The 144,179-nt window shown below is 43.7% G+C and overlaps 1 protein-coding gene across 2 annotated transcripts; it reads left to right on the top strand.

Moving 5' to 3' along the window:
* Positions 1–27,155: 27,155 nt before the first annotated feature.
* LOC132394657 (butyrophilin subfamily 1 member A1-like) lies at positions 27,156–108,873 on the top strand. 2 transcript variants are annotated; one of them, XM_059971020.1, is made up of 9 exons: positions 27,156–27,283; positions 28,270–28,410; positions 35,815–35,884; positions 41,118–41,465; positions 63,303–63,581; positions 81,555–81,671; positions 85,014–85,046; positions 96,553–96,579; positions 108,266–108,873. In XM_059971020.1, the coding sequence occupies exons 3-9, from the start codon at positions 35,827–35,829 to the stop codon at positions 108,796–108,798; spliced, it is 1,395 nt and encodes a 464-aa protein (XP_059827003.1). In that variant the 5' UTR covers positions 27,156–27,283; positions 28,270–28,410; positions 35,815–35,826; the 3' UTR covers positions 108,799–108,873. The 2 variants fall into 2 exon arrangements, with proteins under 2 accessions (XP_059827003.1, XP_059827002.1); XM_059971019.1 differs by having other exon boundaries at positions 35,806–35,884.
* The last annotated feature ends 35,306 nt before the right edge of the window (positions 108,874–144,179 follow it).

Genomic DNA, 144,179 nt, shown 5'->3' with positions numbered 1-144,179 from the left:
TTTGTACAGGTGTCACCTGCCCTAAAAGAGGTCCCAGTGATCCAGAAATCTGAATCCCTGCCCCCTGCTCCAATCCCTCAGCTACGCATTTATCCTCCACCTCACTCTATTCCTATACTCACTGTCGTGTGGCACAGGCAGTAATCCCGAGATTACTACCTTTGTGGTCCTGCTTCTCAACTTCCTTCCTAACTCCCTGTAGTCTGTTTTCAGGACCTCTTCCCTTTTCATACCCATGTCATTGGTACCAATATGTACTGTTACGTACTCGTGACACATGACAGTGGTGCCCTTGTCACGTGACTGGGGTTGAAGCTATACTGGACTTGAGGTGATGGTCTTGTGATGGTGGAGTGACGTCATTTTCCCACCAGTAGAGATCATGTGACAGGTTTTTTTTACAGGTTATAAAAGGTAGACCCCACCCTGTGAGGAGGGGCAGTTTGTGGCTGGATTTGCCAGGTTGACTTCATGCCACTGCGTGTTTTAAGTGATGAGGCAGTTTAGTTGAAGGATGAAGATTTATCTAATGCCTAAAGTTTAAGAGGTCATTGCCAGCAGGTTCTTTACGATTCTGCTAGTTCGAGAAATTAGTGGAGAGTGAAGATCAAAGTTCGGAAGTTAAAGATCGAGGAGAATTGCTTTCTACGGTGAAACGGGTTCGACCTTTTTGTTTGATCCTTATACGGAAGGATTTCGTTGACTATCTTCATGTTAATCCCTGGGTAACCAGAAAGGATTGAAGGTAGTGGAGAAGGAAAGGTCAGTGCCTTTAAGCCGTTCTGTTTCGTGAATTCTTCGTGGGAAGTTTGATGTCGGGGATCGAAGCCAAGTGACGTGAAAGAGAATTTAAATTGTCTTATAAAGTCTCTCCTTTTAAATGGACTGTGAGCATATCGAACTTTTGGCAATACCACTTTAAAGAACTGTTTTTGCAATATCGCTTTAAGAACTGTTTGGGCTGCCACACCGCAGCTGTTTCCGGTTGCGTTAGCGTTTGTTTACTTTTGGGGGGTTTGTTTTCTGTGTTTAATAAACGTGTTGTTTGCCGAACTCATATATTTATTGTTGCCTGAATACGTAACAGTACCGTGACCTCTGGCTGTTCTCTCTCCCACTGAAGGATATCTTGGCCGAAATCTGAAACATCCCGGACCCTGGCATCTGAGAGGCAAACTACTACCAGAGTTTCCTTCCTGCCTGAGGCACGGATACTGTTGCTTTCCCCAGGTAGGCTGTCCCTCCCAACAGTACTCAAACAGGAGTACTTATTGTCAAGAGGTACAGCCACAGGGGTACTCTCTAGTACCTGACTCTTCCCCTTCCCCCTCCTGACTATGACCCACTTGTCTGTCTCCCGTGGCCCCGGTGTGACCACCTGCCTATAACTCATTTCTATCAGCTCCTCGTTCTCCTTGACCAGGCGAAGGTCATTGAGCTGCATCTCCAGTTCCCTAACTCGGTCCATCAGGAGCTGCAGCTCGACACACCTGGTGCAGATATGGCCGTCTGGGAGGTTGGGAGACTCCAGGTTCTTCCACATCTGACACCAAGCACAGAAAACTAGCCTCACACACATACATCCTCCATTCTGCAAATAAGACATTTAAACCTAGCTTGCCTCGTACCGCCTAAGCCCAATCACTCTGCTGCCTCTCACTCCACTGTCCAGAGGATAAGATGGTCTTCTTTTTAAACCTTTCATGCTCCGAATCAAAAACCGTTGAAAATTCCTTGCTTTTTTAAACCTTTCACGCTCTACTGGCTGATGTCATATGCCTGCGCAGTCTTGCGTCTCTGTTGCCCCAATTAGTAAAAAACTCCCTTCACTCTGAAAATCAGCCAGACACTCACAGCCTTCTTGCTCTGAATACACTTAGTATTGTCAGATATACAACACAATAATGACTGTTCTGGGTGTTAACTCTACAAAGCTCTGGTGAGACCACACTTGGAGTATTCTGTTCAGTTCTGGTCACCTAATCATAGGAAGGATGGGGAAGCTATGGAGAGGGTGCAGAGGAGATTTACCAGGATGTTGCCTGGATTGAAAAACAAGTCTTATGAGCAGAGCTGGGACTTTTCTCTTTGGAGCATAGAAGGAGGAGAGGGGACTTGACAAAGGTCTACAAGATTATGAGAGGCATAAATAGGATGGCTGGCCAGTACCCGTTTCCCAGAGCATGAATAGCAAACACCAGAGGGCATATGTACAAAATTAAAGAAGGGAAGTTTAGGGGAGACATCAGGGATAAGTTTTTTCACAGAGGGTTGCAAGTGCCTGGAATGACTTGCCAGGGATGGTGGTGGAGGCTAAAACATTAAGGGTATTTAAGAGCCTCTTGGACAGGCATATGGATGAAAGAAATATAGAGGGTTACGGGGTAGTGTGGGTTCAGTACTATTTTTAAGGAATATATGGGTTGGCACAACTTTGAGGGCTGAAGGGCCGGTACCATGCTATAGTATTCTATTCTAGTGTCTAGTGTCTAGGGGACCCAGTAGACGCACTAGCCAAATGAGGAGAGGTGAACATCCCACTGCTTATGCACCCTGTTTATGGACTGTGTTCCAAGGGGTTTATTTGGCAGCATTACAGTGGGACCATTTAGGACCAGAGGCCTCAAATAGATGGTTGAGGACACTGGAGTCTCATTGTACCGATGACTCTAAAAAGGCTCTGGAAATGTTTGATTCTTCTGAACCCACACATACGCAGGCATGGGTACTGAGGAAAACGTGTAGAGTGTGGGAAAAGGAGATACAAAGATCAACTAAACTCCCTAATGGGAGGTGACACCTATTAAAAGTCAGACACCTGCCTGGAGAAAAGAGGGTAGGGGACCCACCCTGAGGAACTCCCTGCCACACTATCAAGGGGCAGCTAAGGGCAGACGAAATGGAACAGGGCCAGGAACAGGGAGATCTGGAGGTGGAGTAATTAAACACTTTTACTGTGTTCAAGAGGGGCACATTAAGAGAGGATGTTCAAACCCGAGACGAGAAAGAGCAGAGCAGTGCCATTTCCCCTTAGAGGGTCCAGAAAGACGGAGCCCACAATAACATGATGGAGACACCACCATCCAGGGAATTGTACCCTGAGCTTCAGTGATGGTGTCAGGCCTCACCAACACGGCTGTGTGACGCAAGCTGGGATGAAGCTGGAAGACTGCTGGTGAGTGATTCGGAGCAAGAGGGCTGTGAGTGAACGGCTGTTTTCCGGAGTGAAGGCAGTTTTTTTAACTACTTGGGGTAAAAGAGAGGCAAGACCGTGAAGGCGTGTGACATCATCCAGTAAAGCGCGAAAGGTTTAAAAAGAAGACCACCATATCCAGCGGGCAGCTGAGTGATTGGGCTTTGGCTCAACAGGCTTAGGCGGTAATGGGACGAGGTGAGGTAGGCTTAACTGTGTTGTTTGCAGAAAGGAGGAAGTATGTTTGTGAGGCCAGTTTTCTGTGCTCTGTGTCAGATGTGGGAGGATCCTGGAGTCTCCTAACCTCCCAGACGGCCACATTGGCACCAGGTGTATCAAGCTGCAGCTCGTAAGGGACCGAGTTAGGGAACTGGAGATGCAGCTCGATGACCTTCGCCTGGTCAGGGAGAACGAGGAGGTGATAGAGAGGAGTTACAGGCAGGCCACAGGAGACAGACAAGTGGGTCACAGCCAGGAGAGGGAAGGGGAAAAGTCAGGTACCAGAGAGTACCCCTCTGGGCTGAACCCCTTGACAATGTCCTGTTGCGGGGGACAGCTGACCTAGGAGAAGCAACAGTGCCCATGCCTTTAGCACAGAGTCTGGCCCTGTGGCTCAGAAGGGTAGGGAAAGGAAGAGGAAGGCAGTAGTGATAGGGGACTCTATAGTTAGGGGGTCAGACAGGCGATTCTGTGGATGCAGGAAAGAAACTTGGATGGTAGTTTGCATCCCAGGTGCCGGGGTCTGGGATGATTCAGATCGCATCCAAGGTATCCTGCAGTGGGAGAGAGAACAGCCAGAGGTCATGTACATCTTCGTACCAATGACATAGGTATGAAAAGGGAAGAGCTCCTGAAAAAAGAGTTTAGAGAATTAGGAAGAAAGTTCAAAAGCAGGACTGCAAAGGTAGTAATCTCAGGATTACTGCCTGTGCCACGCGACAGTGAGAATAGGAATAGAATAAGGTGGAGAGTAAATGCATGGCTGAGGGATTGGAGCAGGGGGAAGGAATTCAGATTTATGGATCATTGGGACCTCTTTTGGGGCAGGTGTGACCTGCACAAAAAGGACGGGTTGCACTTGAATCCCAGGGGACCAATATCCTGGCGGGGATGTTTGCTAAGGCTACTGGGGAGAGTTTAAATGAGAATTGTTGGGGGGTTGAGAACTGAACTGAAGAGATGGGGGAAGAGGAGGTTGGCTCACAAATTGAGAAAGCTTGGAGACAGTGTGACGGGGAGGACAGGCAGGTGATAAAGAAGGAACACGCTCAGACCGAAGGTTTGAGTTGTGTCAATTTTAACGCAAGGAGTGTTGTGAACAAAGCGGATGAGCCTAGAGCGCAGATCAGTACTTGGAGCTGTGATGTGGTGGCCATTACAGAGACTTGGATGGCTCAGGGACAGGAATGGTTACTTCAAGTGCCGGGTTTTAGATGTTTCAGAAAGGACAGGGAGGAAGGCAAAAGAGGTGGGGGCATGGCATGTTGATCAGAGAAAGTGTCACAGCTACAGAAAAGGTGGACATCATGGAAAGATTGTCTACGGAGTATCTGTAGGAGGAGAATAGGAACAGAAAGAATGTGATGAGGATGGAGGGTGGGAGATGGACTTTCCTCAGCCTTTGCAAAAATTAGAGATGCTGCTGGGTTTTCTTTGCTATGGAGCTGGTGTTGAGGGACCAGGTGAGATTCTCCATCAGGTGAACACCAAGAAATTTGGTACTCTTTACGATCTCTACTGAGGAGCCGTTGATGTTCAGCAGGGAGTGGTTGATCCGTGCCCTCCTGAAGTCAACAACCATCTCATTTGTCTTGTTCACATTAAGAGACAGGTTGTTGGCTCTGCACCAGTCTGTTAGCCACTGCACCTCCTCTCTGTAAGCTGACTCGTCGTTCTTGCTGATGAGATCCACCACGGTTGTGTCATTGGCGAACTTGATGATATGGTTCGAGCTGTGTGTTGCAGTACAGTCGTGGGTCAGCAGAGTGAACAGCAGTGGACTGAGCACACAGCCCTGGGGAGCCCCCGTGCTCAGTGTGATGGTGTTGGAGATGCTGCTCCCGATCCAGACTGACTGACGTCTCCCAGTCAGGAAGTCTAGGATCCAGTTGCAGAGGGAGGTGTTCAGGCCCAGTAGGCTCAGCTTTCCAATCGGTTTCTGAGGGATGATTGTGTTGAATGCTGGACTGAAGTCTATGAACAGCATCTGAACATATGTGTCATACGACAGGGAGGGAGGCAAAAGAGGTGAGGGCGTGGCACTGTTGATCAGAGATAGTGTCACAGCAGCCAAAAAAGTGGATGCCATGGAGGGATTGTATATGGAGTCTGTGTGGCTGAATGTTAGGAACAGGAGGGGGTCAATAGGCCGCCCAAAAGTAGCAGGCATATCGAGGAGCAGATAGGGAAACAGATCCTGGAAAGGTGTAATAATAACCATGAGTTGCCATGATGGGAGATTTTAATTTCCAAAATATCGATTGGCATCTCCATAGAGCAAGCGGTTTAGGTGGGGTGGAGTTTGTTAGGTATGCTCAGGAATGTTTCTTGACCCAATATGTTGATAAGCCTACAAAAGGAGAGACTGTACTTGATTTGGTATTGGAAATGAACCTGGTCAGCTCTCAGATGTCTCCGTGGGAGAGCATTTTGGAGATAATGATTATCATTCTATTTCCTTCAAAATAGCATTGGAGAGAGATAGGAACAGACAGGTTAGAAAAGCATTTAATTGGAGTATGGGGAATTATGCATATGGATTTCTGCAAGGCATTTGATAAAGTACCCCATGCAAGGCTTATTGAGAAAGTAAGGAGGCATGGGATCCAAGGATACATTACTTTGTGGATCCAGAACTGGCTTGACCACAGAAGGCAAAGAGCAGTTGTAGATGGCTCATGTTCTGCATGGAGGTCAGTCACCAGTGGAGTGCCTCAGGGTTCTGTTCTGGGACCCTTACTCTTCGTGATTTTTATAAATAACCTGGATGAGGAAGTGGAGCTATGGGTTAGTAAGTTTGCTGATGACACAAAGGTTGAGGGTGTTGTGGATAGTGTGGAGAGCTGTCAGAGGTTACAGCGGGACATTGATAGTATGCAAAACTGGGCTGGGAAGTGGCAGATAGAGTTCATCCCAGGTAAGTATGAAGAAGCTCATTTTACTAGATCAAATATGATGGCAGAATATGTTATTAATGGTAAGATTCTTGGCAGTGTGGAGGATCAGAGGGATCTTGAGGTCCTCGTCCATAGGACGCTCAAAGCAGCTGAGCAGGTTGACTCTGTGGTTAAGAAGGCATACGGTGTATTGGCTTTCATCAATCGTGGAATTGAATTTAGGAGGCAAGAGGTAATGACGCAGCTATATAGGACCCTGGTCAGACCCCACTTGGATACTGTGCTTATTTCTGGTCACCTCACTACAGGAAGGATATGGAAGCCACTTAGTATAATCCAGAGAAGTGGATTCTGGAATATCCTGTGGGATCACTTAGTGTTTAACCATTACCTGGGTATGTTATGTGGTTACCACTCGAAGGTGATATTCCTGTGACAGATCACTTGGTGATAATTCGTATGTGGATTTGGAAGGATTCGATGGACAAGTTCGGCAATTATTTTCGTGGAACCTGTGGAATACTTTGTAATTACCCTCTCTGTCTGCATGATCTCTGCATCATAATGTGGATTACAAATATCTCTCCCTGGATTGCTGAACTTTATTAATTTGTCATCTGAAAACTTTAAGAAGTATTCCTAAACGTGATAGTTATATACACATAACACTGTTAACTTTTGTTTATCTTGTTATTTTGCTATATTCTGAGTAGATACTAATAAAACTAGTGGTTTTAACATTAAAACCTGACTCTGTGTGAAATCTCTTGCTGCTGGTTTGTTTCTAAACCATTACAGTACATTACAAATTGGGGGCTCATCCTGGAAAGAACAAATTTGGGAATTTATTGATTGATTAATTATTAATTTGACTGGGTAAATGGAAATACCCAATCCCTTTCGATTTGCTTATGTGTGGAAATCAGCAGCAATGGATGTTAGGGGATTTTTGCATTGCCAACTCCAAAGGCATTACAGAAAGCCAAAAAGGATGATGTGCTAAAAATTTCTAAAGAGCTGAAGCTTACTGAGGTAAAGCAGGTTATGAAAAAGCCAGTGATTCAGGGGGAAATAGCTGAGTACTGTATACCTAAGAAGAAATTTGATGAAGAGGATTTAAAGAGGTTTCCTGTAAGTACAGAGGAGATCCAGTTCCGATTCGAACTAATTAAGTTTGATAGACTTAAATTAGAAGCAGAGGAAAAAGAAAGACAGAGGCAGATTGATGCTAGAGCAGCAGACAAACAGAGGGAAGAAGCCGAAAAACAGAGGGAGATCAAGCTAGAGAAAACAGAGAGATTGCAGCAAAGGGGTCTAGTGATAATCTGGTGATAAGTTTGTGGCCAGTCAGCAAGTCAAATTGGTCCCTTCATTTAATGAGGCTCCAGTTGATAAATACTTCCAACATTTTTGAGAAAGTTGTTCAGAATTTACACTGGCCAAAAAGAAGTTGGTCTCTTCTCTTACAAAGTGTAATTAAAGGTAAAGCACAACAAGCTTGTATTGTGTTATCCGTTGAACAGGCAGCTGATTATGACATTGTGAATCAGGCTGTGCTGAAAGCCTATGAATTGGTTCCAGAAGCTTATAGACAAAGATTTAGGAATTTGAAGAAATCTGTGAACCAGACTTATGTGGAATTTGCTAATGAAAAATCTGTGTTTTGAAAGATGGTGCACATCTAAAAATGTGGATGATGATTTTGACAATTTGAAAGAGTTGGTTCTAACTGAGGAATTTAAAGGGTGCGTCCCTAATGAGATAAAGGCATATTTAGATGAGAAGGTCACTGAAACATTGAAAGAATCTGCTAGATTAGCAGATGAAACATAGAAAACCTACAGCACAATACAGGCCCTTTGGTCCACAAAGTTGTGCCGAACATATCCCTACCTTAGAAATTACTAGTCTTACCCACAGCCCTCTATCTTACTAAGCTCCATGTACCTATCTAAAAGTCTCTTAAAAGACCCTATCGTATCCGGCTCCACCACCATTGCTGGCAGCCCATTCCATGGACTCACCACTCTCGAGTAAAAACTTACCCCTGACATCTCCTCTGTACCTACTCCCCAGCACCTTAAACCTGTGTCTTCCTGTGGCAACCATTTCAGCCCTGGGAAAAAGCCTCTGACTATCTACACGATCAATGCCTCTCATCATCTTATACACCTCTATCAGGTCACCTCTCATCCTCCATCACTCCAAGGAGAAAAGGCTGAGTTCACTCAACCTGCTTTCATAAGGTATGCTCCCCAATCCAGGCAACATGCTTATAAATCCCTTCTGCACCCTTTCTATGGCTTCCACATACTTCCTGTAGTGAGGCGACCAGAACTGAGCACAGTATCCAAGTGGGGTCTGACCAGGGTCCTATATAGCTGCAACATTACCTCTCGGCTCCTAAATTCAATTCTACGATTGATGAAGGCCAATGCACCGTACGCATTCTTAACCACAGAGTCAACCTGTGCAGCTGCTTTGAGTGCTTTGCATCTGTCTTCACTGTGGAAGAGACTAGCAGTGTGCCAGAGGTCCATGAGTGTCAGGGAACAGGAGTGAGTGCCATTGCTGTTACAAAGGAATAAGTGCAAGACAACCTCAAAGGTATTTTGTGGATAGTTCATCCCGACCAGGTGCACTACATCCCAGAGTCCTGAGAAAGGTTGCTTAAGAGATAATGGATGCATTGGTCATGAACTTTCAAGAATCACTTGATTCTGGCCTGGTTGCAGACTGGGAAATTGCAAATATCACTCCACTCTTTAAGGAGGCAAAAGAAAGGAAATTATAGTCCAGTTAGTCTAACCTCAGTTGTTGGGAAAGTGTTGGAGTCTATTATTAAGGTTGAGGTTTCGGGGTACTTGGAGACGAATGATAAAATAAGTCAAAGCCAACATGGTTTCTGTAAAGGGAAATTGTTCCTGACAGATCTTTGAGGAAGTAACAAGTAGGCTGGACAAAAAAGAGGCAGTGGATATAATTTACTTGGATTTTCAGAAGGTGTTTGATAAGGTGCCACACATGAGGCTGATTAACAAGATAAGATTCTCTGGCATTGCAGGAAAGATATTGGCATGGATAGTGGAATGACTGACAGGCAGGAGCAGTGAATAGGATTAAAGGGGGCCTTTTCTGGTTTGCTGCCAGTGACTAGTGGTGTTCCTCAGGGGTCAGTATTGGGACTGCTGCTTTTCACATTGTTTGTCAATGATTTAGAATGGAATTGATGGCCTTGTGACAAAGTCTGTAGATGATAGGAAGATAGGTGAAGGGGTAGGTAGTACTGCAGAAGCAATGTGATTCCAGTAGGACTTAGACAAATTGGAAGAATGGGTAAAAAGATGGCAGATGAAATGTATTGTTGGGATGTACGAGAATGCAGTTTTGACAATAACACAGACTGTTATCTCAATGGAGAGAAGGTTCAAACATCAGAGGTGCAGAGGGACTTGGGAGTCCTCATGCAAGAATCCCAGAAGGTTAATTTACAGATTGAGTCTGTGGTAAAGAAGGCAAATGTAACTTTGACATTTCTTTCAAAGGGAATACAATATAAAAGCAGGGCGATCATGCTGAGCCTTTATAAGACACGAGCCAGGCCACATTTAGAGTACTGTCAACAGTTTTGGGCTCGATATCTCAGAAAGGATGTGTTGTCATTGGAGAGAGATTAGAGGAGGTTCAGGAGGATGATTCTGAGTATGAAGGGGTTAACATGAGTGTTTGGCAGGTTGGGCCTGTACTAACTGGAATTTAGAAGTATGCGGGGGGATCTCATTGAAACCTACCGAATGTTGAAAGGACCAGATAGGGTGGATGTGGAGAGGATGTTTCCAATTCAGGGGGGATCCACAACGTGAGGGCACATTCTCACAATTGTTTGAACCAGAACCATAAATCTGTGGAATACTCTGCCATGGACTGTGTTGGAGGCCAAGTTTGCGTGTATATTTAAGGTGGAAGTTGATCATTTCCTCATCAGTCAGGGCATTGAATAGAATATAGCAAGAAGGCTGGTTTGTGGGGTTGAGTGGGATTCGGGATCAGCCGTGATGAAATGGTGGAACAGACTCAATGGGCTGAATGGCCTAATTCTGCTCCAATGTCTTGTGGTCTTATTGGCAAAAGGCAGAGAAACACCAGTGTTACATTCCTGGTGGCTGATACGAATGAGGAGTATCTGTATGATAATGATGAGGGCTGTGCCTAGATTCACAGAGCAGCATCATTGAGGTAATCTGGGAGCTTGAAAATACAGAAGCCAGTGGGTCAGGGTATTATATTGACAGGAGACTGAAACTCCAGGTTTACACTCGCAGGATAAATGGAGGCTTATTGCAATCCTGCAGAGGATGATACAGATTTTAGTTTTCCCAGAGTAGAGAGCACCACACCGTCAGCACTGAACATAACAGATCTACTCCAGTGACCAGAGCTTAGCACAAATAGCTGAAGCTTGTCACAAGAGGATTTGACTTTTAAATCAACTTTGAAATTTGCCTGCAAGGGTACCAAGGAGCTGGTACCAAGGGATGTGCTGTTCAAAAAGTCCACACAGCACCATGATACAACATGTGATAAACATTGAAACTGACCTCCTGCACTTTACCAGCAACTCCGGGTTCTCAGAAACATGAAATGCAAATGAAGGCCATGTGACACAAGCATATTCATGCTGTGCTGCAAATGTTCTGTGGGTTTCATCAGTAAAGGCGATGGGGTTTGGACAAATGTTCACTCAAAGTGTGCAAAAGTGCACAAGGCTGTGCTTCTGCAAACTATGTGATTGACATCAAACCCAACAATGAAATGTTGACAATTAACTGTCTACACAACAGTGACGGAACTTACTTCTACATTGACCTGGCATGAAAGTCACTACGATGCTGAACATTGGGCGTCTGTGTCACTCAGGCCAGAGCACATTTACAAGGAGAGACTGACCACCTGTCTCTTGCAGACAATATGCATTCACTATTTGTCACTTATGGATCCAGGTATCCTGTTGTGGAGGAGTTTCATTTCCAGTGAAATGAAGAGCAGAGGCAGCAAATGGATGCTGAGCCTGGTGGGAATTAAGGGGCAGAATTGTATCACGTGGCAAACAACACACCCAAAATGCTGGTGGACGAAGGGACGAAGTCCTGATGAATGGTCTTGGCCCGAAACATCGACAGTGCTTCTCCTTATAGATGCTGCCTGGCCTTTGTGTGTGTTGCTTGAATTTTCAGCATCTGCAGATTTCCTCGTGTTTGCTTTTTAAAATCACATGGCAAAACTGGGTTAAAAAGTTCACTTTAAACTCAGAAAAGATATTCAGCTTAGAAAGGTGTTTGACCCACCCCATACACACAACCAAATTTAAAGGATTTCAATTTGAAGATCCATGTGGAAGTACAAGCCTCTCACACCTTCCACAAGACCCAAACTCTTCTCCAGATCTCAAAAGAAGCAGTTGTGCATGAACCGGGCTGTCTGAAGAGACATGGTATTCTGTCCCATTTGAGCTGTGATTGGCTGCTCCTATTTCCAGTCATTCCAAAGCAGGGTGAAACAGTGATGCTGTGCGACTAAATTGCTACATGGAATTTGTCCTCTATCTAAATAATTTCTGCTTTGGATCCTCCCACTTCCTTCAAACAAAAGGGGTTGCCATGGGCACTCCCATGGGTCCCAGCCATGCCTGCCCGTTTGTCGGCTGTGGAAGAGTCTATGTTGCAGTCCGTGTAGGACTGGTGTAGGACATGGTGACCGTCCCGCACTTTCCTACGCTTCATCAACAACTGTATTGGTGCTGCTTCCTGTACCCGTGCTGAACTCGTCGATTTCATCCACTTTGCCTCCAACTTCCAGCCGGCCCTCAAATTCACCTGGTCCATTTCTGACACTTCACTTCTTTTTCTCAATCTCACTGTCTCTATCTCCGGAGACAGCTCATCCACCAATGTCTATTATAAACCAAAGGACTCTCACAGCTACCTGGACTATACCGCCTCTCAGCATGCTACTTGTAAAAATGCCATTCCCTTCTCTGAACCCTTCCATCTCCACCGCATCTGCTCTCAGGATGAGGCTTTTCATTCTAGAACGAAGGAGATGTCCTACTTTTTCAATGAAATGGGATTCCCTTCATCAGCCATCAATTCTGCCCTCAACCACATCGCTTCCATTTTATGCATGTCTGCTCTTACTCAATCCTCTCACCACACTACCAGGGATAGGGTTCCTCTTGTCCTCACCTACCACCCCACCAGCTTCCACATCCAGTACATAATTCTATGAAACTTCCACCATTTCCAATTGGATTCCACTACCAAACACATCTTTCCCTCCTCCCAACTTTCTGCTTTCCACAGGGATCACTCTCTACGTGACTCCCTTGTCCATTTGTCCCTCCCCACTGAGCTCCCTCTTGTCTCTTTTCCTTTCAAGTTGAACAAGTGCTTCACCCAACCTACACCTCCTCCCTCACTACCATTCAGGGCCCCAAACAGTCCTTCAAGGTGAGGTGACACTTCACCTGTGAGTTTGTTGGGGACATATACTGTATTGGGTGCTCCAAGAGTGACCTCTTGTACATCGGTGAGATCCGACGTAGACTGCGAGTCTCTTCGCTGAGCAGCTATGCTGCATTTGGCAGAACAAGCAGGACCTCCCAGTGGCCACTGAGTTTAATTCCACCTCCCATTCCCATTGCATTATGTCCATCCATGGCCTCCTCCACTGTCGTGATGAGGCCGCACTTAGGTTGGAGGAGCAACACTTTGGGTAGCCTCCAACCTGATGGCATGAACATCGATCTCCCCAATTTCCAGTAATGCCTCCACTACCCCTCCTTCACCATTTCCCATCCCCTTGTTGCTCTCTCATGTTATCTCCTTGCCCGCCTCCCTCTGGTGTTCTTCCCCCCTCCCTTCTTCTTTCACCCATGGCCTTCCGTCTCTTTCACCAATCAACTTCCCAGCTTTTGCATCATCCCTCCCTCTCCAAGTTCACCGATCACCTGACACTTCTCTCTCCCCCTCCCCGCTCCCCCCACCTTTCAAATCTACTCCTCAGCTTTTTTCTCCAGTTCTGTCGAAGGGTTTTGGCCCAAAATGTCAACTCTACTTTTTCCCATAGATGCTGCCTGGCCTGCTGAGATCCTCCTGCATTTCCTGTGTGTGGCTCGGATTTCCATCTGCAGATTTTCTTTTGTTTGTGCTATTATCAAAGTACCACCTTGAGCTGACTCAGCCAAACTCTGGTCATTCTGGAGTTTTTTTTGAATTGTTAGATATTTCCTCATCAACGTGTCAGCCTTCATGTAACCATTTCAGGAGGCAACATGGCCAGAGGCCAGATAGAATTGGTCTCCTGCATTGTTGAAAAGCATTCGCTTTTACAGGTGACTGGTACACTACAGTTCAGAGATGTGTTGCTGAGACGTTTTTATATCTGAAAGGATATAAAAAACAACAAACGGGAATTCTCTCTCAGGCTGGGCCATGACCCTCGTTAGGACTTGGGGATGGAGACGACAGGGATAGAGAGAAAGTAAGAGAGGCAGAGATTGAGAGAAAGCTGTCGAGTATCTTTGGTTCCCTCTGACAGTGTGTTGTGTAGCAAGGTTTAGTGATTGGTTGATAAATATTACTTTATCACTTGTACTGCTTTATTAACCATTATTTCTTTCTGTATTTTATTCTTTATATAACTCAAAGTGATTTTCTCTCACTTTTAACATGTGTACAGTACCTCCTCTGTTTGCGGATTCCTCTTGCTGCTGATTCAGAAAAGAGCAACAAACAAATATTAAAATATATTCATTGCACAATTGACATTGTCAGCAGGAGTCAGCAAAATGGGGGCTATGTTTCACAAACCACAGGTGGGTTGCAGTCTGGGGTACCAGGTATATGGACAACACCCATGGTTTCGGAGCAGTGGCAACATATTGTCCTCCAGAGAAGCAAGAGGGAGAGCAGGAGTAGTTACGTCTAGGCTATGGAGCCACTCTGATAAATAACTTAGAGCTCCCCGATCCGGGGGAGTGTAAGGGTACGACCTGAATTCAATTGAATTGACTTTATTCCTTGCATCCTTCACATACGTGAGGAGTAAAAATCTTTACATTATGTCTCCATCTAAATGTGCAATTATAGTAATTTATAGTAATCAGTAGTAAATTGAACAGTCAGTACACTCAAATCAGTGTGAGTTCATCAGTCTGATGGCCTGGTGGAAGAAGCTGTCCTGTTGGTCCTGGCTTTTATGCTTGGTACCATTTCCCAAATGGTAGCAGCTGGAATAGATTGTGGGTGGGATAACATGGGTTATTTACAGGTCTTCTTTGCACACCTATCCTTGTAAATGTCCTGAATCACTCTCTGCAGAATCCTGCAATTAAGGGAGGTACAGTTCCCATACCAGTCAGGATGCTCTCAATTGTGTCCCTGTAGAAAGTTCTTAGGATTTGGGGGCCCATACCAAACTTCCTCAACCGTCTGAGGTGAAAGAGATGCTGTTGTGCCTTTTTCACCACACAGCTGGTGTGTACAGACCAAGTGAGGTCCTCAGTGATGTGGATGCCAAGGAACTAGAAGCTGTTTAGCCTCTCAGCCCCAGATCCATTGATTTCAATAGGGGTTAGCCCATCTCTATTCCTCCTGTAATCCACAACCAGCTCCTTTGTTCTTCTTGAAAGGTCATGCTATGGAAAAAGACATATGACCTATTGGGCAGCAGATCAAGATCAGGCAGCATGTCTGAACAATTAGCACCCTGGTACACTCACCGCAATTATAAGCAAATGCTTTGAGAAGCTGGTTAAAGACTACATCTGCAGCTTGCTACCACTCACACTGGGCCCCTCTACAATTCGCCGACCAACCGAACCTGTCTCCTGATAATGGCACAGCCACAGCACTATGCAACATCTTCACTCACCTGGGGAAGAGGGGTGCATACGTTAGAATGCAGTTCCTGGACTACAGTTCAGCATTCAACTCCATAATTCCCTCCAGAGTTGACAGGAAGCTCAGAGACCTTGGCCTGCACCCCACCTTGTGCAGCTGGATCCTGGACTTCCTATCGAATTGCTGACAGTTGGTAAGGATTGGTTCCCTCACCTCTGCCCCTTTGACCCTCTACACAGGTGCCCCCAGGATTGTGTCCTGATCCCCTCCTCTACTCCCTTTACACCCACGACTGTACTGCCACACACAGCTCCAATCTGCTGATCAAATTCCCAGATGACACAGGTTCAATCGGCCTTATTTCTGGTGGTGATGAGACAGCCTACAGAGGAGAGGTTGACACCCTGACACAGTGGTGCCAGGATAACAACCTCTCCCTCAATGTCCAAAAAACAAAAGAGCTGATTGTGGATTACAGGAGGAACGGAGACAGGCTCGGCCTGATCAACATCAATGGGTCTGCAGATGCAAAAAATTATTTACTCTGCAAACTATGCAATGGCTTTTCATTCTGTGGAGAGTTGCACAGAGAGCATCAGGTCCCCTATCCCAGTCGCTCCCTCTCCTCGCACATAGAACAGCAGACAAACACCACGCCTGGTTTGCAGGCAGCTTCAGTCACTGGAAAGCCAGCGTACAGGGGTGGAAACCCTCTGCATTAAGTTCAGTCACAAATAAATTTACAGCAACGGGTCAAGAGAAGAGCTTCCTGGAGAAAGCAGCTGCCTATTGTAAATCGGGTCTCGCCCAGATCTGGAAATATGACAGGTCGACTCCTGCCACAATAGCAACGATTGAACTATAGTTGGACATAATTCAGGTCCTTCACTGGCAATTCTTTGCACGAGTGCAGATCAAGTCCATACCCTGAAGGGATTGCAGAAATAACTAGTTGTTGAGGGAACGCGCAAGTAACACAACTGGATAATGGGTCTCATTTCTCAGTCCATGCCACAAACAACTGGTTGCAAAGGCAATTTATTGTCAAAGTAAATTTTATTATTAAAATACGTATCAGGGAGAGCCCTGTTGGCAGTTGATGGAGTAACATCGTTTTAGATTGCTCCTACCCTATTTACTTCATTGGCTGCTACCAGTTTCTTTTTGAAACCTTATTATAATTCTTTAATACTGCTCTACTGTGGCTGGGAAAAATAAACAAAAGCTTCTGCAAAGAAAGGGAAACAGAAAATAAATCCCCAGTCACTTTCGATTCAATCAGTGACTTCCTTAAACGGCAAAAATTGGAATTTTCTGAGGAGTTTCAATGACTTAATGGCAAATTGGATACAATCCAATAAACTTTGAAAGAGCATGAGAATCGAATTCTGGAAAATACTGCAAAGCTGTTGCCACTTGAAGAGGATGTTGAAGATAGAATTAAACTCTGCAAAGTGTTATCTTTATCCAATGAAAAATTAATGGAAAGGATTATCAATCTAGAAAATAGAAAAAGGAGAAATAACTTGCGAATTCTGTGTCTTGAAGAATCAATTAAATGTGTTGACCCTAAGAAGTTCTTTGCAAACTTTCTGAAGCAGCTATTCCCTGTTTTATTCACTTCTGAGCCAAAGCTTGATCGAGCATATCACTTGCCGATTTCAAAGCCACTTGTCGGCAGCAAGATCTAGGTCGGTCATTCTAAGTTTTCGTGAATTTCGTATTAAGGACCTTTTAATTCGCCATACTCGTCGATAAGTATTGATCAATTTTCATGGTTACAAGATCAGATTTGTGGAGGACCATTCACCTGAAGTTATGATTGATTGTACGAAACATAAAGAAGTAATGTCAGAAAGTTACAACAGAGGATTTAAACCATCTCTTCGTTTTCCCGCCCCTCTGCGTATTGTTTTAAAGGACGGATTGCAAAATTGAATAAAGTCGGTTGAAAATGCTAAAGAATCTCTGAAGGCTGAGGTCTAACACTGTTATATTTCTCATTTGATCAATTTTTTCTTCTGTTAATATGAATTTGAAATAAGGTTTCAATAAGCTTACATTTTGGCTGTTCATATATTGTTTTTGTTATATTTTTTGATACTTTTTATTATATCCATTTTTGAGGCTTTATTTTAATATATCTTTCTTTGAATTTGTTTAAATTGGTCCTTTTATATTTTTGAATACCGAGTTCTTTTTCTTTTAATGTTGTGCCTTGGTAGGGACATAATTGACCTTGAAGAACCGGAATTTCTGTCAACAGGATTTTTTGAGGAGGGAACTTTTTAGTTGTTAGCTCGCTGACTTCTGGCTTCTGGCTTTGGGTGGGGAAGGGGATAGGGCCTATTTCCCTCGGGGAGTTGTGTTGAGCTGATTATATGTTTGCTATTTCTGACCACTTTCCTGTACTTTTATCTTTAAATCTTCCTGGTCCTATCCCTATGAGTAGATTTTGGCAATTTAATTTAACTCTGTTATCTGATGAAGACTTTTTAAAATTCATGGAGAATCAAATTACTCTTTTGTTTTGAAGAAAATACATTGGAAGAGATGTCTAGTCTTATTATTTGGGATACGTTTAAAGCATATATCTGGGGTCAAATTATTTCTTAACCTGCAAACATTATTTAAAAAGATAACAAAGAAAGAAATGAACTAACTAATCAGTTAAACCAACTGGACCATAAATATGCTTCGGTACCCAATCCTGAAACATATAAGAGACGTATTGAAACCAAAACTAAATATGATTTTCTTTTAATGTATCCAATTGAAAGACAGCTTTTAAAAGATAGAAGTCAATTTTATATTCACGGAGATAGAACTGGTAAGCTACGGGCTAATCAATTGAAGCCATTTATAGCCAAGTGGCAAATTAAAGAAATATGTAAAATTAATGGGGACTTGACAACTGACCACTTTGAAATTAATGACACTTTTAGGGAATTTTATTCCAAATTGTATAGTTCTGACTCTGTTAATGATAATATTGCAATGAATATTTTTTAGAACAATTAAATATTCCTAATCTTTCAGTAGATGACCAGAGGCAATTGGATCAACTTATTTCTCAGGAGGAAATTGCTCAGGCTATTCGAGAATTGCATTCTGGGAAATCCCCAGGACCTGATAAGAGTTTGGAAAGTTTTATAAGGCTTTTTCTTCCTTGCTTATACCACATTTATGTTCTTCCCTTACAGATTCCTTTAAGGTAAGAAGGTTACCACAGTCTTTTAACGAAGCTTCCATTTTGCTTATTCTTAAAAAAAATAAGAATCCTACTGCATGTTCTTCGTATAGATCTATCTCTTTACTCAATTTTGACACTAAAATTTTATCTAAAGTTTTGGCTCACAGACTTGAAAATATTATATCTTCTATAGTTTCAGATGATCAGACAGGAATTATTAAAAATCAATATTCCCATGTTATTATACGGTGTTTGTTAAATATTATGCATTCTCCATCTAAGGAAATATCGGAATGTGTGATATCTTTGGATACGGAGAAGGCCTTTGACAGAGTTCAATGGAATTATCTTTTTACATCCTTAGAAAAATTTGAATTTGGACCTAATTTTATTCATTGGATTAAATTACTTTATTTATTTCCCTCCACTTGGGTTCTTACCAATCTTCAGAATTCTAAACCCTTTAAATTCCAACATGGGACTAGACAAGGTTGTCCTTGTAGCCCTCTGCTTTTTGAATTGGTATTAGAACCCTTAGCAATTGCTTTTCGAGTATCTAAAGAGATTACTGGTATGTTAAGGAGAAGTACTATTCGTAATGTGTTGCTTTATGCTGATGACTTTTTGCTTCTTATATCTAATGTTACAACCTCTTTACCATTTGTGTTCCATTTACTGACTAATTTTAGTCAGTTCTCAGGATATAAATTAAATTTACGTAAGAGTGAACTGTTTCCCTTAAACAATTTAATACCAACTGACATTAACCTTCCTTTTAAAATTTGAAGAAAACAATCTACATATTTAGGAGTAACATTACTAAGAATTATAAAGGTTTATTTAAGGAAATTTTTTTTAACTTTAATGAATTATGATAAAAATACACTTTCTAATTGGTTGCCTCTCTCTTTATCACTGATTGGCCAAATTAATTCTATTAAAGTGAATATCCTACCTAAATTTATATACCTTTTTCAAGCTGTGCCTGTTTTTATTTCTAAATCTTTTTTGACTCTGGATCCAATTCTTTCTTCCTATATATGGAAAAATAAAAAACCTTGAATAAATAAAACTCACCTTCAAAAAACCAAACAGAATGGAGGCTTTGCCTTACCCTACTTTAGGTTATATTACTGGGCAGTTAATATATGAAATATTACCTTCTGGATCTATTACATTAACCATGAGAATTGTCCGATATGGGTCTCTTTGAAAGTCAACACTGTTATGAAATTTTCCATTATTTCTTTACATGGATCCTCACTTCCTTTATCTTTAAAGGAAGTAACTGACAATGTGGTGGTCAAACATACTTTGAGGATTTGGTTACAGTTTAGAAAACATTTTGGTTTATTGAGATTGTCCCTCTTGAGTCCCATATTTTCTAATTGTTTGTTTAAACTATCTACAATTGATTTATCTTTTAAAGAATGGGATAGATTGGGTATTAAATGATTTCAGGATTTGTTTGATGGAGGGAATTGGTATTCTTTTGTGCAACTTTCAATGAAATTTAACCTTTCCAATACCCACTTTTTCCATTACATACAGATTAGAGATTTTTTAAGATTTCAATTACCTACAATTTCCTACAAGTCCAGATGAGAATATAATAGATACAATTATTAATCTGAAACCCTTTGACAACAGCTCAATATCCTACATTTACAGTCTGCTGTTGGGACTGAAAAAGGCTTCTTTAGATAAAATTAAATGAGACTGGGAAAAGGATTTACAGATTTTCATATCTGAAGAGAGCTGGAAGATTATTTTAAAATTGATTAATTCTTCATCATTATGTGCTCGTCATTCTTTAGTACAATTCAAAGTGGTACATAGAGTTCATAAGTCTAAAGAGAAGCTCTCTCGTTTCTACACAGATATTTCACCTTACTGTGATAGATGCACTAATGGAGTGGCCACACTAATTCATATGTTTTGGACACGTCCAAGCCTTGAAAACTTTTGGAAAGATGTATTTCAAACCTTTTGTGTACTTTTCAATGTTAGTTTTAAGTCTAAACCCTTGACTGCTGTGTTTGGTATTGTTGAGGATAGTGCTACAATACTGAAGCCAGATAATTTGCAGGTATTGACCATTATGTCTCTTATGGCCAGGAGGGCGATCTTGCTCAAGCGGAAGGGGGCCGCCCCGCCCACTAATGGTCAATGACTATCTGATCTTATGTTATGCCTGGATCGAGAGAAGATTCATTGTTCTATTTCTGATTCTAAACATGATTTTCTAAAGTTATGGGGACCCTTGAGTTATTTCCATAATCTTTGAACTGTTATTAAAGTATGGATCTGAGCCATTATTATTATTTTGATATTACATGGTAAGGATTTTTTCCTTCTCTTTCTTTTAACTAACCAGCTCATTTTGGTAGTGGGGTAGACTTTTTTTAATAAAATAAAATTATTTTATTTTATTTCATTTCATAATTCATTTTTTTCACCTGATTGATTTGGAATATGGGCTACTGTGATCATATTACTGTCATCTAAATGTAATGAAATTCATATTACTTACTTGTATCCTTATGAATTTTGTATTTGTATTCAGCAATTTATATATTAATAAAAATATTGAAAGAGGAAAATACATCTATGTCATCATATACTGTACAATAGATGACCTCAACAGACACACCAGTGGAGTATTGCCTCACCTGGAAGGACTGTTTGGGGCCCTGAGTGGTAGTGAGGGAGGAGTGTAGGGGCAGGTGCAGCACTTGTTCTGCATGCAAGGATAAGCACCTGGAGAGAGGTCAGTGAAGAGGGACAAATGGACAAGGGAGGTGCATGGGGTGCAATCCCTGCGGAAAGCAGACAGTGGGGGGGGGGGAGGAAAAGATGAGCACGGCGGTGGGATCCCACTGGAGATGCCAGAAGTTTCAGAGAATGATGTGTTCGACACAGACACTGATGGGGTGGTAGGTGAGGTCAAAGGAACCCCACCCCTGGTGGGATGGTGTTTGCAAATATCTGTAGGGTCTTTATTAGACTGATGGAGTGAGAGGTTGTTGCATTGCTGAATTCTTCTCACTGCAATCTGAAGAATGTAATTTCCCTTTCAGCAATGTAATTTTAGATCAACAATGATCTACAGATCTCACAATCTTGCAGACTTAGCTCTCAAGCAAGCAGGAACGTCACCTTTACAGTAAGTGGATGAAGGTTCTCACTATGGTGAGCAAATGTGCAGTTGCTGAAGAACAACATTGAGGACTCGTGGCAAGATCGCTGTAAAGAAGGACAACCAGGGACTCTTGTATTCTATGTTTGAACGAGACATAACTTACTAACAGGGTGCCAGGTACAGTGATCAGACCTAAAGGCTGCTTGATTCACAGGATGGACTGAACTGCTGATTCAGGAAAGGCAAAAGGTGGAGGTGTGTGTTTCATGACAAACACTTGGTTGTGCTCCACTTGGCGGTTTTATGACCTTGAACACCTAACAATAAAATGCCAATTGTTCCATTTGCCTAGAGAATTCTCATCTATAATCCTAACTGCAGGTCACATACCACCAGTGGCTGAATATAATCAATTGCTTAAGATACTGTATGATGCCATCTCCAAACAAGAAACAGTCCGTCCTGGTGAATTTCAAATCATTGTCGAGTACTTCACCCAGGCTTGCTTGATGAAAACCCTGCCCGCTTATCAGCAGCATATAACCTGTAGCACCAGAGGCCACAACAGACTAGACCACAGGAGTGCCTACCACTCCATGCCCAGACTGTATTTTGGTAACTCTGGTCACTTGGCTACATACCGACATACAGGGAGAGGTTAAAGAGCAGAACTCCAGAGATTAGGATAACAAAGAGGTGGTCATTGGAGGCAGAGGAGCGGCTATGCGATTGTTTTGAATTGTTGGACTGGGCCATGCTCAGGACACATCTGTGGATTTGAATTAAATACACCATGGCTGTAATTGACAGTTGTAGATGAGCGTGTCCCCACAAAATTATTCAAGTCTTCCCCAACCAGAAGGCCTGGATGAACCACGAGATCCACAATCTGTTGAGAGCCAGATCAGAGACATTCAGATCTGGTGACCAAGAAAGCTTATCACGAGCCTGTGGTCTTGTTTCTGTTTCTGTTACTTTAAGAGCGCCTGAGTGAGGCGGGACTATGACATCAGTCACAGGCTGTCGCAGTCTGTGGAGGGAGGGAGGGAGAGAGAGAGAGAGGGAGAGAAAGAAGCTAGTGGCATTTCTGCTTGTCACTGTCTGGAACTCTCCTGTGCCCAAACGGTTGGGTTGATCATCGAATGCAGTGCACAACGGATATGGGACTCTCACTTCGTAAAATCCATATGTGTGGATGTTGTGGAGTTTCTCGAGTGGTATCACTTTTGTTAACCCTTACCTGGAATCGGGGTGGTATGTGGTAACCACTGTGAAGATGATATTCCTATGTGACTGTCACCTGCTGTTATTCCTGAATGGATTTGGAACAACTCAACAGACAAGATCTTCGACGATTACTTTTTTGTTTTACCAGCGTAGAACCTGTGGAATTCGACGTAATCACCCTCTCTGTCCGTTCTACCCTGGATGACAAATCTCTCTCCTATCATTTATTCTGTGGATTACTGAACCTTACTAAGTTCTATTCCTAAGCTTGATAGTCAATCACACACAATAACACTGTTAACTTTTGTTTATCTTGTTCAGTTACTATATTATGAGTAGATACTAATAAAGAAAGTTTTTTAAACATTAAAACCTGACTCCGTGTGAAATCTCTTGCTGCCGGTTCATTTCTAAATTTACAAATACGTAACAAGCTACAAGAGGTCCAAGTACAGTACGATGTCTGGAAAACCATCTCACCAACCAAGTTGCAATTCCTGACCAAGTGAAGGTTGCTCGACAGTGTGTCAGGGCTTGAATACTGTCACCTCTTATAAAATTAAATCAGGTGACATAGGTGGCAACAGAGATTCGCTTCCAAATGAGCTCAAAGCCTTCTATACTCACTTTGATGATCAACACATGGAGAAAACATCACAAATTCTCACAGCCCCTGATGATCCTGTGATTCCAGTCTCTGTGGCCGACGTGCAAGCGATGTTCAGGAGGGTGAACCCATGTAAAGCATTTAGCCCAGATCGTTACCTGGCCAATTATTAAAGACCTGGGTTGATGAACTGGCTGGAGTAGTCACTGAGATCTTTACCCTCTCATTCTGGCAGTCTGCTTCAAGCAGGCGTCAATTATACCAGTGTCTAAGAAGAACGTGGTAACTTGCCTCAGTGACCCAGACCAGATGAATGGCACCCTAGGGTTCTGAAAAAGCTAGCGTTAGAGACTGCGGAGGCATTAGCAATGATCGTTCAAAAATCATTGGACCCTGGCTTGGTGCCAGAGGACTGTAAAATTGCAAATGTCACTCCACTCTTTAAGAAAGGAGGGAGGCAGCAGAGAGGAAATTACAGACTCAGAATCAGATTTATTATCACCGGCACGTTTTGTGAAATTTGTTAATTTAGCGGCAGCAGTTCGATGCAATATATAATATAGAAGAAAAAGAACAATAATAAAGAAATAAATTTACAGTATTCTTGTTGAATAGCTTAAAATCATGCAAAAACAGAAATAATGTATATTAAAAATGAGGTAGTGTTCATGGGTTCAATGACCATTTAGGAAACAGATAGCAGAGGGGAAGAAGCTGTTCCTGAATCACTGAGTGTGTGCCTTCAGGCTTCTGGACCTCCTACTTGATGGAAAACGTGAGAAAAGGACCTCAGTGGTCGGTAAGATGTTGGAATCAATTGTTAAGGATGAGGTTATGGAGTACTTGGTGACACAGGACCAGATAGGACAAAGTCCGCCTGGTTTCGTTAAGGTAAAATCTTCCCTGGTGAACCTGTTGGAATTCTTTGAGGAGATTACAAGTATTTTAGATAAAAGGGATGTTGTACATTTGGACTTTCAGAAGGCCTTTGACAAGGTGCCACACGTGAGGCTGCTGACCAAGTTAGGAGCTCATGGTATTACTGAAAAGTTACTAACATAGTCAGAGCATTGGCTGATTGCTAAGAAGCAGTGAATGGGAATAAAAAGATCCTTTTCTGGTTGGCTGTTAGTGACTAGTAGTGTTCTGCATGGGTCAGTGTGGGGACCGCTTCTTTTATGCTGTATATCAATGCTTTAGATGTTGGAATAGATGGCTCTGCTGCCATGTCTGCAGATGTTAGGATGCTTGGTAGAGGGGTGCTGAGGAAACAGGTAGGCTGCAGAAGGACATACAGATTAGGAGTATGGCCAAGAAAGGGGCAAATGAAATACAATGTTGGAATATGCTTGGTCATGCACTTCGGTAGTAGAAATAAATGTGTGGTCTATTTTCTAAACAGGGAGAAATTCCAAAAATCTGAAATGCAAAGGGATTTTGGAGTCCTTGTACCGAACACCCTAAAGGTTAGCTTGCAGGTAGAGTTGGTGGTGAGGAAGGCAAATGCAATGTTAACATTCAAGAAGCCCAGAATACAAGGGCAAGGATGTGATGCTGAGGCACTGGTGAGACCTCAGCTCGAGTATTGTGAACAGTTTTGGGATCCTCATCCACAAGCGATAGTGCTTGCATTGGAGTGGATCCAGAGGAGATACACAAGAGTTATCGTATGAGGAATGTGTGATGGTCCTGGGTCTGTATTCACTGGAATTTAGAAGGTTGAAGGGGGATCTCATCGGAGCCTTTCAAAGATTTGAAGGCTGAGAGAGTAGATGTGGAAAGGATATTTCCCCAGGTGTGGGAGTCTAGGACAAGAGGGCACAGACTCAGGAGAGAGGGGAGTCTATTTAAAATGGAGATGTGAAGAAATTTCTTTTACCAGAGGGTGGTGAACTCGTGGAATTTGTTGCCACATGCAGCTGTGGAGGCCGGGTTGTTGGGTGTATTTAAGGCAGAGATTGATAGGTTCTTCATTGGACATGCAATCAAAGGCTATGGGGAGAAGGCTGGGAATGGGGTTGAGGAGGGGAAAAAAGTTTGCCTACTGGAGCCAAAGGAAATTTCATCTCATTAACCCTGGAACATCTGGACAGCAAAAATGAGATCCCCCTTCATCCTTCTAAAGATGCATACATCAAGATTCTCTTTATTGACTGCAGCTCAGCATTTAAAACCAATTTCCCCTCAGTGAGCTTCAGACTGTGCTCTCACCTCCTCCTTCTGCAGCTGGAGACCCAACTTCCTCAATTACAGACCAGTCAGTCCGGATTGGGAACAACATCTCCTTCGGGAGTTCCATCAACACAGTTGCACCACAATACTGTGTGCTTAACCCTTTAGTCTACTCGCTTTTCAATGTGCGGCTAAGCACAGCTCCAATGCCACATTCAAGTTTGCTGATGACATCACTGTCATACGTCGAATCAGATAATGAATCAGCATATAAGAGGGAGACTGACAATCTGGCTGAGTGGCACCAGAACAACAACCTCTCACACAATGTCAGCAAGACCAAAGAGCTGATTCCTGACTTTAGGAGTAAACCAGAGGTCCATGATCCAGTCCTCATCAGAGGATCAGAGGTGGAAAGGGTCAGCAAATTCCTCGGTATTAATATTTTTGAGGATCTGTCCTTGGCCCACTTTGCAAGTTCAATTATGAAGAAAGCACAGCAGCACCTCTAATTCCAAAGGAGTTTATGAAGATTTCTATGACATCTACAACCTTGACAAATTTCTATTGTGTCAGAGGAGAGTATATTGACTCTGGCTGCATCAGAGCCTAGTATGGAAACACCAATACCCTTAAACAGAAAATCCTACAAGACGCACTGGATACAGTCCAGTCCATCACAGGTAAGTCCTCCCCACCAGTGAGCATATCTACATGAACCACTGTCACAGGAAAGCTGCATCCATCGTCAGGGACCCCTCCACCCAGGTCCTGCTCTCTTCTTGCTGCTTCCATCAGGGATAAGAGACAGGAAGGAGCCTCAGGACTCACACCATCAGGCTGAGGATCAATTATTACCTCTCAACCATCAGGCTCTTGAACCAAAGTGGATAACGTCATTTGCCCCATCTTTGAAATGTTCCCCACAATTAATGGATCACCTTCAAGGACTCCTCATCTCATGTTCTCACTATTTGTCACTTATTTATTATTATTTGCACAGTTTGCACACTGGTTGAATGCCAAAGTTGGTGCAGTCTCTCATTGATTCTCTATGGATATTTATTTATTTAAATATTTATTGAGATACAGTGCAGAATAGACCCTTCTGGCCCTTCGAGCCTCATTGCCCAGCAGCACACTGCCCAATGTAATCCTAGCCAAATCATGGTACAGTTCACAATGTCCAATTAACCTCCCAACTGGTCTGTCGTTGGTCTGTGGGTGGAAACCAGAGCACCCAGAGGAAACCCACTCGGTCATGGGGAGAACACACAAACTCCTTGTATCTGGGTCGCCTGTACTGTAAAGCATCGTGCTAACCACTGTGCTAATGGGCCAATGATGGATTTATTGAGTGTGTCTGCAGGAAAATGGAACTCAGGTGTGCATATGGTGACATATATTGACTTTGTTTCAGCATCATTCAGCCAGGTACCGTGTCACTCCTGTAAACTGACTCATCGCCAGCTGGGATTCACCGTGATATAATTGGCAAACTTGTTTAAACGTGTGAGGAGCCATTTCAAAGAAACTTTTGTTTTCTGGCCTCGCTGACAAGCTCTGTGACACAGACTCCGCCTCTGAACTTGAGTTTTATCGGACTTTGACTTTCAACAGTAAAACAGGCGAGTCCTCACAGGCAATAAACACACACAAAATCCTGGAGCAACAGCAGGCCAGACAGCATCTACGGAAAGCGTACAGTCGACATTCTGGACCTAAACCCTTCGGTAGGACTGGGGAAAAACCCGAGGAGTAGCTTTATGTGGTGGGGGGGGGGGGAGAGAAATATTCAAGGTGAGAGGTGAAACCTGAATCGGGTGGGATGAAGTAAAGAGCTGGGAAGTTGATTGGTGAAGGAGACAGAGGGCCATGGAAGAAATAAAAGGCGGGAGGGGGAGAGGAGCACCAGAGGGAGGCAATGGGTGGGTAAAGAGAAAAGGTGAGAGAGGGAAAAGGGGATGGGAAATGGTGAAGGGGAGGGAGTTATTATCAGAAGTTTGAGAAATGATGTTCATGCCATCAGGTTGGAGGCTACCCAAACAGAATATAAAGTGTTGTTCCTCCAGCAAAGTGTGGCCTCATCACAATAGTGGGGGAGCTCACGGATAGACATATCAGAATGGGAATGGGAAGTGGAATTAAAATGGGTGGCCACTGGGAGATCCTGATTTACTGGAGGCCACAGTTGGAGCACCAGACACAGGATATAACCCCAACAGACTCACAGGTGAAGTGTCACCTCACCTAGAAGGACTGTTTGGGGCCCTGAATAGTAGTGAGGGAGGAGTTGTGGGGCAGGTATAGCACTTGTTCCGTTTGCAGGGGTAACTGCCTAATGCGAGGGAGATCAGTGGGGAGGGGCAATTGCACAAGGAAGTTGCACAGGGAGCGATCCCGACAGAAAATGGAAAGTGGGTTAAAAAGGTGGGGGGAGGGGAAAGACAACACACGGTGATAGATGAAACTGGGAGGGGGAGCGATGAAGGAACTGGGAAATTGATCTGTGAAAGAAATACAGGTCTAGAGAAAGGGGAATCCAATGGAGAGAGGGCAGAAGGTCACACAGAAAGAAAAGGGGGAGGAACACCAGAGGGAGTGTCGGGCTGGTGTTGTCCTCTCCAATCCCCTACACAGTTTCACTCTTTCCCTCCCGCCTATTTAACTGCATCCATTTTGCGGAAAAGTACAATAGTTTTAATTTTTCCTCTGGCAGCCGCCGTGACGCCGACTTTGTGGTGCTCCTCACCGAGAAAGTTCTGCTCTGAGGTCGCTTACTCCACGTTACTGCTGAGCGCTCGTCACAAGTTTCCCCGCCAGGAGTGGGGAGGGGGATCCGCCTGAGGAAGCTAATCCGGTGAGTGGGGCTCAGGATCAGGGGTCACCGCACGGGAGCCACCTGGACAAAGTGGGTCACTTTCCTCTTTCCGAGCGCAGTCGGTGAGAGGGAGACCCGCCGCTACCGGCCGGCCCACGGCCCCGAGATCGGCTCCGCCTCGTTACCGGAGCCGGAGCGGCGAACCTGTCTGCTCCGGAGAATGGCGAGAGCGAGAGCTCGGCCGCTCAGGGAGGCGGAAGCCCTGAAGACCCTGAGACAAAGGAGCAGAATCCATCATGGGTGACCCTGATCCCACTGAACCCCACACTCTGCCGTCTCGCCGCACCCTCTGATACCCTGACCAATCAGGAAACTATCAACTTCCGCCTTTAATATACCCACGGACTGGGCGTCCACGGCAGTTTGTGTCAGAGATTCGCGACTTATGGCTACAAAAAAAATCCACCATGTCTCCGTTCTGAAAAGTCGCCCCTCAGTTTTGAGGCTTGCCCTCTCGTTCTGGACACGCCCATCACAGTGAACATCCTCTCCACATCCACCTGATCTGGTCATTTCCACATTCGGTAGTTTTCAATGAGATTCCCTCTCCTCTCCCGCATTCTTCTAAATTCCAGTGAGTCCAGGCTCAAAGCTGCCAAACGCTCCTTGTATGTTAACCCCTTCATTCCCGGAATCATCCTCGTGAACCTCCTCTGGACTCTCTCCAATGACAACCCATTCTTGCTGAGATATGGGGCCCAAAACTGTTGGCAATACTGTCAGTGCAGCCTGACTAGTGTCGTATTATCTCAGCATTATCTCCTTGTTTTGTATTGTATTCCCCTTGAAATAAAAAACAGCATTGTTTTCAGGGAATTTTGCATGAGGACTCCTAAGGCCCTTTGCCCCTCTGATGTTTGAATTTTCTCCCCATTCTGCACCTTTGTTCCTTTTACCAAAATGCATTATCATACATTTCCCAACACTATTCCATCTGCCACTTTTTTGCCCATTCTTCCAATTTGTCAAGACTTTCTGCAATCGCATTGCTTCCTCAGCACTACCTACCCCTTCACCTATTTTTGTATCATCTGTGAACTTTGCCACAAAGCCATCAATTCAATTATCTAAATCATTGATAAACAATGTGAAAAGCAGCAGTCCCAATACTGATCCCTGAGGAACACCACTAGTCACTGGCAGCCAACCAGAAAAGGTCCCCTTTATTCCCATTCTCTGCCTCCTGACTGTCAATCATTCCTCTATCTATGTCAGTATCTTTCCTGCAATGTCATGGGATTTTATCTTGTTAAGCAGCCTCATATGTGGCACCTTATCAAATGTTTTCTGAAAATTCCTGTAAATGACATCCACTGCCTTTCATTTGTCCACCCTGCTTGTTACTTCCTCAAAGAACTCCAACAGATTGTCCGCAAAGATTTCCCTTTACAGAAACCATGCTGACTTTGACTTATTTTATCATTAGTCTCCAGGTACCTGGAACTTCATTCTTAATAATAAACTCCAACCCTTTCCCAACCACTGAGGTCAGGCTAACTGGCCTATTATTTCCTTGCTTTTGCCTTCCTCCCTTCTGAAAGAGTGTTGACAGTTGCAATTCTCCAGTCCTCTGCAACCAGGCCAGAATCAAGTGATTCTTGAAAGATCATGTCTGCTGTCTCTGCAGCAACCTCTCTCAGGATTCTGGGATATTGTCCATCTGGGCCAGGTGGCTTATCCGCATTAAAATCTTTGAGTTTGCCAGCACTTTTTCCTTTCTAATATTAATGACACTCACTGTTGCTCCCTGACACTCGTGGACCTCTGGCACACTGCTAGTGTCTGGCACAGTGAAGATTGATGCAAAGAACTCATTAAGTTCAGCTGCCATTTCTTTGTCCCTCATTACTACCTCACCAGCATCATTTTCCAGTGGTCTAGTATCAACTCTCACCTTCCTTTTACTCCCTATATAACTGAAGAAATATTTTTAGTATCCTGCTTTATGTCATTGGTTAGTTGGCCCTCGTGTTTCATCTTTTCCCTTCTTATCACTTTTTTAATTGCCTTTTGTTAGATTTTGAAAACTTCCCAGTCATACAATTTCCCACTCACTTTTGCCCTTTCCTTGGCTTTTATGCCATCCTTAACTTCCCTTATCAGCCATGGTTGACTACACCTGCCATTTCAGAACTACTTCTTCTGTGAGACATATCTATCCTTTGCCTTCTGAACTATTCCCAGAAACTTCAACAATCTCTGCTGTCATCCCCGCCAGTATCCTCCTCCAATCCACCTGGGCAAGCTCCTCTCTCATGCCTCTGTAATTCCCTTTATTCCATTGTGATGCTGATACATCTGACATGCTTCTCCCTCTCAGACTACAGTATGAATTCAATCATATTATGATCACTGCCTCCAAAGTATTCCTCCATAATAAAATCTGGATTATTAAATAATACCCAATCAAAGATAGCCTTTCCCGTTGTAGGTTTAAGCACAAGCTACTCTAAAAAGTTGTCTTGTAGGCATTCAACAAATTCCCTTTCTTGCGAGCCCACACCAACCTGATTTTTCCAATCCCCTGGCATATTGAAGTCCCCCATTACAATTGTGACCTTACTCTTATTAGATTCCCTGTCCAGCTCCCTTTGCAATCTCCCATTGAAAACTGGATGGATCCTGGGGTTTGTTTATTTACAGCAGTGACTTTCAAAGTTCAAAGTAAATTTATTATTGAAGTACATATTTCACCATATACAACACTGATTCATTTTCGAGTGTCCATGTTCAACAAAACCATAGAATAATAACTATAACTGGTTGAACACACCGACTGGGCATTGAACCAGTGAGTGAAATACAACGATCTCTGTAAATACAAAAAGAAAGAAATATCATAAGAGGAACGTTTGATGTCTCTTGGTCTGAACTTGCTGGAATTAAGAAGGATGGAGGGTGGGGAATCTCATTGAAACCTTTCGAATGTTGAAAGACCAAGACAGAATGGATGTGGAAAGGATGTTTCCCATGGTGGGGGAGTCCAGGACAAGCGGGGACAGCCTCAGGATAGAGGAGTGCCGATGTAAAACAGAGACGTGGAGAATTTTCTTCAGCCAGAGGGTGATGCATCTGTGGAATTTGTTACCACATATCGTCATGGAGGCCAGGTCGTGGGCTGTATTTAAGCCAGAGATTGATAGGTTGTTGATTGGCCACGGGATCAAAGGTTACGGGGAGAAGGTCGTGGAATGCGTTTGAGGAAGGAAAAAAGAGGATCAGCCGTGATTGAATAGTGGAGCAGACTTGACGGACAAATGGCCTAATTCTGCTCCTATATCTTATGGTCTTATAATAAATGAGCAATAAATATCAAGAACATGAGTTATTATGAGCAATTTTGTGGGGACATAGCTGCTTTTTACAAACTCCATGACAACCATGGTGTATTCATTCATATCCACAAATGAGTCATTGAACAAAGCCCAGTCTGCTGACTCGAAGCAATCCTGTAGCCGTTCCTCTGTCTCCAGGGACCACCTCTTTGTGGTCCTAATTTCTGAAGCCTTACTCTTCAGCCTCTTCTGTGACAGCTGTCAGACTGTGACGGGCACTAACTGGCTGGAAGGAGGAAGGAGGGAAACTTTCTGTTCCCTGTGCTGAAACTCATTGGCAGGGCTGTGGGGGCTTCCCGGGTCTGGGTGTCGGGGCAAACTGCACAGTTCATTGGAGAGCTCCCACTCCTCCCTCCGCTTTCACTCTTGTTATTTGTGTGTTTCCGGGCTGTCTTGTTGCACATTTCATATTTCCATCACTTATTGATTCAGTCGGAGGTTGGGACAGGGGTCTTGTTGGAAGTCTTTAGAATCTCATACAGGAGATTGATGGTCAGAGATGAACTGGATATTGTGTGCTGAGAAGAGGAGGACAGCATGAAGCATATACACTGAGAGACTGTTTGAGATGTTTTTCTTAATGTCCTGTCTTTTGGACTAAAATGTGATTTCAATTTTCGGAACCTCATATTTTATTTGTTACGAGGGGAGGCCATTTTGGTCAGGGAGTCTGTGTGGAATCCAACAGCAGTGACTTTTGTTCAATTTCCCTGTTATTTCCCCAGAAACTTATTACTGTTGGGTGCCAAATGAAGTAGGGGAATTTACAGCAGCCAATTAACCAATCAACCAACCAAACTCTGGGATGTGGGAGGACACTGGAGTTCCCAGGGGAGACCCATCAGTCTCAGACTGTGCAACTCCCAACAGACAGTCCCAGACAGGTCAGGATGGAGCCAGTGTCATTGATTGAAGTGAAGAAGCAGCACCATTGCTCTTTATAATCTAAAAGTTGCAAGCAATTGTCTCCCAGGACTCTCAGTCCTGTTTGTCACAGTCAGTCTGTGAGAAGCTGTTCCAGACATTCTGAGTGAACACAAATTGTGCCCGGCAGACGTTGTTTGTCCGCAGGCAGTTCCACATGTGGGGGGGCTTGGAGAGGTGGATTTCCAGCAGCTTGACGAAACACTGACTCTCAAATTCTCCATCTTGATCTAGTCATGGCCAAGAGTTGGTCTGAAACATGAGGGTGATTCTTAGTAACTGTTTCCTCAACCTCAGAGAGTCCAAATGGAGAACCCCACTGGATACAGTCCTGATCTGTAAATTGCTGATCCTTCTTATCAAAAGGGCACAGCTCAAGATATTGCTCTTCCCTATTGAGTTTAATCTAAGCTTTTTGAAAGGACATGATTCCATATTGTTACTTTGGAAAATTTGTTTGCTGATGGCCTTAACAACATGTCTCTGAACTGTAGTGTGCCAGTCACCTGTAAAAGTTAGTGCTTTTCTGCAATGCAGGGGACTCATTCTATCTGGCCTCTGGTCACGTTGACTCCTGAAATGGTTGCATGAAGGTTGACATCTAATAATTCAACAAACTCAAGACTGACCTGAGTTCGGCTGCATCAGCTGAAGGTGGGGCTTTGATAATTGCATCAGCTTTGCTCTGAGGCCTTGAACTTGAGCATCTGTTTGACAGACCATGTAATGCTTTAATATTTGTGGAAATTGGCATTTTGCATGCTGACACTGATTCCATTAAGACTACAGTCTGACCGTCACTACTCCTGGTAGCTCCATACTGAAACCAGGATTTCACAGATGAAGCAAAGAACGTAATCAGCTGATCCAAAATCTCATCTGTGGTACAGTGCATAAACTCTGGTGCTTTTTAACCTCCACACGCCCTTTGTGTGTGTTAATTGTGGGACACGCCAGTTACTGGATTCAGGCCCATCTGCTGTTCAGTGATGGATGAATTCATCATACTTAATTCAATCGCCTGTCAAGGTTGCATTAAAATCGAGTTATGTGTGTGAACATTCATGTCGCAATTTCATCCCACAGCATCACTGTTTCACCCTGCATTGGAATGACTGGAAATCGGAGCGGCCCAATCACAGCTCAAATGGGACAGAATACCATGTCTCCTCAGACAGCCCAGTTCATACACAACTGCTTCTTTTGAGATCTGGAGAAGAGTTTGGGTCTTGTGGAAGGTGTGAGAGGCTTGTACTTCCACATGGATCTTCACATTGAAATCCTTTAAATTTGTGTGTGTGTGTGTGGGGGGGGGCTACTCCATTTGGTGGGGGTCAAACACCTTCCTCCCTTTTTAAGCTGAATATCCTTTCTGAGTTTAATGTGAATCCAGTTTAATACCATGCCCCACTGGTGTCTGTGTTTTCAAACTGCTGGATTACCACAGTGAAGCTGCTCTGTGAATCTAGGCACAGCCCCTTATCATTATCATACAGATACTCCTCGTTCATATCAGCCATCAGGAATTTAATGCTGGTGTTTCTCTCCCTTTTGACAGTATTAACTGTTTTTTCAGTAATAGTTCTGATAACAACCCTGGTCTGCACACAATCACAGTCATTATACATTCTCTCCATTGTACAGGACTTTTCAACTTAAAGCAAACTTGTTGTCTTATTTTTCCCATTTTGATGAAAGGTCCTTGGACCAAAACATTGACTCTTTTTCCTTGCAAATGTTGCCTGGCCTGCTGAATTCTTCAGAAATTTGGTATACACCGCAATACATTTACTTGTATATAATATTCCACTTCTGAATAACAGCAAGTTGTTGAAATGAACAATTTTGTCAACATTCTCTTTTCTTTCCACAATTTTACCCTTTATTCTCCGCCATGTATTAAAAGCCTAGAGTGCACTTAACTCTTCTGGAATTAATCAATACTTGTCCATTTGTTTAAACTGTGGGGGAATTTCTCCTTGTCTATACAAAGCAAGAAATAACACAAAATACATTAAGTGCAATTTTTGACAGTGGAAGTCTTGATTGTACTCTGCCACTGTTTGCAGCCTGGTTTTTCAGTTGCTCCATCACTTGCTGGCCCTTTGTGAGAAATGTTGCTGCATATGTTGTTCATGACAAACTTTGTGGCTCATATTGTATTATTGGTTCAGAGATTAAATGACCAGGTTGTAATCCTGACCTCAGGTCTTGTTTGTGGAGTTTACACATTTTCTCTGTGACTGTGCAGGATTGCCCTGCATGCTTAGCTTCCTCATGCGTCCCATAAACTCTCAGATTGGAAGGCTAATTGGTTGCTGTAAATACTGTAATGACCAGAGGAACATTTGGGGAGTTGATGTGAATGTGGGGAGAATAAAATGAATGAGGGAAGGATTAATGTCAGTGGGTGTTTGGTGTTAACACAGACTTTGAGGACCAGCTGGCATGTTCCCATCCTGTTCCGTTTTCTAAATCTATCAAAGTCAATAAAATATGCTATTTAAAAGGATCTAGTGCTTTTGTGGCACATATGATGAATAAACTCTTCACAAATGAGGGAACAGGAATCCCATGCTTCCTGACCACTCCTCAGCAACATTTCCCCGTTACAATTCCCATTGACTTGCCCAGCGCTGGTCAGAGTGTTGTTGAATCTTCACGAACAACTGGTTTAAACATCTACAGGAACAATATTTTTACTAATATGATACTGTGATGATTGTACCTTTGTATTATTGAACATTATACTGTTCTGAATTATGTAAATACATTTTACAAATATAATTATTGAAACCTTGACAATAATTTGACTATTTTAAATCAAGTTTGTTGGTTAGAAATGTTTTCTACATTTCTAAGGTGAAGTGGGGTGTTCCGTGCTGAACCTGGTGCCCCTTTGCCCAGTAACTTGTTCCCACCTTGTGTGGAGAGGTCAAGGGCATTTTTCACAGGTTATTGGGAGTGGGGTTGGTGAACGTTGGTGCTGAGGACAGTGGGGGAGGGAATGCTCACAGCTTCCCCCAAATGACAGGACTAACATCTCTCTCTCTCTCTCTCTCCCCCTCTCCCCCTCACTTACTCCATAACCCACAACCCCTCCCCCTCTCCCCAGCCTCTCGACTCTTCTGCTGAGATGAGAGTGATTCTCTGCACTCTGCTGTTACTGAACGGGATTCTCATCTCACTCCAGGGTAATTATCACAAAATCTTGTTTGATTATGCTTCTTTATCACAGAGTAGACACTCGGAATGAGAAGATGAAGCTTTGTATATTTATTACCTTATGAAATTGTCCACACTACTTAATTGCAATAAATGAATGTCCCATTCCTCTCCTTGAAAGTGAGATTATTGATGTCTGTAATTACAAAAAGGTTTTCAAGTGCCTCTTATTTGGTTACAAAATATAAATTGCTAATATTCATATGAATTAATTTGTGAGATAGATGGAATGTATGAGCATTGAGTTTAGTTTTTGGTGTGTATCTAATCATTTCTGTTACAACTCCCAATAAACTTCTAGACACACACATGCGCCGACAAACGCGCACACACAACACAGACACGCAGACACACAATTCTGCAGGTGCTGGAAATCCAGAGTAACTCAGTAAATGTTGGAGGAATTCTGACAGGTCAGGCAGCATCTGTGGAGGAGAATTAGAAGTCACTGTTTCGGGCTGAAATCCTTCATCCGGACTCCAGTGGTCCTGGATTCCTACGATTCCTTGCTGGGCCTTTCCTTTTTCACCAGCATTGCGTTTGGTGGATCAGACACACCCTGTATAGGAATCCCTTCCCCAGCAGTGTCTGAATGGTGGAACACCCTCCCCAGAAACACTGGGAGGCATTCACCTGAAGCAACGGGGCAGTTCAAAGAAGGAAAACATCACCACATCCTCAAGAATAATTGATGTACCAATCTTGTAAATTGAGGAAGCAAAGTTTGGTTTGCATCCAGCAATATCTGTGAGACCGGGTCATCATTAGGCTCTGTGCCAAGGTCATGGCGTATAAATGATCTGATATCTGTAAAGGAATGTTAAACAGGCCGTGAGTAACAAGCCAGGAATTAAGTCAGACCAGCCTTTCAAAGTGAAGATCCAACTCAATGTTGGTAGTTGTTAATTATGTATATTTCCACTAATTACATTACCCTACAACACCCCCCTCCCCATAGTTCACTAAAACCGGCATTGTGAACCTGTCCGGAGTTTGGACGAGCCTCCCAGCTCAGGTTCTGTGTTCCATGGGAGGAGGAACAGCAGGTGCCTCGGCTCCTCCAGAGGAGTGTTGACACACTCATGGTCATGTTGTGACACCAGGTGCATGGTAGCGGAATCCTCCAAATCCTGGTGGGTCGGTTTAAGGCGATCTACGAAAATATGTTCAGATTTACCCCTCTTATCTGTGATAACGGTCTTTTCTCCCCATTCCAAAATATGAAACATGCCATCGTTAGGGGGCCTAAGGGGATGTTAATGTGCATCATGGCAGACAAACACAAATGAGGCAGAATGTAGGTCAACAGGAATCCAAGATTATACCATGACGGGAGGTAGGAATAGGTGGAAAGGATTTGAATTTACTGAGGAGGGTGGAACGCTTTGAATGGTCGACAGGGCAGTCGTGGTGCCAGGAATGAATTCACCTGGCACTCGGAATGGCTGCCCTTATACCAACAGCCATGGATGACTGCAGGTCCTCTTGGAGCTGTTCTGAGCCCCAGGAGGACCCACGGGAGATGATCATGCCAACACACATAGATCAGGGAACCCTCAGAGCAGCCTTTCAGGAGCGGTGAAACCACTCACATAGGCCATTGGACTGTGGGGATACGCTGTGGTGTGAGGAACCATCTCTGCTAAATTCCAGAGTGTGTTGGTAACTTGTCGTCAGGAACTTGCATCTGCCTAATTCTGGTTTATATCTCCAAGCAATCGGACACAGAGGGAAATTGTCATGTAGATATTTAGAGCAGCCTTTCTCAAACTTTTTCCCTGGAGGAACTGTGAAATATTTTTTAAGTCTCCAGGAACCCCTGCATAAAAATTATATCTACAGCTCATGGTACCTTAGTGTGATCAGTAGGTTGTAGATAAAATAATTCAAAAATATTTGTCAATGCTCTTTTGAATAGAGAATGTATTTTTAACTGACCTTCCTTGAAAAGAAAACAGACAGTTAAGCTTAGTTTACCTTTCTTGGAATTAATCTTTCTTTCCCTTCCATAACTTTTAAAAACTCATAAGGCAAACAGATTTTTTTTCAACTCTGGGTCAAAGCTAAGATAGCACACATGGATTTCACCTTCAACTGAAATGAGACGATTTTTATCCTTGCTCTTGTTGCTTGTTCAGCAAGGAAAAGCTTGCTCACATGTGTAAGAGGTTGAAAACTGCAGCAAAATGTTCATTGCTTTCCGATGAATGGCAGGATACTCTTCAAATCTAATCTTGAGTGCATGATCAGAGTGCAGCTCACAAAGTTCATCCTCTTCTCTCAAAATCAGGTTTTCAGGCTGAGCAGAAGATTCAGAGAAAGGTTCCCTCACCCAGTCATACTCTTGTGTTGAAATGGAGAGAAATGACTGTTAATTTTGTTCTGCAGTTTTTCCAGGTGCTTTTCAATAAGAGTCAAGACTTTCTGATATCCTTCCTCACTCTCAAGCCCAAACAGCAAGAAACATATCAAGATTTTTTTTTCTGCAATGTGATTTTTCAAAGGATTCAGTTTCCTTTTAACTCCAAGAAACTTGTCATGAAGTCAAAACATTTTCTCCAGGACATTGCAGAGCCTTGTTCAACTGGTTCATATGATGACAAAATGTGTGTTAAGTAGGCTAGTTTCTGAAGCCATTCTTCATCTTCAAAGCACTCAGCAAAATCTGGCCTACTATTTTCTAGAAAGTACACCTGCAATTCACCGTTCACTCAAACACCCTGTTGAAAACTCTTCCTCTGCTCGGCCACCAGATTTCTGTATGTAGCAGGAGATTGGTGTGCTCTTTGTCCAGGGTTTCACACAGTTCATTAAACATTCTCCAGTGATCTGGTCTTAAAATTACTTAATAACATGCTTCCTGAATGCTTTAAATGACAGTGACTTTATTTTCAAAGCTTTAATCCTTTTTTAGAGATTTCAATAGCTGTTTAAAATAATCAGCACAATTATGTGTCAAATGGCTGTGATCTGTAGATAAGTGTCTTTTTAATGTTTCTGGAGCCATTGCTGCATTTGTAAGTTGTTTGTTACAGACTAGGCTCAATGGAATCGGACAACGTGGATCACCAGTCCATGTAAAAACCATTGATGAGCAGCTCTCATTGTATAAATGGACTACTGTCTGTCCACTGTTGCACTACCGCAGTGAAATGACTCTGAAGATTGTAATTCTGCTTCATTAACCTTATCAGAAATGACCATAGGCCTAGGCCAAGCATCCTCTTCCATCTCACACATCCTCTTCAGAGATTGCCACACTGGGCTGACTTCAGAGTGAAAATTTCCCTCCAAATTTTTTACTTCGCCTGTAGTTTGTTCACTCCCAAAAGTCAGTTGATGGTGTGTAAGGGGAAGTCGGGTGAGGTCACGCCTACCGTCCACTTCTCCGTGCTCTCACCAATTACCAACGGCCTCCAGATCTCACGTCAAAAATTGAGAATGGACTCAACCAAATAAACACTGTCCTACTGTGCACTGCCATACTGGGCTGAGGTTGCCAATGGGGCTGCTCGGTCACTGCCCACCAATCTGAGCGCTAGCATCATGTATTGCGCGAAGTTCAAAAAACAATTTTTTTTTAACATCATGATCATGATCTCTCGCAGAACCCTGGCTGAAAAACCTGCAAATGATTGATGAAGGTCAATACACTGTATGCCTGCTTAACACGGAGACAACCTGCGCAGCTGTTTTGAGAGTTCAATGGATTCGGACCCCGATCTCTCTGATCCTCCAAACTGCCGAGAGTCTTTCCATTAATACTATATTCTGCTATCATGTTTGACCTACCAAAATGAACCACCTCAAACGTATCGGGCTTGAATCCCATCTGCCACTTCTCAGACCAGTTTTGCATCCTATGGATGTCCCGCTGTAACCTCTGACAGCCCTCCACACTATCCACAGCACCTCCAACCTCTGTGTCATCATGTTCAATTGAGAGTGGTGATGGAGCCTCAAGATCCCAGGAGTGATGTTTGATTGGGAGTAGTGATGGAGCCTCAAGATCCCAGGAGTGATGTTTGATTGGGAGTAGTGATGGAGCCTCAAGATCCCAGGAGTGATGTTTGATTGGGAGTAGTGATGGGGCCTCAAGATCCCAGGAGTGATGTTTGATTGGGAGTAGTGATGGGGCCTCAAGATCCCAGGAGTGATGTTTGATTGGGAGTAGTGATGGAGCCTCAAGATCACAGGAATGATGTTTGATTGGGAGTAGTGATGGAGCCTCAAGATCCCAGGAGTGATGTTTGATTGAGAGTAGTGATGGAGCCTGCAGATCCCAGGAGTGATGTTTGATTGGGAGTAGTGATGGAGCCTCAAGATCCCAGGAGTGATGTTTGATTGGGAGTAGTGATGGAGCCTCAAGATCCCAGGAGTGATGTTCGATTGAGAGTAGTGATGGAGCCTGCAGATCCCAGGAGTGATGTTTGATTGGGAGTAGTGATGGAGCCTCAAGATCCCAGGAGTGATGTTTGATTGAGAGTAGTGATGGAGCCTCAAGATCCCAGGAGTGATGTTCGATTGGGAGTAGTGATGGGGCCTCAAGATCCCAGGATTGATGTTTAATTGAGAGTAGTGATGGAGCCTCAAGTTTTTGGAATTTTTATTAAAAAAATGACGATTGGACAATGTCAATATAAAGTTGGTACCTCAACCCTCAAAAGTTGGACCTTGAGCACTTGGAATGCAATAAACTTTTCTCATCAATTTTTTTACTTGTAATTTGGGCTTTTCTGTCCAGCTGCCACCTGGCTGGATTTCACATAGAGATTTCCGTGCTGAGTTCCACCCACACCATTACCCACCCTCAGACCCAAACCACTCCTTTCTACATGCCTGTTGGGTGGGTTGCGGTGGAGTAGCTGTGGGATGTTAATTTCCACCCCGGTGCTCTGTGGGATGCCAAAACTATTTTGATGGTTCGAGGGGATGGGGTAGAAGCAGGGGCAGAACTAATATTTTTTTTAATATTGTTATTATAATCTGTAGTAAATTTATATACAAACTTCTGTTAAAACCAGCTACCAACTTACCCATTTCTATTTCACGGTATGTAATCAAAATCGTAATACTTGCTGAGATTTTTTTTCATTTCAGTTCACTGTCCTGGTTGTGTTGAAGTTGAACTGTATATTGGGTAACGAGTTCCTCATCAATGTTCAATATGGTTTCCTTGTCTTACCAATTATTTCTCTCCAGGTGATTTTATCCTATTTGTACCCGATGAGCCTTTTGTAGCCATTGCAGGTGAAGATGTTGTACTGGAATGTGAGCTGATCCCACCAACCTCTGCCAGCAACATGTCAGTGCAGTGGCTGAAATCCAGTCTCAGCTCACCCATCCACGTGTACAGACATGGACAAGATGACCCCCTCGCTCAGCACCAGGATTTCAGAGGAAGGACAGAACTGTTTAAAGATGAAATCCCCGAAGGAATCGTTTCCCTCAGAATAAAGAACGTAAGGCGAGATGATGAAGGGCAATATATATGTTCAGTTGAAGACAGAACTGACTTCAAACAATCGGCAGTTGAACTGCGTGTTCTCGGTGAGTATTATTGCCATTTGTACCAAGGTATAGTGGGAAGCTTTTGTTTTGCATGCCATCCTGATAGATTACTGTGTACACAAGTATATTGAGGTAGTAAAAAGAAAACAATGTGTGATATGGTGCTGTTGTTGCAGAGAAATTACAGTGCAAGTAATTACACAATTACACAATAAGGTGTGAGGGGTACATTGAGTTAGACTGGGGGTACAACCGATCACATGTTAGTGTGTGAGAGATCTATTCAGGAGTTTGATAACCGTGGCATAGAAACTGCCCTCGAGTCTGGTGGTTGGTGATCTAGGGTTTTTGTATCTTCTGCTCAATGGGAGAGGGTAAAGGAGAGAATGACCAGGGTGCGTCGGGTCTGTGAGTATATCGGCTGCTTTTCCAACCCAGTGGGAATTGTAGACAGAATCAGTGGAAGAGATTCTGGTTTGCATGAAGGACCCGGCTTTGTTCACAACTCTTCAGTTTCTTCTCAAACCTTAGTCACAGAGTCATAGAAAAGTCTAACACAGAAACAGGCCCTTTGGCCCATGTAGTCCATGGTGGATCATTTAAATTGCCTACCCCCATTGACTTGGACTGGGACCAGGGCCCTCCACACCCCTGCCAACCATGTACAGTCCCTAACCAAACTTCTCTTAAGCACTGAAATTGACCTTGTATGCTCTGCTTGTGTTGGCAGCTTGTTCCACACTCTCACGAACCTCTGAGTGAAGAAGTTTCCCCTCATGAGCCCATTAAACTTTTCACCTTTCATGAGTTGATTGTAGTCCCACCCCACCTCAATGGAAAAAGACTGCTTGCATTTATCCTATCTATACCCCTCATAATATTGTATACCTCTGTCAAATCTTCCTTCTATCTTTTATGTTCCAAGGAATAAAGTGCTAACCAATTCAATCTTTCCTTGTAACTTAGATCATCCAGACCCGGCAACATTCTTGTAAATTTTCTTTGTATTCTTTCAAATTTATTTACATCTTTCCTGTAGGTGGTGTCCAAAACTGTACACGATACTCCAAATTATACAACTTCAACATAGCAGCCAGATCCTGTAGTCAAAACTTTGATTTATGAAACACAATGTGCCAAAAATTTTCTTAGTGAACCTATCAACCCATGACACCGCTTTCAACAAATTCTGGACCTATATTCCCAGATTCCATTGTTCTACCGCAATCTTCAGTGTCCTATCACTCACTGTGTATGACCTATCCTGGTTGATACTATGAAGAACAATACTTTGCATTTGCCTGTATTAAATACCAGTTGTCATATTTCATTTCATTTCATTTTTCAGCTGGTCCAGATCCTGCTACAAGCCATGATAGATTTCCTCATTGTCCACTACACCCCCAATTTTGGTGTCATCTGTAAATTTGCTGATCCAGTTTACCACATTATCATCTAGTTCATTGAGAGAGATGACAAACAACACCGTACCCAGCACCGATCCCTCTGGCACTCCACTAGGCACAGGTCTCCAGTCAAAGAGGCAACACTCTACTACCAAGCTCTGGCTTCCCCTACAGAGCCTATGTCTAATCCAATTTACTACCTCATCTTGAATGCTGAGTGACTGAACTGTCTTGATCAACCTCCCATGTAGGACCTTGTCAAACTCCTTACTAAAGTCAATGTAGACAACATCCACTACAACTCCAATTTAAACAATTCTGCGCCCCTCCTCCCCTGTTCACCACACCCCTCCCCCCACCACCATGTGAAGCACGAGCAAACCTTCCTGTGAGGATGGTAGACCTCCTCCATCTCCAGTACAGTCCATCTCTTTTGTGCAGGTCCCACCTTCCCTAGAAGAGAGTCTAATGATCCAGATATCTTGTGCCCTCCCTCCTGCACCAACTCTTTAGCCATGAGTTAAAGGGTGTAATCTTCATATTTTTGTTCTCAATAGTGTATGGCATGCATAGCAATCCTGCAGTCAGAACCCAGGAAGTCCTGCCCTTTAACTTGGCGCCTGAACTTAACTTCCTGAACTCACTTTGCAGAACAGCATCACTTTTCCTGCCTATGTCATTGGTACCTACATAGACCACAACCTCTGGCTGTTGACCATCCCACTTTGGAAAGCTGAGGACGCAGTCCAAGATGTCCCAGAGCTGGTACCCGGGACACAACGTACCATCCAGGAATCTTGTTTTCATCCACAGAACCTCTTTTCCGTTCTCCTCAGTAAAGTATCCCCTATCATCACGTTGCCTCTTCTACTGCCCCCTCCCCCCACCTTCTCTTCTGCTAGGTCATCACTTGGCACAGTAACCAAAGTACCCGTTGTTGTGGTGGATGGCCATAGGGGTACTTTTTAAAAAAAAAATTCAATCTGTTTTATAGGCTTTAAACAAAAAAAGGATACAAATCAGAGGAGAAGTTATAAGAAACACATAATGCAAAAAGTGTACAAACAACAAATACTATCAAAGTCACAGAAACCAGAACTCCTCCTGACAGATCATAGGAAAAAAAAGATTAGAAATTTTTGATACACTAACCTAACCTAAAACAAAGAAAAAAGAGACTGGGCAGTCCATTTGAGGATAAAATTAATAAAGGAGAAAGAAAACATACTTCTAGTCAGTTCTGAACCTTTATGGATGACAAGGGACAAAAATGAAACAAACAAAAAACAAAAATAAAAGTTTACCTAAAAAAATAAAAAAGAGAGAGGAAAAAATTTAAATCAAATGAAAATATTGAATAAAAGGTCACCAGACTTGTTCAAAATTAAAAGATGTGTCAAACGTCCAGCTTCTAATTTTCTCCAAACTTAAGCAGGACATAATGGAGGAGAGTCAATAAAAAACAGTCGGTGGATTAGAATCTTTCCAGTATAACAAGATAGCTCTCCTAGTCAGTAAGGTTGAAAGGGCTGTCACATGTTGAGAGGAAATGGGAACACTTCCTGTTTCCTTTGGAATAATCCCAAAAATTGCTGTAAGTGAGTTAGGTTGTAAGTCCACACCTATAACTTTTGATAACGTTCTAAAAACATCCCTCCAAAAATTGTTTAACTTTGCACAGGACCAAAACATATGAGTTAGAGTAGCCACCTCAGCGTTGCATCTGTCACAGGTGGGGCTTATGTTAGAAATATATACACTAGTTTATCTTTGGACATATGCACCCTGTGTACTATCCTAAACTGAATTAGGGAGTGATGTGCGCAAATAGATGAATTATTAACTAGTTAATAAATTTTACTCCATTGATCATCTGAAAGTGAGTGCTGAAGTTCCATTTCCCAAGCACATTTAACCTTATCATTAGGCATCGTACGAGCATTCATTAATGGTTTATATATAATGGCTGTCAATCGTTTTTGAAGTAGTTTGAGCTGAAAAATAGCATGTATCATACTTCAAAAAGCTGGTGGAACACAGCAGGCCAGACAGCATCTATAAGGATCCCCTATAAGGATCTATAAGGATGCTCCCTGGCCTGCTGTGTTCCACCAGCATTTTGTGTGTGTTGTTTGAACTTCCAGCATCTGTAGATTTCCTCATGTATCATTTTGGTAATTGAACAAATGGATAATTCGGTAGAAAATCAGATTAAAAATTCCTAACTTGCAATTATCTAAAAAAAATGTGCACTAGATACAGTATATCATATTTATCCACTAACTGTGAAAAAGACAAACAATCCTCTGAAAACTATCTAAAAAAGTTTTTATTCCCTTGGTTTTCCAAATTAAAAAGACCTTATCCAGAGTTGATGGTTTAAAGAAAAAATTAAAATGGATATTACACAAGAGTACAAAGTTATTTAATTCAAAAGACCTACGAAACTGAAACCAAATTTTTAAAGTATGTTTAACAATTGGACCAAGACCTTGTCTACCTATCCTGGAGAACGAAAAAGGAAGAGGAGCTCCCAGTAAAGAAGCTAAAGGAAACCCCCTTACTGAATTGTCCTGCAAATGTAACCATGAAGGGCAGTCCTGGTTATCTATACCGTGAATCCAGAAGATGATATAACGAATATTAATTGCCCAATAATAAAATCTAAAGTTTGGTAGCACCAGTCCTCCATCTTTTTTGATTTTTGCAATAAAGATTTATTCACTCTGGAGCTTTTATTATTCCAAATGAATGACAGGATCATGGAATCTATTCTATCAGAAAACATTTTCGGAACAAAAGATGGAACCACTTGAAATCTATATAAAAATTTCGGTAAAATAACAATTTTTATAGCATTTATTCGACCAATTAATGACATCGACATAGACGACCATTTAGAGAGTATTTGTTATGTATATTCAATTAGAGGAGAAAAATTATACTTATATAGGTCTTTAAAATTTTTATTAATTTTAATACCAAGTTAAGTAAAATAGACTTTAGCAATATTAAAAAGTACTTGATCATAATAATCAGAGTAATTATTAATAGGAAATAATTCACTTTTATATAAGACCATAAGATATAGGAGCAGAGAAAATACTAAATTCAGTGAATATAGATAACATAAAGGAAATAGATTTCCTAGCGTCTGAAATTTAAACTAATAAATCATCCACATATAATGAAACCTTATGTAGTTTATCCCCTCTCTTAATACCCTGCACAGAATTAGAATCCCTAAGATTAATAGCAAGTGGTTCGAAAACCAAATTAAATAATAAAGGACTGAGAGGACAACCCTGACAGGTTCCTCTATATAATCTAAAGTAAGGAGACTTTTAATTATTAGTTATAACTGCAGCCACTGGGGCTTGATAAATCAGTTTGATCCAGGAAGTAAATCCCACACCAAAATTAAACCTCTTCAAAACCTGAGACAGATAAGGCCACTTCACCCCGTCAAAAGCTTTCTCTGCATCCAGAGACACAATACATTCAGATTCTTTAACTGAGGGGGAATAAATGATATTTAACAGTCTTCAAATATTAAAATATGAGTACCTATTTTTAATAAATCCAGTTTGGTCATTTGAGATAGCAGTAGGCATAAAATTCTCAAGTCTATTGGCTAAAATCTTAGAGAGGATTTTAAAATCTACATTCAGTGACGAGATAGGTCTATAGGATGCACATTCCAATAAATCTTTTCCTTTTTAGGAATCAATGAAATTAATGCCTCACTAAAAAGTTTTTGGAAGATTCCTAGAGGATATAGAATCAGTAAAAGTTTGACAAAGGTGTGGTATAAGCATTTCATTGAAAGTCTTATAAAATTCCATTGTATACCCATCTGGTCTTGGAGCTTTCCCTAATTGCAAAGAAGATATAGCTTTAACTATTTCCTCCTGTTTAATAGGTGCATCTAATGTATTAATACCTCGAGTTGAAATTTTATGTACATTTAATTTTTGCAAAAATCTATTCATAATAAAAGTACTATCAGAGAATTCAGATTTATAAAGATTGGAGTAAAAATCCATAAATGTCTTATTAATTTCATAAGGATCTAATGTTTCAGTTCTGTCTGGTCTGCGTATTTTCAAAATCTGTCTTCTACCCATGGCCGCTTTTAACTGACCAGCCAAAAGTTTACCTGACTTCTCTCCATGTATATGAAATAAACTTTTAATTTTAAAAATTTGCTGTTCAATATTGAAGGTCAGAAGCAAATCATATTGTATTTGAAGTTCAACCCTTTCCTTATATGGATCTTCAGTCGGTTTTACTGAATACGTTTTGTCTATCTCTCTAATTTTATTAGTAAGCACTGACAGTTCCCCTTTAGTTTTCTTTCTAAAAGCTGCTGAATATGAAATTATCTGTCCCCTAAGGAAAGATTTCATCGTATCCCATACAACCAAGTTTGACATTCCTTCAGACGTATTAAATTCAAAAAATATGGAAATTTGCTCCTTAATAAAACTAACAAAGGCTGGGTCCTGTAGCAATATGGGGTTCAATCTCCACTGTGACATTTTCAAAAAACTATCAGAGAGCTTCAGGGTTAATTTCAGAGGCGCGTGATCTGACGACGCAATGACGTCATACACACACTCAACAACAGAGTGCAGCAAACGTGTATCTAAAAAAAAGTAATACATTCTAGAATATTTATGATGAACGTGAAAAAAATGAAAAATCTTTTTCATTAGGGTGTTTATATCTCCAGATATCTACCAGGCCATATTCTAGTAGAAAAAAATTAATATAAGCCGCCGCTTTATTGGGAAGCGACGGATTGGTTGATGGCCTGTTGATCCCCGGATTCAGACAGCAATTAAGGTCACTGCTCAGAATCAGATTATATTCATTCAGATTCGGTAGCTCAGAGAAAAGCTTCTTAAAAAATTCAGAACTGTCTAAATTAGGTGCGTATACACACACCAAAGCTACCCTTTGATCACATAATAAACAGGTGACAATTAAATATCTTCCAATCGAATCAGTAATAGTACTAAAATGTACAAAAGGGATTTTAGAGTTAACAAAAATAGATACCCCTCTAACTTTACTAGTCAACCAAGAATGTTATAAAGGGCCTTTCTAAAATAAAAAAAATAGTCATCATCTTGTCTCCATATATGATTTTCTTGCGCAAAAATACTATCTGCATTAAGTGTTTTTAATTTCTTAAAAATCTTTTTACGCTTAATAGGATGATCTACACCATTCAGATTCCGAGAGATTATATTAATTTTATTAACATCCATGTTTAAGATTTAATTTGATATTTTATAAAGAAAACTAATGCACAGGCACACATTTAACCAAAAGGAACAGCTATGACTAGCAGGAGTGAGATGTTTGAGAGAAAATATCCATCAAAAAAACTGCCCAATCGAGAAAGGAAACCTATTCTAATAGCACACCCCCCACCTGCAAAGCCCAAAAAACAGCTACTAATAAGCTGATCGCACGCTAACTAGTAACCCTTGATCCTATCCTCCATTTTGCAGCTACGCATATTAAAATTGAAATATCCCCCCACAATTTAGCCATAATAAAAAAGACAAACAAATTTCAAATATTGCAATGTTATGTCTAACAATAATAAAAACGTAACTGGTGACGGCCATCTTAAATTCATCTAAAGTATATTAATCACGTACTCAGAGAAAAGTGAATCCAAGCAAATAAAATTAAAACTAAAGTTCTTTCTTTCAAAAGAACTTACAAGTCATACAGAAAATTAGATGAATATATATATATATATATCAAACCTAAAACTATATTAATATTGAGACAAACAAAAGAATAGAAAAAATAATTCAAGCCAGGTCCTATACAGACCTCTATAATATAATACTGTAAAAGTCCCCTACAAAGCAATTATGAATATATACTAATTATTAACAAATAAAGAGAAAAATTAAATCAGCCAAGTCCCATATGGACTTTCAAAAAGTGTAGAATAGACTTTGCTCAGAGCATCTCTAAACATCTCACACATCAGAGTTACCTATTCAGGTTACATTCGGCTTAGCTTGGAGATTTTTAATATACTGCCAGCCCTCATCAGGGGAGTAGATCCTCTGTGGCTGAGAATCAGCAGGAATGATTATCAGCCACGCTGGGTACCGAAGGGATGGATGGAGATTTTTCTTATACATTTCACTCATGACTTCTCAGTATTTCCTTCTTTCGGCAAAAATCTCAGGGGGAAAATCTTCAACTATACGGATCATTCGGGAGGCAGAGGCAGAGATAGATAGGAGTTATCAGGAGGTAGTCACACCAAAGAACCAAGATTTAGGCAGATGGGTGACGGTCCAGAGAGGCAGGGGGAGCAGGCAGAGAGAGCAGAGCACCCCTGCGGCCATTCCCATTAACAATAAGTATACCGTACTGGATACTGTTGATGGGGATGACCTACCAGGAATGAGTTGTAGTGGTCCTGCCTCTGGCACAGAGGTTGAACCCTCAACTAGAAAGGGGAGGAGGGAAGAGAAGAGAGCGATAGTTTTAGGGGATTCTATAGTCAGGTAGGCAGATAGGAGATTTTGTGGGGCAGATTGGGAGTCTCGGATGGTATGTTGCCTCCCTGGTGCCAGGGTCCGGGACATCTCAGATCGGGTGCAGGCTATTCTTGAGAACAAGGGCATGAACCCAGATGTAGTGGTCCATGTAGGGACCAATGATGTAGGTAAGGTGAGTGAGGGGGTCCTGCTTAGAGAGTTCAGGGAGTTAGGAGTGAAGCTGAAAGGCAGGACCTCCAGGGTGACAATCTCGGTATTGCTACCTGTGCCACGTGCGAGTGAGGCGAAGAATAGAATGATTATGCACATTAATACGAGGCTGAGAGCATGGTGCAGGAAGGAAGGGTTCAGGTTTTTGGATAATTGGTCTTTATTCCAGGGACATTTGGATCTGTTTCGAAGGGACAGTCTACATCTGAACCGGAGGGGTACTAACATTCTTGCAGGAGTGTTTGCCAGTGCTGCTCGGGGGGGTGGGGTTTAAACTAGATATGCAGGGGGCAAGGATCCAGATCCAGAGGGTTGGTCAGAAGGAGCATGGGGTTAAATGTGTAGAAGGTTTGGGTGATCTTGAGAAGGTCATCAAAATTCAAGGTGCAATTAGCCAGATGGAAGATCAAGGAGCTTGAAGTTCAAGGTACAATAGATAGTGTTTTAAGCAAAGAGAGGAGGAATGGGCTAAGAATTCTATACTTGAATGCGCGTAGTGTCAGAAATAAGACAGATGAGCTTGAAGCTCAGATGAAAATGGGGAACTACGATATTGTTGGGATAACGGAGACATGGCTGCAAGGGGATCAGGCCTGGGAATTGAGTGTACCAGGGTATACGTGCTATCGTAGAGACAGAAATATGGGAAGAGGAGGTGGGGTGGCCCTGTTGGTGAGGAATGAGATTCAGTCCTTAGCAAGAGGTGACTTGGGAACAGGGGAAGTAGAGTCTGTGTGGATTGAGCTGAGGAACAGTAAGGGTAAAAAGACCCTAATGGGTGTTGTGTACAGGCCCCCAAACAGTAGCGTGGATATTGGGTACAAGTTGATTAGGGAGTTAACATTGGCATGTGCTAAAGGTAATGCAGTAGTTATGGGGGATTTCAACATGCAGGCACACACAGCCAGCAGCCAGCTCGCGGCTTTCGATCTTCCATCTCTCACGACGCACCAGGCGGCAGAACCAACTTCGAGTCCGCCCGCCTTCAGAGCCACGAAATTCCAGCACCCTGAAGGCGCGCTAGTCTTCTAGGCCACGTCCTTGGCATATCGCTCTCTTCTCCTCGTAGCTCATACCTTCTAATCCAGGCAGCATCCTGGTACCCCTCTTCCACATCCTCTCCAAAGACACCGCATCCTTCCTGTAATGGGGCAGGCAAAATAGCACTTCAAATTCCAAGTACTGCTGAGACAAAGTTTTACAGACTATCACCAGCACCTCCTCCTCCTCCTCGTCCGCCTCCATCCTCATCCTTCTCCTCCTCCGTCCTCCTCCTCCTTCATCCTCCTCGTCGTCCTCCTCCTCCTTTTAATGGCAGTTGGCAGTCCAACTTAAAGGTGCATTCCCACCACCAACTGGACTGGAGTGTGTTGTAGAGAGTTGGGAAATAAATCCCCTACTATTTGTTTATCAAATGAAAACTAAATTACCCCAAAGAGCCCTATTGTTTGTAAATAATAAAAGACAATATTGTGAATTAAATTCAATTCAATTGCATTTCTTAGTAAAGTTTAGAAAACTGAAAAATGTCAAAAACCAAAGCTAGTCATGCAGCCTGCATTTGCTTTCTTTCAATCTTCACATTGTAAAAGAATATGTTCTACTCTTGCATAGTGATAAAGCCTACACATCCCAGAGTGATGTTTTCCAACAAGATACAAGGAAGAATTAAGCACAGTATGCCCAATTCTAAGTCAAGTCAATATAATTCCTTCCCTTCTTGTTTTACCCCCTTCTCCCATCAATCCAACAGTTTGGTGTATTCTGTAATGAAAACTTATGCCCATTATCCCATGTCTTGCCATAATCCTCTATTCGTAACCCCACCAACCCCTGAGATTCTGATTTGTTCAGTGGAAGGTCTGTATCCACAGATGAACTTTTCACAGCTTTTTTGGCCAATCAATCAACCTGCTCATTCCCCTCAACATCTCTATGTGCAGGGACCCATAAGCAGAAGACATGTAGACCAATGCTTTGAATATGAAATAAAGTTTGAAGAGCTTCCAGCGGTAAATCTGACCTACTGCTGGAATGAGCTGTTTTAAGAAAAAGAATCTGAGCAAATTATAACTTTACAAGGACAAATTTCCTCCACCCACTCTTAGCCACACAGCCAGAATCAAGTACAGATCTCATTAAGTTTAATAGAGCTGTATCATGACTTCCTGACTCCTGTACTGTATGCCCCTAGTGATGAAGGCAGGCATTTCATACACACCTTTTTTTGCCACACAATCTATTAGCATTGCCAACATCAGGAAGATTGGACTTGGACCCAAAATTCCTCTGTACATCAATGCCAATAACTGTATCCTTTCCACTTGCACTTGACCTTCCGAAGTGCTACACCTCACTTGTTCAGATGAAACTCTATTTGCCATTTGTCCGCTCAGATCTCCAAATGATCTGTGTCCTACTCTATCCTTTGACAACTTACTTCACTACCCACAATTTAATTCAACCAATATTTGCATTGTCTGCAAAGTTGCCAACTCACCTGTCTACAACTTTGTCTCAGTCATTTATATGTTGTATATATACCGTGTGTAGAATTCCCCATGGATCCTGTGCAGCTCAGAATGTTCCAAGGTTTATTTACTATCAAAGTTCACACTCTGAAATTCTTCTTCTCCGATTAGCCATGAAGCCACGAAAGAAAAGAAAGGTGACATGATCTTCAAACCCCAAATCCCCCCTCCCACACAAAAGAAGCAAATAGGAACAGAATAAGCACATTAACCTCCAAATCCCTCCTCCCACACAATAAAGAACAAAATGGGAACAGGCACTTCAACCCCAAAATCCCCCTCCCTGCAAAAAACATGAGCAAGATCAGGCAAAAAACACAGAATATTAAAAAGCTATAGGAATGAAAAAAGAATTCTAGTCCAAGTCCACATCCAAAACACAGAAAACTTGGGTAACACTCTCCAGGCAAAGCAGCAGGCCTTTCCCTCTCTGGCAGTGAGCGATTAAAAGACAGGCAGCCGTTGTTCACCCTCCACTTTCACCTCAATCTTAATCATCGGGATCAACCCACCATGAGAGGCCATTCAGTTTACTAACTAAAGCCCATGTAGTCAACATCCACTGCTCCCGTTATAAATCACCACCTCCTGAAAAACCTCAATGAAGTTTGCAAGACATGCTCTGCTCCACACAAAGCCATCCAGATGCGAGCAAATCCAGTCCCAGAAAATACTCTCCAATCACTTCTCCATCACTGGTGTAAAATCCATCGGCTATCATGAATTCGTTCTTTTTTCTAGTGCTCTTAATGTTTATTAAAGCAAATGCAGCAATATACGGCAAACATCCAGGCAAGCAAGAGGAGATCAAACCTTTTCTGGTCAAACCTCCCAGACTGTTTGCTCCCTTACCTGCAATTTAGAATGATGTAGAATGTGACCATAATCTGACTTTAGACCAAAAAACCCCATCCAGTGATTACTTCTCACGTCCTGAATGTGTCAATTCAGTGCTGAGCTATAGCTCTGCATGTGGCAGATGCTCAAATAGTCTTATTAAAGACGTGAAGGCATGTGCAGTCCATTGCAACTTATGAGATACTCCTCCCACCCAGATTTTACACAGAGATGCACACGATTCCAGCAAAGTTTAAATTTACAATAATTTACCTCTCTCTGAACTACCTCTTTAGATAGAAACTCCAGCATCACTAATATAACTGATAGTAGCCTTTTAAAAAATATTTATTTATTAATTAAATTTTTAGAAAATTACAAAGAATAAATGTAATGATAAAATAGTAAGATAGAGAAAAATAATATTAACCCTCCCCCCTTAACCCTTGTCTAAAGAAACAAAAAAAAGAAAGAAAGAAGAGAAAGATTGCCTGGATATCAGAGGATCCCCAGATGCTCCATGGAGTTCAAAATAATTTTAATATTTATTTTTACTTTCCCCAATTACTTGATAATTTTATCTTCAAAGGACCTATGTATTTAATCCTATCTTTTGTAGGTATGGGAGCCAAATTTTCAAAAATATATCATATTCATTTCTTAGATTGTATGTAATTTTTTCAAGTGGAAGACAACTATATATTTTATTATTCCAACGATCCATAGTTAAATATAAATCAGATTTCCAAGTAACTGCGATAACTTTTTTGGCTACTACCAATACAATTTTTATAAAGTTTTTCTGATACTTATTCAATTTAAGTTTCGACATTATCCCTTCAATGTCTCCTAATAAAAATAATATTCGGCTATGTGCGAGTTGTACTCCAGTAATTTGTTCCAATAAACGTCTTAGATTTATCCAAAATGATTGAATTTTAAAACAAGACCAAGTAGAATGTAAAAAAAGTACCGATTTCTTGATCACATCGAAAACATTGGTCAGACATATTTGAACTTAATCTATTTATTTTCTGTGGTGTTACATATAATTGATGTAAAACATTATATTGTACTAATCTAAGTCGATCATTTATTGTATTTATCATACTATCAGAACATAATCTTGACCAGCTTTTTCCATCAATTTTAATATTCAAATCAGATTCCCATTTTTGTCTTGATTTATGAATTCCTGATTTATTGTCTGTTTTTGAATCAAATTGTACATACAAGATGTAATTTTTTTAATTTTTCCTTTTTGAATTAATATTTCTATTTCACTAGGTTTTGGCATCAACATTGTTTGACCCAGCTTTTCTCGTACATAAGCCTTTAATTGAAAATAACAGAAAAGAGTGTTGTTTGATATTTTATATTTATTTTTTAATTGATCAAACGACATCAATATACCTCCTTCAAAACAATCACCTATATATTTAATCCCCTTTTGGAACTAATTATGTAAAAGTTTATTATCCATTGTAAAAGGAATAAGCCTATTTTGAATTAAAGTCCTTTTTGCTAATAAAGATTTCTTTATCTCATCGTCCATATTTACCTTATTCCATAAATCAATCAAATGTCTTAATATAGGAGATTCTTTTTTTTCCAGTATCTATTTGAATTTCCATTTATATATAAAATCTTCTGGTATATTTTCTCCTATCTTATCTAATTTTATTCTAATCCATGCCAGTTTTTCTTCATCAAAAAAGACGCAATAAATCTAAGTTGAATTGCTTTATAATAATTCTTAAAGTTTGGAAGTTGTAAACCTACTAAATCAAATTTACATGTCAATTTTTCCAATGATATTTTTGACATCTTTCCTTTCCAAAGAAATTTCCTTACATATTTATTCAGTTCTTGAAAAAACTTTTGAGGTAATTGTATGGGTAAAGTTTGGAATAAATATTGCAATCTAGGAAATATATTCATTTTTACAGCATTAACTCTACCTGTTAATGTTATTGCTAACATCATCCATTTATCAAGATCCTCTTTTACTTTTTTTAATAATGGCAAATAATTTTGTTTATATAAATTTTTTACATCATTATCAACTCTAATACCTATTTATAATACTCCATTTATTGGCCATATAAATTGAGTTACTAATCGACATTGATTATAATTTCCTTTGGTAAGGGGTAAAATTTCACTTTTATCCCAATTTACTTTATACCCTGATACTTTCCCATATTCTTCCAATCTAAAAGATAATCTTTGCAAAGATTGCAATGGGTTTGTTAAATAAATCAAAACATCATCAGCAAATAAATTAATCTTATATTCTTCTTGATTAACTCTAAAGCCCCTGATGTCTGAATCTGTTCTAATTAATTCAGCTAATGTTTCTATTACCAATACAAATAGAGCAGGTGATAATGGGCAGCCTTGTCTAGTTGACCTCGTTAAGCAAAATGGTGTTGAAATCCGACCATTTGTAACTACTTTAGATTGAGGATTAGTATTTAAGGTTTTAATCCGTTGCATGAAAGATTTTCCTAACTCATATTTTTCCAATACCTTAAATAAAAGATCCCATTCCAATCTATCAAATGCTTTTTCTGCATCCAAAGCAACTGCCACACTCATTTCCTCTCTTTTTTGTGCCAAATGAATTATACTAAGTAACCGGGTTATATTATCCATTGATTATTTTTAATAAAACCTGTTTGATCCATATGTGTTAATTTTGGTAAATATTTAGATATTCTATTAGATACAATTTTTGCTATTATTTTATAATCTGTATTCAACAAAGAAATAGGCCTAGATGAGGTTGGTTTTAAAGGATCTCTATCTTTTTTTGGCAATACAGTTATGATCGCTGTTAAAAAAGATTGTGGGAGTTTATGCATTCTTTCCACTTGATATATTAATTCCATAAAAGGAGGAATTAATAAATCTTTAAATTTTTTATAAAATTCAGGAGGAAAACCATCTTCTCCTGGGGATTTATTACTCTGAAGTGATCCTGAAGCTTCTTCAACCTCTTTTAATGTAAAGGGCATATCTAATCCTTTCTGTTCTTCCAAATTTAATTTTGGAAGGGTTATTTGTGATAAAAATTTATCTATCTCAGCAATCTTATTTTGTGATTCTGATTGATATAGTTCAGTATAAAATTTTTTTAAAGTTTCATTAATTTCTAAAGGTTTATAAGTAACCTTATTTACACTTGTTCTAATTGGATTTATTGTTTTAGAAGCCTGTTCTGTTTTCAACTGCCAAGCAAGAATCTTATGTGATCTTTCACCTAATTCATAATATTTCTGTTTAGTTCTCATAATTGCTTTTTCTGTACGATATGTCTGGAGTGTATTATATTGTAATTTTTTATTAACAAGTTGTCTTCGTTTTTCTTCTGTCATATATCTTTGAGATTCTTTTTCTAACTTTATGATATCTTTTTCCAATTGGTCTATTTTTGCCATGTATTCCTTCTTAATTTTAGATGTATAACTTATAATCTGACCTCTTAAATATGTTTTCATCACATCCCATAATACAATTTTATCCTCAACTGAATGTAAATTTCTATCAATAAAAAATTGAATCTGTTTTTTCATAAAATCACAAAAATCTTGACGTTTTAATAAAATTGAATTAAATCATCTACAGATCGATTCCTCCTTATCCATCATTACCATTGTCATTATCAAGGGGGAATGATCTGACAGTATTCTTGCTTTATATTCCACACTTTTCACTCTATCCTGAATATTTTTTGATAATTAAAAAATCAATCCTTGAGTAAGATTTATGTCTATTTGAATAAAATGAATAGTCTCTTTCTCTTGGATTAATTTTTCTCCATATATCAATCAGGTTTAAATCTTTCATTAATGATAAAGTTAGTTTTATTACTTTTGATTTTGTAGCAGCTTTAGTTGACCTATCCAAAACTTGATCTAAACAAAAATTAAAGTTTCCACCTATTAATATTTTATCATGTGCATCAGCCAAGTTCAAAAAAACTTCTTGTATGAATTTTGCGTCAATTTCATTTGGTGCATAAATGTTCATAAGAGTCCATAATTCTGAAAAAAATTGACAATGTATAATCACATATCTCCCCACAGAATCAATTACTACATTTTGTATTTTAATTGGTAAAGTTTTATTAACCAAAATTGCAACTCCTCTCGATTTTGAATTAAATGAAGCTGCAATGACATTTCCAACCCAATCTCTCTTTAATTTCTTATGTTCTGTTTCTGTTAAATGTGTTTCTTGTAAAAAAAAGCTATATCTCCTTTCATTTTCTTTATATATGTTAAAACTCTTTTTCTTTTCACAGGTCCATTAAGTCCATTAACATTAAATCTTAAAAATTTAAGTAAATTAATCATTCATAATACCTTGGGAACTCTTTAAAATTCTCCATGTTACTATGAGTCTCTTTTCTTTTTCAATCTTTTTATTAAATTTCTTATATAAAAAAGTAACATAATATTATATTAAATAGGTTATAAATACACTAGATTTGAGGTTAAATTAGTAATAAGATAACAATATCTTATTAAAATATCAGCAAAAAAATCGTACAATAATCAATCAAACTTATATTGATTATACATGAAAAAAATAAGAATAATCATCAAAAGAAAAAAATATATAAAAATGCAAGAAAAATAGTATATTAAAAAAAATATACCTAAACTAACATGGGCAATAATAATAGTTTATATGTATATGATAGTGTCAAAAACTCCGGAACTCCATACCTGAACAAGAATAAAAAGAGAAAAGGTCTGGAAGAGGCCAAATTAATTCATATGAACGTCGAATGAACGGTCCCCAAGTTTCTTCAAATTTAATTGATGAATCAAAAATAGTACTTCTAATTTTTTCTAAGCTCAGACAAGAGATAGTTTGAGAGAACCACTGAAACGTGGTAGGAGGGTTTACTTCTTTCAATTTTGTAATATAGACCTTCTGGCCATTAATGTTGCAAAGGCGATCATTCGTCTAATTGAAGGGGAAAGTCGACTACCATCCTCATTTGGTATACCAAAGATTGCAGTGATAAAATGAGGTTGTAAATCAATATTCCAAATTGAGGAAATGGTAGCAAATATGTCCTAACAATAGTTATATAAGGTGGGACATGACCAAAACATATGGGTCAATGAGGCCACATCTGAATGACATCTGTCACATTGAGGGTTAATATGAGAATAAAATCGAGCAAGCTTATCTTTAGACATATGAGCTCTATTTACGACCTTAAATTGTATTAAAGCATGTTTAGCACATATAGAAGAAGAATTAACCATTTGTAGAATTTTTTCCCATTTTTCTGTTGATATATTATATTGAAGTTCTTTTTCCCACTCTTGTTTAATTCTACCTGATACTTCTGGTTGTATCTTCATAATCATATTATAAATAAGAGCCACTAATCCCTTCTGACAAGGATTCAAGGTAAAAATCATATCTGAAAAATCTATCAAAGTTGAATTGGGAAAGGATGGTAGAATTTTATATAAAAAATTTCTAATTTGTAAATATCTAAAAAAATTAGATTTAGGTAACTTAAATTTGTTGGAAAGTTGGTCAAAAGACATCAAACTACCTTCAGAAAAAAGATCACGAAAACATATTATACCTTTCCTTTTCCATATGCTAAAAGCTTGATCTGTTAAAGAAGGTTTAAAAAAGAAGTTAAGTAAGATAGGGCTATCAAGAACAAAGTTTTTCAGAGTAAAAAACGTAGGAAATTGAAACCAAAGTTACTATGAGTCTCTCCCCAACCATCCAAGCAAAAAAGAAGAACAATAGAAGAAAGGTAACTAATATATAAGAAAAAAAACAAAATACCCCCCCCCCACTAATATTGTGAATAAAAAGAATACAACATTACCCCCCCCCCTATTTTACGGATCATGGCAATCGCCATGATTGGACACGTGAAACTCGCAGCCATCGATCAGGAGCTCCTCCAGCTCCCCCGCAAAAAAAAAAGAAAATATATTAGTGAAGAAAAAAAAAGAAAATAATTAGTCTCTACTCCCAGTTAATACTCCTCAACTTTTTTTTTCCTTATAAATGTCCGTCAAGTCCAACCTTATTTCAGTCTTCATCATTAGTCCACTTCATTGCTATAATTCTTTACTCCTCCTCGTGGATATCAGGTAGTTCTTGTACAAACTTCTCCGCTTTCCGGTAGTCAACGAAAAATCATCTTTCTTCGTTATCCAGGAAAATTATCAATTTTGCTGGGTAGCTCAATAAAAATTTATAGCCCTTTTCCCATAAAGATATTTTCACTGGATTAAATTCCTTCCGCCTCTTCAGAAGATCATAACTTATGTCTGGATAAAAAAAAAACTCTTTTCCCTTCTAACATCAATGGCCCATTTATCTTTTTAGCACCTTGAGTAGCTGCCTTCAAGATCATTTCTTTATCTTGGTAGCTTAAGCATTTTATCAAAATTGATCTTGGATTTTGATCTTGTTGAGGTCTTGGTCTTAAAGCTCTGTGTGCTCTTTCAATTTCAATTACTTGGCTTCTTTCTTTCATTTCCAAAATTTTCGGAATCCATTCTTGGAAGAATTTTATTGGATTTTCTCGCTCTGTACCTTCCATAAGACCAACTATTTTAATATTATTTCGTCTACTAGAGTTTTCAAGCACATCTATTTTTTCCAACATCTGTTTTCTTTCTATTGTCCAGGCAAGATTATTGTCTTCTATCTTATCTATTCTTTCAGTGTTTTCTTCCATTTTTCTTCCATCTCTTTAACTTTATTATTCATCTTCTTTTGTTTTTCCACCACATTATCGAGTGTAATCTGCATCCTTCTTATATCTGTTCTTATAGCATTTAATTCATTCATCATATATATCAGGGTATCTCTTATGTCTCCTTTAATCTCCTCCTTCTTTTCCTCTTCTTCTTCATCTGTGTTTCCCAAAGAATCTGATTCCACTTCTGATTCACTTCCAATTTCACTTCCAGCCGTAGTTGGGATTTGTAATTTTGTTAATATCTGTTCATGCATACTTGTTACTTCGCGCATGCGTAGTTCTTGCTGCTTCTTCTTAGAGACCGCCGACATTGCCGCAACTTCCTGTCCCGCATCATCAGAAGTGCCATGTACTTCACCGGGAGGAGATCCAACTTGAGTACGAGGCTTCGCCGAGATGGTTAGGCCTTTTTCCCCGCTGATTTACACAGTCTTCGAAGTAGTAGCTTTCTTCTGTTTCGGTTTAGGAGCCATATCTAAAAATAATCCTGAGTTGCTTATAAATAGTTTCTAGTAGGTATTTGTTAACTCTTCTTCATTTAAACCCTATTTCATTACTTTTTACGAGGGAGCTGGATTCCCAACGTCTAGAGCCTACGTCATCACGTGACGCCCCCCATGGATTCGTTCTTGAACTATGGAACAACATTCACTATCTCCAATTCTCCAGCATTCCACCATTACCCTCTGTCTTCCGTGGGCAAGACAGAGGAAGGAGTTTTGTCAAAATGCCAGAAATCCCAGAAATTTCCTCTCTTGCCTCTCTCATTTACTGGTGGTGATGAATCAGCATATGGAGGAAAATTGAAAGTTAGGCTGAGTGGTGTCATAGCAACAACCTCTCACTCAATGTCAGCAAGACCAAGGAACTGGCTTCAGAAGAGGGAAATCAGAGGTCCATGAGCCAGTCCTCATTGGTGGTGGATCAGAGGTGAGAGGGTTAGCAACTTTAAATTCCGGGTTGTTAGTATTCCAGAGAACCTGTCCTGGACCCAGCAAGCAAAGTTATTTGTGAAGAAAGCACGGCAGTGCCTTTACTTCCTTAGGAGTGTGCAGAGATTCAGCATGACATCAGAATCAGGTTTATTATCACCAGCATGTGATATGAAATTTGTTAACTTAGCAGCAGCAGTTCAATGCAATACATAACCTAGCAGAGAGAGAGAAAAAAATAAATAAAATAAAACACAATAATAAATAAACAAGTAAATCAATTACATATGTTGATAGAATACATCGAAAATTTTGACAAAAATTTATAGTTGTGTGGCAGGAAATGTATTGACCGGCAGCAACATGGCCTGATGTGGGAACACCAATACCTTTGAACAGAAAATCTTGCAAAAGGTAGTGGATTTGGCACAGTGTATCATGGGTAAAGCCCTCCTAACCATTGAGCGCATCTACATGAAACACCTTCATGTAAAAGCAGCATCCATCATCAGAGATCCTCATCGCCCAGGCCACGCTCTTTTCTCACTGCTGCCATCAGGTAGAAGGTACAAGAGCCTCAGGACTCACACTACCGGGTTCAAGAAGTTACCAGCCCTCACCCATCAGACTCTTGAACAAAAGGGGATAACTACACTCACTTGCCCATCCAGTGAAATGTTCCCACAACCAATGATATTTCCTTGGATTGTTTTTGTTATTTCATATTATTTATTGCTACTTATATAATTTTGCTTTTGTACAGTTTGTTGTCTTCTGCGCTCCACTGGATCTTTCATTGATCCGGTTACAGTTACAGTTCTGTAGGTTTGCTGAGTATGTCCAAAGGAAAATGAATCTCAGGGCCTATATACGTACTCTGATAATAACATTTACTTTGTATAGATCAGAAACAGAATCAGGTTTATTATTATCGGCATGTGTTGTGAAATTTGTTAACTTAGCAGCAGCAGTTCAATGCAATACATAATATAGAAGAAGAGAAAAAAGAATCAATCAATTAAAATATACCGTATGTATATTGAATAGATGAAAATCATCAAAAAACAGAAATAATACATATTCAAAAAGTGAGCTGGTGTTCATGGGTTCAATGTATATTTAGGAATCGAATGGCAGAGGGGAAGAATCTGTTCCTGAATCGCTGAGTGTGTGTCTTCAGGCTTCTGTACCTCATATCTGATGGTAACAGTGAGAAAAGGATGTGCTCTGGGTGCTGGAGGTCCTTTACAATGGATGCTGTCTTTCTGAGACACCGCTCCTTGAAGATGTCCTTCCTGGGTACTTTGTAGACTCGTACCCAAGATGGAGCCAACTAAATTTAAACCCTCTGCAGTTTCTTTCGATCCTGTCAGTAACCCCCCATACCAGACAGTGATGCAGCCTGTCAGAATGCTCTCCATGGTACATCTACAGAAGTTTTTGAGTGTTTTTGTTGACATAGCAAATCTCTTCAAACTCCTAATGACGTATAGTCGCTGTCTTGCCTTCTCTTTAACTGTATTGATATGTTGAGACAAGGTTAGATCCTTAGATATCTTGACACTCAGGAACTTGAAACTGCTCACTCTCACCACTTCTGATCCCTCTATGAGGATTGGTATGTGTTCCTTCATCTTACCCTTCCTGAAGTCCACAATCAGCTCTTTTGTCTTACTGACGTTGAGTGCCAGGTTGTTGCTGCAACACCACTCCACTAGTTGGCATATCTCACTCCTGTACGCTCTCATCTCCAACTGAGATTCTACGAACAATGGTTGTATCATCAGCAAATTTTTAGATGGTATTTGAGCTGTGCCTAGCCACACAGTCAGGAGTATAGAGAGAGCAGAGCAGTGGGCTAAGCACACACCCCTGATTTACACCAGTGGTGATCGTCAGCGAGAATGAGATATTATCACTAATCCACACAGATTGTAGTCTTCCAGTTAGGAAGTTGAGGATCCAGTTGAAGGGGGAGGTACAGGTGCCCAGGTTCTGTAACTTCTCCGTCAGGATTGTGGGAATGAGGGTGTTGAATACTGAGCTATTATCGATAAACAGTATCCTGACATAGGTTTTTGTACTGTCCAGGTGATCTAAGGCCGTGTGAAGAGCCATTGAGATTGCATCTGACGTTGACCTATTGTGGCGATAGATCCCACAGGCCCTGGGGATTTATCCACTTTATTTCTCTTTGAAAGACTCAAAACCACCTTCTACTTTATTTCAAAATGTCCTGGTACAGTAGGATTTCACAGAGTGATTTCACTATCTTTCATAATCTAATCCTCAGCGAACAACTTTTGTTACCCTTTTGCTTTTAATGTATGTAAAAAATGCCTTGGTATTTTCTTTAATCATAATTGCCAATGGCATTTCATGTCTACTTTTTACCCTCCTTATTCCTTGCTTGTGTTCTTTCTGGCTTTCTTTATATTCCTGAAACATCCTGTCTTAATTCAACTTCCAAATATTTAACGTGTTTCATCAAGCAGCATCTGTGGAGAGAAAAACAGTTAATGTCTCAAGTTGATGAACCGGGAAAGATTAGAAATCAATAAACGTGATTGCAAGCAGCTTTAATACTTATGCGTTATGAATTCATGTTGAATTTTTCCTAATGACTATTATTTCTCCATCTGTCATTAACTACAGGTTCAGGAAGTAAACCTTGGATTCAGATGACGGGATACCATGGAGTGGGAGTCCAGCTTGTGTGTAAATCCAGTGGATGGTATCCTGAGCCAGAGATCCAGTGGATCGGTGGGGATGGAAATGCATTAACAGAGGCTCAGACAAAGTACCACAGAGACTCGGGTCTTGTAAATGTTGAGAGCAGTGTTGGAGTAACGAGGCAATCATCGGGCAAACTGAAGTGCATTATCAGGAGCGAAGTTTTGAAAATAGAACATACGGCAATTATTACAATATCAGGTTTGTAAATTATGATGTTTGATCATTGAAGAAGAAAGATGATCTAATTTCTACTGAAAACCTAACTACCAAAGAATAGTTTGTCTCCATAATGTCTTTGCCAAAATCTTATACCTGTTGAAGACTGTCACTTGTATTTAAACTTAAGTCTACTGTTAGTGACAATTTTGCTGTTTGTGCATCTTTTAAATCTAGCACACCATTAAAGGCCAATTGAATCCACAACTTGTCCATTTAGGTTGGACTTCAACACAGATATTTTCAATCCTTTGATACTCAGGTGAATCATAAATTCCATCTGAGTGGATACAACTTGGAACTTTTCCAAAAACATTAACATTACAAAACATTTCCCGAAGTATTAACATCTGTTGCATTGACCTACCCTTGAACTATTGACATTGCTATGCCCAAGATGAAAGTTCTGTTGATGTTGCAGCTATGGTCCGATTTAAAGAAAATCTATAAAAATAATCATCCAGATTACTACTGAAAACTTGTATAATTTGGTCCAAGCTAATACGATCAGAGTGGAATTCCTGGCTAAATGATCAGTGTGGGAAAACCCCTCATAATTTTGTATACCTCTGTGAAATCTCCCCTCAGTCGTCTACATTCCAGTAAATAAAGCTCAAAGCAATTCAATCTCGTCCCATAACACAGGGGCTCAGGTTTCGGTAAATTCCTTGTAAATTTTCTCTGCACTCTTTCAATCTGATTTACATCTTTCTGGTAGGCAGGTGATCAAAACCGGACACAATACTTCAACTTAGGCTGCACAAACATCTTAGTCAATTTGTACCTAACATTCCACTCTTGTACTAAATACATTGATGTGTGAAGGCCAATATGCCAAAAAGTTTTCTTTATGACTCTTATCTTTTCAAAAAAAAAATTTCTTTATTTGAAACACCACTTTCAAAGAATTTTGGACTATATTCCCAGATCCCTCTGTTCTACCACACTCCTCAGTTCCCTACCACTCACCGTGTAAGACCAACCCTGGTTGGTTCTACTGAAGTGCAACACCTCACACTTGTCTGTATTAAACTGCATCTGCCATTTTTCATCCCATTTTTCCAGGTCTTCCAGATCTGCTGTAAGCCCTGATCATCTTCATCCCTGTTCAGTAACCCCCAATCCTGATGCCATCCCTAAATTTGATGATGTAGTTTACCACATTATCATCCAGTTTGTTGATATGGATGACAAACAACAATGTACCCAGCACCGATCCCTGCGGCAGACCACTAGTAACAGGCCCCTAGTCAGAGGGGCAGCCATCTACAATGGTCTCTGGCTTCAAACGAGAAATCAAAGTCTCTTGCAATCTTGAAAGTCAATTGACTGAACCTTCTTCACCAAACTACAATGCACTGCCTTCTCAAAGGCCTTGTATACAATATCCACTGCCTTGCCTTCATCAACTTTCTTTGTAACTTCCTCAAAATCTCTGTAAGATAGGTTAGACAAATTTATCACACGCAAAGCTGTATTAGCTATCCTGATCAGTCACTGTCTATTCAAATACTTTTATATCTGGTCCCTTAGAACTCTTCCCAAAAACTTTCCAGTACTGACCTCAGGCTCATATGCGGATAATTTCCTGGCTTATTCATAAACAGCAGAACAACATTAGCTATCCTCCAATCCTCTGGCACCTCACCTGTGGCTAAGGATGTTTAAAATATCACTGCTGGGGTCCCTGTAATTTCTGCATTAGCCTCCCACAGGGTCTGAGAGAATATCTTGTCAGATCCTGTGATTTATCCTCCCTAATTTGCCTCAAGACAGCAAACACCTCCTCTTCTGTAATCTTTATCAGGTCCATTAACTCACTACTGCACAGCCTCACATCAATAGATCCTCTCTCTCTCTCTCTCTCTCTTTCTCTCTCTCTCTCGAGTAAATACCAATGCAAAAATCCACTTAAGATCTCCTAAATGTCTGTCAACTCCATGCATGGATACCACTCTGTTCTTCCACATGTCTTCTTTCAGCCCTCCTGATTTTCTTCTTGCATTCCTTTCACTCCTCGAGTACCTCATTTGTTCCTGCCTGCCTATACCTGTTATGTACCTCCTTTTTCTTCATTAGGACCACAATATCTCTTAAAAATAATGCTCCCTAAACCTATTATCCCTGCCACTTATTCTGACAGGAACAGACAATCTCTGTGCTCTCAAAGCTTCCCTTTTGAAAGCCTCTCACTTAACAAGTGAACCATCGCAAGAAACACTCTTGTCACTATCTACACTTGCCAGATCGCACACTCTCTCTTTTGGATTTCCACGTAGTGAGTAAGGAAACTTTCTTGAGCACATTTGACAAACTTTTTCCCATCCAGCTGTTTTACAGTATGGGAGTCCCAGTCAATATGTGGAAAGTTAAAGTTACCAACTATCACAGAAGCAAGTCCTTTGGCCCATCTACTGCATGCTAAAAATACTTAAATTGTCTGCTCCCATCAACCTGCACTGGGACAGTAACCCTACCGTCCATGTACCTATCCAAACTTTTCTTAAACATTGAAATTGTGATCCCATGCACCACTTGTTTTGGCAGCTCATTCCAAAATCTCATGACCCTCTGAATGAAGAAGTTTCCCCTCATGTTCTGCTTAACCTTCTCACCTTTCACCCTGAACCCATGACATTTGGTTATAGTCCCACCCAACCTCGAGAAAAAGCCCACCTGCATTTACTTTGTCTATAGCCTCATAATTTTGTACACCTCTGTCAAATCTCATCTCAATTTTCTACGTTCTGAAGTATGCAGTCCCCACCTATTCCATCTTTCCTTGTAATTCAAGTCCTCCAGATTCTTGTGAATTTTCTCTGTACTCATTCAACCATGTTTACATCTTTCCTGCAAGTAGGGGTCCAAAGTTGCACACAATATTCCAAATTAAGCCTCACCAACACCTTAAACATCTTCAATGTAACATCTCATCTCTTGTACTCAATACATTGATTCATGAAGGCCAATGTTGCAGAAGCTTTCTTTATGGCTCTATCTACCTGTGACACAACTTTCAACAAATTTTGTACCTGTATTCCCAGATCCTTTTGTTCTATCACAATCCTCAGTGCCCTTCCATTCACCATGTAAGACCTACCCCGGTTGTTCTTACTGAAGCGCCAAATGTACTTCTCTGCAATAAATTCCCTCTGCCATTTTTCAGCTGATTTCCCCAGATGATCAAATCCCCCTGCAAGTCATGATAAGTCTTCCTCACAGTCCACTACACTCCCAATCAGGGTGTTATCCGCAAATTTGCTGATCCAATTAATCACATTATCATCTAGATCATTGATATACTGTAGATTGCAAACAGCAAAGGACCCAGCACTGAACCAGTGGCACACCACTAGTCACAGGCCTCCAGTCAGAGAGACAACACTCTACTACCACTCTCTGGCTTCTCCCATAAAGCCAATGTCTAATCCAATTTACTACCTCATCCTGAATGCAGAGCGACTGAACCTTCCTGACCAGCCTCCCATGTGGGCCCTTGTCAAATACCTTACTAAAGTATGTCATCAATTTTTCTTGAACAACTCAATAAGATTGGTTAGACATGCCTGACCACGCATGAAGCCATTCTATCCTTCATCGGTCTATCTCTATCCAAATACAGAGTCTATAAAAAGTATTCCCCCCCCCCCCACCGAAGTTTTCATGTTTTATTGTTTTATGACATTGAATCTCAGTGGATTTAATTTGGCTTTTTTGACACTGATCAACAACAAAGACTCTTTCATGTAAAGTGAAGACAAATTTCTACAAATTGGTCTAAATTTATTTCAACGAATACAAAACAACTGATTGCACAATTACTCTCCCCCTTCAAAACTCCTCAAGCTCTGTCAGAATGCATGCTGATTATGACTGAACAGCCATTTTCAAATCCAGCCCCAAATTCTCAATTACGGTCTGGACTCTGACTTGGCCACTTGAGGACATTAACGTTGTTTGTTTTTAAGCTATTCCAGAGTAGCTTTGACTTTATGCTTGGGGTCATTGTCTTGGTGGAAAACAAATCTCCCAAGTCACAGTTCTCTTGCAGACTGCAGCAGATTCTCTTCCAGGATTTCCTTGTATTTTTCTGAATTCATTTTACCCTCAACCTTCACAAGCCTTCCTGTGCCCACTGCAATGAAGCATCCCCACAGCGTGATGCAGCCACCACCATGCCTCACGGTCGGGATGGTGTGTTTAGTCTGATGGCCAAAAAGCTCAATTTTGGTTTCATCAGACCATAGAACTTTCTTCCAGCTGATTTCAGGTCCCTCATATGCCTTCCGGCAAACTCTAGACGAGATTTCATGTGAGTTTTTTTCAACAGTGGCTTTCAATTTGCCACTCTCCCCTAAAGCTACGACTGGTGAGGCACCCAGGCAACAGTTGTTGTATGCACAGTCTGTCCCATCTCAGCCACTGAAGCTTGTAACTCCTCCAGAGTTGGCATAGGTGTCTTGCTGGCTTCCTTCACGTGTCCTCTACTTGCACGGTCATTGAGGTTTTGAACTGAATTGAATTTAATTGACTTTATTACTTGCATCCTTCATATACATGAGGACTAAAAATCTTTACGTTACTTCTCCGACTGAATGAGCAATGTGCAATTTACAGCAATTTTTAATAAATAGTATATACAACAGGACAGTCAATATAACATAGAAATACAATTGTATCAGCATGAACTAATCCGTCTGATAGTCAGGTGGGAGAGGCTGTCCTGGGGACTGTTGGTCCTGGTTTTTATGCTGCGGTACTGTTTCCTGGATGGTAGCAGCTGGAACAGCTTGTGGTTGGGGTGATTCAGGTCCCCAAAGGTCCTTCAGACTCTTTTTACACATCTGTCTTTGTAAATATCCTGAATAGTGGAAAGTTCACATCTACAGATGTGCTGGGCTGTCCGCACCACTCTCTGTAGAGTCCTGTGATTGAGGGAAGTACAGTTCCCATACCAGGCAGTGATGCAGCCAGTCAGGATGTTCTCAATTGTGCCCCTGTAGAAAGTTCTTAGGATTTGGGGGCCCATTCCAAACTTCAACTGTCTGAGGTAAAAAATCTGCTGTTGTGCTTTCATCACCACACAGCCGGAATGTACAGACCACGTGAGATCCTCGGAGATGTGTATGCGGAGGAACTTAAAGTTGTTTGCCCCCTCAATCCCAGATCCATTGATGTCAATAGGAGCTAGCCTGGTTCCAATCCTCCTGCAGACCAAAACCAGCTCCTTTGTTTTTGCAACATTGAGGACGGCTGATTTACAGCTGTGCCATATTCTTTCCATTTCATGATTATTGACTTAACTGGACTCCAAGGGTTATTAAGTGACTTGGAAATTTTCTTGTATCCATCTCCTGACTTGAGCTTTTCAATAACCTTTTAGCAGAGTTGCTTGGAGTGTTCTTTTATCTTCATGTTGTAGTTTTTACCAGGATACTGACACCAGCAGCTGGTCCCGGATGCAGGTGTATTTTTACCACAGTCCATCGAAACACCTCGACTGCACACAGGTCACCAAAAACAGATTTCTGTAAACTAATTACAGTCGGCCCTCCTTATCCGTGAATTCCGCATCCGCGAATTCAACCAACTGCGAATCGAGAAAACCCGGAAGTGCTCTTCCAGCACTTGTTGTTCAATGATGTACAAACTTTTTTTCTTGTCATTATTCCCTAAACAATGCAGTATAACAACTATTTTACATAACATTTACATTGTATTGTGTATTATAAGTAATCTAGAGATTATTTAAAATATACGGGAGGATGTATTAGGAATTTATCCACCCTGATTAGCGTCAGGGTAGCAAACACCTCCTCCTCTGTAATCTGCACATGGTCCATGAAGTTGATGCTGCTGTGCCTCACTTCTAAAGACTCTGCATTCCCCTCCTGAGTAAATACAGATGCAAAGAATTAATTTAAATTTCCCCCATGTGTTTTGTTTCCACAATATAGACAATAGGTGCAGGAGTAGGCCATTCAGCCCTTCTAGCCAGCACTGCCATTCACTGTGATCATGGCTGATCATACACAATCACTACCCCGTTCCTGCCCTCTCCCCATACCCCTTGACCCCGCTATCAATAAGAGCTCTATCTAACTCTCTCTGGAATGCATCCAGGGACTTGGCCTCCACTGCCTGCTGGGGCAGAGCATTCCACATATCCACCACTCTCTGGGTGAAAAAGTTTTTCCGCATCTCAATTCTAAATGGCCTACCCCTTATTCTTAAACTGTGGCCTCCAGTTCTGGACTCACCCATTAGCGGGAACATGCTTCCTGCCTCCAGCATGTCCAATACCTTAATAATCTTATATATCTCAATCAGATCCCCTCTCATCCTTCTAAATTCCAGCGTATACAAGCCCAGTCGCTCCGATCTTTCAACATATGACAGTCCCGCCATTCCGGGAGTTAACCTTGTTAACCTACGCTGCACTCCCTCAATAGCAAGAATGTCCTTCCGCAAATTTGGAGACCAAAACTGCACACAATACTCCAGGTGGGGTCTCACCAGGGCCCTGTACAGCTGCAGATGGACCTATACTCAATTCCTCTTGTTATAAAGGCCAGCATGCCATTAGCTTTCTTCACTGCCTGCTGTACCTGCTTTCATTGACTGATGTACAAGAACACCTAGATCTCGTTGTGCTTCCCCCTTTCCTAACTTGACTCCATTTAGATAGTAATCTGCCTTCCTGTTCTTGCCACCAAAGTGGATAACCTCACATTTATCCACATTAAACTGCATCTGCCATACATTTGCCCACTCACCCAACCTGTCCAAGTCACCCTGCGTTCTCATAACATCTTCCTGACATTTCACACTGCCACCCAGCTTTGTGTCATCAGCAAATATGCTAATGTTACTTTTAATCCCTTCATCTAAATCATTAATGTATATTGTAAACAGCTGCGGTCCCAGCACCGAACCTTGCAGTACCCCACTGGTCACTGAGTGCCATTCCGAAAGGGACCCGTTAATCGCTACTCTTTGTTTCCTGTCAGCCAGCCAATTTTCAATCCATGTCAGTACTCTGCCCCCAATACCGTATGTCCTAATTTTGCCCACTAATCTCCTATTTGGGACTTTATCAAAAGCTTTCTGGAAGTCCAGGTACACTACATCCACTGGCTCTCCCTTGTCCATTTTCATAGCTACATCCTCAAAAAAACTCCAGAAGATTAGTCAAGCATGATTTTCCCTTCATAAATCCATGCTGACTCGGACTGATCCTTCTACTGCTATCCAAATGTGTTGTAATTTCCTCTTTTATAATTGACTCCAGCATCTTTCCCACTACTGACATCAGGCTAACCGGTCTATAATTCCCTGTTTTCTCTCTCCCTCCTTTCTTGAAAAGTGAGACAACATTAGCTACCCTCCAATCAGCAGGAACTGTTCCTGAATCTATAGAACATTGGGAAATGATTACCAATGCATCCACCATTTCTAGAGCCACCTCTTTAAGTACCCTGGAATGCAGACCATCAGGTCCCGGGGACATCAGCCTTCAGACACAACAGTCTATCCAACACCGTGTCTTGCCTAATATAAATTTCCTTCAGTTTATCCATTACCCTAGTTTCTTTGGTCTCTATTACATCTGGGAGATTGTTTGTGTCTTCCCTAGTAAAGACATCTCCAAAGTACTTGTTCAACTCGTCTGCCATTTCCTTGCTCCCCATAATAAATTCACCCGTTTCTGTCTTCACTGGTCCAATTTTGGTCTTAACTATTTTTTTGCTATTCACATACCTAAAGAAGCTTTTACTATCCTCCTTTATATTCTTGGTTAGTTTACCTTCGTACCTCATTTTTCCTTGGCATATTGCCTTTGTTGTTACCTTCTGTTGCTCTTTAAAAGCTCCCAGTCCTCCGGCTTCCCGCTCATCTTTGCTATGTTATACTTCTTCTCTTTTATTTTTATACTGCCCTTTACTTCCCTCGTCAGCCATGGCCGCTCTTTACTCCCCTTAGGATCTTTCTTCCTCTTTGGAATGAACCGATCCTGCACCTGCTGCATTATTCCCAGAAATACCTGCCATTGTTGTTCCACTGTCTTCCCTGCTAGGGTATTGTTCCATTGAACTTTGGCCAGCTCCTCCCTCATAGCTCCATAGTTCCCTTTGTTCAACTGTAATACTGACACATCCGATTTTCCCTTCTCCTTCTCAAATTGTAGGTTAAAACATATCATATTATGGTCACTACCTCCTAATGGTTCCTTTACCTCGAGGTCCCTGATCAAATCCAGTTCATTGCACAACACTAAATCTAGAATTGCCTTCTCCCTGGTAGGCTCCAGTACAAGCTGTTCTAAGAATCCATCTCGGAGGCACTCCACAAACTCCCTTTCTTGGGGTCCAGTACCATTCTGATTCTCCCAGTCTACCTGCATGTTGAAATCCCCCATGACAACTGTATCATTACTTTTGCGACATGCCAATTTTAACTCTTCATTCAACTTACACCCGACATCCAGGCTGCTGTTTGGAGGCCAGTAGGTAACTCCCATTAGCGTCTTTCTCCCCTTAGAATTTCTCAGTTCTATCCATACTGACTCTACATCCCCAGGTTCTATGTCCCCCCTCACAAGGGACTGAATATCATTCCTCACCAACAGAGCCACCCAACCCCCTCTGCCAGTCAGTCTGTCCTTTCGATAAGATGTATATCCTTGAATATTCATTTCCCAGGCCCTGTCCGCTTGAAGCCATGTCTCAGTTATTTCCACAACATTGTACTTGCCAATTTCCAGCTGACCCTCAAGCTCATCTACTTTATTCCTTATACTTCGTGCATTCATATATAATACTTTTAATTTGTTACTCCCCCCTCCTTTCATATCAATTCCTATTTCACTTGGCCATACTGTATGATCTCTTCTTGAGCTTTCTACTCCATTGATTCTGTTGTCCTTTTAAACTTTTCTTATTTTCACTTTCCCTTTAACTCCATCCTTATATTTCCTGTTCATCCCCTCCCCCCCACTACTTAGTTTAAACACATCCATGTTGCAGTGGCAAACCTGTCTGCCAGAATGCTGGTCCTCCACCTATTAAGGTGCAACCAGTCCCTTTTGTACAATTCATCCCTACCCCAAAACAGATCCCAGTGGTCCAAGAATGTAAATCCTTGCTTCCTGCACTAGTTCCTCAGCCATACATTCTGATCCATTATCTCCCTGTTCCTGCCCTCTCCAGCACGAGGAACTGGAAGCAAACCAGAGATAACCATCCTGGAAGTCCTGCTTTTCTGCCTTCTTCCGAGTTCTCTGAAGTCCCGCTGCAGAATGTCCTTCCTCTTCTTCCCGATGTCATTTGTGCTGACATGCACTACCACCTCCGGATGTTCACCTTCACCCTTGAGGATTCCCTGCAATCGGTCCGTGATGTCCTGGATCCTAGCACCAGGGAGGGACCATACCATCCGTAAATCTCGCCTGTTGCCTCAGAAACCTCTTTCCGTACCTCTCACTGCTACCACGGCTGTTCCTGATGTCTGACTCCTCGGCTCTGCTTCTGCACCAATTTTCGGCTCGCAGACCTGTCCACCTCTCAGACTGGCAGTATCTTCTGTTCTGACAGCTTCCAAAAGGGTGAATCTGTTTACGAGATGTACATCCCCTGGGGTCTCCTGTACTTTAAGCATCCTTTCCTTCCTCATCGTCACCCCCTTTCTCTCTTCCAGTATCCTCGGTGTAACAACCTCACTGTAGGTCCTGTCCAGAAAACTCGTTTTTGCGGATGAAGCTGAGATCATCCAGTTCTTTCTTCAGTGCTGCAACATGCTCCTTCAGAAGCTGAATCTGGACACACTTTCCACAGCTGTAGCAGCCAGGGGCACCATCAGTGTCCCTGACCTCCCACATCATGCACGTAGCACACTGAATCAGCTTAGCGGTCATTTCTTCACCCTCTCCAATTGTGCCTGACTTACGGTAGTCTCCTCCCTCAGCCTCCTCGCCGAAGATTCTCGAGCCAAAGACTAGGACTTCTCACACCAGGCACTTCCCTCAACCAGGCCACTTTTGGACAGTTGGATTACCTAACATTCTGGATTACCAGAATGTTACATTTGACAACACACTTGGATTACCTAACATTCTGATCTTCCAGAGGACCAATTTTGTGCCAAGCAGTCGTTTTACACAACGTATCTGTAGAAACCTCCTTCACGTTGTCTACTCGAGCAACTTCATGCTTTCCTTTAGCCTTCCTGATTTATTTTGTAAGTGTTTTCTTGCATTTTGTCCTTCATAAGTACCTCATATGTTTTTTCCTTCCTATACCTGCTATGCAGCTCCTTTTCTCTCTTAACCAGGGCCTCAATATCTCTTGAAAACTGAGGCTCCATACACCTGTTACCTTTACCTTTTATTACTCTCAAAATTTGGTTTTGAAAGTCTCCACTTTCAAAGTACACCTTTGCCAGAAAACAGCCTGTCCCAATCCACACTTGCCAGATCATTTCTGATGACATGAAATTGGCTTTTCTCCAATTTAGTATCTCAACCCTTGGAACGGATCTATATTTTTACATATTCACTTTGAAACTAATGACACAGTGGTCACTGGATGTAAACTGCTCTCCTACACAAGCTTCTATCACCTGCTCTGTCTCATTCCCTAATAGCAGATCCAGTATCACACACTCTCTCATTGGGACTCCAACATACTGATGAAGGAAACTTTTCTGAACAAATTTGACAAACCCTATCCCACCTAGCCCTGTGAGAGTATGGGATCCCAGTCAATATGTTGAAAGTTCAAATCACCAAATACTACTACCGTGTGTTTCTTGCAGCAGTCTGCAATCTCTTTACAAATTTGTTGCTTTAAATCCCTCGGCTTGTTGTGTGGTCTGTCATCCACCTTTCCTACAATACAGTGCTCAGCCTATTAGTGCTATTTCATGAGAATTAACAAGAAGTAAGTTTGCAGATGACATGAAAATAACACTGGACAGCAAATTGTTATGAAAGTGTTGCTTCATCAGATATTTGATTGTGTATGATAGACCACATAATGCTGAACACAAATATAATTTCAGCCTTGCATCAGACAGGAATTTGGAGAATCAGGAAATTAACTTTTATTGACAATAATGACGGTGCTGACTCTTAGCAAAAGTTCAACTATGCTAATTTTTTTTGTTGATAACTTTCATTTATATTCAGTGTCTGAAGCTTCTCACTTAAGTGTCTAAGAATTATCACTAGCATTGACAGAATCCAGTTGCCCTGATACTCTTTCTCCATGACCGCAATATCCTGGTGAAACCTTTCACCATACTCATCACTGACAGCACCAAGATTTACAGGGAGGCATTCTAAATGGGAATCAGAAAACGAATCTTTAGTGACATGTTGCTCTTCATGGTTTTGTATGCTTGACTCATGTTGTCAACGAGCTGCATGTCGTTTGGTGCTCTGTAGTTGCCAGAAAATGTTTAACAACATCCTTGGATGCCTACCATGTGACTTTCTCCAGTCCCACTAAAAATTCTTCAAATTGCCTGACATTGATGACCTGTTTTATTTGTGGACCATCAAAAATGCCTTCATTAATCTTGGCATCAGTTATTCTGATGATTTATGAATTGAAATAACAAATACAGATGATTTTAAGAAAATGTACATGATAGGGAAATTTCATGGTGGATTTCATGATCAGCAACTCAAAATCCGTAAGATACACCCAAAAATATTCAGGAAGCAAAATCTTTGTTGTCCAGCTGTAATTGGGGTATGGTGGACAGAGAAAAAGTTTATCGAAAATTACTGAAGGATATGTATCTGCTGAATAAGTGGGCTGATGTACATCAGAATGAACTTAATTCTGATAAGTGCTAGCTATTGTCAGATCAAGGGCGGTGGTACACAGTGAACAACAGGGCGCAGTGGAATGTTGGGGGATAGATGGACCTTGGAGTCCAAGTACATGGTTCCCAGAAAGTGGAGTCACAGCTACACGGGTTGATAAAGGGAGCTTTTAGCACACTGGCCTGTTCTGTTTTAGTCACCCTGCTACTGGAAAGAGTTCAGAAATATTTACAAGGATCTTGCTGGGACGAGAGGGACTGAGTAATGGGGAGAGGTTGCACAGTCTCGGACTTTATTCCTTGGAGCATATGAGACTGAGAACTGATCTTATGAGCCCCTTCCATTGGTTGGGGTCAAACATGGATATTGCATCTGAGCTGTTTACATATCATATAAACTGGTACACTAGTCAGGGCAAGTCAAGACAAGTCAAGTCACTTTTTATTGTCATTTCGACCATAACTGCTGGTACAGTACACAGTAAAAACGAGACAATGTTTTTCAGGACCATGGTGCTACATGAAACAATACAAAAACTACACTAAACTACATAAACCAACAGAGAAACTACACTAGACTACAGACATAACCAGGACTGCATAAAGTGCACAGAACAGTGCAGGCATTACAATAAATAAAAAACAAGACAATAGGCACAGCAGAGGGCAGTAGGTTGGTAGTCCGATGGCTTGGGGGAAAATCTGTTACATAAATAAACAGCCGAATGGCGGAGTCCGGGATTCCGTCTGTTTCTGTACTCCCGCTGAGTATTTCGTTGCCACAGATGTAGTCCAATTTAATGTCTATTGGAGAGCAGAATGGACGGGAGAGCCGGCCGGCGAGGGCCTGCTTTTTTCCTGGTATGGATCCCTGCCCACTCGCCTTGTTTCCGCTTCCTCGCACACCGCTTATGAAGGTCCCACCTTCGGCTACTTGCATCAGGCGACTCCAAGGACTGCAGGCCCGATTCCCTCAGCAAACAGACATTGGAGAGCAGAATGGACAGGAGAGCCAGCTGGCTGGGGCTTACTTTTCCCCTGGCACGGACTCCTGCCCGTTCGCCTTGGTTCCGCTTCCTCGCAAACCGCTTACAACGTCCCCAACTCCGGCCATATCTCTCCCTCTCTCCAAACAGCCGACTTATCAAAAGGAACAGCAGAAACCAATACAGTTTGGCATCAGTGGTGTTGTAGGACTCCAACTCCGGGTCTTTCCTCAGGGTTTACTCCCAAAGCCATCCCCATGACTGGGAACAGTCACAAGACAGCAGAGGATTGAGGTTAGGATTTTCCGTCTGCTAGATGATCTGCTAACCACAGCTGACGAGCCCCATCTGTTCAGAGTGACTTGTCTTCAGATGCCAGTACCTGCTTCTGGCCCTTCTCCTGTCAGTAGAAACGGTCCCACCATGCTTAGTAGCTGAGCCACACTGGAAGGGCAGGAGGTGGACTTGATTGTCAGGGGCTATTTGAGATGCACTCCATTGGGAATATTAAGTAGGTTGTGGGAGCTTATCTCCACCAACTGCCCTGGTTATAACACCAGGAACCAGTGATCTTGTAGAGATGTGTAAAATCATGATGAACATAGAGAGGATGAATTCACAGTCTTTTCCCCCGGGTTAGAGAAACCATTAGACCATAAGATATCGGAGCAGAATTAGGCCATTTGGCCCAATGAGTCTGCTTCACCATTTTATCATGGCTGATCCAATTTCCCTCTCAGTCCCAATCTTCTGCCTTCTCCCCGTGCCCTGACCAATCAACAATCCATCAACTTCTGCTTTAAATATACATAAAGACTTGCCCTCCACAACTGCCTGTGGCAAAGAATTCCACAGATTCACCACTCACTAGCAAAGGAAATTCCTCCTCATCACTGTTCTAAAAGGATGCCTCTCTATTCTGAGGCTGTGTCCTCTGGTCTTACACTCTCCCACCATAGGAAGCATCCTCTCCATATCCACTCTATCAAACCTTTCACCATTCAATTGGTTTCATTGAGGTCACCCCTCATTCTTCTGAATACCAGTGAATACAGGCACTGAACCGTCAAACACTACTCCAACAATACTCCAAATGAGGCCTGACCACTGCTTTATAAAGTCTAAACATTATATCCTTGCTTTTATATTCTTGTCCTTTTGAAGTAAGTGCATTGCATTTGCCTTCCTCACCACAGACTCAACCTTCAATTTAAACTTCCAGGAATCCTGCACAAGGACTCGCTGGTCCCATTGTGCCTCAGTGTTGATTTTGTGTTTTCTCTCCATTTAGAAAATAGTCAACCCTTTCATTTCTTCTACCAAAATGAATGACCATACACTACCCGGCAATGTACTCCATCTGCCATTTCTTTGCCCATTCTTCTAACCTTTCAGTCGTACTGTAGCCTCTCTACTTCCTCAAAACTACCCGCCCCTCCACCTATCTTCATATCATCTGCAAACTTTGCAACAGAGCCATCAACTCCATCATCAAAATCATTGACATATAACGTACAGAGAATCAATCCCAACACAGACCTCTGTGGAACACCACCAGTCACCAGCAGATCACCAGAAAAGCCCCCCTTTATTCCCACTCTTTGCCTCCTGCCAATCAGCCACTCCCTTATCCATATTAGAATCTTTCCTGGGCTCGTAGCTTGTTAAGCAGCCTCATGTGTGGCACCTTGTCAAAGGCCTTCTGAAAATCCAAGGACACAACACCAACCGATTCTCCTTTGTCTTTACAGCTTGTTGTTTATTCAAAGAATTCCAACAGATTCCTCAGGAAAGATTTTCCCTTGAGAAAACCATGCTGATTACAGCCTATTATATTATTTGCCTCAAAGTACCCTGAGACCTCATCCTTAAAAATCAACCAACATCTTCCCAACCACTGCAGTCAGACTAACTGGCCTGTAGTTTCCTTTCTTCTGCCTCCCTCCCTTCTTAAGGGTGGAGTAACATTTGCAATTTTCTAGTCTTTTGTATCCATTGTAGAATCTGGTGATTCTTGAAATATCATTATTAATGCCTCCATGATCTCTTCAGCCACCTCTTTCAGATCTCCAGGGTGTACACTATCTGGTTCAGTGACTTATCTGCCTTCAGTCTTTTCAGCTTCCCATGAACTTTCCCTCCTGTTATGGTAACTTCACCAACATCATGACCCCTGACACTTGGAACTTCCACCATACTGCTACTGTCTTCCACAGTGAAGACGGATGCAAAATACTTCTTCAGTTCCTCCGCCGTTCTGTTGTCCCCCATTACTATCTCTCTGGCATCATTTTTGAGTAGTCCGATATCCATTCTTACCTCTCTTTTACACTTTATGTATCTGAAGAAACTTTTGATATCCACTTTAATATTATTGGCTCTCTTGCTTTTGTATTCCATCTTTCCCTTAGTGACCTTTTTAGTTGCCTTCTGTTGGTTTTTAAAAGCTTTTCAATACTTTAATTTCCCACTAACTTTTGCTCTATTATATGCTCTCTTTGGCTTTGACTTATCATGCTAGCCACGATTGTGTCATCGTTCCTTTAGAAAACCTCTTCCTCTTTGGGATGTATATATCCCGTGCTTCTGAATTGCTTCCGGAAATTCCAGGCTTTGCCGACTGTTGTCATCCCTGCCAGTGTTCTTTTCCAATCAATTCTGGCCAACTCCTCTTTCATTCCCCTGTAATTCCCTTTACTCCACTGAAATACAGATACATCTGACTTGAGTTTTTCCTTCTCAAATTTCAGTGATCACCCCCAAGGGTTCTTTTACATTAAGCTCTCTAATCAATTCTGGTTCATTGCACAACACCCAATCTGAAATATCTGATTCTCTTTTGAGCTCAACAAGCTGTTCTGAACAGCTACGTAGTAGGCATTCTAGAAATTCCCCCTGCAGGAATCCCGCACCAGCCTGATTTTCTCAATCTACCTGCATACTGAAGTCCCCCATGACTATTGTAATATTGCCCTTGTGGTATGCATTTTCTTTCTTCCATAGTAATTTGTAGGCCATATCCTTACTATTGTCTGGGGGTCTGTATACAACTCCTCTCAGGGTCTTTTTACCCTTGCAGTTCCTTAGCTCTGTCCACAATGATTCAACAGCTTCCAACCCTACTTCACCTCTGTCGAATGATGATATCAGTTTCTACCAACAGAGCAATGCTGCTTTCCTGCCTGTCCTTTCAATACAAAGTGTATCCTCAGACATTATGATCCCAGCTATAATCTTTCAGCCATGATTCAGTGATGGCTCCAACATCCTACCTGACAATCTGTAACTGTGCTGCAAGTTCATCTACCTTATTCCGTATACTATGTCAGTCCTGTGTTCACCCTTGTTGATTTTGTCCACCTTTTACATTACAACTCATCCTGTTGACTGCAATTTTGTCCTGTCAGCAGCCTCTCCTCATTGCACATTGCCTCTGTTCGTAAACCAGCTACCTGACCTTCAGCACTATTATTCACCTTTCCTATGACACTTCTTGCATTGACATATTTGTGGCTCAAACACAGGTCACACCATGCTCAACCTTTGGATTCCTAACTTTGTCCGAGGTCTTTCCAGCATTTGCCTCCACAAACTCTCCACTATCTTCTGCTGTAGAGGCATAGTTTTAAGGTGGGGGGGGGAATTTAGCAGTAACATGAGCAGCAACCTTTTTTCCACTGAAGTTGCTATGTGGAATAAGCTGCCAGGGGAGCTGGTTGAGACAAGTACAATAATAACAATTGTAACAATACTCAGCATTCTGGCTGGTCGTATCAAGATCTGCTCTGGCAATCTGAATGCCCGGGAATGTAAGAAGCTGCAGAGAGAAGTGGACTCAGCCCAATACATCAGGGGCAAATCCCTCCCCACCATTGGTAGTATCTACAGGAGGTGCTGCCTCTAGAAGGCAATTCCATTATTAAAGAGTTTCACCATTCAGCCATGACATCTCCTTGCAGTGACCATTAGGCAGAAGCTACAGAAGCCTGAAGTCCCCACACAACCAGGTTCAGGAATAGAAACTGTTCAGTTCATGAACTAACTCACAAAACTCTAATCACTACCTCAGTACAACACTGTGACAACCTTGATCACTTTGCACTACAACAGACTTTGTTTATTTTTTCATTCTGATTGTGTTATTTCCTGTAAAAATTATGTATAATTTATGTTTTCATTGTGAGTGCTACCTCTGTGACTATATAGCCTGTGATGTTGCTGCGTGTGTGTGTTTTTTGAGCTGGTGCTTACATGGACTTGTGCATGGAACATTAAAACTTTGAATGGACAATCTGTCGGGCACATGGACAAGGAAGGTTTAGAAGGATCTGGGCTAAACCCTGGCAAAAGGGACTAGTTTGGATGGGGCATGTTGTTCATCATGGACCAGTTGGGCTGATGGACCTGTTTCTGGGCTGTATATCTCTGCAATTAGACATCAGTGAGAGTGATGAAGTCTCAGAGCCTCCATTATAACAGTCCATTGCAGCCATTTCTGGTTCTTCCAGTAAACACCTATTGACTTGACAGGAGGAGGCTGCTCGGGCAGTTGTGGACTTTCCACCTCATGGAGTACGAAGAAGGTTCACCAGATTGATTCCTGGGATGGCAGGACTTTCATATGAAGAAAGACTGGATCGACTAGGCTTATACTCACTGGAATTTAGAAGATTGAGGGGGAATCTTATTGAAACGTATACAATTCTAAAGGGATTGGACAGGCTAGATGCAGGATGATTGTTTCCGATAATGGGGAAGTCCAGAACGAGTGGTCACAGTTTAAGGATAAAGGGGAAGCCTTTTAGGACCAAGATGAGGAAAAACTTCTTCACACAGAGAGTGGTGAATCTGTGAAATTGTCTGCCACAGGAAACAGTTGAGTCCGGTTCATTGGCTATATTTAAGAGGAAGTTAGATATGGCCCTTGTGGCTAAAGGGATCAGGGGTATGGAGAGAAAGCAGGTACAGGGTTCTGAGTTGGATGATCAGCCATGATCATACTGAATGGCGGTGCAGGCTCGAAGGGCCGAAAGGCCTACTCCTGCACCTATTTTCTATGTTTCTATGTTTACCGAACTAATCCCGCTGGGGTGCATTGCAGATTTTTTCATTGTCTGATTCACTGATCTTTATTCTACAGACGATCTCTTCCCTGCTGTTGTTCAATGGGCCCTGCTACTGGTCACCATTTGTGTTCTAATTGCTGCTAACTCCACTGTGATTTATTGGAATGTGAAACAAAACAGACGCATAAAAGGTACGTTTCTGCAATATTGTGAGCTACTGGCCTGGAAATCCACTGGAACATCTCCCAGTTTCCCTCTGAAATTTCGATGAAAAGCCAGAGCATTTTCTGGAGAAATCATGTGAAATCCACATTTCCCAGCAGGGTCTGACATTCCAGCAGTGAATGTTGTCTCTGGAAAGAATACTTGTAGCCATAGAGATGGGAAGTAAGGAAGGAAACTGCCCGATGTTGCATCTCCTGTGTCGGCATGGTGACGTGCCCGGAGGATCAACTGGTCACTGATTCACCTGCTTCCGGTAACTTGGTTCCCAATGTTTAGGCTCCTCTGCAGTGGTGAGACTGGACGCAGTTTATACGATAACTTTGTTTAATAGCTCAAACCAAATTTTAAAATATGCATTTTCTTCACGTATCCGAACCCTGTGAGCTCCCCACTCACTTTGCCCTACAATGGTCTAAAGAGGCTGATCAGGGGCTGAAGGACAGAGCTTCATCTTTTAAGCAGTGAAGCACAAAAAGTGCTGGTGGAACTCAGCATCTGTGGAAAGAAATAAACAGTCAACGTCTCAGACCAAGACCCTTGATTGGAAAGGAAGGGTGAAGAAGCCAGCGAGAACATGGGTGGAGGGGATGGAGTACAATCCAGAGGCTGGTAGGTGAAGGCAGCTGAAGGAAAAGAGTGGTGGATGAGGAAGAGAATTGAATTGTGAAGATGGGGGATGATAGATTTGAAAAGTAAAGTTTTGAAGCAGAAGGAATCTTTATTGGAGAGGAGAATGGATCAGGGGAGAGAGAGAAGGAGAAGGGACCTGATAGGCAGTGGAGCAGAAGTGGTAGGAGGGAAGTCAGAATGGGGAATGGAAAAAGAGAAGAGGGAAAGCATCAGAGGGAGGTGATAGGCATGTTCGGAGAGAAGCACTGTAAGGATACCATATAGCCCTCATTGCTGAGGAAAAGCACCGTTCAATACAGGTTGGCAATTCCATTGTATCCTGGATAATGGACTACCTGACTGGCAGACCACAGTTTGTGTGGCTTCACAGCTGTGTGTCAGACATGGCTAGAAGCAGCACTGGGGCCCCACAGGCAATGGTATTGGCTCCCGTGCTGTTTACCCTGTATACCCCAGGCTTTAGATACAACACAGTCATTTCATCTGTAGAAAATTATCTGACAACTTAGCAGTAGTGTATAAAGAGAGGCTGGGAGGATGAATACAGGGCCTTGGTGGAGGATGTTTGTCATGGGTCCGGAGGACTGGAATTTGCAAATATCACTCCACTCTTTAAGAAGGGAGGAAGGCAAAAGAAAGGAAGTTATAGGCTAGTTAGCCTAATCTCACTGGTTGCTAAACTGTTGGAGTCTATTTTTAAGGATGAGGTTGTGGGGTACTTGGAGACTAATGATAAAATAAGTCAAAGTCAGCATGGTTTCTGTAACGGGAAATCTTGCCTGACCAATCTGTTGGAGTTCCTCGAGGAAGTACCAAGTAGTGTGGACAAAGGAGAGACAGTGGATGTGATTTACTTGGATTTTCAGAAGGCATTTGATAAGGTGCCAGACATGAGGCTGCTTAGCAAATAAAATCCTGTGGAGAGGAACTGGTGGAAGGCAGGAGGCAGTGAGTGGGAATAAAAGGGGCCTTTTCTGGTTGGCTACCAGTGACTAGTGGTATTCCTCGGGTCGGTTTTCTGTGGTGGAGATATCCAGAACTAGAGGGCACAACCTCAAAATTGAGGGGCGACCTTTTAGAACAGAGGTAAGGAGAAATTATTTTTAGCCAGAGAGCAGTGAATCTGTGGAATGCTCAGCCACAGACTGTGGTGGAGGCCAAGTCAGTGAGTTTATTTCGGGCAGAAGTTTCTTGATCGGTCAGGGCATCAAAGGATATGGGGAGTGTCAGGTGCATGGGGTTGGGTGGGATCAGAGATCAGCAGTCCTGGATAGTGGAGCAGACTCAATGGGCTGAATGGCCTAACCTGCTCATCTGCCTTCAGGTCTTGGAATTTATCAAATGCTGCAAGCTGAATCACCTTCAGCTCAACATCAGGAAGGCAAAGGAGATGGTGATGGACTTTAGGAAGACTGATCCTGCACTGCTCCCTGTTACTATTGATGGTGAGGATGTGGATGTGGTGAGGACCAACAAGTACCTGGGGGTACACCTGGATGACAGCCTTGAATGGAGCACCAACACTGAAGCTGTGTACAAGGAGGATCAGAGTTTCCTCTACTTTCTGAGGAGACTGAGGTCCTTTGGAGTCTGCAGGCCTCTCTTTCTCATGTTCTACCAGTCTGTTGTCACCGATACAGTCTTCAATGCGGTGGTGTGCTGGGGCAATGGCATCAACACTGGAGATGCCAACAGGCTCAATAAACCGATTAGACAGGCTGGCTCTGTAAAAGGAGTCAAACTGTACACACTGGAGGCTGTTGTAGAACAAAGGACCCGACGGAAAATATGGGCAATGTTTCTCACCCTCTGCATGTCACCTAGACTGAACAGAGGATCATTTTTAGTAATAAACTAAGACAACTGCGCTTGTCTAAAAATCACTAGATGAAGTCATTCTTACCCTCAGCGATTAGGCTCAATAATGAGTCAATCTCTAGAGGGGAAGTGATGACCCCTCCTGTTAGACTGTTTGAAGTTACATTTTTTATTCTAATATCTGTAACTTCATTTGGCATCAATAAAGTATCTATCTATCTAGAAGGGGTCAGAGGGGAGTCAGAATGGGGAATAGAAAAATAGTGGAGGGAGGGCATCAGAGGGAGGTGATAGGCAGGTTAGGAGAAGAGAGGGGTTAAGGAGGGGGTCAGAATGGGAAATGGAAAAAGGGAGAAGTTGGGTGGGGGGAGAAATTGATATTCATGCCATCAGGTTGGAAACTAATATCAGGTGTTGCTTCTCCAACACAAGAGTGGCCTCATTGTGCCAGGAGAGGAGGCTCAATATGTCGGAATGGGAATGGGGATCGGCATTAAAATGGTTGGTCACTGGGAAATCCTGCCTGATGCAGGTGGAGTGATGGTGCCAACAAGACAGTCCCCCAACCTACATCGGGTCTCACGAATGCAGAAGAGGTCACACTGTGAGCACCATATACAGCGGGTAGCTCACAGCATTTCAAATTCAACACTGAGTGTAACCACTTCAAACCATGATCACTGTGTTCATGTTTTCCTACAGCAACTGTTGGGAATGGTCTTTGTGTTGTCATTTATCGTCTCCACAGCTGCCTGACCCCCTGAGTGTTCCCCATTCTTTCAGATCTCCAGCATCTGAAGCAAGATCATTGTCCTGAAAATTTGTTGTTGTTCTAATATACCACTGGTCTGTCTTTTCAGAGCTGGAACTTCAGAAATCCATCGTAGAATCTGGTAAGAGTTCAATATTGAAATATTCAGAAACTACAAGAAATAGCCGTTTTATTTAATAAAAACATTTTCTTCTGTGAGGATGAATTATTTAAGTCTTTCATGACATTGCTCTGTTTAGAGATTTGTATATTAAGAATAATAAACTAATTCCCTGTATTTTACAACCAAGGCTCCTTAAAATAATCTTGATCAAATACAAGAGACTTCAGATTTGGAGTGAACAGTCTTCTCTGGGAACAGTGGGTTAAACATAATCTATCGGTGGGAGTGATGGTTAGTGAGCAAAGGTCTTTCATATTTGGCGTAAAGCTGCATTAAGACTGGATGTTTTCAGTTTAAAGCCTTCATAAAGACTGATGCAGGATTTTGACCAAAATTGTCAAAATTTCACTTCACCACCAGCCCGCACCCCACCCCAGAGGTGCTGCTCACTGATTTCCTCCACCCATTGTTTGTTGTGTGAACTAATCCTTGTCATGTGAATGAAATGCTCTGGGTGGAATTTTCCAAGCCCTTGTGCTTTGGGTGCTTCACACCAACCTCGAGAACATGCTGGCAAATTCCCAGAACTGGGTTTGTATTTCTGCACCGAAGATCAATCACCACTCTGACACAGGCTGGAATATTACAGGGTCAGAAGTTGCTGATCCCAGCCCACACTCACCCTGTGTCTGCACCCGTGTTCTGCAGTCCGACAGTCCTGAAGGTCCGAATAATACCTCTCACACCCTCACCTCCCACACACACCCTCACCTCCCCTACTCCACTCAACTCCCCCTCCCCCTCACCTCCTGCACTCTTCCCTCACCTCCCACACTCCGACTCACCTCCCCAACTCCACCCTCACTTCCCCCACTCCCCCTCTCCTCCCACACTCTCCTTCACCTCCCACACCCCCCCTCACATCCCACACACCTCTCACCTCCCCCACTTCCCCCTCATCAAATCATCATAGGTTTGCTAAGGCTACTGGGGAGACTTTAAACTAGAATGGTTGGGGGTGGGAATCAATTTGAAGAGACCAGGGGAGAGGAGGTTAGTTCACAAATAGAGAAAGCTAGTAGACAGTGTGTGAGGGGGGATAGGCAGGTGATAGAGAAGGGGAGTGCTCAGACCAAAGATGTAGGGGAGAAGGAAGAAAGAGATTATAAAGTTGATCACATCGTTAGGGATGAACAGAGAGGAAGAGGTGGAGAGTTTCTTAAATGCATTTATTTTAATGCTAGGAGCATTGTAAGAAAGGTAGATGAGCTTAGAGCATGGATTGATACCTGGAAATATGATGTTGTAGCTATTAGTGAAACATGGTTGCAGGAGGGGTGTGATTGGCAACTAAATATTCCTGGATTTCGTTGCTTCAGGTGTGATAGAATCGGAGGGACAAGAGGGGGAGGTGTTGCATTGCTTGTCTGAGAAAATATTACAACGGTGCTCTGACAGGATAGATTAGAGGGCTTGTCTAGGGAGACTATTTGGGTGGAATTGAGGAATGGGAAAGGTGTAATAACACTTACAGGGGTGTATTATAGATGGGGAGCGAGAATTGGAGGAGCAAATTTGTAAGGAGGTAGCAGATATTTGCAGTAAGCACAAGGTTGTGATTGTGGGAGATTTTAATTTTCCACACATAGACTGGGAAGCCCAATCTGTAAAAGGGATGGATGGTTTGGAGTTTGTAAAATGTCTGCAGGATAGTTTTTTGCAGCAATACATAGAGGTACCGACTAGAGAAAGGGCAGTGTTGGATCTCCTGTTAGGGAATGAGATAGGTCAGGTGACGGAGGTATGTGTTGGGGAGCACTTCAGGTCCAGTGATCACAATACCATTAGTTTCAATATAATTATGGAGAAGGATAGGACTGGACCCGGGGTTGAGATTTTTGATTGGAGAAAGGCTAACTTTGAGGAGATGCAAAAGGACTTACAGACAGACAGACAGACATACTTTATTGACCCCGAGGGAAATTGGGTTTCGTTACAGCCGCACCACCAAGAATAGTGAGGAAGTATTGCAATATAAAACCATAAATAATTGGGACAATTTGTTTTATGGGAAGGATGTAATGGAGAAATGGAGATCATTTAAAGGTGAAATTTTGAGGGTACAGAATCTTTATGTTCCTGTTAGGTTGAAAGGAAAGGTTAAAAGTTTGAGAGCTCCATGGTAGCAGAGGCTCTGACAGAAATATTTCAAATGTCATTAGAAACGGGGCTGGCGCTGGAGGATTGGCGTTTTGCTCATGCGGTTCCATTGTTTAAAAAGGGTTCCAAGAGTAAAACTAGCAATTATAGGCCTGTCAGTTTGACGTCAGTGGTGGGTAAATTAATGGAAAGTATTCTTAGAGATGGTATATTTAATTATCTGGATAGACAGGGTCTGATTAGGAACAGTCAGCATGGATTTGTGCGTGGAAGGTCATGTTTGACAAATCATTGAATTTTTTGAAGAGGTTACGAGGAAAGTTGACGAGGGTAAAGCAGTGGATGTTGTCTATATGGACTTCAGTAAGGCCTTTGACAAGGTTCCGGACGTAAGGTTAGTTAGGAAGGTTCAGTCATTAGATATTAATATTGAAGTAGTAAAATGGATTCAACAGTGGCTGGATGGGAGATGCCAGAGAGTAGTGGTGGATAACTGTTTGTCAGGTTGGAGGCCGGTGACTAGTGGTGTGCCTCAGGGACCTGTACTGGGTCCAATGTTGTTTGTCATATACTTTAATGATCTGGATGATGGGGTGGTAAATTGGATTAGTAAGTATGCAGATGATACTAAGGTAGGTGCGTTGTGGATAATGAAATAGGTTTTCAAAGCTTGCAGAGAGATTTAGGCCAGTAAGAAGAATGGGCTGAATGATGGCAGATGGAGTTTAATGCTGATAAGAGTGAGGTGCTAAATTTTGGTAGGAATAATCCAAATAGGACATACATGGTAAATGGTAGGGCATTGAAGAATGCAGTCGAACAGAGTGATCTAGGAATAATGATGCATAGTTCCCTGAAGGTGGAATCTCATGTGGATAGGGTGGTGAAGAAAGCTTTTGGTATCCTGGCCTTTATAAATCAGAGCATTGAGTATACGAGTTGGGATGTAATGTTAAAATTGTACAAGGCATTGGTAAGGCCAGATTTGGAGTATTGTGTACAGTTCTGGTCACAAAATTATATGAAAGATAATTTAGAGAGAACAAAATAGAGAGAGTACAGAGAAGATTTACTAGAATGTTACCTGGGTTTCAGCACCTAAGTTACAGGGAAAGGTTGAACAAGTTAGGTCTTTATTCTTTGGAGCATAGAATGTTGAGGGGGGACTTGATAGAGGTATTTAAAATTATGAGGGGGGTAGATAGAGTTGATGTGGATAGGCTTTTTCCATTGAGAGTAGGGGAGATTCAAACAAGAAGGCATGATTTGAGAGTTAGGGGGCAAAAGTTTAAGGGTAACACGAGGGGGTATTTCTTTACTCAGAGTGGTAGCCTTGTGGAATGAGCTTCCAGTAGAAGTGGTAGAGGCAGGTTCGGTATTGTCATTTAAAGTAAAATTGGATAGGTATATGGACAGGAAAGGAATGGAGGGTTATGTGCTGAGTGTGGACCAGTGGGACTAGGTGAGTGTAAGCGTTGGCACGGACTAGAATGGCTGAGATGGCCTGTTTCCGTGCTGTAATTGGTATATCTCACTGCTCTCCCCTCATCTCTCCACTCACCCCTCACCTCCCCCACTCCCCCTCACATCCCTCACTCCCCCTCACATCCCCACTCTCTCCTCACCTCACACACATTCCCCTCAACTATGCCACACCCCCTGACCGCCTCACCTCCCCACTGCACCTCACTTCCCATGCTCCCACACCTCCCACACTCCCTCACTTCCCCCACTCCCCATCCCACACTCCACCCTCACGTCCGCAACTCCCCCTCACCTCCGCCTCCCCTCACATCCCGCACTCCTACCTCAACTCAGCCACTCCCCGCTCACCTCCCACACTCCCCTTTCCTTCCACACTCCCCCTCAACTCCCCCACTACCCCCTCACATCCCCCACTCCCCCTCACATCCCACACTTCCTCCTCACCTCCCCCACTCACCCTTCATCCCTTACTCTCCACTTCACCTCCAACACTCCCCCCACACCTCCCATATTCCCCCCTCACCTTGCATACTCCGCTATCACACCCCACACTCCCACTCACGGCCAACACCCACCCCCACACCCCACACTCCCACTCACCGCCAACACCCACCCCTCACCCCCACACTCCCCTTAACCTCACCTGCTTATCCTCACCTCCCACATTCCCCCCTCAACTCCCACATTTCCCCCTCACCTCCACACACCCCCTCACCTCCCACAACCCTACCTCACTTCCCACACTCCTCCCTTACCTCCCACACTCCTCCCTCACCTCCACACACTTCCTCAAATCCCCCACTCCCCCTTACCTCGACACTCCACCCCTCAACTCCCATACTCCCCCCTCACTTAGCACACTCCCCTCTCACATCCTTCACTCCTCCCTCACTCCTCCCTCATGTCCGGCACTCCGACCTCACCTCCTACACTCCCCCACCCCAACTCACCCCTCAACCCCCACACTCCCCCTCACCTACACTGCTCCCATTCACCTCTGACACTTCCCCGCACCTCCCACACTCCCCCTCACATCCCGCACTCCCCTTCACCTCCCACACTCACCCTCAACTGCCACACTCACCCCTCACCTCCCTCATTCCCCCAAACCTCCCCTCTCCCCCTCCCCTCCCACAATTCCTGCTCACCCCTCACCTCTGCAACTCACCCCCCAACCCCCACTCTCCCCCTCACCTCCCCGCTCCACCTCACCTCCAAAGCTTCCATTCACTGCCCACACTCCCCCCTCATGTCCCACACTCACCCTGCACCTGCACACACCCACTCAACTCCCCCCTCCCCCCTCATCTTGACACTCCCCCACTCCCCCTCACCTCCCATGCTCCCCCTTCACCTCCCCTACTCCACCCTCATCTCCCCCACTCGACCCTCACTTACCCCTCTCCCCCTCTACTACCACACTCCCTTCCACACCTCCCCTACCCCCTCACATCCCACACTCCCCCTCAACCTCGCACCCCTCCCTCATCTCCCATACCCCTCCCTCATCTCCCACACCCCTCCCTCATCTCCCACACTCACCTCTCACCTCCGACATTCACTCATCACCTCCACACATCCCATTAACTCCCCCACTGCACCCCCAGCTCGACACTCCACCCCTCTCCTCCCATACTCCCCCTTCACCTAGCACACTACTCCCTCAACTCCGGCCATCCTCCCTCACCTCCGGCACTCCCCCTCACCTCCCAAGCTCCTGATCACATCCCCCACTCTCCCTCACCTCCCACAGTCACCCCTCAACACCCCCACTCAGCCACACCTCAACACTCCACCCCTCACTTCTCATACTCTGCCCTCACCTAGCACACACCTCCCTCACTTCCGGCACTCTCCCTCTCCTCCCCTTTCCCCCTCTCCCCTACTCCCCCTCATCTCCCGCACTCCCCCTAACATCCCACACTCACCCTCACCTTCCCCACTCCTCCCTCACCTGCCACACTCCTCCTCACCTGCCACACTCCTCCTCACCTGCCACACACCCCCTCACATCCCACACTCACCCCTCAACTCCCCCACTCCCCCTCATCTCGACACTCCACCCCTCATCTCCCATGCTCCCCGTTCACCTAGCACACTCCTCCCTCACCTCCGGCACTCCCCCTCACAACTCACATTAACCCCTCACCACCCACACTGAACCTCAACTACCACACTCTTCCTCAACTCGACACTACCCCTCACCTCCCATACTCCCCACTCACCTCCGGCACACCTCCTTCTCCTCCAGTGCTCTCCCTCACATTCCATACTCTCCCTCACCTCCACTTTCCCTCTCTCCCCTACTCCCCCTCAACTCCCACACTCCCTCATACCTCCCCCACTCACCCCTCATCTCCCTCACTCCCACTTACCTCCCCTCCCTCACCTGCCACACTCCCCCTCACGTCCCACGCTCCCTATAACTTACCTACTCACCCCTCACCTCCCACACTCCCTCATACCTCCCCCACTCACCCCTCATCTCCCTCACTCCCACTTACCTCCCCTCCCTCACCTGCCACACTCCCCCTCACATCCCACACTCCCTCTCACCTCCCAAACTCCCCCTCACATGCCACACTCCCCCTCACCTCCCACATTACCCCACTACCCACACTGCCCCTCACCTCCCACACTCCCCCTCACATCCCCAACTCCCTCTCACCTTAACCACTCACCCCTCAAATCCCACTTCCCACCGTTCCCCTCACATACCCTTCCCTCACCCCATACTCGCCGCACACCTCCCACACACACCACTCACCTCCACACTGCCTCTCATTTCAACACTCCACCCCTCACCTCCCATACGCCCCTCTCAGCTAGGATGTTCCCCTCTCACCTCCCTCAACTCAGGCACTTCCCCCACCTCCGGCACTCCCCCTCACCTCTGGCACTCTGCCCTCACCTCCCACACTCTCCCTCACCTCGACACACCCCCTCACCTCCCACACTCACCCTGAACTACCACACTCCTCCTACACTCCCCTCTCACCTTCCACACACCCCCCTCCACTCCCCCTCATCTCGACACTCCACCTCTCACCTCCCATAATCCCCCTTCACCTAGCACACTCCTCCCTCACCTCCAGCACTCTCCCTCTCCTCCGGCACTCCGACTGCACCTCCCACACTCCCCCTCACTTCCCCAACTCACCCCTCAACCCCCACACTCCCCCTCACCTCCCCAACTCACCACTCAACCCCCACCTCACCTCCCTACTCACCCTCAAATACCACACCCCTCCCTCAGCTCCCAAACCCACCCCTCACCTCCCACACTTACACCTCAACTCCCTCACTCACCCCTCAACCACACTCCCCCTCACCTCCCCAACTCACCCCTCAACCCGCATACTCCCCCTCACCTCCCCAACTCACCCCTCAACCCCCACACTCCACCTCACCTCCCTCAGCCTCAAATACCACACCCCTCCCTCAGCTCCCAAACCCACCCCTCACTTCCATACACCCCCTCAACACCACTCCCCCTCATCTTGACACTCAACCCCTCTCCCCCCAGACTCCCCCTTCACCTAGCACACTCCTCCCTCACGTCCGGCACTCCACCTTCACCTCCCCAACTCACCCATCAACCCCCACACTCCTCCTCACCTCCCCGCTCCCCCTCACCTCCCACACTGCCCCCTCCCATACTCCACCTCCCCACCCCACTCCTCCCTCACCTCCCACACCTCCCTCACTTCCCACACTCCCCCTCACCTCCCACACTCACCCTCAAATACCACAACCCTCCTTCAGTTCCCACACCCACCCCTCATCTCCCTCAATCACCCTTCACCTCCCTCACTCCCCATTCCCTCCCCTCTCCCTCACTACTCGAACAATCCCCGCTCACCTCCCACACTCCCCCTCACATCGCACACTCCCTCTCACCTCCCACACTCCCCCTCACATCGCACACTCCCTCTCACCTCCCACACTCTCCCCTCAACTCCCACACTCCCTCCTCACCTTCCACACACACACCCCTCACGTCCACACCCCCCTCAACTCCCCCACTCCTCATCTCGACACGCCACCTCTCACCTCCCATACTCCCCCTTCACCTAGCACACTCCTCCCTCACCTCCGGCACTCCGCCTTCACCTCCCCAACCCACCCGTCAACCCCCACACTCCTCCTCACCTCCCACACTGCCCATACTCCCTCCCCACCCCAGTCCTCCCTCACATCCCCCACTCCTCCCTCACCTCCCTCACCTCCCACACTCCCCCTCACCTCCCACACTCACCGTTCCCTCCCCTCTCCCTCACTACTCGCACAATCCCGGCTCACCTCCCAAAGTCACCCTCACATTGCACACTCCCCCTCACCTCCCACACCCCCTCTCCTGCCACACTCCTCCCTATCTCCTAAACTCCCACTCACCTCCCACACTCACCCCTCACCTCGACACTCCCCAAATCTACCTCACCTCCCCTCTCCTCCCACGCTCCTCCTCACCTCCTCCCTCACCTTTCACTCTCCCCCTCACCTCCCATACTCCCCCCTCACCTAGCATATTCCCCTCTCACCTCTGGCACTCCGCCCTCACCTCCCACTCCACCTTCTATACTCCCACTCCCCCTCCTATACTCCCACCTCACCTCCGACACTCTCCCTTACCTCCCCTTCCCCTCTCTCTACTACATACCTCAACACCCACACTCCCCCTCACATCCCACACTCCCTCTCACCTCCCACACTCCCTCTCACCTCCCACACTCACCCTCACCTCCGGCACTCCCCCTCACCTCCCATACTCTCCATCACCTCCCCTTTCCCTCTCTCCCCTACTCACTCTCACCTCCCACCCAACCCCCTCACCTCCCCCATTCCCACCTCAGCTCCCCTCACTCCACCCTCACATCTGGCACTCCCGCTCAAATTTTCAACTCTCCTTCACCACCCCCACTCTCCCTCACTTCCACCACTCCACCTACCACACTCCACTCTCTTTCCTCACTGCCCCTCACATCCCACACTCCCCATTAACCTCCCCCACTCAACCCTCACCTCATCTTCCCGACTCTAAAGTCACCTCCTCAATTCCCTCTCACCTCGCCCTCTATACTTTCACCTCATTCAGTCTTACTCACCTCACGCACTCCCCCTCACCTCCCACACTGCCTCCTCACCTCTGGCACACCCCCCACCCCCCACACTCTCCCTCTCCTCCCCCGCTCCCTCTCACCTCCCCCACTCCCCGTCACCACCCATACTCCACCCTCACCTAGCACACTCTCCTCTCACCTCCCTCACTCCTCCCTCACCTCGGGCACTCTTCCTCACGTCTGGCACTCCGCCCTCATCTCCCACACTTCCTCTCACCCACTCTCCCTCTCACCCCCACACTCCCCCCACCTCCCACACACACTCTCACCTCTCTCCAGCCACCTCCCAAGCCTCCTCTCTCTCTACCCCTCTCTCTACTCTCTCTCTCTCTCCTTAGTCGTCTCTCTACCCCCTCCCCTTCTCTCTCTATCCCATCTCTCACCGCTCACCTCTAAACCACTCTAAGCCCCCACTCTCTGCACAATCCTCCCTCTAACCCCCCCAAAACCCTCACTCAAAACCAACTCTCTTTACTCACCACTACCCACAGACTACAAACCCCTCTCTACCCCGGCCACTTTCTAACCCCCCTCTCTCTACCCCCTCTCTTTCTCTATCACCTCTCTACACCCTCTCTATCTAACACTCTCCCTAACCCATCTCTACCCTCTCTCTCTATCCCCTCTCTCTTCCCTACTCTCCCTAACCCACTCTCTACCCTCACCCTCTCTAACCCCCCCTCTCTCTACCCCCTCTCTGTCTACCCTCTTCTCTCTACCCCTTCTCTCAACCTGCTCTCCCTATCTTCTCTGTACTTCTACTACCTTCTCTCCTTCTACCCACCTCTCCGTCTACCCCTTCTCTCTAACTCCCTCTTTCTACCCTGTCCCTCTACCCTCTCTCTTTCACCCTCTCTGTCTACCCACTGTCTCCATCTACCCACACTCTACTCCCTCTAATCCCTCCTTCTCTGCTGTCTTTCTACTCCTCTCTCTACCCCCCCCATGTAACCCCCCCCTACATTGTCCCTAAACATCTGTCTGTAAACCGCTCTCCCTAACTCTCTCTCAAACCCTCTTTCTACCATCTCTCCCCTCTCTCTACCCCTCTCCCTCTTTCTCTCTACCCCCTCTCTAACCCCCTTTTTTACCAGACTCTCTAACCCTCTACACCATTCCACTACCCCCTCTCTCCCCACCTCTCTCTTCCCCATCTCCCCACTCTCTATCCCCAATCTCCATCCCCCTCCCTAATGCTCGTGCCCTCTAACCCCTGAGCTCTCCCTACATCACTACCCTCTCTCCCTCACATCCCTCTTCCCACTCCTTTCTTCCCTCCTCTCTTATTCCCCCTTTTCTCCTCAGCCCATCTCCCCCACCCTTGCTTTCTCTCTGCCCCCCCTCTCTTTCCTCTCTCTCCCCTCTCTCTTTCTCCCCCACCCCCTCTCCCCCTCTGTCACAAACCTCAAGCCATTCTCTCCCCATCTCCAGCACCCCTCTGCCTTCTTTACACCCTCTCCTCTCTCTTTACCCACTCCCTCTCTATCTTCTCTCTCTATCCACTATCCTGCTCTTCCCCACCCCTCTCACCTCTCTCTCTCCCTCACCCACCCCCTCTGTGCCCTCCTCTCTTTCTCCCCAATCTCTCCTCCCCATTTCTCTCCCCCGTCTCTATCCCCACTAACTCTCCCTCTCCCCTCCCATCTTTCTGTGTCTCTCCCTTTCCCCCTCTCAGCATTCCCCTCTCTGCCCCCACTCTAGCTCTCCCTTCCCTCGCACTCCTACTTCCCCTCCTCTCTCCCTCACCATTCCCTGCCATCTCTCTACAACCCCCATTCCCAGTCTCCTTCACATCTCACACCCCCTCTCGAGCCTTCTCTCCCCCACCCCTCACATCCCATGTCTCTCCCCATCTCTCCCTGCCTCTCTCCCCCAACCATCTCCCCATCTTTCCCCCATCACAACCCCCACCTCTCTCCCCTCATCTCTCACACCCATCTCTCACTCCTCCGTCCTCCACTCTCTCCCACTTTTTACTGCCCCTCCCCTCTCCCTCTCTCCTCCCCACCTCTCTCCCCATCCACCTCCCCACCTCCACTCCACAGTGCATTGAACTGAACTGAACTGAACTCTGCACCATCATAAGTCTATTCATTGACCCCTAGACCGATGGAGCTTGGTTTTGATTCATATTTCCACACTTCTGTATGTATGTATATATACACACAGAATATATCATTGCTAACCTGTTTTTTATATATATATATATTTGCATTTTATATTACTGTATTACTCAGTTTACAGTAATACCAGACTCCAACGTATTGTTCCATTTCTGCTGGTTTGGTAACCCGGGGTATGTGACACATGCTGTTCGTACAGATTAATTAATGACACCGTGCATTGATAGAACGAGGTAAAACAACAACATGCAGAGAAAGTGTAACAGCTCCGGAGCAAGTGCAGAGTAGGGAAATGATAAGGAGCAAGATCACATTGAGGTAGATTGTCAGATCAAGAGTGCATCTGATTGTACTAGGAAACCATTCAATAGTCTTATCAGAGCAGGGTAGAAGCTGTCCTTCAGACTGCTTCAGGCTTTTGTATCTTCCACCCCGTGGGAAATGGTAATGCTGGAGACTGAGACTCTGGGAAAGTTACTGACGTGGTCCTTGAGGATAAACATTTACCTTCTGACCTACAAGTTGTGACACAGAATTAGGGGCTGATTATGTATCTAAAGCCATTTCCTGTGAAATTAATTGCACACTAAATCCACGAGAGATTTCTTCAGTCTTGTCTGTTCTTTCTGTTTTCAGTGTGGAAGAGGATATGTGGCCATGAAGGTAAGATCTTGTGTTACTAGACTGAGAGGTTTAGTATAAACAGCTTTTGAAAATGAGTCAGTCTCGATGTAATGGGAGGTATTCAGGAGGTTGAAGGAGTTCAGGGTGATGTGTTCTCACAAAGGAGGAAGAGTCATGTGGCATGATTGCATTCATAGGCTGAAGCAGGAATATAACAGTTTGTATGTTTTGTTTGCAAGTGGGAAGATTTGCTGGTACTGCTCTGGGTTGGTGGGGTGGGGTGGAGTGGTGTAAACTAGTCCTGCAGGGGGGTGGGAACCAAAGTGCCAGCAGTTGTGGGAAAAGATGCTGTTTACACTCCGTACAAAGACAGCAATTGAAAGGTTCAGTGTGGTGGGAAGAATGTTCTGAGTTGCATCCATTTCAATGCAAGAAGTACTGTACGTAAGGTGGGTGAGCTTAAAGCGTGGATCAGCACGTGGAATTATGACATTGTAGCCATTGGTTGGAGGAGGGGCAGGACCGGCAGCTCAGTGTTCCAGGTTCCATTGTTTTAGACGTGTTTTTAAACATGGGAGCAAAATTGGCAAATATGATAGAGCACTATACATTAAAGAGGGAAATCTGGTATCACCAGCCTGGGAAAAGTGTTACTGCAGTGCTCAGGCCGGACAGACTGGAGGGCTTGTCTACTGAGGCTACATGGGTGGAACTGAGGAATCAGAAAGTTATGACCACATTAACGGTATTATATTACCGACCACCCTACAGTCTGCAGGATTTAGAGGAGCGAATTCACAGAGAGAGCGCAGACAGTTGGGTCGGATAGAGATCATCAAATGTTTCAGGAAAGTTACCTCAACATGTAGCTGTCACAAGTAGAGAGAATGCAATACTGGATCTCCTGTCTGGGAATTAGTTGACAGGAGTGTGTGACGGGATGTGGATCCACTGATCACTGAAGAGGATATCAACAAGTTTTATGACGATCTTGACAGTGCTTATGAGCAATGTAAATCTCAGGATATAAAACTCTTCATGGGAGATTTTAACTCCAAAGTTGGACAGGGAAGGGTTGATAACATCACAGGACCTTTTGGATTAGGGGAGAAAAATGAAAATGGAGAAAGGTTTACTGATTGGTGTGTCAGAAACAACCAAGTGATCACCAATACTCGGTATAAAAACAATCAACGTAGATTGCGTACTTGGATCAGCCCTGGAGATAGAACACGGAATCAAATAGATTTCATTACCATGAACGAACACTTTAGAAAAAATATCACAAATTCTAAAGCCTATCCAGGAGCAGACTGTGGTTCAGATCACCATCCAGTAATAGCTACCATCAAAACAAAATTAAAGAAACTGAAACGTGGAACAAAGAGAAAGAAGTATATGTTGGGAGAACCTAAAAATGATCGCATCCTTAAGCAACAATTCAAAAAAGCTGTAAAAGAACACATCAAAGAAAATGAAACAACACCGATTTGGGACAGATTTAAATATGCTATACAGCAATCAGCAGAGGAGATAATCCCAGTACCAGAAATCCAACACACCAACAAGGGGTGGATAACCCAAGAAATTCTAGATCTGATGGAACAAAGAAGGTTAGTGAAGAATAATGAAGTGCAATACAGAGAGCTAGACAATTGTGCAATATTGCAAAGGAAGGATGGCTGAATCAAAAATGCAATGAAGTAGAAGGCCACATTAACAACAGCAAAGAAATGCACAAGAAAATTAGGGAAATTACTGGAATTAAAAAACTTCCTCTACAGGATACATAAGATCAGCAGACGGATCGATACTAACAGATCCAGATAAAGTATGTGACACAGCAGGTCGGGCAGCATCTGTGGAAACGAGCAGTCAACGTTTTGGGCCGAGATCCTTCGTCAGGACTGAAGAGGGAGGGGGCAGGGGCACCATAAAGAAGGTGGGGGGAGGGTGGGAAGGAGAAGGCTGGTAGGGGGTCAGGTGAAAAACCAATCAGACGAATGATCAAGGGGTGGGGGAGGGGAAGCAGGGAGGGGATAGACAGGAGAGGTGAAGGAGGAATGTAAGGGGAAAGCACTATTGGTAGTAGAGGAAGGCAGAATCAGGAGAGAGGTGATAGGCAATTGGAGGAGGAGGCAGAGTGAAACTGGGATGCGGGAAGGGAGAGGGAGGGAATTACCAGAAGTTGGAGAATCCGATGTTCATACCAGGGGCTGGAGACTACCCAGACGGTATATGAGGTGTTGCTCCTCCAACCTGAGTTTGGCCTCATTATGGCAGTAGAGGAGGCCATGTATGGACATATCCGAATGGGAATGTGAAGCTGAGTTGAAGTGGGTGGCAACCGGGAGATCCTGTCTGTTGTGACGGACGGAGCGGAGGTGCTCGACGAAGCGGTCCCCCAATCTGCGTCGGGTCTCGCTGATGTAGGGGAGGCCGCACCGGGAGCACCGGATGCAATAGATGACCCCAACAGACTCACGAGTGAAGTGTTGCCTCACCTGGAAGGACTGTTTGGGGCCCTGAACGGTGGTGAGAGGGGAGGTGTAGGGACAGGTGTAGCACTTACACTTGCAGGGGTAAGTACCAGGTGGGAGATCTGTGGGGAGGGACGTGTGGACCAGGCAGATGTGGAGGCAACGATCCCTGCAAAAGGTGGAGAGGGGTAGAGAGGGAAAGATGTGCTTAGTGGTGGGGTCCTGTTGAAGGTAGCAGAAATTGCGGAGGATAATATGCTGGATCCGGAGGCTGGTGGGGTGGTAGGTGAGGACAAGGGGAACACGGTCCCTGTTGTGGTGACGGGAGGATGGGGTGAGGGCCGAAGTGTTGGAAATGGAGGAGGTGCAGGTGAGGGCATCATTGATGATGGCAGAAGGGAAACCATGATTCTTAACGAAAGAGGACATTTGAGATGTCCTGGAATGGAAAGACTCATCCTGGGAAAAGATGCGGCGGAGACGGAGGAACTGGGAATAGAGAATAGCATTTTTACATTTGACAGGGTGGGAAGAGGTATAGTTGAGGTAGTTATGAGAGTCAGTGGGTTTATAGAAGATGTCAATGGACAGTCTGTCTCCAGAGATGCAGACCAAGAGGTCTAGAAAGGGACCTTCAACAGGACCCCACCACTAAGCATATCTTTCCCTCTCTACCCCTCTCTGCTTTTTGCAGGGATCATTCCCTCCACGACGTCCCTCCCCACAGATCTCCCACCTGGTACTTATCCCTGGAAGTGTAAGGGCTACACCTGACCCTACACCTCCTCTCTCGCCACCATTCAGGGCCCCAAACAGCCCTTCCAGGTGAGGCAACACTTCACTCGTGAGTCTGTTGGGGTCGTCTATTGCATCCGGTGCTCCCGGTGTGGCCTCCTCTACATCAGCGAGACCCGACGCAGATTGGGGGACCGCTTCGTCGAACACCTCCGCTCCGTCCGCCACAACAGACAGGACCTCCCGGTTCCCACCCACTTCAACTCTGCTTCACATTCCCATTCGGATATGTCCATACATGGCCTCCTCTACTGCCATGATGAGGCCAAACTCAGGTTGGAGGAGCAACACCTCATATACCGTCTGGGTAGTTTCCAGTCCCTGGTATGAACATGCAATTCTCCAACTTCTGGTAATTCCCTCGCCCTCCCTTCCCCCATCCCAGTTTCACTCTGCCTCCTCCTCCAATTGCCTATCACCTCTCTCCTGATTCTGCCTTCCTCTACTACCCATAGTGCTTTCCCCTTACATTCCTCCTTCACCTCTCCTGCCTATCTCCTCCCTGCTTCCCCTCCCCCACCCCTTGATCTTTCCTCTGATTGGTTTTTCACCTGGCACCTACCAGCCTTCACCTTCCCACCCTCCCCCCCCACCTCCTTTATAGGGCCCCTGCCCCCTCCCTCTTCAGCCCTGCCGAAGGGTCTCGGCCCGAAACGTTGACTGCTCGTTTCCACGGATGCTCCCCGACCTGCTGAGTTCCTCCAGCGTGTTGTACGCGTTGACTTGACCACAGTATCTGCAGTGTACTTTGTGTTTACTAAAGTATGTGAGAGGTGGATTCAGTATCTAGAGCAGCTTTCTGAAGATAATAGAGGGGAACCCCCAGATATTAAACACCCTAATTCTGGCCCAGCTATTACCAAAGAAGAAATAACTAAAGCAATGAAAAGTATGAAACATGGTAAAGCCACTGGACCTGATGAAATTTCAGTGGAAATGATACAAGCCCTAGAAGATCTGGGCATAGATATTCTTTTTGAACTGTTTAATGGCATATATGAGTCTGGTGTATTGCCTGACGATCTCTTAAAATCAGTATTTATAACTCTGCCAAAAATTCCTGGAACTATTGATTGTGAAAATTACAGAACAATCAGTCTTATGAGTCACAGAATAAAGATTTAGTTCTGAGTCGAATTAAAAACAAGTTAAGGCCAGAAACTTCTAAACTGCAATATGAGTTTGTTGAGGATAGAGGAACTAGGAACGCAATTTTCATACTACGAATGCTTTCAGAAAGGGCAAGTTTTGCGAAAGCTGAGGATAGTCCATCTCCCACCTCCCATCCTCATCACATTCTACACGGGTTGTATTGAGAGCATCCTGAGCAACTGAATCACTGCCTGGTTCGGAAATTGCACCATCTCGGATCGCAAGACCCTGCAGCAGATAGTGAGGTCAGCTGAGAAGATCATTGGGGTCTCTCTTCCTGCCATCACGGACATTTACACTACACACTGCATCTGCAAAGGAAACAGCATTATGAAGGACCCCATGCACCCCTCATACAATCTCTTCTCCCTCCTGCCGTCTGGGAAAAGACTCCGAAGCATTCGGGCTCTCACGACCAGACTATGTAACAGTTTCTTCCCCCAAGCTATCAGACTCCTCAATTTCTGAAGCCTGGACTGACACCTTGCCCTACTGTCCTGTTTATTATTTATTGTAATGCTCTTTTTGTGCACTTTATGCAGTCCTGTGTCGGTCTGTAGTCTAGTATAGCTTTCTCTGTGTTTTTTTTTGTTACGTAGTTCAGTCTAGTTTTTTGTACTGTGTCATGTAACACCATGGTCCTGAAAAACGTTGTCTCATTTATACTATGCACTGTACCAGCAGTTATGGTCGAAATGACAATGCAAGTTGACTTGACTTGAATTGAATATCAAAATAATGTCATTTGACAAAGTTTAACACGAAAAATTATTTCAAATTCTCACTAAACATTGACAGAAGGGACCAACAACTGCTTCAAAATTTATATTGGAATCAAATGACGGCGGTAAAATGTGATGATAGTATAAGCAGCTGGACTAAAATTCGAAGAGGAATTAGACAGGGATGCGTTGCCTTACCGGAATTATTTAATATCTATAGTGAAATGATTCTCAGAGAAATAGAGGACCTGGATGGGATAAAAATCGGAGGTTTTTAACATCAACAATATAAGATATGCAGACGATACCACCCTCACAGCAAGTGCTGCAGAAGACCTACAAATCCTCCTGGACAAAATAGTACAAACAAGTGCAGATTTTGGTCTAACCATCAACTGTAAAACAAACAAATGTATGGTAATATTGAAACAGCAGGATACTCCCAACTGCCAATTGTACATCAGTAACCAAGAGATTGAACAAAAGACCGGCTTTAATTACCTTGGTAGCTTTATATCACAAGACGCTAGAAGTAAAGTAGAAATAAAAGGAATTGCCATTGCCAAAACCAACTTCCAGAAACTGAAACCCATTTTTACCAACAGACACATTTCTATGACAAGAAGGCTGAGGCTACTAAAATGTGACATCTGGTCAATCTTGCTGTATGCTTCCGAAACATGGACTAGAACACCAGAACTCCAAAGAAACTTAGAAGCAACAGAAATGTGGTTTCTTAGAAGAATGTTGAAAATATCATATAGAGTTAGGGTAACTAATGAGACGGTACTCCAACATGCCCATACAAAAAGGTCTTTAATGAGCACAGTAAATGAGAGGAACTTTAATTCCTGGGCCATGTCATCAGAAAGGGAGAAATAGAATGCCTTCCATTACAAGGCTGTATGCCTGGGAAACGCAGAAGAGTCAAGTCACTTTTTATTGTCATTTTGACCATAAACTGCTGGTACAGTACACAGTAAAAAACGAAACAACGTTCCTCCAGGACCCTGGTGCTACATGAAAGAACACAAAACTACACTAGACTACGTAAAACAACACAAAAACTACACCAGACTACAGATCTAAGCAGGACTACATAAAGTGCACAAAACAGGGCAGGGCAGTACAATAATTAATTAATCAACAAGACAATAGGCACAGTAGAGGACAAATTTCAATATAATAATAGATGATGTAGATGTCAGTCTGGACTCTGGGTATTGAGGGGTCTGATGGCTTGGGGGAAGAAACTGTTGCACAGTCTGGTCGTGAGAGCCCGAATGCTTCGGTACCCTTTCCCAGACGGCAGGAGGGAGAAGCGTTTGAGGGTGCGTGGGGTGAGAGGAAGGCAAAGAAGAAAATATATGGACACTGTGAAAGAACTAACAGATCTAAGTGTGTGAGATATCATTGACGCTGCGAGGGATCGTTCGAAGTGGAGAGCCATGATGGCCCAAGCGTGTAACCCACAAGGCACATGAAGAAGAAGAAGAAGATCATAATTCCATTAATTACGGAGAAGGACAAGTCTAACCCTCAGACTGAGATTCTATACTGGTAAAAGGCCAATTTGATGGCATCAGAAAGGATCAGATAAGTGGGAAGCCTTCAAAAATTTTGAGAGTACAGAAATTGTATGTTCCTGCAAGAATAAAAGACATGTTTAAAAGGTTTAGGAAACCTTTTTTGCGGGGGTGAAATGAGGCTCTGGTTAACAGGATGGAGCAGGTGCATCGCAAATGTAGGCAGCGAAGAACAAATGAGGTACTTGAGTATAAGAAATACAAACAAACACTTGAGAGGAAATCAGGAGGGCTAAAATAAGCCATGAAGTTGATCCAGCAGATCACTTTTCCCATAGCCTCGGACAGGGATTTGAGCAGCCATTGTAACTGGAGGATGGTGAGTTATGATGCTATTAGGTGGGAACTTGGGATTGTCGACTGGGAATGGTGGTACATAGGGAAATGGACAATGTAGATATGGTGTTTGTTTAGGGAGCACTTGCAGGGGTTCATGGACAGGTTTGTCCCACTGAGACAGTGAAAGGGTGGGAGGGTGAGGAAACCATGGTTGACAGGACATGTGGAACATCAGGGCAAGAGGAAGCAGGAAGTTTACTTCCAGTTTAGGGAAGCAAAGATCAGACGGGCTTCTCGAGAGTTACAAGGTAGCCAGGAAGGAGCTGAGAACTGGACTGGGGAGAGTTAGAAGACACGAGAAGGCCATGGTGAGTCGGATTAAGCAAAACCCCAAGGCATTGTACACATAGGTGCAGAACAGGAGGATGACTAGAGTGAGGGTAGGACCGATCAAGGATAGAAGTGGAAACATGCCTGGTGACAGAGGAGGTTGGAAAGGTCTATAATGAAGACTTTGCTTCAATATTAACTACTGAGAGAGAGAGAGAGATTATGATTTTTAAGAGAAGAGCACAAAACAGGCTGATACGCTAGAACGTCGACATTCAGAAAGAGGATGTGCTGGTTGTTTAGTAAAGTATTAGGATAGATAAAACCACAGTCAATACCACAGGCTACTCTGGGAAGTGAGGGAAGAGATTTCTGCGCCATTGACGGTCATCTTTGTCTCCTCATTTGTCACAGTGTTGGTGCCATATGCCTGGAGGGTGGCATATTAAACTAATTTGCAGGGTGATGGGAACCGGAGTGATCGTGCTGAGGAGGAGGTAGTTGGTTTACAAACAGAGGCAGTGTGTAGTGAGACTCCGGACAAGGAGAGGCTGATGATCGGGGAAAATTGCAGTCAACAGGGTGAGTTGTAATGCAAAGGTGGACAAAATCAAAAAGGTTGAATACAGGACTGAAGGTGTTACATTTGAATGTGTGCAGTGTACGGAATAAGGTAAATGAACTTGTAGGACAGTTACAGATTGGCAAGTATCATGTTGTAGGCATCGCTGATCGTGGTTGAAAGAAGATTATAGTTTTGACATTATCCAAGGATGCAGATTGTACCAAAAGGACAGGCAGGAAGGCAGAGGGGGCTCCGTGGCTCTGTTAGTAAAAAAATATGAAATCAAATCATTAGAAGAAGAGGACATCAGATCGGAAGGTGTTGAATAATTGTGGACAGAGCTTTGGAATGGCATGGGTGAAAAGACCCTGATGGGAGTTGTATACAAACCCCAAACAGTAGCAAGTGGTTGCAAACTACAACAAGAGATAGAAGGTGTATCCCAAAAGGGCAATGATACAAGCTGGGTTTTCAATATGTGGATAGATTGGGAAAATCAGATTCCAAGAGAGGGATTTCTACAAAGTCTGAGAGATGGCTTTTTAGAGCAGTTTGTAGTTGAGCCCACTCTGGGATCAGCTATTCACGAATGGTGAAATGAATTGGAATTGATTAGAAAGCTTAAGGTAAAAGAACCCTTCAGGGAAAGTGATCATAATATGATCGGATTCACACTGAAATTTCAGAAGGAGAAGCAGAAGGCAGATGTATCGGTATTACAGTGGAATAAAGGGAATTACAGAGGCAGAGATAGGAGCTGGCCAGAATTCATTGGAAAAGAATACTGGCAGGGATGACGGCAAAGCAGGAATGGCTGGAATACGATACCAAGGATGTTTATTTGTGGAATTTTCTGCACCGCAGGGCTGTGGGGTCTCAGTCATTCAGTTCAGTTGAAGTCACAGAGTCATTGTCATACAGCACAGAAACAGGCACTTCAACCCATCAACTCTGTGCTGACCTATTTACCCATATATACTCATCCCATTGGCCGGCATTAGGTCAGTCTGTGTGTCTCCAAAACACAGTGATTGTATCTGATTCCATCACCTCCTCTGCCAGCAAGTTCCAACATCAACCACTCACTCTTCAAGTAAACTCACCTTTAAACTCCTTCCTCCACCTCAGACATGTGACCTCTTGTATTTGATCCCACTCCTGTGGGGAGAAGATTTCAACCATCTGCTCAATCTAAGCCCCTCATCATCGTATCTATTTCTGTCAGATCACCCCTCAGCCCATTTACCTGTATTTGGCCCGTATCCTTCTAAACCTTCCCTGTCATCATTTCCCTGTCCCAGGCCTCAACTCCTCTTCTGTGCCAATTCCACAGGGTCCTCAATTCCCCCGTGTTACAGAAGATGATCAACCTCATCTTCTACCACCTTACAGAAGCAAATGTGCTGCAGGTCCTAAGATGCAGAAAGGTCGATAAATCCCCAGGTCCTCATCAAGTGTATCCCAGGACATTGTGGGAAGCTCAGGAGGAGAGTGTGGGGCCCATTTGGAGATATGTGAGTCATTGATAGCTCCGGGTGAGGGGCCAGAAGACTGGAGGGAGACTAATGTTGAAGATTTATAGAAGATCGACTGTAGGGAAAATCCTGGGAAGTACAGACCGGTGAGCCTAACGTCAGTGGTGGGTACATTAATGGAGGGGATTCTGAGAGACAGGATCTACATTCATTTGGAAAGACAATGACTAATCAGAGATACCCAGCTTGGCTTTTATAGAAACATAGAAACAAATAAAAATTACTGCACAATACAGGCCCTTCAGCCCACAATGCAGTGCGGAACATGTACTTACTTTAGAAATTACCTAGGATTACCCATAGTCCTCTCTTCTTCCAAGCTCCATGAACCTATGCAGGAGTCTCTTAAAAGACCGTATCCTATCCAACTCTACCACCATCACCTGCAGCCTATTCCACGCACTCACCGCTCTCTGCGTAGAAAACTTACCCCTAATGTCAGTGGTGGGTACATTAATGGAGGGGATTCTGAGAGACAGGATCTACATTCATCTGGAAAGGTGAGGACTGATCAGGGACATCCAGCTTGGCTTTCTGCATGGACGGAGATGATGGAAGTGCAGTAGACATTGTCTACATGGACTTTAACAAGGGATTTGACAAGGTACTTCATGGTCGACTATTCCAGAGAGTTAGATCACATGGGCTACACTACGATCTGGCCCATTGGATACAGAGTTGTCTGGGTGGAGTCCTGTGACCAGTGGTTGTTCTGCAGGGATCGGTGCTGGGTCCACTGTTTTTCATCATCCATATGAATGATTTGGAGAGAATGTAGGTGACGTGTTTAGTAGGTTTGTGCAGGACTCTAAAATCAGTGGTGTAGTGGACAGTGAAGCGAGTTATTTAATTATTAATTTTCAGATACAGTGTGAAATGGGCCCTTTCAGCTCAGCAAGTCACACACCCAGCAACTGAGCTGTTTAACACCCATCTAATCACAGAACAATTTACAATGACCAGTTAACCCACTAACCAGCACCCGGACAAAACCCCTGCAGTCGTGGGGTGAACAGAGACCCTCCTTACAGACGGTGCCACAACTGAACCCCAAACCCTGGAAGGCCCCAAGGTGAAATAGCATAGCTGTATCTCCCTCCACACACGCTGCTTGACCCGCTGAGATCCTCCACAATGTCAGTGTGTTGATCTAAAAACCTCCGCTCACTATCCCGGTGAAAAACCTCGGGAAGATGCTGGTTGTCCATCCGCTGCGTTTTGGTTAAACCCCGGGAAAGGGTCCGGTCGGCCACCCGACTGTCCCCGGGGCCGCGCTGCCCGAGTCTCCCCCCGGTCCCGGGGCCGCGCTGCCCGAGTCTCCCCCCGATCCCCGATTCCCGAGGCCGCGCTGCCCGAGTCTCCCCCCCTCCCCCGATCCCCGGGGCCGCGCTGCCCGAGTCTCCCCCGATCCCCGGGGCCGCGCTGCCCGAGTCTCCCCCCGATCCCCGGGGCCGCGCTGCCCGAGTCTCCCCCCGATCCCCGGGGACGCGCTGCCCGAGTCTCCCCCCCCCCGATTCCCGGGGCCGCGCTGCCCGAGTCTCCCCCCCACCCCGATCCCCGGGGCCGCGCTGCCCGAGTCTCCCCCCGATCCCGGGGCCGCGCTGCCCGAGTCTCCCCCCGATCCCGGGGCCGCGCTGCCCGAGTCTCCCCCCGATCCCCGGGGCCGCGCTGCCCGAGTCTCCCCCCGATCCCCGGGGCCGCGCTGCCCGAGTCTCCCCCGATCCCCGGGGCCGCGCTGCCCGAGTCTCCCCCGATCCCCGGGGCCGCGCTGCCCGAGTCTCCCCCGATCCCCGGGGCCGCGCTGCCCGAGTCTCCCCCCGATCCCGGGGCCGCGCTGCCCGAGTCTCCCCCCGATCCCGGGGCCGCGCTGCCCGAGTCTCCCCCCGATCCCGGGGCCGCGCTGCCCGAGTCTCCCCCCGATCCCCGGGGCCGCGCTGCCCGAGTCTCCCCCCGATCCCGGGGCCGCGCTGTCCGAGTCTCCCCCCGATCCCCGGGGCCGCGCTGTCCGAGTCTCCCCCCTCCCCCGATCCCCGGGGCCGCGCTGCCCGAGTCTCCCCCCTCCCCCGATCCCCGGGGCCGCGCTGCCCGAGTCTCCCCCCTCCCCCGATCCCCGGGGCCGCGCTGCCCGAGTCTCCCCCCCCCCCGATCCCGGGGACGCGCTGCCCGAGTCTCCCCCGATCCCGGGGCCGCGCTGCCCGTCTCCCCCCGATCCCCGGGGCCGCGCTGTCCGAGTCTCCCCCCGATCCCCGGGGACTCTCTAATTCTCTGCTTCTCCCCCCAGTCTCTGTCACCCTGGATGTGGAAACGGCGCATCCGTGGCTCGAGGTGTCTGAGGATCGGAAGAGTGTGAGATGGACCGAGACCTGGAGGAATCTCCCTGACACCGGGAAGAGGTTCACATACTGGGCTTGTGTGCTGGGATCGGAGGGATTCACATCGGGGAGACATTACTGGGAGGTGGAGGTGACGGGGAATCAGAGCTGGAGTCTGGGAGTCGCCGCAGAGTCTGTGAAGAGGAAGGGAGGGGTCGGACTGAGTCCGGAGACCGGATGCTGGACCATCGGGCGGTTTAATGACGGGATGTGGGTTTACACCTCCCCTGAGTCCCGTCTCCCTGCCGGTCCCATCCCCGGGAGGGTGGGAGTTTATCTCAGTTACGAGTCCGGGACAGTTTCATTTTACAACGCGGAGACCAAGTCCCATCTCCACACCTTCACTGGGAATAAATTCACGGAGAAACTTTATCCTTTCTTCTGGACTGTAAATGAAAACGAGTGGCTGAGAATCTGCTCCGGTTCCGCTGCGGGTCTGTAAACGGGTCGGGTCCGGGACTGGTGTCAGGAGTCAGTCAGTGTAAATATAAATGTGCGGAGAGTGAAATAAACACGATGTGAGAATTATCGATCCATTAATTTTAACTGGTTTACCGCATCCGTCAACGGAACAGAAACACTGCGGATTCAGCAGCAGCCGCGGGCGGCGGGTCCTGAGCTCCCCGGCTCCTCCGGGTGCTAAAGCCAACCGGGACTGACAGGGTAACTGGGGCAAGTGGGGGTGATACTGACTGGGAGAGGGAGGTCAGGGTGAATCTTAGGGGACGGGACAGGCGCCGGTGGTAACACACAAAGTGCCAAGGAATCGGTACAGAAAGGTGGAAGGAAGGGGGAGTAAAAGCTGACAGCTGATCCGGATGAGGGAGGGGTGGAGTGTGGAAATGTGTCAGAAGCTGGGAGGGGAGAGGTGGGAGAGACAAAGATGATGGAATCTGCTTGGAGAGGGCTGTGGAGACTGGAATAAAGGGAGGGAGGTGGGGAGGAGTGTGTGGGGAACGGGAAGATGGAGAGAGCGGGAAAGAAAATGGCCACAAGCTTCCTGTGGAATTATCATTGTGGAATTGGTTTCCTATTTCCTTCATCTTCCTGCTGGCCTCCAGGATGTGATCTGTGAAGTGAGTTCTGTTGTCCTGATTCATCTCATATGTAGGAGCAACATTCTTGTCCAGTCTGGGCACATGTGGTTCCTTGCTCGGATAAAACACAGTCTAAAGTCGTTTGGATTTGCAATGTCACTGTATGGACCGGCTCCAATTCTGCCGACAATTTAGATATTGCTTATCAGCTTGGATCGAGAGCATATGCAGTTTAAATTACTAACTTTTCCAATGCTGATGTCATGTTAATCAGTTCTTTTGCTGGTTTACTGGCTCCCGAGGCAGGTGTTACATTCTCCAGGGGCAACACTGTCCTTTTTACCCTGGGGTTACTGACTTAGAGGTATATACCATCCTCTGAAACACTGGTTGTTTCCAAATTCACATCCCCATTCTCTAAGGGCCATTCGATAAAGGGATGAAGGGGGTCAATGTTTCTGAGTCCCAACATCATTGTACCAGAAATACCCGGGGCTGAGGGCTTGGACCAATTAAAGTAACTGTTCATCTCTGTTTCAGTGAAGGACCATCCATTTCCACATGTGCCGGGACAGCCATACACACCCAGCAGCTGGAGTGTTCGTGGCAGGGAAAGGACATGATCTAATCCAACTGCCATGGTTAGACACCGTCTTACAGTGAGAGGTGTGAATCCACGATGGACTCTCTCTTACTTTGGTGGTTGGTGGGGGTTTCTGGGTTCTCACTGGGTGGGAGGGGGGCTCTGGCGTGCTGAATTACCTCCAGCATTTTGTGTGCATTGGTCATGATCTTTCAAGTGTCACTTGATCCTGGCCTGGTCCCAGGGACTGGAAAATCCACAATGGGTTTGTTTGATCCTCACCATCCAGGACTGCCCTCTTCTCACCGATCCCATCAGGGAGAGGTACAGGAGCCTGAAGACACACACTCAGTGTTTTAGAAACACCTTGTTCTTTCCACCATCAGATTACTGAACAGACCATCAACAGTACCACACCAGTTTGCAGCATGTAACATGTAGTAAAATTATTGGCAAAACAATTTTCTCAACATAAATCAGTGATAATAAACCTGATTCTGATTCTAATTCTTGACCCACACTGGGAACTCCTGTCTTACATCATTATAGCTCCTTGTGTGGGTCAGGTCTAATCACACACGACTGTAATTCTATCCCGTTGCCTTCTCATTCGTAATCTTGACATCCTTTGAAACTATGAAAGCCACTCTTTGACAGCCAGTTTCAAGTCAGCTGCTAACCAGGTTTCTTTTCGAAGCCTTTTCCTGTTGTACCCCAGGGTGATCGCTCTGCTTGCCTGGTCACTTTGTCTCCCCTGGGCCGCGTGACCTGACGATCAGCTCAGCGGGGAATCTCGGGGACGACCACATTGACAAGAATCTGAAGTCACGTCCAGTCCAGAGGGGGTAAGGAGGGCTGATGTCCTCCACTCAGCATCAGTCGTGAATTTAAAGTTAACAATTCGCTTTGCTTGTCACACGTACATCGAAACACACAGTGAAATGGGTCGTTGTGCGTCAATCACCAACACAGTCTGAGGATTGTCCAGGGCGCTGGCCACAAATGCTGACACACTTCTGGTACCAACGCAGCATGCCCGAAACTTACTAACCCCAACCTATACATCTTCGGAATGGGGGAGGAAACCGGAGCATCTGGAGGAAAATCACGCAGTCACAGGAAGAAGTTGCAAACTTAAAGACAGCAGCGGGAATTGACCCCGGGCGTTACACTAACTGCTGGGCTACCGTGCCACCTGAATTGGATGGGTTTTTACAACAATCCTGTAAAAATGTCACCATCACTGATGCTAGTGTTTAAGTCTGGATTTACTTGATATTTCAAGTTGCATCCTGAGTCGTTGGTGATAAGCTTTGAACTCCTGTGACAGTTTTAATTAGCCGGACCCATTTTTCCCCGGACTGGGGAATCAAGAACTAATCGGTATAAAGTGAGAAGGAAAAGATTTAACAGGAATTTTCACACAGAGGGTGGTCATGTATAGGAAGTTTTTCCCAGGGCAGCAACAGCTAAAAGGAGGGGGCATAATGTTAAGAGATTGGAGGAAAGTACAGGGGATTGTCAGAGGTAGATTTTTACACAGAAAGTGGAGAGTGTGTGGAATGCTTTGTAAGGGTGGTGGTAAGACAGGAACAAAATGTTGTAACTGCTCATTAACTTTTTTTAAAACTTTTTTTATTGTTATTGAACACAAACAAAAACAAACACTAAACATATGCTAACAAAGCCAGGGAATCGCACATAAGCAGCAACAAATATATAACTATTAACTTCAAATAAACAAGAAAATCCACTCTAAATACTGTTGGACAGAAGGAACTATATCTAAGAGGAGTCACAAAACAGAAACATTGACAGATTTGTACAGTCTTTACAGCTTTCTGGTTTTGGGAAGTTTTCAGAGTATTAACGTATAGTTTGAAGTCTGACATATAAAAATATAAATGAAGGTTTCTTATTGATGTACTTGCATTTATGAATATAAAATTTGCTGTAAATTAACAAAAATTTATGATAAAGAAATGATCCCTATGAGAATTGCTGTTATTAGTAAACCCAAATTAGACATTTTCAAACAAAAAGTAAAATCCACATTAATATATTGATCTATAAATTGACAATCAACTCAAAATGTTTTAACACATTCACAATCCCAAAACAGATGAAATAGATCCTCTGAATATAAACCACAAAAAGAACGGTTAGTTTCAATATCAGAATTAAACCCCAACAAATAAACATTACTTGGATAATATCTATGTATAATTTTAAATGAAATTTCATTAATTTTATTCCTCAATAAAAATTTATTAAATAGGCCCCAAATACTCCTCCACCTCAGATTCCCCAAGCAACTATTCCAAAAACTAGCAGCCGTAGGAATAGGAGTAATGTATTTTTTAAACAAACTTCTAATACCTCTATTATTTTTTTTAAAAAGACGGAGGAAAACAAATCTTTCCTCCAGCTGTACTGGATGGATCCAAGTTGGGTAATTCAACTACCCAATATGATGTATTTCTAAACAACATAATTGCACCAGAGGAAATTGCATCCGTAACAACAGCAAATTCTTTTGGAGTCACAGGAAATTCAAAGGTGGATAAAAACTCAGTCTAATTCAATAAAGTACTGCTTGAATTAAATAACTGTTTAACTAACAAAATATTATTATCAAACCAATCTCTATAAAACAGAAGATTTATTCTTATACGTTATGTTGTGGTTATTCCAGATAAAGTAACTGTGTGGAGAAAAATTGTGTTTGTAAATGAAAGACCAAGATAAAAGCATCTGTTTATGAAACTGAGATAAATGGAGAGGAACTTTGTCTATTTTGTAATTACATAAAACAAAAAAAATTCAATCCACCAACCTGGGAAAAGACAAAAGAAGGAACATAATTCCATATAGGAGTAGGATTACGTAACAATTGTTTCATCCAATTAATTTTAAAGTATTATTAAGACTCAAAATCAAGAAAATTTAGACCCCCCCCCCACCCCCCACCCCCCCCCCCCCCCCCGGTCATAACTATTCATGACAGCAGATTTTTTTATATAATGAACTTTATTTTTGCATAAAAAGTTAAACAACATGGTGTCTGTCAATTTACAATTTTTTTAATCGACGTTTAAGGGGAGAGTTATATATGTAATCCTGGAAGGACCTTTCGCTTTACAAAGCAAAACCCGGCCTTTCAAAGATAAGTCCCTTTGAAGCCACTGGTTTAATCTTTTTTTTGGTTTTGTCTACAAGAGGTTGAAAATTATCATTAACTTAAATAATGTCAGCTGAAGTTGCTCGATTCGACCTTCTCAAGGGCAGTAAATATTGTTCCTGCTGCCGACGCCCACATTCCGGACGCAATAAATTCCTGTTGGATCGCAGAAGGCCAGGCAGCATCCAATTTCCCTCGGGATCGACGTTTTGGGACGAGACCCTTCGTCAGGACCTCTCTGTCTCAGTCCGAACTGTCGACAGTGCTTCTTCCTATAGATGCTGCCTGGCCTGCTGCGTTCCACCAGCATTTTGTGTGTGTTGTTTGAATTTCCAGCATCTGCAGATTTCCTCGTGTTTGCCACAATAAATTCCAGTGCCGGTTCCCAGCAATTACATTTTGTTTCTGCGCCTCCTGCAGTACTGGGTTCCAGCAGCAGGGGGCGGTCCTGCACCGTGAAACTGACCTTTGGGCCGCTCGCCATCCCCACCCTCTGGTTGAGAGCGGTACTGCAATACACTAAATTTCCTCCCAGTAGATCCGGAAAAAATGAAAAATAAATACACAAATACTGTTGCATTGTGAGAATTATAAAAATAAGTAGTACTAATTAGGATAACAGTAAAACAACAATACTCTCACTACTGAAAGCGTTCTAAAGAGATTGTTTCCGGGTTGCGAGGTTTTAGTTCCGTTCTTTCTGTCCAGTGCGCATGTGTGTATAGACCCCACTGTGCGCCGGCCTCGAAAAGACCGGAAGTAAAACTCTGCAACCCGGAAGCAACCTCTCTTTACAAACACCTTCACGGAGCGGGGTATTGCTATATCACCATTATCCTAATTTGTATTAACTTATCTTTATAATGCTCACTTCCCAATACTTCTCCGCCTATAATTTCCAACATTCTCCAAATGGAAATAATGGGGAAACATAAAACGGTGGTGTGATTATCTTGCGAACCACTGAAACTTATACTGGTGTCTCAGTAACGGTTTACCAATCAAAACACCTGAAAACCGTGGCAGGTTCAACATTCAGTCCAACAAAGGAAACTGTACATTCAAATATTCAGTCTGTCAGGAGGTTTGCGAGGGCGCTGTGTTGCAACAGATGAACATCATGAAATCTAAGTACGTAGGTGTCTTACTGACAGACACCTCACAGGCCGTCTCAGACTGGCTGTCTGTGGTTAAGAGTCAAATCTCAGGGAACTAGCAGAAAGTATTCAGCCCCAGTCACCACACTGAGAGCAACAGCCAATTTTTATTCATTTATTTCTCGTGTTGAAATAAAATTAAATAACGAAACAGAATTAAAGGTGTTGTAATGTGAGTATTATAAAAATAAGTACTTCTAATTATGATCATTTTAAAATAGCAATACTCCTGCTACAGAAAGCTGTTTGTAAAGAGAGGTTTACAAACAGCAGCTGAACACTGCAAAAGGCAAAGGAACATTGGCCATTGGTGTATAGATTTTTTTTGTGATTGAGGAAGCAGTTCTGACTGGGCTGAATGCAGCTGGATGTTGCAGAATTCCACCAGTTCTAATCCGTCAAATTCATACAAGTACCACATTTCCATCAGATAAAAGAGCAACTACATAAGATAACATACCAAAAGCTTGACTGTTGTGTGAATAGGAATTATGAAAAGGCATTACACCCTGCAGAGCTATTTTAATGTATTCAGTCAAAGAAAGAAGCGGAGAGGAAAGAGGTAAAAGAAGCTCGGGGAGAAGTGTTTTTTAACTGATCAGGGCGAAGAGGCTAGACTGCGCAGGCGCGTGAAAGTTGGCCTCTGAGATCAGCGAGGGAATTTAAAAAGCGAGCAGAGGCTGAGGACGAGCTTCACTCCAGGTGAGGAAAGGCCGGTGAGAGAAATGATTCTTAAGGAGTCCATTTAGAATGTGCTGACACAGAAAGAACGTGCAAAGCAACTTGCAGGGCAACGTATAAACCAATTTGCAAAATCAGGATGAAACAATAGCTTGCTGATTAAAGAAGCGATACAGGTAACGGGAAGACATGCTTAACGATTGAACAATAACGGTGTTAATGCGCTGAGGCTGATAAGTGGGCCAAAGGGTAGTCACATTTGTAATTTTGTAATGAGATTAAGGAAGAATGTCTGCACCTCACATGGGTGCAACTCACAAAATTGTAAACAACTAGGGTATAAAAAAACTGTGCAAAGTGTAATTCGGCACTCAATCTAGCAGGAGCTGGTTGGGTCCGACTCTGCAGACTCGAAAAATAAAGTTTACCGTTCTGCAAATTGCTGAGACTCAGTGTGTTTCTGACAGCCGGGTAAGCTCCTTTAATTAGTATAATTAGATTAGGAGTAGGTAATGGAGGCAGCAGTTAGGGCAGTTGAGTGCTTCGTTTGCAGTATGTGGGAAGTCAGGGCGAGCACAGCTGTCCCTGATGACTACACCTGTGAAAGGTGCATCCAGCTGCAGCTCCTGACAAACCGTGCTGGAGCTGGATGAACTTCGGATCATTTGGGAGGCAGAAATAGACAGGAGTTTCAGGGAGATAGTCACCCCTAGGAGTCAGGAGACAGGTAGATGGGTGACTGTCAGGGGAGGGAAGGGGATTAGACAGGAAGAGCAGAGCACCCCTGTGGCCATTCCCATCAACAATAAGTATACCGTTTTGGATACTGTTGGTGGGGACGACCTACCAGGGACAAGTTGCAGTGGTTGCGTCTCTGGCACCGAGACTGGACCCTCAGCTCAGAAGGGAAGGAGGGAAAAGAGGAGAGCAGTAGTGATAGGGAATTCAATAGTTAGGGGGACAGATAGGAGGTTCGAGAATCCCAGATGGTCTGTTGCTTCCCTGGTGCCAGGGTCCGTGATATCTTGGATCGACTTCTCAATATTCTCAAGAGGGAGGGTGAGCAGCCAGATGTCGTGGTACATGTCGGGACCAATGATGTGGGTAGGAAGAGTGAGGAGGTCCTGAAAGGTGAGTTTAGGGAGCTAGGTGCCAAGTTAAAGGACAGGAACTCCAGGATAGCAATCTCAGGATTTCTACCAGTGCCACGTGCAGGTGGGTTTAGAAATAGTAAGATAGTGCAGATCAACACGTGGCTGAAGACATGGTGCAGGAGGGAGGGCTTCAGATTTATAGATAATTGGGCAGTTTTCCAGGGAAAGAGGGACCTGTTTCGGCGGGACGGTTTACATCTGAACTGGAGGGGGACAAATATTCTTGCAGGTAGGTTTGCTAGAGGCTCCAGTGGATTTAAACTAAATATGAGGGGGGAGGGGAACCAGAGTGTAGGAACAGATGTATGGGAGAAGGAAGAAAAAGAAGACAGTAAAGTTCTTTGTACTGTTAGAGATAAACAGAGAGGACGAGGTGGAGAATTTCTTAAATGCATTTATTTTAATGCTAGGAGCATTGTAAGAAAGGTGGATGAGCTTAGAGCATGGATTGATACCTGGAAGTATGATGTTGTAGCTGTTACTGAAACATGGTTGCAGGAGGGGTGTGACTGGCAACTTAATATTCCTGGATTTTGTTGCTTCAGGTGTGATAGCATCTCCAACACCATCACACTGAGCACAGGAGCTCCCCAGGGCTGTGTGCTCAGTCCACTGCTGTTCACTCTGCTGACCCACAACTGTGCTGCAACACACAGCTCGAACCACATCATCAAGTTCGCCGATGACACAACCATGGTGGGTCTCATCAGCAAGAACGATGAGTCAGCTTACAGAGAGGAGGTGCAGCGGCTAACAGACTGGTGCAGAGCCAACAACCTGTCTCTGAATCTGAACAAAACAAAAGAGATGGTTGTCGACTTCAGGAGGGCACAGAGCAACCACTCCCCGCTGAACATCGACGGCTCCTCGGTAGAGATCGTAAAGAGCACCAAATTTCTTGGTGTTCACCTGACAGAGAATCTCACCTGGTCCCTCAACACCAGTTCCATAGCAAAGAAAACCCAGCAGCGTCTCTACTTTTTGCGAAGGCTGAGGAAAGTCCATCTCCCACCCCCCATCCTCATCACATTCTACAGGGGTTGTATTGAGAGCATCCTGAGCAACTGCATCACTGCCTGGTTCGGAAATTGCACCATCTCAGATCGCAAGACTCTGCAGCAGATAGTGAGGTCAGCTGAGAAGATCATTGGGGTCTCTCTTCCTGCCATCAGGGACGTTTACACTACACGCTGCATCCGCAAAGGAAACAGCATTATGAAGGGCCCCATGCACCCCTCACACAATCTCTTCTCTCTCCTGTTGTCTGGGAAAAGGCTCCGAAGCATTCGGGCTCTCACGACCAGACTATGTAACAGTTTCTTCCCCTAAGCTATCAGACTCCTCAATACCCAAAGCCTGGACTGACACCTTGCCCTACTGTCCTGTTTATTATTTATTGTAATGCCTACACTGTTTTTGTGCACTTTATGCAGTCCAGTGTAGGTCTGTAGTCTAGTGTAGCTTTCTCTGTGTTTTTTTTATTACATAGTTCAGTCTAGTTTTTTGTACTGTGTCATGTAACACCATAGTCCTGAAAAACGTTGTCTCATTTTTACTATGCACTGTACCAGCAGTTATGATCGAAATGACAGTAAAAGTTGACTTGACTTGACTTGTCTTGATAGAATCGGAGGGACAAGAGGGGAAGGTGTTGTGTTGCTTGTCAGAGAAAATATTACAGCAGTGCTCTGGAAGGATAGATTAGAGGCCTCGTCTAAGAAGGCTATTTGGGTGGAATTGAGGAATGGGAAAGGTGTAGTAACACTTATAGGGATGTATTATAGACCACCTAATGGGCAATGAGAATTGTAGGAGCAAATTTGCAAGGAGATAGCAGATATTTGTAGTAAGCAGAAGGTTGTGATTCTGGGAGATTTTAATTTTCCGCACATAGACGGGGAAGCCCATACTGTAAAAGGGATGGATGGTTTGGAGTTTGTAAAATGTGTGCAGTATAGTTTTTTGCAGCAATACATAGAGGTACCGACTACAGAAGGGGCAGTGTTGGATCTTCTGTTGGGAAATGAAATAGGTCAGGTGACTGAGGTATGTGTTGGGGAGCACTGTGGGTCCAGTGATCACAATGCTATTAGTTTCAGTATAATTATGGAGAAGGATAGGACTGGACCCAGGGTTGAGATTTTTGACTGGAGAAAGGCTAACTTTGAGGAAATGCGAATGGATTTAGAAGGAGTGGATTGGGACAATTTGTTTTATGGGAAGGATGTAATAGAGAAATGGAGGTCATTTAAAGGTGAAATTTTGAGGGTATAGAATTTTTATCTTCCTGTTAGGTTGAAAGGAAAGGTTAAAAGTTTTAGACAGCCATGGTTTTCAAGGGATATTGGAGACTTCTTTAGGAAAAAGAGAGATAGCTACAATAAATATAGGCAGAATGGAGTAAATGAGGTGCTCGAGGAATATAAAGAATGTAAAAAGAATCTTAAGAAAGAAATTAGAAAAACTAAAAGAAGATACTAGGTTGCTTTGGCAAGTAAGGTGAAAATAAATCTGAAGGGTTTCTACAGTTATATTAATAGCAAAAGGATAGTGAGGGATAAAATTGGTCCCTCAGAGAATCAGAGTGGACAGCTATGTGTGGAGCCGGAAGAGATGGGGGAGATTTTGAACAATTTCTTTTCTTCGGTGTTCGCTAAAGAGAATTGTGTAAGGTAAGCGAAAAAAGTAGGGAAGTTATGGAAACTATGATGATTAAAGAGGAGGAAGTACTGGCACTTTTAGGGAATATAAAAGTGGATAAATCTCCTGGTCCTGACAGGATATTCCCTAGGACCTTGAGGAAAGTTAGTGTAGAAATAGCAGGGGCTCTGACAAAAATATTTAAAATGTCATTGGAAACGGGGATAGTGCCAGAGGATTGGCGTATTGCTCATGTGGTTCCATTGTTTAAAAAGGGTTCTAAGAGTAAACCTAGCAATTATAGACTGGTCAGTTTGATGTCAGTGGTGGGCAAATTAATGGAAAGTATTCTTAGAGATGGTAGAGATAATTATCTGGATAGACAGGGTCTGATTAGGAACAGTCAACATGGATTTGTGCGTGGAAGGTCATGTTTGACAAATCTTATTGAATTTTTTGAAGAGGTTACAAGGAAAGTTGACAAGGGTAAAGCGGTGGATGTTGTCTATATGGCCTTCAGTAAGGTCTTTGACAAGGTTCCACATGAAAGGTTAGTTTGGAAGGTTCAATCGTTAGGTATTAATATTGAAGTAGTAAAATGGATTCAACAGTGGCTGGATGGGAGATGCCAGAGAGTAGTGGTGGATAACTGTTTGTCAGGTTGGAGGCCGGTGACTAGTGGTCTGCCTCAGGGATCTGTACTGGGTCCAATGTTGTTTGTCTTATACTTTAATGATCTGGATGATGGGGTGGTAAATTGGATTAGTAAGTATGCAGATGATACTAAGGTAGGTGGCGTTGTGGATAATGAAGTAGGTTTTCAAAGCTTGCAGAGAGATATAGGCCAGTTAGAAGAGTGGGCTGAACGATGGCAGATGGAGTTTAATGCTGATAAGTGTGAGGTGCTACATTTTGGTAGGAATAATCAAAATAGGACATACATGGTAAATGGTAGGGCAATGAGGAATGCAGTAGAACAGAGTGATCGAGTAACAATGGTGCATAGTTCCCTGAAGGTGGACTCATGTGGATAGGGTGGTGAAGAAAGCTCTTGGTATGCTGGCCTTTATAAATCAGAGCATTGAGTATAGGAATTGGGATGTAATGTTAAAATTGTACAAGGCATTGTTGAGGCCAAATTTGGAGTATTGTGTACAGTTCTTGTCACCAAGTTATAGGAAAGATGTCAACAAAATAGAGAAAGTACAGAGAAGATTTACTAGAATGTTACCTGGGTTTGAGCACCTAAGTTACAGAGAAATGTTTAACAAGTTAGGTCTTTATTCTTTGGAGTGTAGGAGGTTGAGGGGGAACGTGATAGAGGTATTTAAAATAATGATGGGGATAGATAGAGTTGACGTTGACAGACTTTTTCCACTGAGAGTAGTGGAGATTCAAGCAAGAGGTCATGAATTGAGAGATAGGGGGCAAAAGTTTAAGAATAACATGAGGGGGAATTTCTTTACTCAGAGAGTGGTGGCTGTGTGGAATTTGCTTCCAGTAGAAATGGTAGAGGCAGGTTCGGTATTGTAATTTAAAGTATAATTGGATAGGTATATGGACAGAAAAGGAATGGAGGGTTATGGGCTGAGTGCAGGTCAGTGGAACTAGGTGAGAGTAAGCATTCGGCAGGGACTAGAAGGGTCGAGATGGCCTGTTTCCATGCTGTAATTGTTATATGGTTATATGGTTGTTTCCGGGGTTGCGGGGTTTTACTTCTGGTCTTTTCTGCCCTGTGCGCATGTGTGTGTCAAAACAATTTAGCAGGTTGATCTTGCCTTTCACTAAGGCCGAAGTAGGGGATCTTGGGCTTAAAAGGGTTAGTGACCACTACCCTAGAGGGAGCTGAGTGAAAGAGAAGGGGTGAGAGGGGAAACAGAATAGGCAATGGCAAAGAGAGATAACGAGGAGGAGAAATTACCGAAAGTTAGAGAAATTGATGGTGCTGAGTTCCTCTAGCATTTTGTATATTTTGCTTCGGATTTTCAACATCTGCAGAATTTCTTGTGTAGACCGATCAATGTCATGCTATAAAGCTGGAGGCTGCCCAGAAAGAATATAATATCAAATATATTTAATATTAAATAATAGCAAATAATATCAAAGAGGATACTAAAAGCTTTTTCAAGTATATAAAGAGTAAAAGACAGGTGAGAGTAGATATAGGACCGATAGAAAATGATGTGGGAGAAATTGTAATGGGAGATAAAGAGATGGAGGAGGAACTGAACAAGTATTTTGCATCAGTCTTCACTGAGGAAGACATCAGCAATGTACCGGACATTCAAGGGTGTCAGGGAAGAGAAGTATGTGCAGTCACAATTACGTCAGAGAAAGTACTCAGGAAGCTGAATAGTCTAAGGGTAGATAAATCTCCCGGACCAGATGGAATGCACCCTCATGTTCTGAAGGAAGTAGCTGTGGAGATTGCGGAGGCATTAGAAATGATCTTTCAAGTCAATAGATTCTGACCTGGTTCCAGAAGACTGGAAGATTGCAAATGTCACTCTGTTATTTAAAAAGGGAGCAAGGAAGCAAAAAGGAAATTATAGGCCTGTTAGCTTGACATTGGTGGTTGGGAAGTTGTTGGAGTCGATTGTTAAGGATGAGGTTATGGAGTACCTGGAGGCATATAACAAGATAGGCAGAACTCAGCATGGTTTCCTTAAAGGAAAATCCTGCCTGACAAACCTAGTGCAATTTTTTGAGGAAATTACAAGCAAGCAGACGAGGGAGATGCAGTGGATTTTATGTATTTGGATTTTCAGAAGGCCTTTGACAAGGTGCCGCACATGAGGCTGCTCAACAAGATAAGAGCCCATGGATTTATGCGGAAGTTACATACGTGGATAGAGCATTGGTTGATTGGCAGGAAACAGAGAGTGGGAATAAAGGGATCCCATTCTGGTTGGATGCCGGTTAACAGTGGTGTTGCACGGGGGTCTGTGTTGGGGCCGCTTCTTTTTACATTGTATATCAACGATTTGGATTATGGAATAGATGGCTTTGTGGCTAAGTTTGCCGATGATACAAAGATAGGTGGAGGGGCCGGTAGTGCTGAGGAATCAGAGAGTCTGCAGAGAGACGTGGATAGATTGGGGGAATGGGAAAAGAAGTTGCAAATGAATTACAATGTCGGAAAGTGTATGGTCATTTGGGAGAAGAAATAAACGGGCAGACTATTATTTAAATGGGGAGAGAATTCAAAGTTCTGAGATGCAACGGGACAGGAGTCCTCGTGCAAGCTACCCTTAAGATTAACCTCCAGGTTGAGTCGGTGGTGAAGAAGGTGAATGCAATGTTGGCATTGATTTCTAGAGGAATAGAGTATAGGAGCAGGGATGTGATGTTGAGGCTCTATAAGGCACTGGTAAGACCTCACTTGGAATACTGTGCAGTTTTGGGCTCCTTATTTAAGAAAGGATGTGCTGACATTGGAGAGGGTTCAGAGGAGATTCACTAGAATGATCCTGGGAATGAGAGGGTTAACATATGAGGAACGTTTGACCGCTCATGGACTGTACTCCTTGGAGTTTAGAAGAATGAGGGGGGACCTCATAGAAACATTTCGAATGTTGAAAGGCATGGACAGAGTGGATGTGGCAAAGTTGTTTCCCATGGTGGGGGAGTCTAGTACGAGAGGACGTGACTTGAGGATTGAAGGCCGTCCATTCAGAACAGAGATGCGAAAAGATTTTTTTTAGCCAGAGACTGGTGAATCTATAGAATATGTTGCCACAGGCAGCAGTGAAGGCTAAGTCATTGGGTGTATTTAAGGCAGAGATTGATAAGTATCTGAGTAGTCAGGGCTTCAAAGGTTATGGTGAGAAGGCGGGGGAATGGGACTAAAGGGGAGATTGCATCAGCTCATGATGAAATGGCAGAGCACACTCGATGGGCCGAATGGCTGACTTCTGCTCCTTTGTCTTATGGTCTGATTGTTTAATATGAGGTGCTCTTCCTCCAACTTGAGTGTGGTGTCATTGTAGCAGTTGAGGAGGCCATTTACTGACATGTCAGAATGGGAATGGGAAGTCCCATTGAAATGTGAGGCCACTGGGGTATTCTGGGGTTTTTTGCAACAGATGGAATGAAGTGCTTGACAAAGCATTCTCCCAGTCTATTAGAAGCCGCACCAGGAGCACTCAATACAGTCGATGACCCCGATAGACTAACAGGGGTAATGATGTGTTGGATATAGAGGCACGTGGGGTAGTAGGTAGAGACAAGGGGAACAGTGAACAGTGAACCATATTCCCTCGCATGTTTCTCCGGCTTCCCCATTCGGTCTCTGTTGCCAGTTTCAACCACACCTGTGGCAGCGAGTTTTGCATTCTCTTTCCTGAACTTACTGCATGATCTATTGAAGCCTGCCTTACATTTTATTTTTGGCTGAAGGCATCCACATACATTCTTTATCTTCCCCCACCCTTTAATCCATACGTAATGTTAAATATCCGTCTGATCACCTCAATCTCTTACTCGGGTGAGAAAGTATCATCCCCGATATTATAAATTTCTCAAGCTTTCTTTGTACTGTGTCTGGTGGCCCTACGTCATTTCCACAATGACCTTTTTAAAATCTGTGTGCCAGCAGGAGTGAGTTTGGAAAAGGGAATATTCAGTGCCATCTCATTCACACCGAGCAAACACAAAATATGAGTATGAATTCCACTTCAGAACTAAGACTGAGGTAGGGATCTTGGGCTTAAAAAGGTTGGCGGCCACTAGACATTAAGAAAGAGGATGTGCTGGAGCTTTTGAAAAGTATTAAGTTAGGTAAGTCACTGATGAGATAAACACCAGCCTACTGTGGGAGGTGAGGGAGATTACAGAGCCTTTTGTGATGACCTTTGGTCATCAATAGGGACGAGAGTTTCCAGAGGATTGGAGGGTTGCAAATGTTGTTTCTTTATTCAGGAAAGGGAGTAGAAATAGCCCAGGAAATGATAGACCAGTGAGTCTGACCAGTGATGGGCAAGTTCTTGGAGAAGATCCTGAAAGGCAGAGTTTATGAGCATTTGGAGAAACAATAGACAATAGGTGCAGAAGTATGGAATGAATGGAGTTAAATGCTGTCACAATGGAATAATAATCAGCTGACACTTGACAGAGTCCCCTTCTCTAGGCACAACAGACCTGTGTCCGCTGAGAGTGTTGGACCAGCGACTTGTCCAAGGTGTCCTTCACCGGGGTCCAAGTGAGTTCTTCTGGGCCAAACCCTTCCCATCCACAAGGTACTGGACATCACCACCTACCCAGTAAGATGCCAGGAGGCATCGCACAGTATTGACAAGGGAACCGTCTACCAGGCGGGGAGGAGGGGGAGGTGGGGTGACTGGGGCCAGGGAAAGTTGGTAACCGGCTTGAGCTGGGGAACATGGAATACTGTGTGGATCTTCAGTGATCCTGGCAGATGTAATCTATAGGACACTCTGCTGACAGCCTTTTCCACTACAAATGGTCCCACGTAGTGTGGTGAAAATATCCGGCTCTTGATTTCCGGGGAAGATCCCTTGATGCCAACCAGACCTCCGGCTCTGGCTTGAACGGGCTCACCTGTCGACAGAGTTGATCAGCCTTCCGGGAACGTTATTTCTGGGTGCGCAGCTGAGAAGCCCTGGCCCGTCTCCAGGTGCATTTGTAGCGCTGGATCAGCCATTCAGCAGCAGGAACTCCTACGAAACCCAATTTCCCTCAGGATCAATAAAGTCTGTCTGTCAATCTCCTGTCGCAACCATGGATTTGGCAGAGCAGTAGATACGGAAACTGCGCTTGTGAATATGCACGTGTCAGCTAATTGTTATTTCATCGTGATAGTATTAAACTCCATTCATTCCGTCGCACTGCTTGTTGAGACTTGCTGTCACCCGGTTTGGTTGTGGCCCAAGTGTGGAGTGAGAGACACTGACGTGGGTCGATAGTTCACAGACTTTTACGTGAAGTGTTAAAGGGAAAAGAAAGCAATAAACGCTAGGCCAAACAGGGCCGTTAACTAAAACTCTCAATTGGAAAACGAAGCCCACACTCCGGCTGAAAAGAACAACTCAATATTAAAGGAATACCACTTGTCTTCAGAGTCATTGACTTGACTGTCCCATTCCTCAGGCAAGGCCGAAAGCAGACGGGCAGCGAAGTGTTACTGTGCTGTGTCCAAGTCTTGTCAAGCACTACAATGGAATGAATGGAGCTAAATACTATCACAATGAAATATAATTAGATGACACATGCATATTCACGAGCGCAATTGCCGTATGAGGCTATCGTACGAAATATGAGACTATCAGGCAGGAACTTGGAAGCAGAATTGGAAACATGTTCTCAGGAAAACACATGGAAGAAATGTGGCAAATGTTCAGGGGATATTTGTGTGGGGTTCTGAGTGGGTACGTTCCAGTGAGACAGGGAAAGGATGATAGGGTACAGCAACTGTGGTGTACAAAGGCTGTTGTAAATCTAGTCAAGAAGAAAAGAAGAGTTTACGAAAGATTCAAAAAACCAGGTAATGATAGAGATCTAGAAGATTATGTCTAGCAGGAAGGAGCTTAAGAATGAAATTAGGGGAGCCAGAAGGGGTCATGAGAAGGCCTTGGTGGACAGGATTAAGGAAAACCCCAAGGCATTCTACAAGTATGTGAAGAGCAAGAGGATAAGACGTGAGAGAATTGGACCAATCTAGTGTGACAGTGGAAAAGTGTGTATGGAACCAGAGGAGATAGCAGAGGTGCTTAATGAATGCTTTGTTTCAGTATTCACTATGGAAAAGGATATTGGTGATTGTAGGGTTGACTTACAGTGGACTGAATAGCTTGAGCTTGTAGATATTAAGGAAGAATATGTACTGGAACTTTTGAAAAGCACCAAGTTGGATAAGTCACTGGGAACAGACGAGATGTACCCTAGGCTACTGTGGGAAGTGAGGGAGGAGATTGCTGAGCCTCTGGCAATGATCTTTGCATCAGGAGAGGCTCTGGAGGATTTGAGAGTTCCTGATGTTGTTCCCTTATTCAAGAAAGGGAGTAGAGATAGCTCAGGAAATTAAAGTCTTCAGTGGTTGGTAAGTTGATGGAGAAGATCCTGAGAGGCAAGATTTATGAACATTTGGAGAGGCATAATATGATTAGGAATAGTCAGCATGGCTTTGTCAAAGGCAGGTCATGCCTTATGAGACTGATTGAATTTTTTGTGGATGTGATTGATGAAGGTAGAGCAGTAGATGTAGTGTATATGGATTTCAGCAATACATTTGACAAGGTACACTATACAAGGCTTATTAAGAAAGTAAGGAGGCATGAGATCCAAGGGGACATTGCTTTGTGGATCCAGAACTGGCTTGCCCACAGAAGGCAAAGAGTGGTTGTAGACAGGTCATTTTCTGCATGGAGGTGGGTGACCAGTGGAATGCCTCAGGGATCTGTTCTGGGACCCCTACACTTTGTGATTTTTATAAATGACCTGGATGGGGAAGTGGAGGGATGACACAAAAGTTGGGGGTGTTGTGGATAGTGTGGAGGGCTGTCAGAAGTTACAGCAGGACATCGATTGGATGCAAGACTGGGCTGAGAACTGGCAGATGGAGTTCAACCAAGATAAGTGTGAGGTTGGTCATTTTGGTAGGTCAAATATGATGGCAGAATATAACACTAATGGTAAGACTCTTGGCAGTGTGGAGAATCAGAGGGATCTTGGGGTCCGAGTCCATAGGACACTCAAAGCAGCTGCGCAGGTTGACTTTGTGGTTAAGAAGGCATATGGTGTATTGGCCTTTAACAATCGTGGGATTGAGTTTAAAAGCTAAGAGGTAATATTGCAGCTGTATAGGACCCTGGTCAGTCCCCACTTGGAGTACTGTGCTCAGTTCTGGTCGCCTCACTACAGGAAGGATGTGGAAACCATAGAAAGGATGCAGAGGAGATTTACAGGGATGTTGCCTGGATTGGGGAGTACGCCTTATGAGAATAGGTAGAGTGAACTCAATCTTTTCTGCTTGGAGCAATAGAGGATGAGAGATGACCTGATAGAGATGTATAAGATGATGAGAGGCACTGATCGTGTGAATAGTAAGAGGCTTTTTCCCAGGGCTGAAATGGCTAACACGAGGGGGCCTAGTTTAAGGAGCTTGGACATAGGTACCGAGGGGGCGTCAGGGGGTAAGTTTTCCACACAGAGAGTGGTGGGTGCATGAAATGAACAGCCGACGGCGGTGCTGGAAGCTGATACAACAGGGTATTTAAAGAGCCTCTCAGATAGGTACATGGAATTGGGAATAATAGAGCACTCTACGCTAGGGAAATTGTAGACAATCTCTAGATTTGGTTACATGGTCGGCAGAACATTGGTGGGCCGAAGGGCCTGTAATGTGCTGTAGGTTTCTATGTTCTATGTATGTAATAGTTACATTATACTGCTGCCACAAAGTTAACAAATTTCACAACATAAGCCTGATTCTGATACTGCTGCTAAGAGGTAATATTACAATGTTACACTGTAAGTCAGTGATAATGACCCTGATTCCGATTCTGACTCACTGGATATCTCCCTTTCACTGGGGGTTGAAAATGAAGCTGAAAGCAACAATGAGGAGGAAAACTGTATGTTGGCCTTTATTGCAAAAGGATTTGAATCGGATCAAACTTAAACTACATTAGTGCAATTAAGAAAAAAAATTACATAATTCATCATGTTTTCTGACGGGATAACGAGGAAGAGGGTTCCTCACAGGACTGCACAGGGGTGAAGTCAGGAAGTTTCTCTGCAGTTGTGACTGAGTAATCCCAGTGTGTCCGACATCTTACAATGTCATGTTGCCTCCGGATCGACCTTTTTATTGTGAAGAATGTTTTCATGCAGTATAAATTATTTGAATAAGAGTTCGTCAAGAATTTTATTTAATCACTTTTTCACTTTACTGCCTGACACGGTTACGTAAACCCGGGCCCTTTCTGTTCTCCCTCAGTTTAGTCTGTCTGCTGCTCTGAAGAGCATCAGGAATAGAAACAAGAGGAGGCCATTCAGCCCCTCATACCTGCTTTCCTATTAAATAACATCAACATCACTTCCCTGTGCTGCTGTCATTTCCACGATTTCCCTTATTGAAAAATCTACCCATCTCTCCTCAACATACTGGCTCTCCAAACATCCACAGTCCCCACACCACCCCCAGCTCAAAATGTTCACTCCTGCTTGGTGAATTAATTTATCATCAGAATAGTCGTCCCCTCACCGTGACCCCTCCTTCTATATGTCCCAGAAACTGGAAATGTGAGCCCTGCATCTTCTGTGTGAAATCAGGAAAAAGTCTGTAAGATTCAGTTTGATGGCTAGATGTTCTTCTAAATTATGGTTTGTGTGATTTGGTCACAGACAGTCCCACAAAAGTTGAAAGTTCATTCACTCTCGACCTCTCCCCCCACCTCCGCAGACAGACACACACAGAGCTGGGCTGAGGCACAGAGAAATTACCCACTGACCCCTCCTCACTTTCCCCAGCCTCCCCTCTAAATCTCCAAACCTTGATCCTCCCTCTGACTCTTCCCTGCCCCTCAATCACCATTCAGCCCCCCTTAGACCCTCTCTCCCACATCTCCACATCCTGCCTCTTCCTCCTGCATTCCCTCACAGACCCTCACTCCCACATCTCCACATCCTGACTCTTCCTCCTGCATTCCCTCACAGACCCTCACTCCCACTCCACCCTTTGAGCCTTGGCACTCCCCCTCCTCTCTGCATCCTCCCTCATTCCACCTCCATACATTCCTCAACCCCTGTCCTTTCCACTCACTCACTCACTCTCCAGACTTGTGGACCCGATTCCATTTGCAAAGAGGCCCTCACTGGGGAGTGAAGGGTCAAAGGTCTTCACACACTCCTCCCAGTGTGGGTTTCTCTCTGCCCCTCTGACTCTCAGATCTCCAGTGCCTCGTTCTCTCCATCTGGGTCTGTGGGACACAGGATTCTGATAGCATATTGTTATCAAAATGATTTTAATGGAAGGTCTGAACTGGCAGCTCAGTGTTCTGGAGTACAGGGGCTACAGGAGTGGTAGAAATGGAGGGAAGAGAGGAGGGGGTCATGATGTTGGATACAGAGATCTTCACTGGAGAACTCAGGAATATTCCTGGGGGAATGTGTAGTAAGGCTCAATTGGTAGAAATTATAAGTAAGAGGGGTACAAACACAGTAACAATTTTCACTGCAGTACTTCAAGCGATAAAGCTGGGAGTGCATCCAGTGAGACTATATTGGTTGAAGTTATGAATAAAAGGAGGAGAACCATTCTTTGGGGATTTAATTATGGGACCAAAAATCCATGGGAATTTGAGAGCCCAATTGTAGGGAGTTTGTAGATTACTGTAGGAATGTTAAACTTGCAATAAGAGGTGATTTCAACATCTTTAATATTGACTGGGACAGCCATTGTGCTGAGGGATTTGACAGGGCACAATTTACAAAATGTGTTGTGAAAGTTCTGACAAGATATATGTAGATGGCCCAACTGGAGAAGGGATTCCCTTTGGCCACCTCACAGTAAGTGAGGCTGGGAAGGTGGTTAATGTGTCAGTGGGAGAGCCTTCGCCCAGTGAGCATCTTTCTATTCATTTTGATATAATTATGGAAAAACTGGACGAGTGATGAACGTGAATCTCCATGGAAAGCTGAGAAGTCTTCGACTCTCTCCTTCTGTCACTGATAGTGATTGCCCGTTTCCTGTTTCTGACTTCCACCCACACTGACACAATAGACCATCTCTCCATGACTTCCTCCTCTTCTGCAGCCGTGACACTATCCCTGATTAGCAATGCCACCTTGTTTGCCTCCCGCTCTGTTCTTTTTGAAACATCTAAAGCCCGGCACACACAGCAGCTCCTGAGACATCCAAGTCTCTGTAATGGCCACAATGACACAGTTTCACGTATTGATCCCCACTCTAAGTTTATTTGCCTTGTTTATGATACTCCTTGCATTAAATTAGACACATCTCAATCCATCTGGTTGAGTACATCTTTGCTCTATCATCTGTCTCTCCTTCCCCACAGACTCCCTACAGACCATCTCTACTTGTGTGCTAACCGTCCCATCCTCTGCCTCTTCACTTCGGTTCCCAAACCTCTGTGAATCTAGTTTAAACCCTCCCCAATATTCTTATTATAAGTTACTATAAATTGCACATTCAGACAGGGATGTAACGTAAAGATTTTTACTCCTTATGTATAAAAAGGATGTGAGTAATAAAGTCAATTCAATATTTAAAGATATAGAAAAAAATATTTATTAACAATCCACTTTAGTACAATCAGAGTGGCCAGTTCAGTGGTGCAGTGCTAGCTGGAGTGCACCGGAGCACGTCCAGCACATCTTTAAGAAAAAAAACAAAATAAAGAAGCTAATAAACAAAATAAACAGAAACTGCTGATCTCCGGTGATTTTTACACACAACAGACACTGAAGTTTACTAAGAATGATGCCAAAAACAAAAATAACATCCAGCGGGTGGATTTAACAAGATGTTTTCACCACAGAACAGTCACTCTCTGGATGTTATTTTTGTTTTTGACACCATTCGTGTAAACTCCAGGGTCTGTTGTGCGTAAAAATCCCAGGAGATCAGCAGTTTCTGAGATACTCAAATCACCCTGGGCGGAATCTAATTAATTAGCTTGTTTATTTTGACTTTTTTCTTAAAGATGTGTTGGGTGTGCTACGGCTAGCTCTGCACCCCTGGTCCAGTTTTGCCGTACTGAGGAGGTGATTAGTGTTGTGACGATGGTCCAAGAACAGAATAGTTCAAGTGAAGTAGCTGTTCCTGAACCTGGTGGTGTGGAACTTAAGGCCTCTTACCGCTACTATTGAGCAGGAGGTAAGAAGGTGGCATTGCCCAGATAAAGGATGCTGCCTTCTTGAGGTCTCCTGTAGATATGACCGATGGTGGGGAGTGAGGTGCCTCTGATGTTTTGGGCTGAGTTCACCTGCATTCTAAACTATGCTAAACCACATTCTAAGGCACATTAAATTCTACCGCTTCCAGAGCGGGTTAATATTCACAGAATTTATCCACCAACTCCATGATTCAGGATTCAGGGAGGTAATGGATAGGGTGGGGTGCATAGAGATGGGATGGTTGGAGGAGTTTTGTGGTGGTTAACAGGTTCGGGTGCTGGGTGTCTCCCTTTGCCTTAAGGATGGTCAAAGACCTTGACTCCACCCATCCTTGGAGAAGAAAGTTCTTCAGGCCAGCTCTGAGGGAGATAAAGTTTTACCCTATCTCCATCTGAAGTGAGTTGCCGGATATTTACATGAGTAAACTACCACTCCACATGCACCCTCTCTCCATCTTCCATGTTTCAATCATCTCCTCCTACTGTTCCAAACCCAGCAAGTACAAGCCCAGTTTGTTCAAACTCACTTCATGGTGTCATTGAGTATGAGTGTGACCCTTTGGCCCATCTAATCCATGCTGTACTATTATTCTGTCTAGTCCTATCGACTCACTCCTGGACTATAGACCACCAGACCCATTCCATCCAAGTAATTGTATAAACTTCTCTGAAACGTTGCAATTCAACTCAAATCCACCAACTATTTAACATTTCCCTGAAACTCACCTCTCTACAAACACATCTACCTGTGATCCACTTCATGGTTCCTCCATCTCTGCTGCTTCTGCTCTCAGTATGAGGCTTTTCATTCCAAGACAACTGGGGTGTCCCCCTTCCTCAAAGAAAGGGTCTTCCATTACTCTGTCATCAACACTGCACTCACCAGTATCTCTTCCATTTCTCACACATCTGCCCACACCCTCCCCTGCCACACCAGGGATAGGGTGGCCCTCACCTACCACCCTATAGGCCTCTGTGGCCGGCACATAATTCTTCATAATTTCTGCCATCTCCAACAGGATCCCACCAGGAAGTACATCCTCCCCCATCCTCTCACCTTCTGCAGGGATTGCTCCCTACTCATCTCCCTTATCCACTCGTCCCTCCCCACTGATCTCCCTCTTGATATCCCTGCAAGTGGAACAAATGCCACACCTGCCCCTACACCTCCTCCCTCACTACCGTTCAGTCCTTCCCGATGAGGCGACACTTCACCTCCGAGTCTGTTGGTGTCATCTACTGTATCCAGTGCTGCTAGTGTGGCCTCCTATATATTGGTGAGACCCGCAGTAGATTGGGAGACAGCTTCACTGAGCAGCTTTGTTCAGTCCGCTACAAAAAGCGGGATCTCCCGGTGGTCACCCATTTCAATTCCACTTCCCATCCCATTCCGACATGTCACTCTGCTGCCACGATGAGACCACTCAGTTTGGAGGACACCTTCTCTTCCATCTGGGTGGCCTCCAGTCTGATGGCCTGAACGTCAATTTCTCAAACTTCCGGTAATTGCCCCTTCCCCCTTCATCATGCCCCATTCCTGTTTCTCTCTCTCACCATATCTTCTTACCTGCCCATCAGCTCCCTATGGTGCTCCTCCACCTTCCCTTTCTTCCATGTTCTCTGTCCTCTCTGATCAGACTCCCTTCATCATCCTTCATCTTAGGCCACCAGCCCACTTCCTTGGACTTTTCACAGGTGCTTTTGTGCCCCTGGTGTCCCCATAGATCATGGAACCTGTGGATCATCTGGTTTCTTCCTCCCTCTGGAACCACAAGCTTTCCTTCATGAAGGGCAACTCCATCTTTGACAAACACTCCCTTGTGCTCTCTGTACATTTCAGACCCTGCACCTTCTATCAATTTTTTTAAAATCTTTATTTTTCTTCGGCTCCTTTGTTAAATCTATAACCTTAATCTGTTGCTTTTTCTGCTTCTCAATCTCCCCAATCTGTGGCTGCCATTCCTGCCCAAATAAAGCACTTTGCCAATCCGTAAGCCTTTCTATTTCCCTTAGGAGATAATTTTGTACACTGGACCTGCTTTGTCTGTAATTTCCTAGGACCCTGCAAACCTTGGATTTAAAAATGAGCTGGGCTGATATATTCTAATCATCACTCTTTGTCCTGGGGTTAATTCTATGGACTGATGTTTGAGTCAAAGTCGGCTTTACTCTGTTGCTTCTTCTTTCCTGTTTGGTGGGCTGCCACATAATCGGCCTCTTTCACTGTCTCTTCCAATTGTTGTATCCACTTTTCTGACACAATCCCATCTATTTCAGGTTCTGACAAATTTAATCCTAACAATCCTCTAATCCTCTCATGTCCCTTCCGGTCATGAGTTTATAAGTGTAACCTGTAGAAGATGCCACTGTATTCCTTATTATCATCAGCACATAAGGCAAAACAACCTGCCATGTTGTTGCACCTGAAACCCCCGGTTTCCTTGGTTACGTAAGTCTAGGGAAGACAACCCCATGAGATTGAGGTGTTCTCCCACTCCAAACCCCACTCTGTGTGGATGCGGTGTAACCTTCCACCCCGTCACAAATTGGTACCATGAAATAACAGACAGTACACTGCATACGATTAAAGGGTTAAAGGGTTAGTAAAGAATAACAAGAAGATAAGCCCCACTCTAATTAAACAGTCAATTAAACAGTTGGAGTCATCTTGAACTTCTCTGTCACTCACAAGCTGGGCTCTCGTCAGCATGAACGCCCACACCACTTTCTGAACATCGCTCGTGATCCATCGCGAACAAATGGGTCTCCAACCGGATCTTATGCTATGACCGGTTCTCCCCACATCTTCTCTCTTCATCTCCCACTGAACAAAAGCCCAAGACCAACCTTATTGTCCCTCACCAAGAAAATCTCCCAGAAATTGGATGGCACACCTTCCACATAACCCCTCGTTTTCAACAGTAACCCAAACAGGCTGAAAATAAACTGCTCTTACAGAACTGCCAAAGTGAAATACATACAGCATAACAGTGAAAATATGAACCAGAGCTTTACACACCATTTTGCAATCATAATTTTTAGTGTTCAATTAATCCTTTCCACAATTCCCCTGGACTGGTCCATCGCGTAAATGAAATCTCTGCTTGATCCCTAACAGTGCCATGACATCTTGCATTATCTGGGCTGTGAGACGAGTGCCTTTATCCAATTCAATACTCCGGGGTCGTCCCCAGTGAGTGAATATCCTTTCCAATAAGATTGTTGCAGTGGCCTTTGCTGTGTTTGTTTCAGCCAGGAAAGCTCCCACCCACTTTGTAAAGGTATCAATTACTACCAGAATATATTTGTACCCTCCTGGGGTGGGCGGGAAGGGACCAACATAATCTATCTGGAGATTTGTCCAAGGCCCTTCCACTGGTCTGGTGTGTCAAAGGGCTCCTGTCTTTACATGTCTGCCATGATTATATTGTGCACAATTGAATCTATTTTTTACATAATGCTCCACATCATCCTTCATCTTAGACCACCAGCCCACTTCCTTGGACTTTTCACAGGTGCTTTTGTGCCCCTGGTGTCCCCATAGATCATGGAACCTGTGGATCTTCTGGTTCCTTCCTCCCTCTGGAACCACAAGCTTTCCTTCAATAAGGACAACTCCATCTTTGACAAACACTCCTTTGTGCTCTCTGTACATTTCAGACACTGCACCTTCTATCAATTTTTTAAAAATCTTTATTTTTCTTTGGCTCCTCTGTTAAATCTATAACCTTAATCTGTTGCTTTTTCTGCTTCTCAATCTCCCCAATCTGTGGCTGCCATTCCTGCCCAAATAAAGCACTTAGCCAATCCGTAAGCCTTTCTATTTCCCTTAGGAGATAATTTAGACTGGTCTTTCACTCCATATTCTTTTCCCTTTGCCTTCTCAAATATATATTTTAATAAAGCAGCAGATGGGAGGGGCTTCCCATCAGCTGAAACAAACCCCCTGGCTTCCCACGGAGGCAAATGTTCTGTAAGGCTGTTACAAATGTTCATACTATCAGAGTGTATGACTGACCCTGGAGGAAAACATTCAGTGTGGCAAACCACATGTGCTACAGCTGCCAATTCTGCTACCTGTGCACTCATGGTCTTGGGTAACTTTAAAGCTACACTATACCTTTCCTGGCCAAGATCACCCTCTACATATATGCCACACTTGTTTTCCTCTCACCATCCTGTACTGATGAGGAGCCATCTTCAAAAGTTTTAAAGTAAGGTTTTTCTTTTTCCTCTGTGTCTTTGTTCTCAGTCATTACTTTATCTGATCTGCTTCCACCCTCCATTTTGTTTTGATAACAATGGACCCTTGTGGTTACAATGAGCGTAACCTTGTGACACTCATGTACACCAGGTTATCGGCCGACATTGTCAATCCAGCTATTTTGTTTTGGCTTAGTGAACCATCTTTAATCCTTCCATCTAGCAGTAATTGTATGGGGATATGTTCTGTCAGTATTGTAAGTGGATTAAGTCCCACTATGGAGGCAAAATGTTGTACAGCCCAGAAAACTGCTGACGAGTGTTTTTCTCATACAGTATACCCCTGTTCTACTGGTGAGCGCGTGCGTGTGTGTACGCTACTGGTCTTAACTTCCCAGGCGTCTCCTGTGACAGCTCTGCTGAGAGGCTGGTGTCAGATGTAGCCACTTCCAATGAGAAGGGTTCATTCAGATTTGGCATTTTTCAAGAAGGAGCAGTGGCCAACCCTTGCTTCAGAGCTGTGATGGCCTGGATATGATCTGATTTACATTCCTACGCCACATTATTTCTCAGTAACTCCATTAAAGAAGCTGGATTAGTGGAAGTTCGTTCGATGTGATCCCTACAGTATCCTCCCAGCCCCAGAAAGGACCGCAGCCCTTTCAGGTCTTGGGGAATAGACAGTTTCATAACCGATTCTACTCTTCACTTATCAATTTCTCTTTTTCCCAGTGTCAAGGTAATTCCCAAATAACTAACTTCTTGTTTTATCACCTGCGCTTTTTTAGGGTTTACCTTTAGTCCCAATGCAAGTAATAATTGCAGCAGTTCTGTCAATAGCTGATGATGTTCCTGCTTGTTTTCAGTCTGCAGGAGTACATCATCTACATATTGTACCAAGTTCTCGGGTTTTGAAAGCCATTGTAACCCTTCACCTAAGCATTGGTGAAATATAGATGGGGAATTATAGAACCCCTGTGATAGGGCAGTCTATGTATGCTGTTGTCCCTGAAAGGTAAATGCAAACTTGTACTGACACTCTCGTTCTACTGGAATGGACCAAAACCCATTATTTATGTCTAAAACAGAGAACCATTGAGCTCTTTCATTCTGTTTGACCACTGTTGGGGCTGTTAACAGGGTTACTTTATTCAGCTCTCGATAGAAATTTTCAATGAGGTTTCAATTAATTACAATACAATACAGGCCCTTCGGCCCACAATGCTGTGCTGAGCATGTACTTTCTTTAGAAATGTCCTCAGGTTACCAATAGCCTTCTATTTTTCTAAGTTCCATGTACCAATCATCAGAATCAGACTTTAATCGCCAAGTACCTGTGCACATACAAGGAATTTACTTCCGGCAGATGTTGTCTCTCTGCTCATAACAATAATAATGATAAATATAAATGAAAATATAGATTATACATACAAGTAGTGCAATCCAAGTAATAGTTAGCCGAGAGTTAACCGGCAGTTAACTGTTCAGCAAAGACCCTATCGTTTCTGCCTCCACCACCGTTGCCGGCAGCCTGTTCCACACCCTCACCACTCTCTGTACAGAAACACTTACCCGACATCTCCTCTGTACCTACTTCCAAATGCCTTAAAACTCTGCCATTTCAGTCCTGGAGAAAAGCCTCTGACTATGCACATAATCAATGCCTCTCATCATCTTCTACACCTCTATCAGGTCACCTCTCATCCTCCATGGCTCTAAGGAGAAAAGGCCAAGTTCATTCAACATATTCTCATAGGGTATGCTCCCCAATCCAGGCAACATCCTTGTAAATCTCCTCTGCACCTTTTATATAGTGTTACGGATTCAGCAGCAATAAATATATAAGTGAGGCAGGGTTTTTTATAACAAATAAAACATCTATTAAACACTGAAAAACAAACCCCCAAAAGTAAACAAACAACTAACGTAACCGGAAATCAGCTGCTGTGCGGCAGCTTAAACAGTTCTTAACGAAATAAAGCAAAAACAGTTCTTAAAGCGGTTGCAAAAACAGTTCTTCAAAGTAGTACTGCAAAAGTTCAAAATGCTTACAGTCCATTAAAGGAGAGACTTTTTAGATGATTTAAATTCTCTTTCACGTCATGTTGTTGCAGTTCCCAGTCAAACTATACTTTTCCCGGAGAATTTATGAAGATGAAAATGAACCAGCTTAAAGGCACTGACCTTTCCTTTACAAAACTGTACCCAACCCTTTCTGCTATTTTGCAGGGATTACCACGGGGATAGCTGACAAATTCCTTCCGAATGAGGATCAAACAAGGTCGAACCTGTTTCACCATCGAAATCAACTTTCCTCGATCTTTTAGCTCCCGAACTCCGATCTTCACTCTCCACTGATTTTTAACTGGCAGTATTATAAAGAAACTGCCAGCAATGACCTTTTAAACTTCAGGCATTAAATAAAACTCCACCTTTCAACCAAACTGCATCATAATATTGGACCACGCAGTGGCATGGAGTCAAAATGGCAAATCCAGCCACGAACTGCCCCTCCTCACAGGAAGGGGTCCTCCTTTTATACCCTGTAAAAAAAAACTGTCACATGACCTCTACTGGCGGGAAAATGATGTCACTCCACCATCACAAGACCACCACTTTAAGTCCAGTATAGCTTCAACACCACTGTCACGTTAAAAGTACAAGACACCCAAGGGTACGTAACAATAGTTTCCACATCGTTCCTGCAGTGAAGTGACCAGAATTGAGCACAGGACTCCAAGTGGGGTCTGACCAGCATTCTACAGTATTTAGCTGTAACGTTTCCTCACGGCTCCTAAGCGCAGTCCCAAAGTTGATGAAGGCCAATGCACCGTATGCCTTCTTAACCACAGAGTCAACCTGTGCAGCAGCTTGGAGTGTCCTATGGATCCCTCTGATCCTCCACACTGCCAAGAGTCCTACCATTATGTAAACAACAAAGTATGCTTAAACAGCATATTTACAAAATTCTTCAACTATTACTGAAATATTAAATATACAACAACCTCCACACATTAACCCACCACTTCACGCCGTCAACCACCACTTTTAATATAACCTGTCGGTCAGGCTTTGTACAGACACTCCTGTGCCTAGAATTACTTTATATGGACACACAATCAATCTTTGTCAAAAGCAATCTTGATATTTACATTTATGGCATTCTTCTGTTGTTATGTTTTTCTGTGTTTCTCAGATTTGGAATAAGAATCATGCGACTGAGGAGGTTGGCAAAGCGAATTCTCCAGCTAACCTTCCCCGTTTGCCTGGTTAGTCACTCCCTCATTCTGTCCTTGGTCCAGTTTCCCCAGTAGTTCACACACTGCCCTCCCGTTCTGCAGTTCTTGGGAGCTCACCATTTACACACCCCGACAGTAAAACAATTGCAAGCTTGGATAATCAAAACAATCCCTTCAGTTAGTGTACTCTGCTGTTTATAACTGATAAAAATAAGGATTCCAGAAACAGGCATTGCAAACAGTTTCATTTCTTTTCACTCACTCTGTCACATCAACTCGTAGACAACAGAACAGTCCCAAAAGACCCGAGGGACAGTTTGAGGTGACCTAAAATAATGCCTGAGTCAGTGGCAGCAGGCACACTACACCCTACACAAGCAGATTTCATCCCTCATGTTGGCATGTGTGGAGGTTGGATTTCATGGCTGGTGAATAGTTATTTTGGAAAGTTAATGACAAAGTGTGTCATGGAGAAAGTCCCTGTATATTTGTAAATGTTTGTACTTGTTTTCATTTGTCTATTTGTAAATAATTTTTCTTCACAATGTTTAAGCAACTTTTGCCTTGTTTATTCACCAGTTACTAAACTCTCCGGTCCTTTTCACCCTGTACACATCAGACTTCCAATATAACTCGGAGTCCTGCCATGTGCCCAAGTTCGCTGATGACACGCCCATAGTGGGGTGTGTCAGGAATGGTCAGGAGGAAGAGCATAGGAAACTGATACAGGACTTTGTGATATGGTGCGACTCAAACTACCTGCGTCTCAATATCACCAAGACCAAGGAGATGGCGGTGGACTTTAGGAGACCTCGGCCTCATATGGAGCCAGTGATCATTAATGGAGAATGTGTGGAGCAGGTTAAGACCTACAAGTATCTGGGAGTGCAGTTAGATGAGAAGCTAGACTGGACTGCCAACACAGATGCCCTGTGCAGGAAAGCACAGAGTCGACTGTACCTCCTCAGAAGGCTGGCGTCATTCAATGTTTGTAGTGAGATGCTGAAGATGTTCTATCGGTCAGTTGTGGAGAGCGCCCTCTTCTTTGTGGTGGTGTGCTGGGGAGGCAGCATTAAGAAGAGGGACGCCTCACGTCTTAATAAGCTGGTAAGGAAGGCGGGTTTTTCGTAGGCACAGAACTGGAGAGTATGACATTGGTGGCAGAGCAGAGGGTGCTGAGTAGGCTACGGTCAATCATGGAAAACCCTGAACATCCTCTGCACAGCACCATCCAGAGACAGAGAAGCAGCTTCAGCGGCAGGTTGCTGTCAATGCAATGCTCCTCAGACAGGATGAAGAGATCATTACTCCCCAACGCCATTCGGCTCTACAATTCAACCACCAGGGGCAAGACATGTTAAAGTGCCGGGGTTAGGACTGAGCTTAAGTTACCACTCAATGCACTTTAGTAACTATTTAAGAACTTTTTAAAAGCTATTTATTAAAGCTTTTTGGGAGGGTGATTTTAGATGCATATCATATTTATATTGAGTTAAATACTTATGTAATTAGTTTTGCTACAATAAGTGTATGGGACACTGGAAAAATGTTGAATTTCCCCTTGGGGATGAATACAGTATCTATCTATCTATCTATCTATCTATCTATCTATCTATCTAAATAAATAAAACCCCTCCCATAACATGCCGTTGCAGCTTACCATCTGTTTTTTTTTTCCAAACTGTTGGCCCACGCCTGAGAGTGAAGTGTGACAGATGGTAGCAGAGGTGTGATGGAAAGCCAAAAAGGGGTGTGGGTGTCAAAAAGCTCGGAACAGCAATCATGGAAGGCCAGAGTTGAACCAGATTCCCCCGGGTGGAGTCTCATGAGGACGGATAGTGGGACACGATGGGATCCAAGGAAGTGTATGAGGCCCAAGGTGCAGGGCCCAAGACATGTTGTGGTCCTTCTGAGGAGCCGGGAAAGTCTGTGAGGATGTCGGAGCTGGCAGCTCCTCTTGGCCAGTTAGTCTCCACGCAGCAGGCCCAGGAAGAAATACTTCTGCCCAGTTCTGAGAGCTGTGAACCAGCCTGATCAGAGCTCCATCACCAGAGACAAGTGTTGACCTGGGAGCACCCACCGCATCAGGGAGTCCAAGTTTCATACCAGCTCCAGACTCCTCGGACAGCAGAAGCCCAAAAGTGCTGCTTCCACCACCAGCACCCCAGCCCTCCCTGTTACCTGGGCCTCCGGGTATGCAGGACCAGTCCTCACAGCCACCACAGGTGCCTTCCCAGGAATGGGTGCCTGCACCTGAGCCAAGACATGGAGACTTTGCCGAGCATTCAGAACCCAAGATGGAGAGGATATCGAGAATTACCTCCTGCAGCTGAAATGCCTGGCCAAGATGTCCAGGCACATGGAGCAGTGGACTCATTCCTCTCCTGACTGGTAGAGCGTTGGAAGCCTACTCAGCCAAGGGTGACCTGAAGCAGGCACTCCTGGCAAAATTCAACACATCGCCGGAGACCTTTCGACTGAGCTTCCGGGGAGGCCTGTGCCAGCTGGAGAGTCACCAAAGGAGACCTACCACTCCCTGAAAGGCCTCAATCAACGCTGGATCAGGCCAGAAGTCAGAGCAAAGAAGAGATCAGGGAATTCATCAACTTCGAGTTGCTGTTGCAAATGTTGCCGGGGTATTTTGTACCTACGTCCAAGAACATGAGCCTTCGCAGCGCAGCTGGCCCAGCAGTATATCTACGCCCTGAGTGGAGCACCCCTGTCATCTTCTGCTCAGTCACGGGAGTGGCCACCACTTGGGGGACACCCTGGTCCACAAATCAGAGGCAAGAGACAATGTAAAACCTAAAACTCCCCTGACTTGCTATTACTGTCAACAAGTTGGTCACAAAGCTTCTGTTTGTCCTTTAGAAAAACCTCACCTGTCCAGCTATTCTTTCTTTTTCAATTTTTTTATTAATATGAACATGATAAGATTAATACATAGTTATTGGGATTCCAAAATTAAAATGAATATAAAAGGATACACAAGCAATAAGTACAATATAGTTAAGTCTTACCAAATCATGAATGATACAACTATCATATAAACAAAACAAGAAAAAACTAGGTATATCATGTTGAAAAAAACAGAAAAGAGAAAAAGAGAAAATAAAATTATTACCCTAAGAAAAACTAATCTAACAAACTAACCACTAACTATTAAAGAAAAAAAAGGAAAAAGGGAGAGGAATAAAAGGGTTGTTTATAGTATCTATAAAAAGACAAAGAATCATCAGTGTCCCCAACTCCGATCCTCTCAACATATATATAATCAAAACCGGAAAAACAAATAGGATTGGAACAGGGTCAAATTACATCATGTAAAAATATTGAATAAATGGCCTCCAAGTCTTTTCAAATTTAATAGAAGGGTCATATATTAAATTTAGACATAACATAGTTTGAGAAACCAATGTAATATGGTAGGGGGTTTAATTTCTTTCCAATTCAACAAAATAGATCTTCTAGCCATTAATGTAAGGAATGCAATCATCCCGACAAGCAGAAGAAGATAAATGAATTGACTCTATCATTGGTAAACCAAAGATTGCAGTAATAGGATGAGGTTGTAAATCAATGTTCCATACCATGGAAATAATATCAAGAATGTCTTTCCAATATTTTAAAAAGCGGACATGACCAAAACATATGAGTTAAAGAAGCTATCTCAGAATGACAGCTGTCCAACTATTGTCATGTCTCAAGGGAGGGGATCTCTCATTGCTAGAGGTAGGAGTGGCTGTTAAGCTTGTGAGGTGGATGAACCGGGTAAAACTTTCTGCTGAAATATCAGTCGGTGAATGGGCAGAGGTTGCATGCTCTCTTAGGTACAGGGAGTATGGTTACCTCTAGTCAGAACAGAACTTGTACCACCTAATCTTGTTGATTATTACAAACACACTTCGATTCAATGTGTACATGGGGATGCTAAAAAGTATCCTGCTGCTGATTTTACTCTTGGTGTGGTGGACAATGGGTACCTACTGTGGGTGGGTATGGTTGATGATTTGCCAAAAGATGGGGTAATTGGGAGAGATTTACTGACCCTAATGTTGGGTAATGTTAATTCAGTCTTGTCTTGTCCTGTATTGACACGGTCTAAAATCATGTGGGTGGAGTCTATTTGACGGGGGTATGAAAGGGGTATGTAAATCATGTCAAGAACACCACTTGAACAAAGCATTGGGTACATCTGACCACCAGGAGTCTAGTGAATCCTGAGGAAGCAAGGTCCAGTGGAAAGGAAAGGCTTCTCAGACATAACATATCAACCTGCTGAGGGAGTGGAAGGAAAGAGAAGGCCAAAGCTTTCCTTGATGGTCCTACAGGTGGAGGAAGACAGCAGAGAGATGAATGAAGACTTGCAGTCTTGTAGTGTTTCTCTAAAGCCCAAAACTAGGCTATTTTTTGCCGTTTAAAGCATCGAGGAAGATTGAAATAATCGAGGCAAGATTGAAGCGAGGGGTGTTCAGTCCCCTCACGCTCATTGCTGATGAACAATGAGCTCATTGTCCCGTCTCTCACTCATTGCTGATGAACAATGAACTCATTGTCCCGTCTCTCGCTCATTGCTGATGAACAATGAGCTCATTGTCCAGTCTCTCGCTCATTGCTGCCAGAAGAAGATGTCTGTGTGTGACAATTCCTTTCTTTCTCTCTCCCTCGATCTCTTCTCCCACAGGAATTTTCCTGCATTCAAACGCTCTCTGTCTCCTACTTGATGCTGCTGGGGGATGGTGCCAGAGTTCTAGTTCTTGGGCAACATTTGATCGATGTAGTGTGTGAATTGGTCTCTGTAGTTTAGTTATGATGTGATTCTGGTTTCTCGTTGCTCCTTCTGTTGCTACTTTATGCACCTTTGAACAGGGCAGCCTGCAACTATCAAACAGCAAAGTACAGATTAAACTGAGCTGAGCTGAACTGAACATTCTTGGACTCTTTCGATGATTTTGTGGGTTTGTGGTTTATATTCTGCATTTTTTGTACTGTTTTTCATTTGCTAGAATTTGATTTTTTTTGTGTGGTTGATGTTTATCTTTGAACGGGTTCCATGGTTTTCCTTGTTCCGTGCTTGTCTGTGCGAAGACAAATCTCAGGGTTGTATACTGCATACACACTTCACAGATGGAAAAGGGTCTAATGTTCTGAGATTTATGTGATGATTGGACTGTACTTTATATTGATTCTCTTCAGTTTTTGGTGTGAGTGATGGGATCAGGGACTATTACTGTTGCAGTCTTTTTGCTGTGGGGAGGGGGTATTCTTGGGGTCTGCAAGTTCTGCGTTTTTTCTTTCTTGTGCTGGTCGGGGAGAGTTGAGTCTTTTTTTCCATCAACACCCATGGTCTCTCTGTATTTAATGGCTATCTGGAGTCAACAAACATCAGAGCTGTATTGTACATGTATAATTTGACAATAAAATAAACTTTTGAACCTCATAATAAATTTACTTTGAATCTTTGAATACATTGTATAAACAAAGTATGCTTAAACAGAATATTTATAATATTTTTCAAATATTACTGAAATACTAAATACACAACTTCCAGGCACTAACCCACCACTCCACACCCTTAACCAACAACTTTATGATTTCCTGTTGGTCAGTCTTTGTACAGACATTCCTGTGCCTAGCGTTACTTCATGGACACACAATCAATCTTTGTCTATAAGCAATCATAATATTTACATTTATGACGTTCTTACTTTATTGTGTTTTTATGTGTTTCTCAGATCTGGTGTAACAATTATGTGACAATTATGTAACAATAATGCTAATTCTCCTGCTAACCTTACTCCTTTGCCCAGTTAGTCACCCCTCCTCACTCTAACCCTGGTCCAGTTTCCCCAGTAGTGTACACACTTTGACCACCTGTTCTGCAGTTCTTAGGAGTTCACCATTTACACACCCCAACAGTAAAACAATCGCAAGCTTGGATAATCAAAACAATCCCTTCAGTTAATGTGCTGTGCTGTTTATAATTCATAAAAGTAAGGATTCCAGACACAGGCATTCCAAACAGTTTCATTTATTTTCAGTCACTCTGTTACGTCGGTTTGCAGACAGCAG

This window comes from Hypanus sabinus, chromosome 5 (assembly GCF_030144855.1).
Source record: "Hypanus sabinus isolate sHypSab1 chromosome 5, sHypSab1.hap1, whole genome shotgun sequence".
Lineage (NCBI taxonomy): Eukaryota > Metazoa > Chordata > Chondrichthyes > Myliobatiformes > Dasyatidae > Hypanus > Hypanus sabinus.
The sequence above is the reverse complement of the archived record's forward strand: the minus strand, read 5'-3'. Positions and strand labels throughout refer to the sequence as shown.

What these genes read in the sequence shown, in the direction of transcription:
- LOC132394657 (XM_059971020.1), top strand. Translation starts at nt 35,827, where the DNA reads ATGAGAGTGATTCTCTGCACTCTGCTGTTACTGAACGGGATTCTCATC. An exon ending in AGTTGAACTGCGTGTTCTCG is followed by an intron (nt 41,466 to 63,302) that starts GTGAGTATTATT and finishes CATTAACTACAG; the next exon opens with GTTCAGGAAGTAAACCTTGG. An exon ending in GGCAATTATTACAATATCAG is followed by an intron (nt 63,582 to 81,554) that starts GTTTGTAAATTA and finishes TTTATTCTACAG; the next exon opens with ACGATCTCTTCCCTGCTGTT.